The sequence below is a fragment of the Clarias gariepinus genome, chromosome 5 (genome assembly GCF_024256425.1).
Source record: "Clarias gariepinus isolate MV-2021 ecotype Netherlands chromosome 5, CGAR_prim_01v2, whole genome shotgun sequence".
Lineage (NCBI taxonomy): Eukaryota > Metazoa > Chordata > Actinopteri > Siluriformes > Clariidae > Clarias > Clarias gariepinus.
This window is the reverse complement of record NC_071104.1, coordinates 9,341,792-9,485,970: the sequence shown is the minus strand read 5'-3', so window position 1 is coordinate 9,485,970 and position 144,179 is coordinate 9,341,792. Positions and strand designations below refer to the sequence as shown.

Sequence of the window (144,179 nt, the reverse complement as noted above, 5' to 3'; positions counted from 1 at the left end):
GATTGCATTTCAGACCGAATAGTATAAAAAGCAAAAACATCTAAACCAGGCAATGTTTTTTATCTTGAAGCATCCAATTGAGAGGCTAAGTAAGGCTAAGAGGGACAGAGGTAGGTCATAAGTTAGAGAGGCCAGATTAGGATGGTTTGAAGAGAAGTGTTGAGGGGTGTATCAGGAGAAGAATGTTAGAGATAAAGCTGCTGGGCAGGAGGACAATATGAAGGCCCAAGAGGAGGTTTATACTGTAGATGTGATGAGGGGAGACATGCAGGAGTGACAAGGGATTATGTGGAAGGCGCAGTCGTATGGAGACAAATGGTCCGCTATGGCGAGCCCTAACAAAAGCATCCAAAAGAAGTCGTCGTCCTTTTGTGGTGAAATCGTCTGGCTCTGTTCCTCTGACCGCTCTCAACAACGAGCCTTATTTTGCTTACAGAAGTGCTGTTCCCTGGATTTTATTTTATTTTATTTGCACCATTCTGTATAAACTTCAAAGATTGTTGTGTGTCTCACACACAATTTAACAAGAGATCAGCAGTTTCTGAAATATTCAGACCAGCCCATTTAGCCCGAACAACCACATCATTATCAGATTTAGATTATTAAACCTCAATGACTGATTAAAAAAAAAAAAAAAACACCCAACATAAGCTGTGGTGATTGGATACTTCGTGTACTGTAAAACCAATGTTAACATTACTTTTAAAACACATACATTTTTAACACTAACCAGATATTTTGAAAAAGTTAATTTTATCATATTGCTTAGGTCGTGCTAAAAAGCACTCTGTATTGCATAATCCTGAAGTATGTACTGTATATACTCAACAAAACAAAGTAATGCTTCAGTTTTAAGGATCAACTGAAACTCCAGGTCGGTACACACATAATGTTACGCGTTACACTGAGGGTCTGCTACAAATCTCTGTTAACAATGAACCAATGTATGTCTATTCTTACCTCTTCTTGTTATTCCAGTTGTGAGATAAGTAAGTGTAAATGTGTTTCAGGAATGACAGTGAAAATAATCTGATCATTTAAAAACATTTATTGTTTTAGCATGACAGTTCCCTTATAGACATGGCAACATAACCTCTGACTCACTGGCATGCGTGACCGGAATTTCCTGCAATGTACACATACCCACACACACACACACACACACATTATATATATATATATATATATATGTCCTTACTTTCATATGATAGGAATGCAGATGTAAAGAAGGAGTTCCCTTTTTAGACACCATTTTAACTCTTGGTTCCACCCATATGAAAAGGTATTTTGTGTAGATTATTATTAGGCCAGTAGATACACTCATCATCCCTGACATTATGCCAACCTGCCTAATACTGAGTAGGTCCCCACCCGCCACGAAACAGTAATGACCTCTGTGTTCAGACAACTTTCTATTAGAACCAGCATTAACCTTTTCTTGAATTTGATGTACACTGGTGATTCTATTGGATAGGACTACATGGGCCAGCTTTCCCCTGTGCATCAGTGAGTCTTGGCAACCCATGACCCTGTCACCAGTTCGCCAGCTTTCCTTCCTTGGATTACTTACATATTGGTATGTCCTGGCCATTGCAGACTGGAAAAAATCCCAGAAGAGCTGCAGTTTTAGAGTTACTCGGACCCAGTCGTCTAGCCACTGTAGTAGTCTAGTCACAATAACTAAGATTTCATATCTTGTTACAATGGTGGCTAAAAGTGGGTGGGATATATTAGGCAGCATAAGGATTTGTGTGACCTTCACAGGGGACAGACTGTGATGTGGCAATAACATAGTCAGAACATACCAAAAGCAAGTCAAAGAATTGAAAAACAAAGAAAACTGGTGAATTAGCCACCGGGTCATGGGTGGCCGAGGCTCACTGATGCACATGGGGAGCGGAGGCTGGCCAGTGAGGTCCGATCCAATAAAAGTGCTAGTGTAGATCAAATTGATGAAAAGTTTAATGCTGGTTGTGAATGAAAGGTGTTAGAACACACAGTGCATCTCTGTTATGGTGGAAAAAGGGGACCAAATCAATATCAGGCAGGTGGTCCTAATGCTGTGGCTAATTAGTGTAAGCAGATGTTTGATGTACAGAATTGTTTTGGTCCTAGATTGCCTTCAAATGAATTTCATTTATATGCTACATTACATATAAATACCATCAATTTTAAATTTGTATCAGACTTCATGATTTATCTCTTTATACCATGTACAGATCTAATGGATTGTGAGTCCACCATACACAAGCCAATACAGTGTTTAACCCAGCCAGAGGTTCACAACCAGCTTCAAATTAGACCAGAGATTAAGGTCACATGCTGACCTTTAAACAGGACAACATTATTGGACTGCAAAAGGTCCTGCGAAGTGTCCATTTATTCAATTAGTGGAAATGTCAACGTGCCAGAGAGCATGAAGATGAGCTGGCTATGTTTGGGTCTGATAGTGGCTCGGTGTTGTGTTTCATACTTAACTCATGTAGAGAAAAAGAGACAGAGGGAGAAAGTGAGAGAGACAGGCAGAGAAAGATCAGATCATCACATTATGTCATGACAGTGTTTTGCTAAGCCTCGTAAACTTGAATGATCACAAAAACAATTGAATACACCTCAACCAACCCATTAGTCACAGCCCATTATTCGTAAGTCAGATAATAATTAATGTGCATTTACATGTAATGTAGATCTACAGGAGAGGTAAAGTAGACTGTGCACAGTTCTTAAACATTTTACAAAGGAAACTGTCAAGTACAGTACACCACTCATTGCTTAAATTTAACATATTCTATTCTACAGGACATTCTGAAAGATCTGGATCTTTAACAAAAGGTTCATTTAGTTCCTATATATATATTTCTGTTCTTGGTATTGATGTGTCCTATTTAAAGAAAGAATAATATAATGTTAAGATCTAACTAGTCTATGTTAATTAGGCAACCAATTAGGCTATGCTTTGGACTTTCTAGTTCTTTCTAGTAATTCCACAGTAATATAAGCTTGTAGATATAGCTTTATAGTAGCTAGAGGTAATGTAGAGGTTATAACTTGAATGAATTTTTCTGAATTATGTATGATGATGTTCCTCTTCTTTTTTTTCTAATCGATTTCCCACCCGTCATTACGGGGATCCTACAATAAGACTACAAACTGCTTGCTCACGCACAACACCGGGGGTGGCGGAACACACTTGGAGGACAGTGCTATCCGCTCCTTCCATTTGAATGAACTCACAGATGCCCATTATTGGCTGTAGAGCCATGATTGATGTGAGAGCACTAAGTAGTGCTGACAGACGGCCAATCAGCTCTCTCTAGGCCCCCAGGTGCGAAAGGCTACAGCATCACCCGGGAATCAAACTAGCAATCCCCGGCTGATAGGGATAGGGCAAGCACTTTAGGGGTGGTGGGGGACCAGTGTTTCTCATTTTAGGAAATATTCCAGTGAAGGATGTTCTAGTGAGAACATTCACATTAACTTACTCATTCACTAGTCTGAAGGCTATCCCAGGAGACCCAGGGTACACCCAGGACAGACTGCCAGTCCATCATCGGGCAACAACACACATTCACTACGGGAAAATCTGCAATACATTATTTTTTTGGGAGTGTTGAAGAAAACCACAGTACCCAGAGGGAATCTACCAAGCATGGGGAGAACATGCAAACTCCACACAAAGAGACCTAGGAACTGAACCCTCATATCTGGAGAGCCAAGACACAAGCCACCGCAATATGCAGAAGCCCAGGCAGCCCAAACTTTTTTTTTAATAGTCTTGTGTGCTTTTGTGACTTACTGGTTCAGTAAAAGAAACACGTTTATAAATTCCACTCCAATGTCACTAAGACACTACGTCCACTAATGCAATCCTTGCAATCCGAGCTTTCAAAGAAACCCTTTATTTATTATCAGTTTTTATTTAATATCCTTATTAAAGTTAGTATTTATACATATAATCCACATCAGGAACACAGTGGGGTAGTGATTAGCATGCTCATCTTCTAACTCCGGGGTCCGGGTGCAATTCACACCTCTGGCCTGTGTGCATGGAGTTTTCATGTTCTCTCCATGCTTGGTGGGTTTCCTCAGGGTACTCCAGTTTCCTTTCACAGTCTAACAGTCTATTTGGCATTCTCAAATTGCCTGTAGTGTGTAGATGTGTGTGAATGTTGAACAGAGGTTGTGAAATGGGAATAAATACAATATTCACCATTGGCGTCCACTGTCCCTTGTTGGTTCCTAGATGGATGGATGGATGGATGGATGGAGTGTTCACATCAGTCTCTTTTTCATCACCAGTAAATAAAGTCAGTCACACAACCCATTCGCATCAATGATCACTGTTCATGTTAACATAGTCAGTTCCGGTCTTTTATATGGTCGACGTACAAAAGGTCAACCAAAAATCTAAAACGGAACCTTGTGGTTGTTTGCTGTCAGGGTTAAAAGAGGTATCTAAACTGGCCCGGTGCTTCTCCACAAATGCAGAGGGAATTCTCGAGCCTATCCAAGAAAATATATCGTATGATGTGAAAAGCTGCCGACCTAATAATACTAAAAGGTTGATTTATTTCAGGTCTCATGACATAAGACACTGCTAAGTGCTTACAGATGCCATTTCTTTGCCCTAACCTTTTACCTATTACTGTACAACTGTATTATAGAGCTCATAGAATTTAAAGTACCAATTATTCTTGAAACTACAAGCACATAAATCTGACTTAACCAAGTCCCGTGTATGAATTTCTGATTCAACTTTGATTGCTTTTACGATATAATGATCGATAGAGTAGATCTCCACAACAGTAGTTCATTTTTAAAAGCTTTTTGAATTGCCATCTGCCTATATATATATTTTTTTTTACATCAGACCATCCTTAAACATGCATTAAGGATATTCGTCCTTCAGCATTTTAGTTAAGCGTGCTGTTTTTTCGAGTGTTTTCTTTTCTATTGTATTGGGTTTCGATATCCTAAGAGAAGAGATGCTTACAGTGATTTGAACAGACAGCGTAAAAAACAATGAAGCCACTAAAGGCACATTATAAATTGGATAAAAATAAAAGATGAAAAATATTTAGTTCTGTTTGCGGCTGCTGCTGATGAGATAATAGATGACTGTAACCACTACACACATCATTACAGAATTAAATCAGATGACAAAAATATGTAATTAAGCTGCCCTGTAATGATTTTTAAAAACAATATATTTACAGACCAATTAAAAAAAAAAACATAAATCAATAAAAAAAAAAAAAAAACAGTTTATAAGATGTAGCTTATGAAAACTTTGTGAAAACCGAGTCTAAAAGAGGTACAATTCAGAAATTTCATTGGGCATTGATGTTAACCTCCTGAGAGCTAGACCATACTGTTGTGTGCACTACAAATCCTCCTGACTAATAGCTATGAATTTCATGAAGGTCTTTAAACAGAAAGGTTCTGGAAAATATTACATCTAACAGGCCTCTTATAAGTTTGGAAATAGTCCCAATATGAGGACATTGATGTCTCAAGAGGTTAGCCCTTGTGCATCATTTGTGATTAAAAAAAAATATATAAAAAATTCACCACCACTAAAAACTTTTTTTGTGTGTGAGGAACAAGTACAGGAAATTAAGGTAAAGCAATTTAGACTTTATATGAAGAGATAAGAGAACAGCCCACAAGGTCATTTTGGACGGATTAAGAAGGGGAGGCTTTTATTACCCCCAAACTGCACATCCTAGAAAGTCAGCACTACCTTTGTATTCATGTCAAACCAGGACTTGTGATGATATTTCTCGTGAATAAAGGCATTAAAAGTGCCTGACATTTAAAGAAGACTCCAAGCACATTAAGGCGATGAGACTTTAAGCCACACTAAGATATGGGAATGGTGCAACCGTTTTAAAGAAACCCGTTCTGTGGTTGTTCCTGTGAACATTCAGCGAGTGGAACGTCTGATCCTTGAAAATTGACAGATAGACCTTATCGCCAGCCTACAGAAGAGACGCGTTTGTCTGTGTGAACTGTAAATGCCACTTGCACATTACAGAAACAAGTTATTGACACACCCATCATACAGTCATTTCCACATGTTTGGGGCATTAAAGAAGTTCCTGGAAGGCCAGCGTTTTAGACGTGAAGCAGACAGTCGGATCATTACTATGCTGTCCGAGGAGAAAACGTTCTACCTTGATGGTATCCAGGCACTAGTGAAACGATGGGATGAGTGCATTAGTGTAGCAGCGGCGTTTCTAATCTTAGTGCTCTTTTATTCTGCACAATCAAAAGTCCCAGTTTGACTTGAACATCCCTTTGTAGTATAAGTGACTTTTTTGTGTTATCTTTTTATATGCTGTGTAGGTGGGTGTTTGTACGTGTCCTAGTATCTGTGAACATTTTAGGAATATCAGGTGCCTAATAATAATAATTTTATAAGAAAAAAGAAAAACACTATTGTTGGAGGCAGCTGGTGGAAACAAAAAGAAGCTTTTCCAGATTTTGAACCAACAAAAGAACAATAAAACACCTTCTGTATGTGCCACCTGCAGCAAGTTCAATTGTAACACATGCACACATACACACATGCACACATACACACACACACACACACAGCATGTCTTGTGTAGACAAATATGAACATTCGAACGGTGTTTTTCCAGTTTTCAAGTCCATCTATTTTAGACATGAATTCCCACCACTCTTCTGTTTTATCATGTTTTGTAAACATAAATTTAATTTTTTTTCTTAAATTTAAATTTTATTGTTTTCTCTTTTTTTTTTAATCCATCATCTGTTTTATTATATCCAGTACCAGTCAAACACAGTAGTCATAACAGTCTACACGCTACAAATGTTTTGATCGAGATTACTCTTTGCTTCTGTCACACAAAAACAGATGACGCGTTCATTGTTAAAAGTTAATTCTCCCTTTTAAACGCTTATCCCGTACAGGGTCGCAGGGAAGCCTGGAGCCAGTCTCGGGAATTCGGACACGAGGACGGGGGTACACCTTGGACAGGGTGCCAATCCAATCCATTGCAGGGCACATGCTCATTCACACACCATGAGGAAATGTGGAAACACCCACTAACCTCATCTGATTTCTGATAAACCAGAGCACCTGGAGGAAACCCACCAAACCTAGGGAGAACATGCAAAGTCCATGCACACAGACCCTGAGGTGGGAATCGAATCCTCAACCCCAGAAGTGCGAAGCCACAGTGTTTCATTATTGTTTGTGAGAAAGTTGGAGACCCTGTATATAATGGATTGATGCAACTTCTTTATGTTTCTTCGGTTTTAACCTCACAGTTCTGTACCGGTAGTGAGGGACACACAACAGTCAAGAAAGTATAGTATGTCCCTAGGATCATGGTCCAAATCATATTCCACACTGACAGAGTATTTGCTCCAGTGAATTTTTTAAATTTGGATATATTTTGTTTTATTTATTTGTACAGCTGAATTACTAACAAATGAGAAAATAAGTAGAAAAATCCAGTCTGTACAATATCATGTCTATTTTTACCTTGTCCTGTTTACAGAGATGATCTCCATAGCCTTGGGAACAGGCAGAGGGCATCTTACTCAGTCTTGCATGATGTAGTCACGAGCTCAATGAATTATGCATGAGCAGCCTTGGTTTTCTGCCACTCTCCTGTAGATTCGAGTCCAGGTGTTCAGCGGCGCCTTCCGTAAACAATCACAAGTACAATAAATCAGGACTAAATTGCCCAGCGCATGCAGTCAGCATTGACGTGGTCAGAGCTCAAATCATGATCATTCACTTTCTAAGAATAAGTGGGTGTAAAGTGGCAGGTATAAAACATTCATGCTGGAGGCTAGCTCCGGGGCCTGCGCGCTCCTAATCCTGCAAATATGTTTCACTGCCGAAAAAACCTCTTGATCTTCACACTTCAAACAGAGCGCGAGGCTATTTCTGTTGTTTTTGATGTCGAGCGTATAACCGCCCTGAAGCCAACTTAGAAAATAAACGCTTCGCCACTTCAAAATGACAACCTACTGATGGATATTTGACGAACTTTGATATTTCTATCAGAAGCCAACGATGTATCTATAATCCTGTGCAAATGTTACTTCACACCAAGGTGTGGCCTCGTTTCAAATCTGATGATTTAAAGTCAGGGAAAAATCTAAAGTAATTACAGAAAAGGGAATAAGGATATAGACGCTTTTTTCCCCTGTACTTACACAATATACTTAGTGGTGGCCAAAAGTATTAAGACATCATATGCCATGTATTATAGTCCTACCTGTGCACAAAACAGGTGATGTCACTAATTAGTTCGAGACTCTCTGGCTGAAGAGTTGGAATAATTAGAATCAGCTGGTGCACTGGATGGAACTAATATGTGGCACGACTTTAACTTACTAAAGCCAGGCTGTCTACTTCTGCACACAAAAACATGTCTGTAACTGGGGAATTGTGAACTTCTGTGGCAAATTTCTGTACATGATCCTCAGGAAGCAATCAAGCAGGCATGGATTGTGTGGATCGTGTACTGGAGATGACTTTTTTGTCTCCATTCCCAGTCAGACCCAGCAGGTTTTAAAGAAAAAGGACTTCGTATTTAATACAGATTGCCGTATAGCAATTTAACCTTAATTGTCATTATAACAAAAACTAAATAAAGAATGTCATAATAACATTTAATGTCTGTAAAGTTTATTTATTCACATAGAACCTAACGTTGTATGGGACCAACTAATCCGCACAAGAACTTGGAACGGGTTTTTGCACCGGATGGCCTTCCTGACACAACCCTCCCATTTTATCTGGGCTTGGGACCGGCATTGCATGCAGTGGCTGCGGTTTTGAGCACTGGATGGGAATCGAACCTGGGTCTTCGCATGGCAGACGAGAAGCCTTCCACTGAGCCACCAATGACCCACTTACACGGACCCTAATAACTATAAGAATAATAATATTCAATTATTTGTCACTTGTTCCTTACAGCACAGTGAAATGATTTTTTCTTACATATCCCAGTTAGAAAGCTGAGGTCAGAGCACAGGGTCAGCCAGGACATCAGAGAGATGGTGTATACATTTAATAACTAGTTCAATAGGTAAATACTGGATAAATTAATCAGGTAAATATTTCTTGGAATAAATAAATCCTTTCTGGAAATGTCTTCCCCAGGTGGAGGTAACATCATGTGATGTCATGAGTTTCTGGGAGACTTTCATCCACTGGCTCTCTGGCTGAGGAAGGAGCACTGATTGGCTTGCAATTAATATGCAGTAAAGCATCTAACCAATCATAGATGAGACTGAGGGCCTGTCCACACGAAGACGCGTTTCGCTGTATACGTATAAATTTTTTATCGTATTGGCGTTTCGTCCACACGGATCCGGCGTTTTAGGAGACTGAAACCGCTATTTTTTGAAACCGGGTCCCAAAGTGGATAAATCTGAAAACGACACCCTTGCTTCTTCGTGTGTACGGCCAATCCGTATATTTTGTGAAACGATGATGTTATCACATCACGTGTCGGCTGCGTCACACGTAACAGCAACAACAATAATGGCGGACTACATGATTGTGTTCGTATAAACACGAACTAGCTTTATTACAGCAAAATCTATTGCTTCTATGCAACTGTCATGAGCAACAAGCGATAATGATTGGACAACACCATCTTGGTTCGTATACAGCTCGCAAGGTTATGCGCATGCTCAAAGTCTTCTTGTCCATGTATAGTGTATCTCTATGGCAGAATTACAGCGCCCCATACTGGTCTGGTATATATACTACACCGTTTTCAGTGGTTTCGTGTGTACGCAATTTTTTTTTTAGAACAAGGGAAAAAAATGATCGGATAGGGAACGCACCGGCTTTGTGTGGACTAACCCTGAGTTCTTGTGACCGATCATAATGCAGATGGCAGGATTCGTCTGAAAAAAATTAAACCTTAAAGTTTAGCTTAAAGTAAAAAAAAAAAATTATATATATATATATATATATATATATATATATATATATATATATTGTTATTTTTCTATTAAATTCAACGTTTTACATCGAGCTGAACCACTTTGCACATCTAAAACATGTTACTTTATAATTAAATGTTTTGAGCCTATAAATACACAGCTAATCAGATCAGCTGAAATTTCTAATTGGTATGAAGTATGAAATATTGTCCATGTAAACATAGCATTTTTTTATTAATATTTTATTCTTACAAGTACCCTAAGAAAAGAATTATGTACCTATAAGTTTAAATATAAAATTAAAGTTTACATTTAAAAAAAAACATTCAAATTCTAAATACACTGCTTGGCCAGTTTAGCTTCGATAACAAGCTCACATTGTGGTGACCAGTTCATGTGTGAAAATGATTCCTCGTTCTCGCAGAAACTCTCTGTTACAGTTCGAGTCCTGGAGTATGCCTCGGCCAACAGAGGAAGAAAAACAACATAGATGTGATATTCTGGTCATTCGGTGCATTCAGGTCGTCAGCTGACTTTATTTTATTGCCACATAACGTTGCTGAGTCTAGACCTGAGCTACTAAAGCAAACATACTGTAGATCAACATAAAAAAATACACAGTACTGGAATAAAAAGATGAACAATATCACCTTGTTTTCATCAGTGAGTTTATTTCTCTCTCTCTCTCTCTTTTTCTTTTTTTATTTTAACCATGCAATTTCCCAAGTGTAAGTGATCCGCATTTCTTCTACAAAGTTGGCAGTTCAGCATAATCCTTCCAGGTTTAGATAATGGGGTAAAAGTGTTTTTTCCTCCTAATCTCCTTAGTCGTTTTCTTTGCTTGATGCAGCCCAATAATTTGACCCATTTGAAATAGTGACTTTTTTTGGCCAGGCAGTGTATAAACACAGCAAAAAGAAATTCGAACATGTTGTCATTATAAGTAACGCTGGTACCGTATGGAAGGATTTCACACAAGGATCAGTGAAGGAGCTTCCCAAAGTTATCATCATTCATCATTTAAAACGAACAAGCTACAAAGCCATAAATATAAAGAGCTTAAATATCATGATCGGTTCAACTAAATCATCGCTCGACAGGTAAGCGATACAAGATAAGTGAGAAGCCATCAGTCATGTGAGTGGAGTGAAAGCAGCAGGAACAACCATTTAAGCAGTGAATAATAGGCAATAAACTGCACAACAATCCTCTGCGATCCTTCAACTCATGAAAAAAAAAAAACACCTCTGCCAAAAAAAACGAAGCACAGGGACGCATTTTTCAAATTTATACAAATTAGAACTTGAAATACAAATAATGTGCCATAGAGAGACCCTTGCGACCAAAAACAGTGGAGTCCTTAGGTCTGATCGTTCGAAACCAGAGCCCTGAATATTTTAAGCTTAGTCCCAAATATTATCACCGTGATGTGGAGGCGTCTTACAGCAAAGCATCAGACAGCCTTACGAAGTTACTGTAGAGAAGATCTTCTCTTGCACTCAGCTTTCGAAGCAGACAAGGGGGCAGTAATTAAGGCCAGCACTCAAGACTGGAACATGCGTGCATCCAGATCTCAAGAAAAACCTCCAGTTATAAAATAGAACTCTAGCGTTCCTAGAAAAAAATCAAGATAACCGGAATGGCTAGTCAAATTCGGCTTATATCGCTCCCTCAGTTCAGTTCAGTTAAAATAGGTTTCACTGGCATGATCATAACAAGTAACAGTATAGCCAAAGTGTGTCGCTCTGACAGTAAGGGAGCAAAACAGCAGTGACAGTAGATTTAATAACCGAGGGATGAGAAAGAGATGAAGCCTCTGCATAGGGACAGAGAAAAATAAAAAGGACGAATTCCGAGTTTAGCCATGTCCGTGTTGCAGCGGATAAAATGTGCCTTGGTATAGGCAGGGATAGTGCAATCTGTCTCTCTCTATTGTGTGTGTGTGTGTGTGTGAGAGAGAGAATGCTAACTAAAGTAACACTGATTGCACTTTTTCACCACCAGGGTCAAGAAGAGCCATGAAGAGACGGAGACTGAATCAAACTGGAAGAAATGGAAGAAGACAAAAGGAGAGAAGTGCACATACCAGCAGTCGAGTTAAGTAACAATAATTTTTGAATGTGTGTGTGATAATACTACTTTATTATAAATGATGATGCTAAACCCTGATCTTTTCAACAGCTAGAGATGCCCCAGGCCAAAAACAAACAGAATCTCAAACTGCAAACATCTCCATATCAAAAGTATTTTTCTCGATAATTCGATAATTTTATATATAAGTGGATAATTTTTTTATAAAATTAAATCTAATTAAAAATGAATGCACCTTGCTTTGTGCACTGGTGCGCAGTCATGTTGGAACTGGTGTGGGGTTGGTTGTTCAGGAGTTGGGTTCGGCCCCTTCCTGTTCCAACCTGACTGCGCACCAGGGCACTAAGTAACGTCCATAAAGGCATGGATAAGCGAGTTTGGTGTGGAAGAACTTGACTGGCCTCATCTGAGTCCTGACCTCATCACCTTCGGGATGAATTAGAGCGGAGACTACAATCTAGGCCATCTCGTCCAACATCAGTGTCTGACATCACAAATGTCCTTCTGGAAGAATGGTCAAAAATTCCTATAAACACACTCCTAAACCTTGGGGAAAGCCTTTCCAGGAGAGTGCCAAGGGGGCGGGGCCAACATCATATTAAAACCTGTGGATTAAAAATTAAATGTTACTCAAGTTCATGTGCATGTGGAGGCAGGCGAGCAAATACTTTTGGCAATATACATTTTTTCTGAAGGGGTTGACTCCCCAGGTTCCCACGTTCATCATGTGGATATCTCAGCTGTCAGCTTTTCTCCCTTTGGAGAAACTAACATACAATCTAAACCACAAATTTGACAAATTCTTTTAGAGCAATTTATTTATTTCTTTAGAAGTAAGAAAGGTATATGTAATATTGTATGTATTTGTTTATTACCTTTGAAGTTTTTCTTATGCTTTTCAGCACTTTGGGTTTGTTTGACTGTTTGAAGATGTTTTTGTTTTGTCCAAAATGTGTTTGAAAATCAATAACAAAAAACAAAAACAAAACAACCATCTAGGAATTTTTTTTATTTCCCAAAATTGTACACAAACTAATAATAGCTGCTATAAATATTTTTACAAAAACACATCATGACATCATTCAGAAGAATAGCGAGCTTGTTAAAATAAGCTAGACGAATGACTTAAGGTCTTAGAAGGTTTTGTGAACAATCAACCCGGCAGCATTCTAAATGTTTGGCGTTAATAAGACATGGGAACACCTGAGGTTTGTTGGCAGGACAAGGTTCAGTGTCAGTGGTCAAAACACAAATCCCCCCCAAAAAACAAACGACAATAGCAAAATAGAAGCCTAAAAGACAGCAAGGATTAGAACTTACTGTACATACTGTATACTTGGTAGTTATAAAGATTTGGCACTCTATTTTCAGATTCCATGTGCTTTAATAAAAAGCCAAAACAGAAAGCTGAGAAGAAATAGGGTGTGGTGTATAAAGCACAAGAGTCTTACTTTTACATTTAGGCATTTATCAGACGCTCCTATCCAGAGACACCTACAATGGTGCTTTTGCTTGTGTGGAAGCGTGTCAAAGTCAAAATGGCTGATGTGATCCATTAATGAACCCAGACCTAGGAGGTGCAAGACGACGTGCTAACCACTTTTTCTACAACAGTGTTTTATTACTTACTTAACCTATCTTTGAATGCAGTCAGACACACAGCTGCTAAAGTGCAAAAAAACGCTTTATCACTTCAATTATTCAGACCACAAATATCAGTGCGCTTAATTAAGACATTCATCAAGACTATGATTCCATTCACTTACCAATTAAACGGTATATCGTTTTAGCTGTTAATTAACAATAACTGTGGTTTAATTGTATATCTCAAGCTGACATACAGTAATAGAACATCCAGTATTAACTTTTCATGTGTAAGTACTGTAGCTACCAGAAGTATCACACAGATTGACCTATAGCAATGCGTTTGGATGCAGAAAGCTCACGTCAGCCTTCACCCTGACCCAACAAATTGTATCTAAATCCCGCAGTTGAGAAAATCATCTATTATCCATGCTTTCCGAGGCCCACACGCTCTTCGCGAAGAGATTATGCCGTTTCTGTCGAGAAAGTCGCAGCAAGCACTTTGTCTCCGAAAACTGTCAAGAGAGGCTCTCAAGGCAATAAAAGGGCAAAGAAATGAAATCCTAGGTAGTTATGCATGCATGAGGAAAATGACTAATGATAGCTTTGAGGAACAAAAAAAAAAAATCATATTTTACAACGCTAAGTCTATTCATCATTTGTCACCTTCACAAGTGCATGAATTTACTCTTTAGGTTACTCTAAAGAAGTAGAATATGAATCTTGTGAGAAATGCCAGATCAAAACAGGTTTTTCCTGAGCCTGTAGCCATCATGGCCTCAGATTACTGCACTTGCATGACAGTGGTGGAACCTTATGTGATCCTCTGCTGTTGTCTATCAAGCCTCAGGTTGAATGTTCTGTGCATGCTGAGATCTTTTTCCCCTTACCTCTATCATCACCAATGTGTTTTAACCCCCTTTTTCTCCATACAGGTTCATTTGGGGCCTGGAACCTATCCCAGGGCATGGTGCGGCGTACACCCTGGATGGGGTCCCAATCTATTGCAGGGCACACACACACACACACCCTTATTCACACTAGGAGTTTAGGTTGGAAAACACCAATTGGGCTAATCTGCATATCTTTGGACTGTGGGAGAAAACCGGCGAACCCTGAGGAAACCCACCAAGCATGGGAAGAACATAAAAACTCCATGTACACAGACCCCAGGCAGAAATCGAACCCGGACTCTGGAGGTGTGAGGCTACAGTGCTAACCACAACGACACTGTTGTTTTTTTTTTTTATTTTGCAAGGAAATCTCATCAAGAAGTTCATCAATTTGTGAAATCCTCAATCAAGCCTATGTGAAACCATGCTAAAAGTCACAGAGAACACACTTTTTCTCCGTTCTTATGTTTAATGTGAACCTTGACTGTAGCTACGTAATGTTCTTGTCTGCATGGTTTATATTCAACTATATCCTGAACATGATGAACTCCAGTACAGTTGATATTTCTCTTATATAACAAAGCCACACTTCAGACTTTATGTACATGTGTCTTGTCTAAGTATTACTTATAATATATCTGCTAAGACCTATGTCTGCCTCATGACACCCACTCAAGTTTATATTTTCTCTCAAGGTAAAATGAAATATTTTTTTCTACCTCAAAGTACTACATCTACTTTCTGCTCCTGACAGAACGGGAGCAAACCATTTAACGAGCATAGGTGAAAAGAACCAGGTTTAACTGTTTGCACATGGTTGTTCAACAATGTCCAGCCTCTGGTTTGTCGGGTTTGTCCTCTGGGTATTTCGGCTTCCTCCCACAGTCCAAAGCCATGCAAAATAGGCTAATTGCCTTTTCCAAATTGCCCACAGTGTGGGCGTGCGTGTGTGAGAGCTTGTGCCCTGTAATGACTGGCACCCTGTGTCAAGTGATCCCTTCCTTATACAGCAATCCCAGTTCAAACTAGGATTTGGACCAGCTCAGACCTTTCAACATGGCAGGTGAATACACACACACACACACTGCCCGATGTCTCTTACTCTCTAAACCATTCTTTCACAATTTGAGCCTGATGAATCCTGGCATTAACATCTTATAATATACCTGTGCCAAAACCTATCTATACCTAAAATCTATTGATGGAAAAACCTAGTCAATCAGGGTACTCTGGTCATCAGCTGACCTCATTTTTGGGCAGATAATATTGCTGAACCTTGACCTGACCAACAGAAGCAACACCAGATCATAACACTGCCATGAGTTAAAAACTTTGAAGACAAAGACTGAATTGGTGATGTGTCCTTCATGAACGTTTTTGTTTGTTTGTTTGTTTGTTTGTTTGTTTTTTCCTTCTTTTTCTGTTCAAGCCACATGAGATTGGTTAATTACATAAAAAAACATCATGTGTGTCTGCACTGAACTGGAGGTGAGTGGCAGGGTTACAGACACAGCACACAGAGAGACGGAGAAACACGAATGAGGGAGTCGAGAGAACGGCCGATACGCAGACGAGATGCTGGAAGGGGTGCGAACATGAGTGACAGCAGGAAACGCAGTAAATGGTTGATGCATTTCATTGTAAGAAGTTCAAAGTTTATAAATAAAATACAAACAATTAGAGATTGGACCTAATTCATTTTACACATAATTTTACATAATTTTGGATAATAAATAAATTTAAACAACAAGAAATTATATGGGAGCCGTTTGGGACTTAAAAGAGCCGACTCTTTTTAGTGAACCGAACCAAAAGAATTCCTATCACTATTACACACTCATGAGGTAGTCATCTGGAATGGTTTTCCAACCATCTTGAAGGACTTCCCAGAGGTGTTGAGTACCTGTTGGCTGCTTATCCTTTGCTCTCTGGTTTTGCTTATTGGTTTTGCAATTCAACCATGACGGCCTGACGCAGGCAGTCTCGTCTGAGCCGTGGATGTTGAAATCTATCTTCCACTTGAACGCCGAGAGGCATTTTTTGAGCTCTAATGGAAGGTGGGGTGAATTGGCAGTTTCTGAGGCTGGTCATTTTAATAAACCTATCTTCTGCAGCAGAGGTAGCTCCTGGCCTCTCTTCCCTGGGACGGTTCTCACCAGAGCCAGTTTCATCATTGCTTTTGATGGTTTTGGTGACTTCACTTGGGGATACATTTACATTTCTTGAGATTTTTCGTGTTTAACCTTCATTATTTAAAGTAATGATGGATTGTCGTTTCTCTTAGCTTAACCGAGTGACTCTTGTCATGATATGTACAGAATTTGTAGAAAGACTAGTAGGGCTATTAACTCTGGTCCTACTCTTCCTCTGGACAAGACAACTGATGGTCTAAAGCACATTAAGAAGACAACAAATGTCACAAATTAACTTTTTACAAGACACACCTGTGAATTGAAAACCATTCCTACCTCGTGAATCTGACGAGAGAATGCCATGAGTGTATGTGTGTATATATTGTGGCGTGGGCGGGGCGGCGGCTGACGACCAGCATGCCTTGCGGGGATGTCGGTGTGTTCACCATGATGGGGAAAGGTGTTTGGGTTAGTGACTTTGGCCCTGTTGTGTGTGTGTTGAGGTGTGTAACGTGTGAAATGTGCTCTAGTTCAGGCTGACGCTGAATTAGAGGTAGGCTCCTGAGTGAAGGTGCTGCTCATGCCATACCAGCTGTATGCTAAATAAAGTACTCCCAGCCATTGCATTGGGCAGCAAATAAGCTCTCTCGTCTCTCCACCATCCTTTCCGGCGTAAAAACGCTACATTGGTGTCAGAAGTGGGATGGAGAGTCACGGGTTTGAGCGCACAACGGAGGACCTTCAGAAAATCCAAGCGGGCCGCCGAGTAGCGGAGCGACTACTCGCACGGAAGAAGCGCTTTCCTGACGGAGCTAGCGCGAGCACACCACGTCAGCCAACGCGGAGCGGGAAGAATAAAATCCCGGCGCTGGATCTCGGGGCGGAGGCTGGCGCGGCGCAAGCGCCGGAGCAAGCTACAGCTCCGTGCGCTGTTAGCCGGCAAAGCGTCCTGCCGCTGCGCGAGGCCGAGCGCGCTGAGCCCATATCGGCGGTACATCACGGCGGAAGAGCCGGCGGAAGAGCCGGGAGGACGCGTGGTAAGCCGCGCTGGGCTCTACATTGACTGTGTGCTGGATGGCGTCTTACTGCGGGCGCTCGTGGACACCGGCTCCACTGTTTCGCTGCTGCGCTCTGGAATACTGGGGCAAAGCAAGCGTGTTCGCCGACGGCCTGATCCTGCCTTCAGCATCCGCACCGTTGCTGGGGGCTGCGTCAAGGTACGGGCGTGTCGCACAGCGCGAGTCCAGGTGGGTGGTCGAACTTTTACACACCAACTCTTAGTGGGGAATGTCGAGGAGGACTGCGTTTTAGGGTTGGACATTTTAGAGAGATGGGGTGCGGTGCTGAACTTGTCTGGCGGGACTCTGCGTGGTAACTTCGGGGTAGCCAGGTTGCTCGGACCCAAGCCACAGTCGGACAGGTTAGCAGCACACACCCGGGGGGCGAAACTTCCGGTAGCAGACCGAGCGGGAAACCCTCGGTGCTGCGAGCGAGTGGAGCGCCGTGACGACGTAGAACCCTCGATGCCGAACATTTCCCCCGTGCAGTCCTCCAGGCTCTCCAGCGGTGATCAGCCGTCCGAGCCAGCGTGCAGCCGAGTTACTGCGTCACCCGCAGTCGTTTCGCCGGTCTCACAGCTGCACTGTGAACCGCTCATCGCCAGGCAGAAGGGCCCCACCCAACGCTCGCGGGCACCGCTGCAAGACTTTCGGGTGGGGGCACCCATGGAGCGAATGGGCGTGGACACTCACAGCCAGGGGCGAGATTTTGCTGCTGGCGAGCAGGTGTGGGTGTGTTCCTTCGGAAGGAGAAGGAGGGGGCTCTCGGCCGGGCGTGTGTCTCACTGGGTGGGCCCCTGTACGGTAATAGCTCGGCTCTCCGATGTCATCTACCGGGTGCGGTTGGCGGGGCGGGCACGAGTTTTGCTCCACCGGGACCGTCTTGCGCCTTGCCAGCCGCACGCTGGGGAAACATTGAACTCTGTGGAGGCCGGACCGCCTCAGGACTGCGTTCGCGTTCATCCCTCACCTGCCAAAGGACGCCGGCGTTCCCACCGCCAGCGCCGACCGCCTCCACGCCTCCAAAACAAAGTTCGTCATGGTGACCAGGGACGGTCACAGCTCGGGTGGGGGCAGTGTGGCGTGGGCAGGGCGGCGGCTGACGACCAGCATGCCTTGCGGGGATGTCGGTGTGTTCACCATGATGGGGAAAGGTGTTTGGGTTAGTGACTTTGGCCCTGTTGTGTGTGTGTTGAGGTGTGTAACGTGTGAAATGTGCTCTAGTTCAGGCTGACGCTGAATTAGAGGTAGGCCCCTGAGTGAAGGTGCTGCTCATGCCATACCGGCTGTATGCTAAATAAAGTACTCCCAGCCATTGCATTGGGCAGCAAATAAGCTCGCTCGTCTCTCCAGCATTCTTCCCGGCGTAAAAACGCTACAATATAATGATTTTTTTTTTATCTTCTTTGGAAAAATGCTCCACATACAGTTTTCATACCCCGGCAAAATCTGTGAAATATTGGCCCAGGAATTATGGTCATCCAGAAATCTGCCTTTTTATGGATAGTGTTGAAGCCAGTTATCCAATCCGTTCCCAATCACTACATAATTATCTGAGTTCTTTTTAAATCAAAATGACAAGGGAAATGATTTAAAGTTTAAATACCTTTAAATTCTTGGCTTGATAATATATACACAAGCTGGCAGACACATGTTTAAATGACATGTTTTCACATTCTCAATGGCGTTAAGGTCTGGCTAGGCTAATTGGTTTTTGAGCTCTTGAAAGACCCATGCACATTTCATCCAGGGCTGCACTGGCTTGGCTGAACACAGAGGCCTTGAGGAAGGCAAAAGAGCTGGATCTTAAAGAAAAGTTAGATGAACTTTATAAATGAGGAAAAGGATATAAAAAGTTATCCAAAGTTTTAAAAATACTGATTTCTTCAAACTCTGACAAAGAAGTGGAAAAATGGTCAAGTAGACCAGCAAAGATTTCAGCCACAACTGGCAGGAGAATTGCTTAGGATGCAAATAAAAGAAGACCACAAACAATGGCAGCTGAAATACAGAACTTTTCGACAACAAACAAGCCTCATTGTTCAATAAAATTTTTGGTGCACATTCGTAAATTACAAGTGACTTTGATCTGACTTTCTACACCTTTGCTCACATCACCTGGGCTAAAACATGTCATGAGTTTCATGTGCATCCACTGATTGATTGACATTGGATGTGATTCTAGCAAAAATATGGTTGGGATTTTGCCCTGGAGGACCACTAGCAGTTAGTCGGCTCCAAAAGTAGCAAGAAAGCCAGATGCCTCTCTTTAGCTGTTTTAGTACATCCCGATCCGCCCATTCTCATTCAAGTCATGTGACCATGTCTCAGAGATGTGAGAGATCTAGGACCAAATACAAATGGGACTCAGATCTGATCTAAAAAACATCAGATTTGCACATTCAGACAGCCCTAAAAAAATCTAATCGGAATTAAGTCGCTTCAGGCTGGTGATGTGGACGTAGCCATGTTGCAGAGGAATCGATAAGGCTCATGATGAGAAGCAAACTTCTGTGAAGCATGGAGGTGGCCCTCTGACATTCTGAGTGTGGGAGCTGCAGTGGCACAGGGATTGATGGCAAGATGAATGCAACATTTTATCAGAAAATATTGGAGGCCAATTTGCATTCATCAGCCCAGAAATTGCACATGGGACACACATCGACTTTCCAAAATGACACGAATCCAAAGAACAAGTCCAAGTGGTTAGAACAGTAGAAGATAGTGCAGAGTCTGTAGTGGACATCACTGTCTCCTGACCTCAATAGCATTAAGACACTTACACATGCACTTCCTGCATGACAACCTTAAAAATTAATTGTACCTGAAGGCTGTTTGGGCTGAGAAAATGAAGGGTCTCATCCATAACTATCATGAAAGACTAATCTTATAAGCAGCAACATACTGTAGTATTGTGTAGTCAAATAAGTGTAGGCAAATTTTTGGCAGGGGTTATATCTACTGTAATTATTTTCTTTATTGTTATGATTGGCTTAATGGTTGTGTTGTGCCTTGCAATTGTATAATTGTATACTTGAATTTGAATCCCATTAAAAACACGTCTGTTTGTACACAACCAAAAGTAATTCTGCCAGGGTTATATAAACTTATAAGCAGAGCTGTCAGGTTTTTGGATTGAATTAAGACGTAGGCTCTGATTCGGCCATTGTAAAACTTTGTGAGTTTCTTTTTTCCGTTCCTTTATCGACGGAGCTTTGTACTTTTGTGGGTTATCATGTACTGCTCTGTGACAAAATACTTTGCCATTTGGAGTTATGCATGATTCCCTCCATCTCCACCAGAGCCCCAGGTTGAGCTCAACACAAGTATTCCCATAGCATCTTTAGGAATTAAGCTCAAAAAGTTCTCCATTGGTCTCATCAGACCATAAACTTAGTTTGGGTTGAGGTAGGCAGACTTGAAACTTTTAGAAGGTTTCTTTCTTTTGTGTGCGGGAAACGGTTCTGTCTAGCCACTGTACCCCAATTAAATGGGGTTCAGGCCTTCAAGAGAGTTAAATGAGATGCCTCATTTTATGCGAGTCTTTGCTCTCCCCACCAGGAACATATTACTGAGCTCAGGTCAGGAGCACTCACTCCTCAGGTTTCACTATACAATCTGTGGCTTATCTGTATTAAGGCAACCACAGATAGATATAGAAAGCTAATTGCACTGTATAGCATGAGAAAGTGAAGAACTGGTATAAGTCATCTTTTTTTAACTACCTTAAAGAATCTGATCAAGTGATGACCTAAAATAATTGGATGCTAAGCAACAACTGAAACATAGTATAAATAAAAAGATTTTTGTGGACGCTTAGGTTAAGTAAAAGTATACCGAGTAAAAATGTTAAAGATTTTGATGTGGAGTAGAACCTCAGCATATGCCGGCGTTCGTTGGTGCTTATTTTTTATGCCGAAAAAGCTTTGTATGCCGATGGAAATGTCTTGCAAAATTTGTAAGGGGGGGCCAGTCATATGCTGAGGTCCTACTGCACATCAAAATCTTTAAAATTTTTGATTGAGTTGCACCTACGTCTGGGAGCCGTGTTGTCAAATTTGTAAGGGTACTGTTTCCATATGCCAAAAGGAGTCATAAATTAAATTTAAATGAGGTTTAATTATTAATTATTTTATAGTTTACTTCATTTACATGTCATTTCTAAATGTTTTGATTGTTTCTATTTGCAAAAATATGACTATAATGTTAGAAATTGGTAACATTGGTAATATTTTTAAGTGATTGGAATTAGTTAGTTGCTCTTAAAAATCGGATCAGATCGCAATATGAATTTTTGCCTTAAATACAAATTAAATTTATATGCCAAGGTTCCCAGCAGCACGGTGGTTTAGTGGTAAGCACTGTCGCCTTGCACCTCCAAGGTCTGGGTTTGATTCCCGTCTCTGTGTGCATGGAGTCTGCATGTTCTCCCCGTGCTTGGTGGATTTCCTCCGAGTACTCCATTTTCCTCCCACAGTCCAGAGACCTGCTAAATGGCGTTCCCAAATTGCCGGCAGTGTGTGTGCCCTGTGATGGATTGGCACCCTGTCCAGGGTGTACCCCACCTCGTGCCCTAATTCTCCTGGAATAGACTCCAGGCCCCCCGCGACCCTAAATACAGGATAAAGCGGTATAGATAATGAGTGGGTAAGGGAGTATGGTAGTGGTTAGCACTGTGGCCCTCAATGTCAAGGGTTCAATTTATGCCTCGGGGAGGCTTGTGGAGTTTGCATGCTCTCCACGTACTTTGGTTTCCTCCAAAGACATGCAGGTTAGGCTAACTGGTGTTCCCAAATTGCTCATATTGGCACCCTGTCCAATCTCTGACGACTTTACATGATAAGTGATGTAGAAAATGAATGAATATGTTTTTAACGCGTAGGACACACCGTATATTTAAAAAAAAATATTTGGAATATAAGTTGTACATTTTTAAGTGAGGGTTTTGCCTCTGAGTTTACTGTAAGTGTATTTGATTTAAAAGGAAACGCTGCTTTGGTTCCCAACCTTCATCCTGAAACACCCCTACTGAGCTGTGTCCATATAAGTGCACATACATTTTGACTAAGGAATGGTCTGGGTAATTAGCAGATCACTTGGTTCAGGAGTGTTTGAACAGGAAAATGTCTACTGCGTAGCTACTTTGATATTAAATCCCCAACACGAACATGCAGAGTTGCTACATTCAGTCATAGTTGTGAAGTAAGGCCAGCTCTGGATAAAAGGCGATGAACCAACTGGCTTGGTCATGTGGGAGGTCTCACCACCTTTTTATCCAAGTTTGCTTTATTTCCAAAAATGCTCAAATAAATTTTAATAAACTCAATGTTTTATAGATATCACATGGGTACTTCAAGCTGGGACACATCAAGCGTGTGATTATCGCTGTCTATATAAACAGAGAGACTTTACAACTATATCATAACTATACAACTTCTCTACAGCTGACTTGTGAGTACATAATAAATGTGTTTAGCCTTTTACCGCAGTGTGGTTTGTGTGACCAAAATCTAAACATGTGCTTTTACATTAGTTAATAAAACATGCAGGGACAACGTCTTGTGTCAACAGTGTTCTGTTTCATGGTGTTAGCTCTAAATGTTTGGATGTGACGTGTTAGTTCGGAGCAAAGTATTTGTTCACCTGATTTACGATGCTGGTCATGTGTTCAGAGTTGTACTTACTTTAAGATCTCAAAAGTAGAATGAAACAGAATATGAGAAATTCCAACTTTTTTGTTTTAGGGTCACTATTTATGGAAGGTTTGCATGTCACACTAGAGGTGTGTGTAGACGTTCCCAAATAACACAACAAAATGATTCTTCTAGTTGGCCAAAATGCATGCGTTTTTTATCAATATGCATGCACATTTATATTTTTATTAGGTAAAAAGAAACACATTTGCTTAATACAATTTCATGCCCTTTCATGTATTTTTTGTAACGTTTTTAAATTCAAATCTTTCAACGATCTTAACTGACGTTCAGATGAAACGAAATTAGATTTCACTTAACTTTTTAGATGAAAAGACAAACTAGAAACAATGTATTATTTAAAAAATGCTAAATATTGTGAAATAAATTTGTCATGGTTACGGACACTACAGATTTTTTTTGTTTTACAAGCTTTTAACAAAAAAAAAAATTTAAGCAACAAGCAAACAAGCTTACACCTTTCACCAGTATAGAATAGAATAATCAAAGAAATATAAATAATTTGCATTTTAATTGATTATTGTTTGAAGTAAGACATTATTGCTGAAAAATGGCCATATTGGGGGCACATATACAATCACCTCTCGAAAATGGCTGAATTTAGCAACTTGAAATTTTAAGGGAAGCAAGATTGGTCACTACAGTGTTGCATAAACTTCAGAAGTAGCTTCTTTGGCACACATAACATAAATAAAATCAGCATTAATACTGTGTTTTAAACCCTGACCCTGACAATGCCACAACCATCCAAACAAAACTGCCTATACTTTCTGAATAGACTTTCTCTCCACTCTTAGGACGGTTGTCTTTGAGTTCATGTCCAGTAACAGTCAAATGTTTGGACACACCTTTTAATGTAATGTTTTTTGTTCGTATTCTAGAACAATACTGGATATTTCAACTATAAAAACCCAGGTAAGTAAATAACAACAACAATAACGGTTGGGACTTTAACGTTGTAAAATAAACGTTGAAGGAATAGTATGGTCATGTGGAATTAGAAGGTGTATTCAAACTCATAGTGTGTGTGGGTGTGTGTGTGGGTGTGTGTGTATAAAAGTATACTGTGTATAAAAGTTTATACTGGCCTAGACCCTATTAACCACTACACTGCCACACACTGATTTTCCATCATCAAATATTCAGTCATTGGGTGAAGATTTTTCAGGCTGGTGACTCTAAATGAACTTCTCTTCTGAAGCAGAGGTAAGTTTTGGTCTTGCTTTCCTGGGCTGATCTTCATGGGAGCCAGATTCATCATGGGGCTTGATGGGTTTTGCAAATGCACTCGACACAATACTGTTCTTGCAAGAACTGTTCCAGAAAGGCTGACCTTCATGTCTTAAAATAACAACTGACTGTTGTTTGTTGTTAATTATCTAACGCCATATGCATTATTTTATTATCATTGTATTAGAGAGAGAGAGAGGGGGTGGGAGAGGTTATGTGTAATCAATCTTGATGAGAGAATATTTATTTTCTTACATTAATAAACGTGGGTGTAGTCCGGCAAAACCGGTTCATGTTGTTTAGTTAACCTTAAAATCAACCCGGCAACACCAAGTGGCAAAATGATTCATTCCTGATCCTCGGCATCACATGATGTGACAGCGATTAAACTTATTAAGATATGATCTCATCTGCACAAGGATCAAAATGCCCATTCTATTTATGAACTGAATTACGAATTAAAACATAACTAGGCTTAGGGCTTCTTAACTTAGAATGTACGAAAAAAAAAAAAAAACTCGACACCAGAGGTGTTAAATCTTCTCCGGAAAATGTGTGTGTATTTGTGGTTGTGTGCGTGCCAGTGTGTACTGTATGTGTGTGTGTGTGTGTGTCTGCAGGTTTTCATTCCAACCAAAGAGATGCCGTACTTGATTCCATGTGTTTAATTAGTTGGTTTTGGCTCTCAATAGATTATCAGGTGTGGCTTCTGGAATGAAAACCTGCAAACACATGAACCGGCCCTTTTTCTGAAGAAGATTTGATACCTTTGCTCTGTATTGGAAGCTGATATCACAACTAAAAATACATTTACAGATTTTTTTTTATATTTTTTTTTATGTCACGGAAAAACAAGAGAGCACAAGCGATGTACACCAGGATTGGGTGGATTGATCTTTGGACTGTAGGGGAAACCAAAATACTCAAAGGAAACCATTGGAGGTGTGCAGCGACGGTTCCAGCCGCTAAGCCACAGTGAAGAAAGTCACGTATTGGTCTAATTTAAGGGTGAATAAACCACTTACAGAATTTCACTAAACCTTAAACATCCAACTTGAGTAAAAGATAGAGAAGTTTTTAAACATAGTAGGGGTGTTCAAGTCAAACCAGGACTTTAATTTCTGCAGAATAACAGAACACAGTTATAAGAGTAAAAAACTCCCTTTATGTCTCTATATAATCCCCGGCTACACTAATGCACTTATCCCAGTGTTTCACTAGCGCCTGGATACCATCAAGGTAGAAAGCTTTCTCAGCCATGATCAGACTGCCTGCTTCACTTCTGAACCTCTGGTCTCCCAGGAATTCCTTTAATGCCCTTTAATATGAAAATGGCAGGTGAAGTAACTCCCAGTTGAGTTCCTGTAACGTGGAAGCGATGTAGGTGTATGATCGTGTGTACAGTTTCCTCTACCAGAAGTTGCCGACGAGTTATTCTTGTACCATACGAATGTTTTTTTGGGGCTATTAGTCTCATCATCATAGTGTCCTTGTAGTCATTCGGTTTTACGCCTTCATTCATGAGGAATTTCATCACAAGACCTGGTTTGACTCGAACGCCCTTCGTAGTAAACAAAAGCTAAACCTGCTGGATTAAACGGATTAAGTGCCGCAACAAAGTAAATGTACGTTTTTGCTTTGAACTCAAAACTCTGTGGAATAAATGCAATGAAATTAACACAAAGTATCAGCTTATTCTGCAAATGAGGTTTAAGCCTAACCAATTAGCGCAACTAAATATCTCCCATTTCTAAAGGATCTTTGCTGCATAAATGCTTTGACCTACTGTAGACTTGTACTGTATGTAGACTCATATTCAGCGTGTACTCCTGGCCACAGTGATTGCGTTGCTCAACACCAATTATTTAAGGCAGGGTTATGATGCTCTGTGGTCTTATAAAGCTGATATTGCTGTGCGGCTACTGTACACTCGATATAAGATTGAATATCATTCTGCCACACCAGTACTTTTTTTTTTTTTAAACATAGCCACTGGTACACATTACATTCGAACCTTTGCTGCTCACAAGGGAGGTTTTGCTGTATCTGTGGCCTAAACTCTTTAGAAAAGCCTGAGGAACTAGCACAAGCCCTATCGCCTCCTCTACGGCAGAGGAGAGAAAAAAAAAACTAACTGATTAAACCCCCCCCCCCTCCCTCCCCTGAGGCTAAACAACCTTTTAAACATTACGTCTACAAAATGAAAGCCGGTCAAGTTGCTTTCACAGCGAGAAATTTAACTGGCATCGAGCATACAGACGTATTCAGATAGTTAAGGGCTGTTAAGTGAGAACATGCCGTGAAGCACACTTTCAACTAATGCCTCGTAAAAACCATAAAGTGTGCAATATTGTCCAGCAATCCACAACTGGGTGCTCAAATGCTTTTTATTTCATATACATCATCATGTTGTGTTATTGTATCAGAACATTTCATTATTAATATAAAAGGATCCAACTACACTGATTACAGCACTTTTCGTTTTAATATTATTTAATCATAATACTTTAACTCGCCAAAGTAAAACAACACCACATTAACTTCTAAGTAACGCATTTACAGTAAACAATGATTCGAAGTCAATTAAAAGGCAGCACACAGTACTGTGTAAAAGTCTTGGGCCAGCCCTAAATGCATTTAAATGATGTGCAGTACCAGTCCCCGGCTCAGGGTCTGTGTGCATGGAGTTTGCATGTTCTCCCCGTGCTTGGTGGGTTTCCTTTGGGTTCTCCGGTTTTCTCCCACAGTCCAAAGACATGCAGCCTGGGCTAATTGGCATTCCCAAATTAGCTGTAGTGTGTGAATGAGTGTCTGTGTGCTCTGCGACCCCTGTTCAGGGTGTACCCCGCCTCGTGCCCTAAGTCTCCTGGGATAGGCTCCAGGGACCCCTCGACCCTGAATACAGGATACAGCGGTACAGACGATGCGATGATGCGATGCGACAGTACCAGTGGAAAGTTTGAACATCCCTTCTAATTATACTTGTTTTATGATTTGTTTTCTACAATCTAGAACAATATTTTTGTAATGAAATAATGAAATAATACACATGACATTAGGTAATTAAGTAACAGCAGCAACAGTCAGTTGTTATTTTACCACATGAAGGTCGGCCTTTCTGGAATAGTACTTGCAAGAACAGTATCGTGACAAATGCATTTGCAAAATCCATCAAGCACCGTGATGAAACTGGCTCTCATGAATACCATCACAGGCAAGCACGACCAAAACTCACCTCTGCTGCAGAGAAGTTCATTTAGAGTTATCTAACAGGCTTAACCGAGCGTAAGTAGCAGATGCATCTCAATATCAACTGTTTAAAGGAGATTATTGTATTTTTTGGTTGCCTTCAGCATTGTTTTACAACGGAGGAAGAAATAAAAATGAGCAAAGAACATGTAATTAGGTGGTGTGTCCACACTTCTGCCCATCCCAATTAACTACAAATGGCAAAAAACATACAGTATCAATCTGTACACTGTATTATAAAAGCTAAATCTCGTTTTAAGCATGGCTAGGAAAAAGGTTTGGGCGCAAGTGACAACTTTGCATGCCCAATTAAATGCAAGAAGTAAAAGGAACTTTTTTTACATACTATAATTTATTTGAAAGAATAACAATCCAATGCATGATGTAAAAATCGATTGTAGAAAGCATGTGAAAAGGACCATAAGCAAGAATTTCAAGCTATGTCATCACCCAGAGGCTGATCCGAAAGGGGCCGGATAAAGGTAGAGGCATTTAAAAGACATTTAAAAAGAACGAAATCTTTGAAATGTGTGAAAGCCTGATCCATTCCCATATACAGTAGCTTGTGTTCAGTTACCGATAATCGTTTCCTTCACAATGCCACCACAACATCTCCATGCGCCATTGATCAGCCACTCGAGCTGAAATACTTATTCATCAGAGATCAGATGAATATTTTCTTCCTCAAGAGGCCACCATTTGTCCACCTCGTCCATTTCTGGCAATGTCTCCCTGTCTACTATTTAAATTCCCACATCCAGTATATAGCGTATTTTAATATCTAGTATGGTAAAGGTGCTGTACATTTTTGAGCCCCAAGACATAAACTATCTAATGTGCTAAATAATCTAATCTAATCTAATCTGTGTAAATAAATCATATTTTAAGATACTATATAGAAGCAAATTTTTCATGTGAATAATGTTCACTTTTTTTAAGACAAAATGAATGTAAATGCATGACAGTAATTTTATTATACACCCTCTGCAAAGGGTTTACATATAAACTGATGTTATAAGCAAGAATAGTATTATTATTATTAGATTCTATCTGAATAAAGAGACACTTTAAGATGTTCCAGCTGGAAAATCTTTAAAATACTGAATATTTACAACTCACAGTTACATTAAGAAAGTAGTTGTTATAAAGACTGTCCATACAAGGATAGATAAGGAGTATTGAATAGAAAATCTATAAGCATCTAAGTATATTCCATTTCTTTATTTAAAATATCCAGATAAGCAACTATCATGACTAAACAATAAGTACGGCTATGTTTTAATGATTAATATGTAATTTACAGTTTACAGCTATAAATAAGACAATTAAAGTGGTTGTTTTGTTTCGTTTTTGACGAGATCCACTAGTTTTTTGTTTTCTGTTTCTTTTTTGCAATGTCATTTAATAATTAATCAAACAAAAACTAGTATATCTGGGAAATCTCTCATTCATATATACAGTCGAACCATTAAAATTTTAATTGCTGAAGGAATGAAATAAACTTTTTATGACAGCAATACACTGATCAGTCATACATCAGCTATATATCAGAAAACTGGTGACAGGACTATGGGCGTCCAAGGCTTTATGCTTGTGGGGAGCAAAGAGACAGACACCATAGCACACCCCCGGAGGTCTTGTGGAGCCCCGCCCCAAGGAGCCACAGCCACCCCAGGGGCACAAAAGGGGACATGCACATTATTGGCCATACTGATGTCAAGGCCAAGCAGTGCATGTGAAAACTTGTTTGATGAACATTTTAAACGGTAATGTAAATATGAATGTCTTGGTGTGGGCTCACCCAGTATCTTCCAGGAGCAAGAACCAACTTTAATTGTCTAACTCTACCCCATTTTTAGCTTGTAGAAGTAAATGTTATCTGGAGATCAGCATAAAAAAGCAATTTCGGTTTGCTGACATTAAGTGTAATGTTTCGTCCCCCAACATGGTTCATCATGGTGACAATGCTGACCCCTGCAGCCCCACAGATCAGGTCATCAAGAATTCATGGAGTCACAAATTATATTATTAAATATATTATATTAAATGAATAAAAAGTAGAATCTCTGAAGAATGGAGATGAATTTCTGTATTTCTTAGTATTTTTCCACATTTCTTTTTTTTTCTACTTTAATGACAGTGTGGATTCGAACTGACACAGACTTCAGACGTTTGTGCAAATGCAAAATCATCGAGATCAAAATTTAATTGGTGTTTTTAAATATTTAAATTCCCCAAACTTTCTATTTAGGTCTTATTTTAATCCCGGATTTTCTGTGTTGTCCCAGTTGTTTGATTTCCTCTGGCAGGGGAATTTGGTAGAGTTAGAGGACCTTATGTGCTCACTTGCACCTGGGCCAAGAAACACATTGCACAAGCACTGGCTGAAAACCTTTTCTTGCCCACCAGCTTGCCAACGACACCTGAGTGTGTTCAAGTGCATCTCAATGAAATAACTAATAAATAATAAAACACAGCAGAATACAGCTGTTGAAATCACATCATGGCTGTATTTGCTTCTAAATAAGGCTTATTTGAACTTATTTTTCTCTGATCTAAAATAAAAGCTGATCCTTAGAACTTTTTCTACCCGAGTGTGAACCAGGTGCTAGTTCATGTCTGGTATTAGCAATGCTAGCGGCAATGCCAGTGGCAAAAAAAATGCTAGCGGCAGGGACAACAGCAGCAGAAGCAAACTTCAACATGGCTTTATCATTACTAGAAAGCATTTGACCAGCATATTGCATATTTAGGGCCCAAGCACTATCACATCAACCCCCTTATTTTTAAAGATGGTGGTCACAAACTTTAAGTTGGTTGTGATAATCCTGCTCATGACATAAGAGGTTTTTTGTTGTAGGCCAGCAAGGTGTTGTTGCCACAATGGAACAGTTTTTCGATCTGAGAGCTGGTGCTTTGGCTGTCTGAAAACAAGGAACTGGTTCAAAATTTGGCACCGGTTCTGAACTAGCTCTGGAACCACCATGGTGAAAAACGAGTACTTGAGTCCCAGGTACTGTACGCCTGCAGCTCCAGATACTTTAGCAATCTGTTATTTAAGATTTTTAGTGTAAGTACATTTAATTATTTTAATACCGGTAGACCAATGCTGTTTATGTCTTTATTGTTGTTGTTCTGTTTTTCTATGTTTCTCTCCTTCAGATCAACATGTCGAAGCATTCAGTCTACTCTCGTCTCTCATAAATAAAATATAAAGCCATACCTGCCATTGGGGTGTAGAGTAATGGCCAAAAGAGAAAATCAATGTTTTATTGACATTCTTATTAAAATCTTTTTTTTTTTTTTTTTTTTTTTAAATAATGGCAATTAACATAATACAAATAATCTCTACCTTCACATCTAAACTACATTTTTACGTTTACATTCTGGACCATTGCACAAAGACACGTTAATAACCATTGCACAAAGACACTTTAATAACCATTGCACAAAGACACTTTTTCTATGCATATTTGCAGACCATTATATTTCTATTTTCGTACAGCATATTTCTATTTTCAGTTTCTATTTTTAGTTCTATTTTTCCTAGTTAAATTTTATTTATATTTTTTTATTTAATTTTTCTATCGTATTTCTTTTATTCATATTTATTACTTATTATAAGCTTTAATTCTCTTTTTAAGGTCACTGGCGGTCGTATAAGCATTTCACTACATTTCGTACTGTGTATGACTGTGTATGTGACAAATAAAATTTGAATTTCAATTTTCAATTACTCTACAACAATCAGTTTTTAGTATAAAGTCCTTTGTTCTTCAAAACCTGCTGGATCTGGCTGGGCATAGAGTCAAAAAGACGACCTGCTTGATTGTTTCTTGATGGTCACGTAAAGAGATTTTCCACAGAATTCACTAGGGAATTCCCAAGTCTTAGCCACTTTTACACAGAAGTTGACACTGCAGCTTCAGAAAGTAAAAGTCCTGCAGTAAATATTGGTTCCATCCATTAACTAAACCATCTCAACTACCTAATTGGTGACATCATCTTTTGAGTTTTGTGCTCAGGGAGAACTATAATACATGGTCTTAATACTTTTGGTTACCGTGTATTTATTCTTAATGAAGTCCAGGTATATGTTGTTGTTTTTTTCGTATATTTCAAATACAAAAGCAATGATAGGTTTTTAATTTAAAAAGAAGAAAAAAACATGCCTACGTGAAAAAGAAGTGTCCCCCGGTGAGGATATTTAAGTGGTCATAACAACACCTTTGCTGAACAAACCTTTATAAGTGCATTTTAATCAATTCAATTAAATATTATTGAAAATAATTTTTTCACAGTAATGCATTTATGAGACGTTTATTGCGTTGCAATTGTATTAAAGTGCAATCAAAGTTTACTTGCAAGCCTTTGAGATTAATGTATTTTTGGTATAATCACTGTAATCACTCTGCCAGTCAAAAGTTGTTGTTTTTTTTCCTGAGTACGAGTTTTTTATTTTGTATTACAGTTTGCCAAACTAAATGATAGAGAATAACAATGAAATAATAAGAGCTACATGAATGTGGAACTTATTAAGCGTTTGGGCTCAGATCCTAACGGGACTGTAAATCAGCGGTTTATTACAGGAAGATGCCCTCAGAGGAAATAAACACGTAGACAATGCTAGTGTTAATTGTGAAACATGACTATGTGGAGTGCTGCATGTGCCTGATTAGCATGATGAGATTAAGTCTAGATTGTCGCAATAAAATTAGATCATTTTAATATTATTATTTTTAATTAGTGCTGCACATTTAACTGCATAAATATCGCAACATACCCCCGTGCGATTAATTACAATTTATTACAGGTGATATATACACATAGCTGTGAATTTATGTAGAGTTCGTTAATGATCCAAGTATCTGTTTTGTTTATGTTTTTTCTTTATTTAAAAATAAATATTAGTAAACATCCTTTTGATGTGACAATCGTACAGGTACTTATTGTCAGCCTGGATACGTGTGTTTGAATGCAAAATGGTGCATTTAATAGTGAAATTTATATTTCTATTAGTCACATAAAGACCATACAGTGGTGTTTGTGACCAAAAAAAAAATTTTTTTAAGAGAAAAAGGCAAAATGCTAGAATGCCAAATATAAAATCTTCAATATATACAAATTTCTTACAATAAAATAAAATAAAGTATGAAGTTTTTACAATAAAATAAAATAAAGTATGATAATTTTTACAATAAAATAAAATAAAGTATGAAATATGTAAAAAAAAAAAGTAAAAATGTTAAAAGTATAAACTGTATGAATAAACTGTACGTATATGAGATATGCAATGTGTGCAGTGTGCAAACAGCAGCAGTGCAGGGTGGTCATGGAGTGTGAAATGATATGATATGAAATGGTATTGTCCATCTTTAAAGTGCAATAGTGCAACAGCCGTCCTCATTTATAAGTAAACAGAACCAGAAATGTGCAGCATGTATGTTCTGTGTACTGCAGATCTATTCAATCATAATTGCAACTTTGTGTCAAAATTATTGCGATGTCTCATTATTCTTTTTTTTTTAATCATGCAGCTCTATTAAACATTTATATATACTATTATAAACATTAATAATTTTCTTGCTTAAATCATATAACATAAAAAACAGTGTATTTATACAGATTTGTTGGTATATTTTCAACATACTCAGACATACAGTATATCAGCATATTTTAGGTAAAACTAGAGCAAGCGAGTTTTTAAACTGATTTATAATATTAACTCGGAATTACTTACATCATGCAACAGGAATTCACATAACAATCAGTTGGATAGACATGTACGTTCTAGTATTTAATATACATCATAGCTTCCTGTCTTCTCATCTGCTCCTGGAACATACAACAACGCAATGAATGACATTGTGATCCTTTAGATACTCTGACTAATAGAGTGCCACGGCTTGCCATCAATGACTTGATGATGGTCACGTGATCGGTTGTTCCGCCTCATTATAAATCATTATATGCGAAAAAGAATCTTGGCACATTAAATTCTGCCCACTTGTCCTTAACAGAGGCACAATCTGTTGATGGTGCAGCTGCTAAAGTTAGGCAGAACCAACACTCGCAGAGGACCCAGGTGGTGGAAAACGCCTACGTGACCGAATTCCTGTACAACTCTACAATGCTGTGTTGTGTACTCCAAATTATTCATTGTCCGAAAAAAGGACTCCGACAGCCAGACAACCCTTCCTCCCGTGGGCTCCTTTATTCTTGGGCCACGTCCTTAGATGCCCTCATCAGACAGAGTCCTTGCCGTTTTCTTCTTAATCTGTAACACAGAGACCAGGAGAAGGATCATCAATCTTACAGGCATGAACCAACAGCTTGGCTCATTTAATTTGCCCCACAGAGCTTACAGGATTCGATCCACTATGAGTTTTTGCGTCCGAGAGTCTTGAAAGGGAATCCTCTCAGTCCGTGCCCCTACGCAAGGCCTCGCCAGGTTGATGCTAAGGTGAAGGACGATTGCTGTGTTCGTCAGAGGGCTTATCAGTAGAATCATGGAGTTTGCGTCCCGCTGTGCCATCTTGGTGTCTTGAATTTGTTCTGATGATGTCATTCTGTAGGCGAGTTCCAGCCAGCTACATCTACATCAACCAGAACGCTATGCTAGCGATAAAGTTGAAGATCGACATAACCTACATGCCTATGTAGTACACTTGGGATTCAAATTGTCCCATCAGGACGGACTTTTAGGATATGTTTATGATAAGCAGTTAATGAAGCAGGACAGCGAACATTGTTTATATCAGTACAGTGGAACCTCGGATTACGAGTAACGCGGTTTACGAGTGTTCTGGAAGACGAGCAAAGATTTTTAATAAATTTTGACTTAAAAAACAAGCGTTGTCGTGGTTCGCGTCATCACAACTGAGCCAACGGTCTTTTTCTCTCTTGAGCTGCGGGTATTCATCTCCCCTGCTGGGTCTTAGTGCTCGTCTCTTACTGGTATAATCAATCAATCTGTGTGTGTGTGTGTGTGTGTGTGTGTGTGTGTGTGTGCGCGTGCGTGTGTGTGTTTCTCTCTTTTGCACTGCAGTGTGTGTGTTGTGTGTGTGCGCGAATAATTTGACACCGCCGGTTTAGACACACACACTCTTTCTCTCTCGCCTTTACTGTGTGTCAGTGTTTGAGTGTGTGTGTTATGTGTGTGTGTGTTTTTCTTTCTCCTGGCTGCAGAGTGTGTGTTATGTGTGTGCGCGCGCGTAATTTGACACCGTGCCGGTTAACACTCTCTCTCGCCTTTAATGTGTTTGTGTGTGTGTGTGTGAAACAGAGAGGGGGTGCTTCACTTACACACAACCGGCATGGTGTCAAATTACGCTCGCGCACACACATAACACACACTCAGCAGCGCAGGAGAGAGAAAAACACACACACACAGCGCCTGTGCGCATAAATGGAAACACTTATTGGTCGGGATTTATTTTTAATTTTTTTAAGGTAACATGCAGGTTAATTTTTTTATTTTTACTTTATATTTTGTGTTAATAATTTTTATGTATTTATTTTTTTGGGGCTGTGGAACGAATAATTGTAATTTCTATTATTTCTTATGGGAAAATGTGCTTTGATTTACGAGTGTTTTGGAATACGAGCCCTCTATGTTTACTTGTGGTTTATGCAGAGGAGTTAAATTTACGGGTTATTAGGGGGAAGAAGCCAGAGAGTTCTCAAAAAAATTACCGGTTTGTCTGATTTCCATCATCTGTTTTTTTTTTTGTTTGTTTTGTTTTTTACAGATACACTACATGATCGTGCATCATGAACACTGGCTTCTTAGACCTGGAAAACAACAACAACAAACAAAATATGTGGGCTGTACTGAAAGTAATTAAAAACTTTTTTATTACAGTAGGTGACAAAGACATTGCACGTTCTAGAGACTATGTTGAGAAGTGCTTTTGTATAGAGGAAGGATTACTCTGCAGTCGAGCAACATGCACACATGTGGATGAAGGGGAACGACAATCCATGCAATGGGAGACCATCAATGTGACAGCATAGGTCAGTTAATGGAGGGGAAAAAAGTTATTTCTACTTTCGGTACAGCCCTCGTATGACTCGAACCTGACGTCGTGTCATGATCTACGTATTTTAACCGTGGTTGTTATCAGTTTCGTTGGATATGTTTTCTTTTGAGTGTATTGGTGGTTAAACAGTAACCACCATGACTGGAAATCCTGTCTATAAATTAGTTAAGATCTGTTCATACAGCATTTTATGGCACCTGTATGGAGAAATCCTTGATTTAGGGAGCAAGAGCTGTTTAAACTGTTTTATCTCTCTATACTGGGTAGGTTTACCATCCCTGCATACAGTAGGGTGGTGCATAGGGAGATTCGAACCCATAATCCTGAAGTTGTAAGGCCACTGAGTCACCATGTCACTCTGATTCCATTGTATTTATAGGTAATTCATATGTTAACTTTTTCTTTTATACAAGCACAAAATAAACATTGGATATAATTTTTGTTGAATCCTGTTCTGAACATAGTCTTGCAAAGTTAATTTGTTTAATAAAGTTATTAAAACAATCATAGTTCATTGTAAATTTATTGGACCTGGAGTCTATCCCAGACATGACATACACACTCTCACACCAAATCATGCACTACGGACAATTTGGAAACACAAATCATAAGACAACATGGTAAGACTACGCCGAATGACTTAACTGTAAATATAATGGAATCAGAGTGACATAGTGGCTCAGTGACCTCACACATTCAGGGTTGGGGGTTCGAATTCGAATCTCCAAGACCTACCTTCGAAACTCACCAGACGACACAAGCAAGCATGGGAAGAACACGCAAACTCCATGTATACAGACATGGAGGTGAGATTCGAACCCACAATCCTGGAGGCGTGCCGAAGCCACTGAGTTACTTTGATTCCACTGTGTTTACAGTTAATTCATATGTTAACTTTTTTTCCCTCTTTTTTAACAGCAAATATCTTATTTTAATATAAACTTTCAGGGAGCACCATCAATCTAACCCGTACTATTATAAAGATCATTATTATAATGAATATTATTATAAAGCTTATTACTATAATAACCACGGTTCAGTAAAGATTGAGTAATCATTCACCGATTTCTAGAGAAAGCAGAAATACACTAAAATGGCAGGAAGGCCTGAACACGTACTGGGACAAATGTAATAACTCTAAAGATGAACGTAATTACAGTAATAAACATGCAGCACCAGCGCCCAGCGCAATAACATTCAAGGTCAGGTGTGTGAACCTTTCCTTTGGCATCGAGGACGCATTCAGCTTGGTGAGACGCCCGGACTCTGACTTAATCAGAAAGCCTCTCAGCCCCAAAGGAAGGAAGGAAGTGCTTCTACTGAGATTTTTTTTTTTTTTAAAGCACTGGAAACAACACATGAATTATCAGCTAATCACCTAATTAATGTTATCTTTGCATAGATTGCTTCTTAATTACAACCAGCCAACAATGGGCTGCACTGGGAGAGGTTTACCCCCACAATCTACAGCGCCAAGCAGTATAATTACGTTCACGCACGGACCACTGTACGTCCCTTACAAACCATTCACATGGACAACATCGGCTAAGACGTACTCCAACGAACTACCATTTGCCTTAAACTTTCAGGAGGCAACGACATCAGGCAGCGCTAATGTACCAGCTCACGTCAAGCTAATCTGCTCCTAATTTATTCATAGCCTTTTCCTCTGCCATTTGTGCTAATTTCTCAGCAAGCGACCAGGCTAAATCCTGTCTTCCCACTGTAAACAAATAAAGCCATTGAGTGATTGATCAGTGCAAGTATGACCCATTCTACCTGAATTAGGCCTTCTGTGAACTATGCTAATCTTCTCCCATAATGCCACCCTGCAACCCCATCATGCAAGAATGCGAACATAAGCCGACCTCCCCCGCATTAAGAGAACAGCGTCTCAGTTAATCCTATTAGCATTGCCTCAGAGACATGGATATAGGATTGCACTTAATAACCCAGTGCACTGAACTCTCACAATGTGCGTTGCAAGATTGTAAAGATGTATGAAGGTGATAATGCATTTATAAAGTAAGTGCACAGCTGGAAAGTGCAAGCAGGAAAATCTGCGCTTTTATACCAAGAGGTCACCGATGGAGTTGGCTGAGGCACAGAAAAATAGAAAATAAAGTATAAGTGTATTTTTTTTTCCCTCCTGAAAGGCAGCAGTGACGCTTTCACATTGCATTCTTGATTCTCGAGCTATTCAGCCGAGCTGCGTTTAAATACAAAGACATGAAGCGCTCTACAAGCTTGTTTTCAAAAAGGTGGATTTTTTTTAATGGGTTACCTTTATTTTCATTAATGACCCAAATAAGACTTTTAGACAAGTCTTTTAAATATTTTTCAAGGTTAAATTGCGAGAAAATGCGGTGAGAAAAACACTTACTATATATTTCACCAGCAGCGTTATAAGGAACATCTGTAACAATGCCCATTCATGCAATTATTTAAACAGTGTGTGTGTGTGTGTATATATATATATATATATATATATATATAGATAGATAGATAGATAGATAGATAGATAGATAGATAGATAGATAGATAGATATACCCGTGGTTGCATTATATATAGATATATAGATATAAAATTGGGGGGGGGGGGGGTTGTTGAGCGGGTTTCATGCACAATAGTCTACAAAGCTTGTACAGACTGGCGCAAAAAAAAAGTTGATGTGAGTCAAGTCAAAGGAGAATAGACAGACTGATTTAAAATGACAAGAATGGTGATTTGGATAATCACTCTTTGCAACCGTGCTAAGCAGAAAAGCATCTTAAATACCCCTTTTCCATCAAGGCAATTAAGGCCCTAGTTCGGAGCTGATAACCAATTTTGAACCAGTTCTTTGTTTTCAGACAGTTAAAGCACCAGCTCTCAGATCGAGAAGAAAACAGTACCAACACTTTGCTGGGATAAAACACAAAATCGCTTACGTCAGGGGCTGTAGGTGGGATTTTCATGACCAACTAAAAGTTTTTGACTGCCGTTTACCGCTAGCATTGTTTTCGCTGCTAGCATTGTTTTCGCTGCTAGCATTTTTTTTGTTTATTATTATCAAATTGCCGCTAGAATCACTGGGAAAGTAGAGATGTACATGGGCGGAAACAGTGAAAAACAAAGCCTGTGCTTAGAAGGTTTGCTATTGAATCGGCTCTGACCCGGCACCATCACTAGGCACGAAATAGCACCTGGTTCACTTTGATGGGTAACGGGTAACTATGTATGACAAAAGAAATGTGAAGCTACAGTCATAATGTTTGTGCTTGTGTGTGTGGCAGTTCGTGTATTGGCACGCTGTCTCCAAAATCTTTTTTTTTTTTTTTATATGTTTGCATTTAAGGTGGCAAAATCTTGCCGTTCCACTATGATCCTGTAGGTGGCGCACTCTAAACTATTAACAGTTGATGGGAGCGAATAATTTGTTTAAAATTTTGAATCGGGATATTTATAAAATCTTGATAATTACAAAATCGCAATACAGATTGAATCGGCATTGAGGTATCGTGATAATACCGTATTGGGAGCTCCCTGGTGATTCTCCCAATATCCTCCCAATATCCCAGGATCCTGTTTATAGTGAGCACAGGCTTGGGGGGGGGGAAAAAACATCAACCCCAGCTTTCTTTTTCTATTTTTGCACAAGGTTATGCGTTATGCTCATTGGTGCCTTCCATGAACACACAGAGGTACCGGTGTTCCTATTAAAGTGGCCAGTGAGCTTAATAACTGCCAACTTATTGTAGACTTTATGCAATCAAGAATACTAAAAGTAAGTCTTATTTGAGTCCAAAGTTCAACAGCTAAGTAAGAGTTTGACATAAAAATAAAGTCTTTGTGGTTCGTCTGTTTTCTTGCATTTTTCATACCCAAGTCACCGAAATGCATTGTGCAAAAAAAAAAAAAAAGAAATCTCAGTATTTTTTTTTCTTTCACTCCCACACTTTACTTCCTCTTGGTTCCTGTCCTGACCTCACACTGATATATTCCCTTTTTACTCTTGCGGAGAACACGCCTGGGAATACTGATTCACAAGCAATCGCTCCATCTGCTCAGCCTTCAGCTTGTGCAACTATAGTGTGAACAAGAAGGAGAAGAAAAAGCAGCACCAGAATCCTAACAGCGTGGTCACGGTCATTTGTTGGGAGTCATTCTTTTGTCCTGGTGTTGCATGCTGTGATATTTCATTCCTTGCTTGATTCCTTCCTTGATTCTTTAGACGATGTCACTCATTGTGACATCCACCATAAAATGAATCTAAAAGACGGACAAGAAGAAGATTGCGCCTGCGAGAGTAAAGTTTTCGTCATTCTCAGAGTTCTCCAGCGCCACAAGGCGAGGCTGCAATCGAAGCTCCACATCAGGCAACCACGATTGAAACGTGACCCGTCATTTAACACACATGCATAATGATCTCCCTATGCACCACTTGTGAAAAAGAAAAAACAAAGGCTTTTGTTGACATTTTTAGATGTTGGAAGCCAGCACGACAACTCGGGACAAAGGCACAGCGAGGGACGGCGAAGAGAATTCTGCAAAGAAAGCCTGGACTGGTTAGCACGCAGCCTGTAGATTAGCCTGCTTGGTGCAGTGACTAGGGAGCACGCTAGAGACCTGGCACGGCTTTAACAGCGCGACTCTCAACCTTGCAGTCTGAAAAGGCTTCCTGTCGATAAGAAATAAAGAAGCCCGTCCATCACGGGGGGCTACATCGCAGCTTCGGTGGCAGCTGTGGCCACGAAGTTCCCTCCAACAACAACAACCACAACAACAGCTGACTCTTTTGAATGTTTTTTTTTTTTTTTAAGGGGGGGGGGGGTGAAGATTAGCCTCAGTGTGTGTTTTCACAGGGGCTGATCTTGGAGAGATATTGAGACTAAAAGTGAGAAGGGGGAGGAAAGTGGGGGGGGGGCTCGAGGTGTGAAGAAATACTGTATCCTTGGTAACAAGGAGCATTTGAGGAAGGAATAGGGATAGATTTAATATAATGGAATAGAATTTCCAAGACTGCAGAACAGTTAACAAGCTTTAATAAGCTTTTGTATGACACGACAGAGGACCATGAAAACCTAAACCTTAAAAACAATTTCCTTTTTTTTTTTTGTCTCGAAAGAAACAGGATTGAGTAAGTCTTGCCTAAGCATTTACCAACTCCACCCCCCCATGCTGTATTTTGAGACCTACAGTGGATCTCAAAATACATGATACATGAGATTTCAAGGTGGACTGCTCATTCAACCCCAGGCTCTCGCTTCAGGTTTCATTCGCATTTCTGATCATGATCTTATCACCCAATAATTCGCCGACGTCACCTCGTCTCCAGAGCGGCCCACGTCTGATCTCAAGGCTCTGGCAGAATCTGATAGGGGTCCCTCGTAAAAAGAAAAGAAATAGAGACAGGCATGAAAAAAAAAAAATGAAAAAAAAAGGGCCTGCTGGGGCAAGAATGTTTGCATGCGACGGACCGAGTTGTCAGCGCGCAGGATAAAACGCTGCAGAGATTTTGAGGTCTTGATGTCGGTTGTCGATACTGCAGGCTATGAGCTGCCCCACTTGATCTGCTCCTCTGTGTGTTATTTTACAGGAGATGAGAGAGAAGTGCTGGCTTGACAAAACATGTTCCTGCTCCTTAATAAGATTAATAAGATTAAAGGCAAAGTGTAGCTATGACAGCAGAATGAGACGTTTAAGGTGTAAAAATAAAGATGTTCTTAAAAGCAATTGACACCTAAGCGAATCTCTCTCGCCTCCGAGATGATATAAGCCGGCTTTTTTTTTTTTTTTTTACGAACAATAAGCAAACAAACCCCGAATTTCTTTAAGTAACTTCTTTTACAGTCACAACAGTATGGCAGTCTCTCATTGTGTTCTGACCGGCTTTTCAAAACATTCCTTGCCTTGCTGTGAAACAAAATGCAACACTGATTAATTTGACGCCTGAAATTTTCATTCTTGGCTGTGAACTTTGCATTCATGTCCCTTGGCAAAGCACATTATTCAGAACTTGCAATTTATTATCCAAAACTAACTACCAGGCAGATAAGCAATTAAAATTCTAGCCTTTTGTTTCCCGACATTTTCAAGGCAACATTCAGACATACAATTTTAAAGCCTCAATATGCGACCCTACTGAATATTCATATCGAATCAAATCAGACACTTTCGCTTTAAAAAAAAAAAAAGAAAAAACGACACTTGAGTAGTCTGGATTCATTCCATTATCCAAAATGACCCTAACTTACGATCCTTCCCAACATCTGTCTCGGTTATTTTTGCGTGATGGTTTCTGCAAAAGTCTTCACACTTGTGGATGTGTCACTGTTCAAGTATGCGGTAACTGACCACACCATCTATTACACATAGTAGAGGAGGGAGGTGGAGGGTGGGGGGGGGGGGGGTGTGTGTGTAATAAAAAGGCCGGCTTTAACACATCGTTGAACTAAGAAGAGACAAGCCGTAACCGAAGAACATCTTTGGAACGCAGTCAAATTGATCCATCCTTCTTGGCACCGGACTTCACAGGGGAGTGCTGTGGTATGCTGCATTCGATTTAGATCTAATCATGCCTGCTGTCATACTTCTGACAAAACGGCCCTGTTGCAGATTGATCTAACGTTCAACAAGCTGCAAGAGAGCGAAGGAAGGGGTAGAGAGAAAGAAGCAGGGACTTGAGAATCGGCTCTTTTATCAAGACGACTAAAGTGGTGGATGATCGATGAGTCAGGATTAAAGAGAATCAGATGCTGGCTATGCTCGAGAGAGAAATCAGGGGAGCCTGTCAGGATTCGTTTTATTCTTTTTTTTAGCCAGAGGGGTTGTGAGTAGAGGTTTGCTGATTGGATGGAATTAACCCAATGTGGGGGGAAAACAGTAAAACATTTTTATTATCTTTGGTTCGCCTTGGCGCCCAGACGGAATTCGCAAGGGCTTGTGCAAAGGCGAAATCACTTTAGAAGAAGCTTGTACACAACTTTTTTTTTTTTGCTTGTTTGTTTGTTTGCGTTTTATGGAAAGTACCTAAAGCCTGCGGGAAGAGCCGTTAGATGACGCTAAAAGACGTCACACTAATTTGCATATCGATTATATCACACAGTATTTGCATGGTAAATAACAGAAGATAAGGATAGCAGACAACACACATCATGTCATTTCTGCCTATTGCCTCTTTACAGTCATGTCATTACCATGACGTCAATCACAACAGGGGACAGCGGAAGTGCCTTCAACTGACATAAGGGTGATGTGTATTTTTCGTTGGTAATTTTAAAAAAGCGGGGGGGTATACTGGGGTATGTGCTGGTATACTGACATTTCAGGCTTTTTTTTATGAATAGCTAACTAACTAACTAACCAACCCAAATAGCATGAAATGGAATGCTAGTGCACTGTGAAGGAGGTATAATCCCTTGTTCCACACACCAGTAGTGTCCTTAACTAGGGGTTATAGAGGGATTTGGGATTCAGACTCGTGTTAGAAGCTAATTAGTTCTAAGTGGGCGGGACGATGGTGGACAGATGTAGTGATGTAACAAGTTATTTATTTTACTATTATTTTTTATAATTATTATTTATTTATTATATAGTATAATCGATATGAATAAAAAAAGGGTTTTGTCTGTGCATTGGTCAGAACTCGCTCTTTTACTGATATCTTTACATTTCATTCTCTGAAGGACAAAAGAACAGTCTCAGAAAAAACATATCTGCCTGAAGTTTAACCTGTGCCATAAGTTGAGTAAATGCGATGTTATGAACAGCTACTGTAGTGTTTAATAACCTACGAACTTACCGCACTGGAGTCATTTTAAGAAAAAAACTTTTTCAACCAATTTCTCATCTGTGATTCACTCTCTGATTACCAAACAGGAAGTCTATTTGGCTGACGACACAAGAAATGAAACTTAGCATAAACAAGGCATAAGATACTCAACCTAACAAAATGTTATTTTCTTTATATTACTAAATTAGACCGAGAGTTCTGCCATAGAGAGAGACAGACATGTACAAGGGCTTCAACCTAAAATAAAAATATGTTTGATTATTATCAGATAAAGCTGATCAAATTATTTTTAGCTTTAACTTTTTCATTCTTTCTGCAAACTCTTTTCCCGTACTTACACTAGTATTTAACATAATTAATGGTATAATAAATAAATAGTAAATTAACATGGTAAATTTATATTTTGGTATATTATGTTATGCTTGATTCGAATAAAAAAAGTTTAAATAGTTAAATTAAATAAAGTGAATAGAAAACCCTTAAGAAGGAAATCCCTAAGCAAACAGTGATTCAGGATTTCTCACTAGTTGCTTTCTTGTTAAAAAAAAAATTATAAAATAACACACAGCTAAAGGGGTCTGAACAGTCATTAAATCCAGTGACAAAGTCATTAAGGGGGCGACACTGCTTTCTGTACACTTTCTGTAGGTACAGATTAGCCATCTCCCACGAGTGCTTCAATACGACAGGTGGTGCTATTATAATTTTAAGCCAATTTTCTCAAGTACAAAAAGCCAACCACCAAGAAAGACTCGTTGGGTAAAGTAACCTAAAGCTGAAGAATTATTTTTGAAATTAATTAGGAAAAGAACCTCAATAAAACTTGTAGACGGGTAAATAGCCCTTAAAACCGAGAGCGCATATATATATATATATATATATATATATATATATATATATATATATATACAGTGGTGTGAAAAACTATTTGCCCCCTTCCTGATTTCTTATTCTTTTGCATGTTTGTCACACTTAAATGTTTCTGATCATCAAACACATTTAACTATTAGTCAAAGATAACACAAGCAAACACAAAATGCAGTTTTTAAATGATGGTTTTTATTATTTAGGGAGAAAAAAAATCCAAACTTACATGGCCCTGTGTGAAAAAGTAATTGCCCCCTGAACCTAATAACTGATTGGGCCACCCTTAGCAGCAATAACTGCAATCAAGTGTTTGCGATAACTTGCAACGAGTCTTTTACAGAGCTCTGGAGGAATTTTGGCCCACTCATCTTTGCAGAATTGTTGTAATTCAGCTTTATTTGAGAGTTTTCTAGCAAGAAACGCCTTTTTAAGGTCATGCCACAACATCTCAATAGGATTCAGGTCAGGACTTTGACTGGGCCACTCCAAAGTCTTCATTTTGTTTTTCTTCAGCCATTCAGAGGTGGATTTGCTGGTGTGTTTTGGGTCATTGTCCTGCTGCAGCACCCAAGATCGCTTCAGCTTGAGTTGACGAACAGATGGCCGGACATTCTCCTTCAGGATTTTTTGGTAGACAGTAGAATTCATGGTTCCATCTATCACAGCAAGCCATCCAGGTCCTGAAGCAGCAAAACAACCCCTGACCATCACACTACCACCACCATATTTTACTGTTGGTATGGTGTTCTTTTTCTGAAATGCTGTGTTACTTTTACGCCAGATGTAACGGGACACGCACCTTCCAAATAGTTCAACTTTTGTCTCGTCGGTCCACAAGGTATTTTCCCAAAAGTCATGGCAATCATTGAGATGTTTTTTAGCAAAATTGAGACGAGCCTTGATGTTCTTTTTGCTTAAGTGGTTTGCGCCTTGGAAATCTGCCATGCAGGCCGTTTTTGCCCAGTCTCTTTCTTTTGGTGGAGTCGTGAACACTGACCTTAATTGAGGCAAGTGAGGCCTGCAGTTCTTTAGTTGTTGTCCTGGGGTCTTTTGTGGCCTCTCGGATGAGTTGTCTCTGCGCTCTTGGGGTAATTTTGGTCGGCTGGCCACTCCTGGGAAGGTTCACCACTGTTCCATGTTTTTGCCATTTGTGGATGATGGCTCTCACTGTGGTTCGCTGGAGTCCCAAGGCTTTGGAAATGGCTTTATAACCTTTACCAGACTGATAGATCTCAATTACTTTTGTTCTCATTTTTTTCTGAATTTCTTTGGATCTTGGCATGATGTCTAGCTTTTGAGGTGCTTTTGGTCTACTTCTCTGTGTCAGGTAGCTCCTATTTAAGTGATTTTTTGATTGAAACAGGTGTGGCAGTAATCAGGCCTGGGGGTGACTACAGAAATTGAACTTTTAACTGTGATAAACCACAGTTAAGTTATTTTTTAACAAGGGGGGGCAATTACTTTTTCACACAGGGCCATGTAGATTTGGAGTTTTTTTTCTCCCTTAATAACATAATCTTCATTTAAAAACTGCATTTTGTGTTCAATTATGTTATCTTTGACTAATAGTTAACGGTTTTTGATGAGCAGAAACATTTAAGTGTGACAAACATGCAAAAGAATAAGAAATCAGGAAGGGGGCAAATAGTTTTTCACACCACTGTATATATATATATATATATATATATATATATATATATATATATATAAGTAACACATATAGGGCTGAGGATTGTGCAGTATAGATTCCATTTCCTTTATTTCAACACAACTTGAGCAATATGATGAACGGAATTCTATTTCATTTTAACCAACCCTACATGCATGACTGAGCAAAAATATAAATAGGTCACATAGACAAAGAAATAGCACAGATTCACATTTTTCTGGTTGTTTTTGGTGGTTTCTATGACCAAAAGTTAAACATTTTTGCAACGACATTTTCATATTTCAGTATGGGTAAAATTTAAACATTATAAAAGTGATAATAACTCTGGTTCTACCTGACATACCCAAAAACCCAAACACACAGTTTGATGTTTGAAGCCTCTCCTTTAGGCATATATTTATTTTGTCATTGACCTACAGTAAGATGTGTTGCCGACACGGATCTGTACCACCTGGGATTAAAATTTTAATCGCTGTCGTAGTCTGTGATTAATCATGGGTAGTGATTATAATCAAATGGTTAGTATGGGGTGTGGTAACCCACCGGTGGCGGGGCTCGAATCCTCACATCCAAAAATCAGCAACCTAGAGCCTTAGCCACTTGAGCCACCACTTCCACATCTTACATTTAATGTATTCTTGTAAAAAAAAAAAAAAATAGTTCACACAACTTTGGTTTCATCCAAACTTCCATCTAGAAGCTTTAATGAAACTTGCCTCTGAGCACACCTGGTGATGTTTCCTCAGTCATCTTATTATCTGAGGTAAAAGTGCCATTACACGCCAGTTAACTGCGCTATGTGATTATGGGAAGCCATTAGGCTCAAACTCGATCATATGTTTCGCAATTTGCATTTGCAAAAAGGAATGCGCTAAAATTTCTAGATTAATCACACACATTAACGTGTTAGTATTGATGGCGCTCGTTTTAATTAAGGTTTGAGCATTTAAAGTTTAGCATGCTAGGATAACCTGGGACTAATGAGCCAGTTCACATCTTGTTTGTAATGACAATGTAATCACAGTTCATCCAACACAACATTGGAAGCCAATTAGCACCTTTAAAAGAGATCTAGAGCTGTAGTCTCTCTGAGGAAGTGTTTCGATGTGTTGCTTCTCCCGTCGAAGAGGGAACTGCAGGACGATTGAGGAACTCAAGTTTTCGAAGAGGTTTGTTTTAACACCTTTTTTAAGTTATGAAGATAAATGAATAAATAACTAAAAGGTTTCAATGTCACTTGCCTTTATTTCCATACCAGGTTTCTAGGAGTCATTTGCACCATGCTGTAAAACGGACGTGTGTGTAACGCTTATAAACAGCCCCTGTGGGATAAAGACTCCAAACCTGAAATCGTCCAGATGGAAGAGAAGAAAGCGCTTTATTTCACTCCTCTGAGATCCAGGTTGTTTTTTCTCGAGTAACATCAGGCTGGAGTGTGTTCATTCAGATGGCAGAGTAGTTTTGTAAAGATAGTGCATGTTACACAAAGTTGTAGATTTCTTCGAGTATGGAGATTTTTTTTATTATTATTTCACTTGTTTAATGGACTATCATTTCTGGTTAGAGTGGTTGAACCTACATTTGCTGTTCCTCTTTTCTGTGGTTAAACCTGCAGTTATTGTTCCTCTTTTTTAATGGCAGTTTTTTTTTTTTTTTTAGTTTGGTCTACACAGTCATGATTTTTGCTTTAGTACTCTTTTTAAAAATGATTTATAATACAGATGCACCTGCGCCGGCTTTCAGAAGACATAAAACCGTGGATTTGAATAATCCGTTCCAGAAATTTGGGTAATAATTTAATATGAAATATTTACATTAAAACTTCATAATACTTGTGCTTGGTTATAAATCAGATCAATTTTTATGAGTGCACATACAGCTGAGTGCAAAACGTGTCATGACTTGGCTGTGCATAAATGTCTATGTATGGCCTATAAGACCGTGAATAATTTATACACAAGTTCCTGTAATAATTTCCATCCGGCTTGTTTCTCACTTAGCATTTTGATTCCTTTAGCTGGAAGATTAGTCGAGGGAAAGATACAGTAATTCTCAACGAACCCTACAGGTCTTTTATTTCCCAGACAAATTAATGATTTAATTGCCAGCACGTATAGGGCAAGGCTTGACTCGAAGGGTATGAAAAAGTTTCCTTTATGATTCATTCACAGTCTGCAGATGTATTTTATAAAAGCATCGTCAGCTTTTTAGAGAATCTATAATCAAGGAATATGCAGATCATAAAGCTGGCGAGTCGCGCCTCAGTACGGGTTAAACTCTTCTTAAAATGATCTGCTTATGGTTTTGCTATGGAGACAGGCAGGATTGTTAAAGAGCTTGAAATAGATTCCTAAGTGGATAATTATATTGTGGCACGAATGACGATGTTGACGCTCATCCTTTCGTGGTTTGGTTCAAAACTCTTTATTTAAAAATCATCGGGTTTTTATTTAAGTGAAGTATTCATTAAAAGAAAAACAACTGTGTTATGAACAAAGGCCTTTTTTGGTCTTTGGTAAAGCATCGCTTAGCGGCTAGCTTCAATTAAGCTTCGGAAAATTCTCATTTTCACTCCGGCAGAGTGTTTCGCCGAGACCTTTCCCCTCCCGAAGCCGTAGCCCTGGATCAGTCGTAATCCCTGGAGCATTTTCGAATGGGAAAATGGTTCTTGTTACACAACCTCTTTCTGACGAGCTGTCCACATAAAGCTTCCCTCAATAGGCAGTAGCTTAAAAACTTCCTTCATGACAAGCTTGAGCACACTGAAAGCTCACATTTCATAATTCAGTGTTATAGCTTCTTTCAGAGCTTGGGGAAATGTCTATGCTAATAGGTATTCTGTGCAGAAGTACGCACACACACACACACACACGCAGTAATCAGATTACAAGAAATGGAGGTCTCAATGCTAATAGCGAGGCAAGGTTCTTTTTTCAGGCAAAACTGCAGTGTTTGTGTCAAAGGCAGATTATTCTGTAACATAGAAATTCATAGAAAGTATATCAGAACCTTCTGCATGCTTTTTTTTCTTATACGGGTCCATGGGTCCATGGGTGATGTAATATTTCCAAAGAGGAAGCACATTCTAAGACAGCACTACTGGTGTGTGGGTGAGGTGTTTTTTTTTTTTTTCTTTTCTTTTTTTTTTTGAGGAAGTGATAAACTGATTCTTGGCAGATTGGTTAACGTTGGTGTAGCGGATCCACAGAGCACGGTTATGCTGTGCGAGTTCGAACACTCTTGCCAATCATGCTTCGCTGTATTTTGTTTACTGTGAAATATAAATGTGTGGATTGAAGGATATGTACAGTACGTAAACGGAACGTTACTGTAAGACTCTAGAATAGCAAGGGATTGCGGTGTTCATCTTCATCGTTATCATTAGCATTATCTGCCTCCATGATCTGTAAAAGAGTAAATAGTGGGGCGGAAAAAGCTCTACTTGGGTGAGTAACAAGGCAGAACAGAAGAACTAACAGCCTATTAACTGTGGTTGCTTCCAAAGTTCCTGCATTTGAATTAATTGAGAGTTTAAAATATTATATTTAAAAAAAAATGACTGTGCTATGCAAGGCATGATGGAAACACCGTGCAAGTTATGGACATGTTGAACAGTGCAGCAAAGACATTTTTCCAGCAGTGAATTGACATTCATTATCCATTATCCGCTCTTGTTCGTCCATTGTCACAAAACTGCAAAGTGGCCTATTGAGATAGCAGCGGGAATAAAAAGTGCACTGAAGTGCAATTTCTCCCCCCCACTCAGCGCATAAAGCTATTACGGCTATCTGATTATTCTCTCCGATGACATGACAGACGAGTATTGCCAACGGAGACCGGCATTAAAAACCCGGAGGACGGACGGAGAACGCGTTTGTAAGACGGTCATCTTCCAGTCATGTGGAAATTGCCATGTCCTGAGAGAGGGTCCGCTGAATGGCTGCATTAAAGAGTTATCACTGATAACAATGAACGAGAGAGATGAAATGAAGTGGCTTTTTAATTGCTGGAGAGAGGCCATTAGCCGTGCGCCCACGCAGAACCGCTAGCGCTTCGGTGCCGCTAGCACGTTCCGCTGAAGCAGGAAAAGTGGGGGAAGTAACAACAGGGAGTTTCACTCACAGTAAGGAAGGATCAAATTATGAAGGAAAGGGCAGAATGACTAGTAGGAAAGGGGGAGGCCAGTAAATAACGTCGAGGCTAACGAGTAAACAAGAGAGTTTGTTTTGGTGTGATCCGCTCAAGTGCTCCTAATCTTTAGTTTGTTTTTCCAGAGACCAAATGATGCTGAGAAGCCCACATGTCAAAGTCTATTTGTCTCACCATTATGTTTTTTTTAATTAGAAAATTGCACACGACTATGTTTACCATTATTTCTCCCTGTTTCTTTAACGCTGGTTGAGCAAAGACGACTGTGGTGGATTTTTCACTTCAAAGAAAATCACATCAGAACATTCAACACATCAACTAAACATCAAGAACAGGCTTTTTTAGAAATGAAGATTATTAATCCAAGAACACCAAAGGCATGTTCGGTTCCGGGTGAATAACTAGCCATTGACCCTTATATGGAATTGTTTTCCATTTTCAAGGAATGTCTTATAATGTTTTAATAATTTATTACCCCCCCCCAAAAAAAAAAACATATTAACATTTGGCCAACGTCCTAACCTCAGCCTTCACCCTAGATCTCGATGTTTCATTCTGCCATAATCACAACTTCTCCTCCATTAACCATCCAAACCACATCCTGTTCCATTACCTTAAACAAACCTCATGATGCGTTTGCTCCTCGCAGCGACATTTCGACTCGGTATCTTTCCTGGTTCAGGTACAGTCTCATGCTCCCATGTTGTTTTCCAACGTAATGTTGGTGCGTCCAGTTCTCTGTGGTGTAACGATCAAATCAGCCAGCACTTTGTCAGGAGACTGGCAGGTGAAATTAACAGGGCCGAAGACTCCCTGCCGGTGCAGGGGAAGTGTGAGATGACACTACAGCAGGGGGTTATCTGCTAGCCTTAAAGGCCAGAGGATAGGATGGAGGTCCGCAGAAGTCAGGCTGAAAAAAAAACAACAACAACAGTGTGGGTTTTGGTGTTCTGCCAGTGATGTCATGGAAACATCTGTCTCTGTGCAAGCTGGTAAAGAATGTTATTTAGTAATAAATGTTTAATGTGGTATGGGGAAAAGGAAAGAAGTGTAATGGCATGTAATCAAGAATCCTAAGACAGCGGCAAACATCAAGGCAAAAGTGCAAAAAAGGAGCATCCCATTTTATTCCATGTCCTCAAATGATTCCACAAACCAAATGGTGTATGGGGTCCAAATTTTTTTTCCCAGTTTCCCACCCTCTTATGTTTTTGTTGACTCTAATAATAATAATAAAATAATAAAATAATAATATTTAACCTTAGAACCATAGCTTCACCATATATATCATATATCATATATGACCTTTCCTGAAAAGTTTATAATGACAATTCATACTATAAAGTGGCACCATGACATACGAATGCCACGCCTCACGAATTCTCGCCTTAAGAACTGGAATTTTTTCAAGACGTTTGTCTCGGCATAAAAAGAACTTTTAGCATATGAGCAACCAAACCTAGCCAAATCGAGCTGAACCAAACTTGTTTTTATGAATGGAACGCCAAGCAAAGCAAGTTTACATTTTTTTTGCGCAAGATTTAGTGAAGACATCACCATGGGTCCCAAGAAAGTTATCAAGGACGGTAGCAAGAAGAAAAGAGAGCCGCTTTCAGTTTTGTTTTTAAAGCAGCCACTGCCAAGAGGAATCATAAATTAAGGATAAGTGTGGTTTAATGTCTGTTTATTTCATATTGTGCTTTATTTACATGTCTTTTCTGCATTTTCTTATAAGCAAAAACATGAAGACTGGTGAGTTTTGAGGCTGAGATGGCGGCCTTGGGCTCTTGTAGTCCTATGTGTGGTTGTCTGTGGTTCATTGGGTGTTCATTAAGCCTTTCTGTGAAGATTCTCAGTCTTCCATGTAAGATTATCTGAAAGTTGAGTCATGTCAATTGGTATTCTTTCTTGTTCAGTAGATGCATTACTCTCTCTGGTCATTACACCTTTTATAGTGTTGGAAATTGCTAATATTGGAAATGATTTTGGGTGGCTGGAACAGATTATCAGCCTTTACATTATTACCTATGTGGAAGTTGAGTCATGTCAACTGGAATTCTTTCTTGTTTAGTAATTATGTTTTACTACTCAACCAAGTAGCGTCCTCAGTCTCAGGTAAGTTGGAAATTTCCTCGTATTTAAGTCCTCCAAGGTCAAAGCATCCTGAAAAGGCTTGTTAGGTGAACAATGGAGATGGTGCGAGTAGGAGGGATGGTTGTTATAGAGTAGGGGGAAGAGAGCTGTTAGGAAGACAATAGAAAGAGATTAGGGAGAGTCGTTAAGGTGTAATGACCAGAGAGAGTAATGTATCTACTGAACAAGAAAGAATTTCAATTGACATGACTCAACTTCCAGATAACCTTCTTTATGGAAGACTGAGAATCTTCACAGAAAGGCTCAAAGAAGACCCAATGAACCACAGCCAGCCACAAATAGGACTTCAAGAGCTCAAGGTTGCCATTCCAGCTTTAAAACTCACCAGAGCCAGATCCATTCGAGCACCCACTGCATGCACTGGCCATACAAGTCTGATCCAAAGAGGCCCTGCTACCCAGAGCACACAAAGGATCCACTCCTGGTGCCAGACACAACCCACCCCCAGAGGTCTCATAGGTCCCATGGAGACATAATAGAGTCATACCCCAATGGGCCAGAGACACCCTGGTGGCACAAGGGGAACACAAATCCAAGGTGGTTAATGGTTTTAATGGTAATGGCTGCTTGGTATATCACTGTAGAGGCACTTCATATAGTGATGTTACATAGAGTGATGTTTATTATTTGTATTGTGGACTGCATTATGATCAAAGTCCCCTTTGGTCATTGCTACATCACAACGCAGCTAGGATCAATTAGGCTTACAAAAATTCTAATTTTCACTCAAGCACTTTAATTTAAACACCCTAATTTAGTTAATACTCTTAGTTGTTGTGACTACCAGAATGCTAAATAGCACATACTCCCATGCAACAACAGCCGTTATCACCCACCAGAAACAAACTACAAGTGACACAAGTTAGGTGTTGCTTGCTACTGTGAACACCACAGGGTCACCACACTAACATCACCTTTTCAGCATAAGCCACATCTCATCAGGTCTCCCAAAGTAATAGATGAAATGCATACACCAAGATCAGTGATACCAGAAGGTGAAAAAAGGCCCAGAGGGACACAGGTCTAGACCTTGACCATGGAACAGATGCCTGTAAGCTGAGACAGTATGGGTAGTGTGGTGTGATGAGGAACAGACATTTTTTTTAGTGGCCTAGTATTTCTGAAATCACACCTAGTTATGATAAAGCAAGTATAAACGGATAGCGTGTATCGTGGGTTCAGTATGGCAGCAATTTATTCTATTCATTCATTCTACAGACAGTGGTGAATCCAAAGCCTATCCCAGGGTGCACTGGGTGTAAGGCAGGAGAATTCACCCCATCTGGGACTTCGATCCAGGGCAGTGATTCACACACAGGAGCAATTTCAGGGGACATTTGAAACTCCACACAGACAGTGACCCAATCACAGGTTCAAACCAAGGACCCTGGAGCCATGAGATGGCAAGGCTGCCAGCTTCAATGGTTCTTCAAGCATTTTAAGGATATACATAATGTTTAAGGTTTAAGTGTTCTTGTTGTTTTTTAGTTATAAAGCTGGAATCCTTAAATTTTCCAGATTTAACCTTTTCAAGTAGTGTAGGAACAAGACTATAGAAAGAACTGGAATATTTAAGCAGCTCAATACCATTGTTTAAAAGGTCCCAACTGAATACTTGTCTGGACGTCATCCAAGTATCGTCTGGCTATTCCTGGGTACTGGATTAGTGGACAGTCTTGTGGAGTGGACTATCCATCAGAAGAACAATAAAGTGAAGATGGTCACTAGAGCAGTGTGTCTGGTGACAGACATGGCCATGCTGTGAGGAATTTATCACTGTGGCACTACCGTCTCTGTCCCCTGCCAGACTTCAGGCCTTTGGCTGCAGCTCTACTTGGCACAGGCATCCAAGCTTTTTGTTTTCAGCTGTGGGTGAGTATCTCAGCCAATGAAAGAGTGCAACCTGCAGTTAGCAGGCCTCTAAAGCAGATATAGCTAGAATGAAAGGCTTAGAGATTATTTGGGACAGTACATACCACGGTGAAAAATACACCTGAGTCAACTCAGAATAAAACTTTGGTCTAATCTTTAATCCCCGCAGTCTGAGCTTTAACTTCAAATAAAACCTTTTGTACTGGGTGCTACTGAAAGGAGGCTCTCATACACTCATTCCATGCCCTAGCCTTGCAAAGCCTGCCAGGGAAGACATTTTTTAACCCCCCTCCCCCCTCGCACACCAAGCTCTAACCCTGTAGCATTCCATACAGGGAGGCGAATCTATTAAAACCACTGCTTCTCAAGAGTTCAGGGTAAAGCACCAGCCTTAGGCCATTCTACAGAAATATAAAGTCAGTGGTACTTGGAAAATGAGAAGGCAATTAGGAAGCAATCAACCTTGGGGTGATAGGGTTTCAGGGACTTTTAATGGAGGTAATTATGTGTATATAGTTTCTAGTTTACTAACTTCAACTAGTTTATACTAACTTTTGCTATAAATCCTTTAAGGTACACCCTTATAGCTGGTACTCCTACTTTTTTATGATGCCTGCATGGACAATGCTTGCTTAATGGTTAAGCAATTGTACTAATGATCGGAAAGTTATGAGCTCAAACCCCAGCACTGCTAAGACGTCACTGTTGGCCCCCATTGACCCTAAATTGCTCAGATATATAAATGAGATAAATATAAGTTGCTCTCAATAAAGGACCCTGCCAAAGGCCATAAATGTAAATGTAGACAATCTACTGATCTAATGGTGGATTTGTTTTTAAACCAGTGACTCTGACATCATATTGGAATTTGTCCAGGTAATGGTTAATAGTGTTGCTGTGGTGGACGCTTTCCAGGAGTGACAAAATAATAGTAAGTACTAAACTACTGTACCGTAAGTCATATGAACACCAGCAGGGTGGCCCATACAGTAGGTCCACCTGATAAAAACTCATGTTGGTGTAATCTGTCACTCTCTCAGTCATTCTCCCAGAGAGCCTAACCCAGGGGAGTTGGCACAAAGTTGGATACATCCCTGGACAGTGCGTCAATCCATCTCTGGGCACAGAAACACTCTCACATTCAATCACACACTATGAGCAATTTGGAAACGCCAGTTAGCCTAATCTACATGTCGTTTGACTAAGAATGGAACCCTCGACCCTGGAGGTTCAAAATACATTCTTACAAAATAAAAACAGCAGGGCCGATTGGAGAGTCATTTGGATAATGAAGGGGTTATTTGTTTCAACAGGGAATTCTACCTGGAGCCTTCTCTCTCGGGAGCAGGACACAAGTGTGCATGTTTAGTCTGAGCTTTATTAAAGGCGTCATCGGTTACTCCAAATGTTGCTTGGCGTAGTGGTCAGAGTTAGTGCCGGATAATCCATTAATAGGCAAGGAGAAAATATGCACGGGGCAAAGACTCAAAAGACTGAGTAACTTAATATATGCTAAAAACATACTCGGGACTTGAAACAAGACAAAGAAGCAGCATGGAAGAAATACTTAAACTAATTACTGGGTAATATGAAACAGGTGCACACAATGAGGGAAAGGCGCCAATCAAAAGACAGGGGCGTGACCAGACCAAGAAAGAAAGAAAAAAGGCAAAAACAAAAAGCATGTGGAGTTTGTTGCCATGGTAACCATGATGCAAATGAGGAAACCATGATATGAAATAAAGGTTCTGGTGTTGAACCATACAGTAACAGCTCAGTCCGAAACCCTGCAAAGCATGAAGGTTTAGCATTATACCTAAGAATGTGTTTTACTTTTTTATAGACCAGAAATAATGTTTAACACATGCATACAAAAAGAAAGAGAGAGAGAGAGAGAGAGAGAGAGAGAGAGACGAATGTACACAATTCCTGCGAATTAAACTGCAAAACGTCTGCATTTACAGTGTGCTCTTTTCCTTTTTATTTATCAGACAAACACACTTTAGTTCCAGACGCCTACGGACACCCACTCACCCACTTTTTTTTTCATCACTGTGTCCCCCCCCCCCCCCTCTATAGCACAGAGCTCAGTAGACATGTTCTTACTGTGTTATCCCTGTGCATGTGATGACACCAGATAAAGTCCAACAAACACAATAAAATGATGGATGCCTATCGTCTACAATAAGGTAGAATTCTAAACCTTGTGTCACTCCAGGTTTTGTCTCTATCCCATTTTTTCCCCATATGTCTCTTTATATTATACACAACTTAAATCCAGTGTTTAATGTCCAAGCTATCTGTTGTTTGTCTTGGTATTACCTTTTATGTTGTGCCCGTGGTTTCTGTGTATTGTGTTCATTACTGTTTAATTATTGCCCAGGATACAGGTGACACTTTAACCCAAGGAGGAAACTCCACATGATTTCTTTTTTTTTTGCGCATTGGATGGGACGAAACGGACTTTGACTTCTACTGTATGTTCGTAGGGTGAATAAAGAGCAAATCGTCAGCCAAGTAAAAAAGCAGGCTGTTGTAGTTTTCCTTAATTATTTTTTCCTTATCATACAAAACTAAAATAATAATAATGGAGTGTTTAAGGTTTTCACAATATGTTTTAAATTATTTTTAGAAATATTTAAAGGAGTGATAATACTTCAAGGAAACAGATTGTTTCTGACCAAAGTCCTTCATCAGATTTGCAAGCAAAGCATTTCAGAGGCTGTCATGTATAGAATGGGGGCAGGAATGGCGTAAGGTGTAGGACTGCTGATCAGGAGGTCTCCGGTTCCAGCCCCTGTTGGACCCTTAGAGCCCCAAGTGCTCAGATGCAACCAGCCAGACACACTCACTCACTCTTCTATACCACTTTATCCTGTATTCAGGGTCGCGGGGGATCTCAGGAGGCTTAGGGCACGAGGCGAGGTACACCCTGGACAGGGTGCCAAACCATCGCAGGGCACACACATACACACACTACAGGAAATTTTGGGAACGCCAATCAACCAAACCCACTGTCTTTGGACTGTGGGAGGAAACCGGAGTACCCGGAGGAAACCCACCAAGCACGGGGAGAACATGCAAACTCCATGCACACAGAGACGGGAATCGAGCCTGGCCGGGATTCGAACCCGGACCCTGGAGGTGCGAGGCGACAGTGCTAACCACTACACAACCGTGCCGCATTGTGATTGTTTACATCAAATAAAAATAAACAAATATAAAGATTTTGAATTCACATTTATGTTTTCAATACTCTATCTTTAAAAAAGGTCCAGTAATGTCCAAATAAATTGTATGCCTTGTTGAATTACATCCTTTATGATTGTAATTTTCCTACTTATCACAACATAACGTATTGCATTTAATGTTTGTCTGTTTTTATATACGTAAATACATCGATCAGCCATAACATTACAACACAAAACATTATGCGCAGTATTGTGTGGGTTCCCTTTGTGCCACTGGGGGCAGCTCTGGCCCCTCAGAGCATGACTCCACTGGGACCTCTGGGTGTGTGCGATGGTGCCTGACATCAGGATGTTGGCAGAGGATCCTTTGGGTGCTGTGGGTTGCAGGGTGGGTGCTTGTGGTATGTTTAGATGCTGTTTTCCCCACTCTCGTTGATCACTCAGGTTTGTTGAGGGTGAAGTGACTGGTTGCTTTACATCTCAGGAAGCCCTCATGTCTGTGCATTTTCTTCTGGCTTTCCCTTTTAGTTATGCTACCATAGGTAGTCCTCCTTCTTGAACTCTGCACTAAATATACATTCACCTTATACATTGTACATATCTTTCCTTCTCTTTTGCTCTCTCCCCTTCTCTCTCTCTTTCTTTACCTCTACCGAACTATACATGTTGCTCCTGATCTGCCAGTGATCCAGACCCCCTCGGTCCCATGGACCTGTCTGACTCGTCCTGGTGTCCTGCTTCTGGTTGGAGATCTCGTGGCATAGGCTTCCCTGTTGAGTCTGGTTCCTCTCAAGGTTTCTTCCTATTCCTTGACATCGTTGCCCTCGGCTTGCTCATCAGGGACAATCTTGTCGTTTTGATTCATACACATTCACATTATATACAAACTACCATAATTTCCTTAGCGACAATGACAATTCTTAAAGTGCTATACAAATAAAATTGATGTGAATTGATCGGATTGGGATCTAGGGAATTTGCAGGCCGCATCGGTTGCCTTAGGCTTTTTGGCCACTGGACCACGTGCACACTCCATTATTAGCTTTCTATCATGAACATCATTAACTTTTTTCAGCATATTTACTGTATACTGCATTGGCTTTCCTGTTGGATCAGACTGAACAGGCTGGCCTTTGGTTCCCTTGGGCATGGGTGAGCCTTGAGTGGCAATGATTCTGTTATCGGTTTACTGGTATATACACAATAATTGATAATCAGTGTTAACGTGATGGCTGATAGGTGTATATCAGATTTAGGATCGGGTTTTGTTCGCCAAATATGTTGTCGCACTCAAGTAATTTGATTCCTGTCCATTGTTTGTGGATCTCAAAGTGAACAGATTAACATACAACACTGTACATTTGTTATAGACAAGACATTACACACAGTAGTGCAAGTACTATATATATATATATATTCAATAACAAAACAGATTAAATAAAGACCACACAAAAAAAATCAGAGTGATATTAAATATTTCATATAATTCAAGGAAGACCTGGATTACTTCTGGCTTGATCAGATGTCAAGTGAATACTAGAGGAGCTCAGGGTTTAGATTTCCTTCCTCAACATGTTATGGCTTCGAATATAGCACTTAGTGACAAGGTTTTTAAAGGGGAACTTGCATATTAAAGAAGAGGAAATTGCACATAGGTCCTTAGTGACTTGTTAAATTAAATAGCCTTGCTGTTTTTCCTACATCCATGGCAACCTGGTGCGTCAGGAAATAAGCAAGCCATGTCCAGCCTGGATTGATGGGGTTTAAAAACCACAACAACAAAAAAAATTGTTTGGCAGAAATTAAAAAATAAAAATCCATCGTGTCCAATTACAGAATTTATCACGATGACTTCAACATTTCAATGTTGTTTTTAACACCCAAAACACCGTAATTAGAAATGACCAATGAAATGCATTGTATGTGATAAACCAGCAAGCTGACTGGGAGTAAATAATCACGCCCTCCACAGCATGGTGTTCATTTATAGCAGTAGATCTTATACACCACATACACCACAACCCCTCGGCCCTGGTAAAGATCAAATAGAAATCCTGATCAGCAAAGAAATAAATGTCGCCGAGTGTTTATTAAAAAGCACTATATACTGTTAATAACATTGAATTGAAACAGTGAGGTGTGGAATAGGGCTGTGCAACCCGACAATGAGAAATAATTTCATATTACATCTGAGTTTTTTTCACGCTTATGTTTTAATTTCAACATGTCAATTTTCTTGGCAGTTTGTCGGCAAACGTTTACATCACTATACATCTTGTGCATCTTGGAAACCGTCTTCAGGTATTATGATTAACAGTACTTTTTTTTTTTTGGAGTAAGCCCAGAATAGACAGTTGAGCATCAATAACATGCAGTCATCCGGCATTCAGCTCGGTTTGAGCTTCACTATTGTCAGTGTGTGAGATAAACACAGAAGAACTAATAGCACTCAATAGACATGCCAGGCCTTAGGGGAAAAAACTCGTAAAATCTAGCTCTCGAAAAATTCACTTCCTGTTCCTTTTTTCCCTTGGTCTTCACTTAATTGAAAGGTAAAAAAAAGAAAACAAAAAATAATAACCAAGGCCACTGTGGTGCGCACGCACTTCTAATGCATGGACATTATCCACTCAACATAATCCTCATTTCTTGCTTGCAAACTTATATAAGTTGATATATCTCACATAGATCTTACTATATAATCTGACATCTACTGTATATTACAATAAAAGATTTCTCTATCCCATAGATTCACGCTACAGTACACTTACACCCTGTATTCATTTTGTTTAAATGTATTAAATTTTATAGCGCATGACCTTTTAAACCAGCCCGATTTGATGTAATCACCACAACTCTGGCAACTGCTTCAACCGTCCTGTCCGCTCCTCCTACATTCTGTGCTGTTCATAAAGAGCAAGAATGAGGCGGTGTGATTCTTTCCTCAATGGAACACCCATTAAAGCTTTTTGCAGCTGGTATTTTAACCAGTATGCGCACTATTAACTCTATGGTGGTAAACGAGCATGCTGACCTATATTTGTGCAGCATCTAATAAGCAATTGATTACAGCTGCCAAGTCATTGCTCAATCAGAAGAGGTTATTATTTATTAACAGAACTTAAAAGGGATGGAGTTGTAAATGAGGACATTATAGGACAAAAGATGAACAGCTGGTATTCAGTGGTATATGGTAGGGCTCCGCCCCAACAGTAATGCTGGAACAATGGGTGGGTGTGTCCAAAAAGAAAAAAAAAAAAAAGAGCAAAAGAAAGCATCATTTTGTTTTGTACATTTTGTGTAGCAGATAGTTTGCATTTATTCTGTTTTGTGTTCGGGTATGTGCGTTAAAAACCTCCTGTGACAGTGATTGCTATTGCACACTAGACACAAAATGCCTGCAAGTCAAAAAGGTGAAATAGAATTAATCTTCTTATTATGAGACTTTTAAAACGCTCTCTTTGCAATCTTTTCAAATGCATATTATATATATATATATATATATATATATATATATATATATATACATTTTCATTTATTTATTTATTTTGGATAATGTGTGTGTTGTAATGGAAGGAAGGAGCATAAGGAGAATGATGATGATCTCAAGTCTATCGTATGGATTAATATACCTTATCGAAGAACCCTTAGAGCAGAACCTAATGTCCAACATTTCACTTCATTTCCAATTTCAGAGAAAGCCCTTTTATCATTAACCCTCATGGCCATGTGATTAAAAAGATAATGAGACTTACCTAATGAACCCAATCAAATCAAGAATTAAAAAGATCAATTATAGTGACTTGTACGATGGCCGGGGGTTTTCGTACCGTGCGCCGAAGGCTACGCTTTAACACGCTCGAAAAGAGCAGCTTGTAACGCGACTTGCTGGCCCTCGGCTCTGTGAACTGGAAGAGGCAGAAAGAGTAGGTGCTTCGGAGCCAAGGGCTCAGTTTTCAGGCGGGGGTCATGTTGTCGTTGACCTCATCTCCGTAACCGCCTTGCCTTCTAAACAGATCTCGTCCTTGAAAGAATACTTAAACTATTTAGTCTGACAACACAGAATATCCACCTAAATATTTAATCATTCGCAGCTACTGGGTTTCCTGAAGTTTTTGCACCTGGTCTATAGTTCGGTGGTGAACGCAGCATTATGGGACGTGTTAACTGAGCACACGACAGAGTTCAGTTCAGGCCACTTGATGAGATACAGATCTGGTGAGATAAGTTCTGTCATGTTCAAAACATTAATGCGTTATCTAGTTCGGAGTAAGAATGTGAAAAATGAGGACAAAGACAAATGCACGCGCTAAAGAATTTAGCAAATTAACAAAAATTCTCTGCGTGTCACGAAAAACATAGCTGGTCACACACTTGTGGCCTTCATCTGCATCAGAAACTATGAAATTTATGGTGTTTGTTGAAATAATTGATAAATGCTGGATAAAAAAAAGGAAATATCTTTTATGAAGAACCGAAATACCACTAATGCCAATTTCTACTTTCTATCCAAGTACTTTGAAGAAGACGCCTTTATTTTAGGTTTACTCACTTACTCACTTTGCATCGTTTATACCGCTTTATTCTGTATTCAGGGTCGCAGGGGCCTGGAGCCTATCCCAGGAGACTTGGGGGATGAGGCGGGGTACACCCTGGACAGGGTGCCAATCCATCACAAGGCACATGCACACACACACACTTATTCACACACTTATTCACACGCTCATTCACACGCTATGGGCACTTTGGGAATGCCAACTAATCTAATCTGCATGTCTTTTGACTGTGGGAGGAAACCGGAGTACCCGGAGGAAATGCAAACTTCATGCACACAAATCCCGAGGTGGAAATCGAACCCAGACCCTGGAGGTGCTTGGCCACGGTGCTAACCACTAAGCCACCGTGCCGCCTTGAAGGTTCACTCTCATATAAAAATAGTATCTTCTTAGCCATACAGTAGTGTAGTTAAATGCACATTGATAAACATGCTACGGCCATCATGAAACCTATTGTACATTTTGAGCAGCATCCTCAGGGAAAGTATAAGCTTCACAAAAAGTATTGTAGTAGCTTCGGGGCAAGTCCTATTACCATTATTCCAGCTATAAACCCATAATTTCAAAACATAACACAACATACAACCCACTAGTTCAACACGATGGCACAGCAGATAGCATTGTTGCCTCACAGCTTCAAGATTTCACCAGGATGTTCTCCAGTTTCATTCCACCTTCCAAAACTATGCCAAAATTGGGTTAGCGTCTCTACATTCACACCGGATGTTAATAAGCGCAAGTGTATCTTGCAATCGACTGGGGTCTCATTCATGGTGTATTCCTGCCTTGCACACTGGGAGAGAACCAGGATAAGGCAGATGTTTTTTTTTTTTTTAAGATAAATGACCTACTGCATACTGAAAATAATGAGTCATTGTGAAAGATAATATTAAATGCAAACTTTTTCACGTAAGTAAAAAGAACGTGCCAATTATAATACTTTAGCAATGGTACATTTAATATGTTGACGTCAAACCAGTCACGGACTGGACACCACACCCAGGATAGATGAACTTTACATTGTGCTCTTACAAAGACCCCAGACCACAAGATCAAAAATATTCATAAGGTGTTGTTTCCTGTGTTCTTAGCGCAAACATACCTTACCATAAATGATCAAATGTGCACATTTTTTAAAGGCGAGTGTATGCAAAGTGCATAGCCCTTAACCCTGAGCATTCCGCAAGCATGAAACTTTCAAAAAAGAAAAGAAAAGCAGTTACAATTTGTAAATAAGCTGCGCAACCTTCACTTGGGGGAATTCCACTGCGAAGGAACATGACATGCCTCAAGCAGGAACTCGGTGCATATATTACCTTCTTATTACCGAACATATTACATCTTGCTGAAAGCTTAATTACACCCTATAGATAAACAGAACGAAATCCCTCAAACGGTGACACCGTGAAGTCTCTAAATCGAAATCTGAATATATTATGGAGTCACTAAAATCCATCAGATAAGACAAACGTGCCACGTCATGTCTATCTAATAAGGGAAGAATGAGAGCAGTACAAGGACAGAGCCTAAATAAATCAAGATGTCAGTGTGTCAAATCTCTGCCAACATCTGCACAATATTTTTCATTCTAATGGTTTCTTGTAGTCAATAGTGAATAGCATTAACTGTTCATTTGTAAGGATTAGAGAATAAAAGGTGGCTCTTGGAACACATATTGACACTGAGCTAATAATATTCGGGAAAATTTCGCTGAGGTTTTACTGAAGATATGAAACCAGGAGAGACACAGAGAGAGGGAAAAAAAATGGTGGAAAGCGAAAAAAAAGTTGCGTTCCACTGCAATATTTAGGGTTTTATATATCAAGAGTGGGAGAGAACATGATGGGACGATATCAGTGTGCATCAGCGTTTGACCTTCAGAGCAGCTTAGTAGGGATATTGGGAAAGTCGCCACTCGTTCAGGCGAAAAGAAAAGAATCACATCCCATAATGGCATTATGCTTAAAAATGTTCCACCCAGCACCCATTTAAAAGGCCCCTGCTCACTCGTTACACGAGAAAATGGATGAGCTTAGAGCACAGGACTAATGCATTTTTTGCAGCAATGAAAACACTTGGTGTAATGAGGCTTGAAACAGAGGGGATTATGTGTATTTGTAGACCAGCGCATCCACCCACCCACCCACACACACACACACACACACACGAGTGTACAATCATAATAGTTTTGGACACAATGGTTGTATTTATGATTGCTGAAATAAAATGAAATTAAATTAAATCAAAAACAGATTAAGGGCCCCTTAATTTCAATATTTCATATGACACGAGCAGCTATTAGTATATTGAGATGCTTTTGTGTATCGAGATAAAATGATGTTAAGTAAGCTTTTATTAAAACTGGCTGTGACTAATGCTGGAGGAAAATTATATTTTTAAAAATTAACGCTGAATAATGTTGAATAATGGCTACTGTACATCAGGCGTCTTGTGCACGTTAATTACTGAAGGATAAATATTATGACACATACAGCCATTAGTAATAAGCCATTGTTTAGAAACATGATCTGTGTATAATGATATAAAAAATATTAGATATTCATTAAAAAAATACCCTGATTGTCATAAGCATATCCACAGTATACTGTATTAGGCTTTACAAAGTCAGGCAATGCGGTTGGATCCAGTAGACCTCTGAAAATGATGACAATTCAGTTTTAGATACTAGTTAACACCACACTGTATTCACTGTATAGTGTATTGTTTTAAGATGTTCTTGTCCATTTTTATTTCTATTATGTTATTGGAGATTGAGAGTGCTCAAACCTTTTGCGAAATAAGAAATGGCAAAACATCAATGAAATGAGCCTAGAAACACAGTGCAAGTCTGACCAGCAAGAAAAGCTAGAGCTATTGTAACTCAGTGGCTGACTTTGTTTCACTTTTATATTTATTAATAGGTCGCATGGCTGAGCTTTTGGATACTTTACCCCATGGGAACCACATGCGCCCTTAAAGGCTTCAATGCATTTTCTACAAATTTTGTTACTGGGTTAAAATCACATATAGTATATATAAAGACCTGAGCTCTTTGAACCTGAGATTGTTTGTCTACCGTTACTCATGTTCTCCCAGTGGGTGTACCCCGTTTTTCTTCCACTTTCCAAAACATACTGGCAAGTGGGTCAGCCATAACTGAACAATCGTGAGAAGGACAATGTGGGTGCATGGTGCCATTTGACAGACAAGCTGCATACACCCAGTGGAAAATCTTCCTGATAAACTGCAATCAAAATAGTTTACTGAAGATAACTTAAAGCTGTGTTGCATTGGTGGAAAATAAACAGACATGCCAAAAAAAAAAGAAGAAAAAAAAGACACCAAATTCTATTTTCTTCCACCTGGGCTTCTTCTTGGTTTTTGTCCCTAATAAGCAATCTGATGAAGATCATTTTGCAGTTCTTGGGCTGATTTGACCTCTTTTTAAAACTTCTAGAGCTATTAAATGAGGGTCAGTCTATAGAAGATCTTTGAACAGCACAAAGACGTTTTTCATAAGGCCCAGATCGAACAGGTCATGACTCATGTTTGACCCTTTCCTTTAAATTGAGCTATAATTCTGTTAAGGAAATAAAGGGATATTTCAAGATATGCTAGCTATTTGTCCTTGGGACTATTCATTCTCAGACTGACCAATAATCTGGCCTCTTAACAGAAAATTATTAAGATTCATCACTTTAAGGCATAATTATAAATGGGTAAAAGCAGGAAAGAACATAAAATTACTAAATTTGAATATAATTACAATTTAATATTTATTTTACCGTTAACTGGGTACATAGATGCAAAAAGTTCGAGAGCCCCTGCTTACACTTGCTAGTAGAGAAAAATGTAAAATTCAGTTATGAGTCGTGATTCTTTTGGTGTGCCAATTTATGTATCCCCACATTGACTCCAAAATCTATTGTTTTAAGCTTTTACGTTTACACCAGTCGATCACCAGTGACCAGAATTGACTGGTGTTCAGACATGATTAAATCACGCAGGATATAACTGATTCTGTGCCGAGTGCACAAGCTTCCGAGTGGTGCAACAAAAACACATTTTTTTGCACCTGGAGATGCGAGCACCACTACGCCACCTTAAGTTTAGGCTCTGTTCGTCTCCTATACTGTATATTACTGCACAGGGAATTTTTTATTATCTGCATATGCCAGCTTTTCGTTAGTAGGCTGGAGAGCAGCCATTATACGGTACCCCTGAAGCTGACAAGGTTAAGGGCCTAACAGTGGCAAACTTGTATTGTATGGGCTCGAACCGTCAGAGCCCTAACACACTGAGCCACCACCAACAATTAGCCTTGATGGAATAATAATAATAGTATTATTACATTTAAACCTTTTTATATTTATACATAATCACACACATATTCAAGTATCAGGGTCTCTGTGAGCTCTCAGAGAATGAGAGGAGTGACTGACTGAGTGCTCACTTCACTCCACTCTTCACCAGCTCCTCCTCACTCACACGCACACACAACACGAAGGCGGGGCTTAAATGATCTCTCAGGAATTCGATTCGCTTCTGTTATTCGTTCCTGCTCGCTGATTGGCCGGCAGAGCCATCGATCATGTGTGGACACAAAATAGGAGGGGAAAGTGAAGGAAGGGCAGGGAGGGGGAAAAAAAAAAAACACAAACAATCCGCCCGCCCGGGCTGCCATCTTGAATATACAGTAATGCCTACAGTGTGAAGCACTTCACTGAGGGAGAGCTGGAGAGAGGGAGGGAGAGAGAGAGACTCACACACACACACACACACACACAGACAGTCAGAGAGACAACGGGAAGCATATTGAATTATCCGAACTAAACCAGAGGAATATATATCGTATTATATACACCTATAGATATCTATCTATCTATACATTTTGGACGTTGCTGCTAACCGCCGCTGAAGGAGCCGATGCGCGCGAGCGGACACGGTAGAACCGTCGAGATTTCTCTCCGTCGACATATTTAACCGGGATTTTTATTTCTTATTTTATGCCTCAGAGACTTAAAAAATATTTATAAATAGGAGCGTTTGTAAGGTATGTAAGGTTAACGTTAGCGGGTTTTTTTTCTGCGTGTAGAAATAGAAAGAAAGAGAGAGAGAGAAAGAAAGAAAAAGAGCTCGCGCGGAATGTGAATACACCGTGTTAGCATCGTTAGCATTTTCTCCGTTTCATCGGTCATTCTTTAAAAATTAATATTCGTATTTTAAATTTCTTATCCTATCTAGTTAGAGCTTTCATTTAAGTGTATTTTGGTCTCTTAAACGCTTTTTTCCCCCAGTCAGCAGAACAAGACTGTTCAGAGAAACGTTGTGTGTTAACGCGAAATAATTTGATATTTATTATATATATTATATATGCGTGTTAGAGAAAACCTTATAAAGCCATGAACCTGGTTTGGTTTGGAGTTATTAATTCTTCATTTTGGCCCAGAGAGAAAATCAGATCGAGCTGTGATCTGTGAGTTATCTATTTTTTTTGTATTATTTATTCATTATTTTTGATTTCCTTTGGTGATCAGGACTGATTCAGGATGGGCTTTTTTGTAGTAGTAGTGTTAAGTCTTATTAAGGTTACACACAATACAGAGAAATAATCATATAATTCTATATATTTTTATTCTTTTTAACAATTTATTGATTGAGTAGGGATCTATCGGGATCCAGGGGATCAGATTGATAGGGCTTTATTTTGGAACTCTTGGGATTTTTTTTTTAAAGGTATATATATATATATTTTTGTTTCACCTTGCGTTCACCATCCTTCCCATCAGCATGGATGTGTTTTTCCTTTAAACCGATTACACTAAGCAAACCGGGACAGTACTGGAGGCCTGTTGGATTCTGCAAAAAGGACCTACTTGGTTGTAAAAGGACCAAACCAAAAAAAAAAAAAAACAAGAAGAAATCTATCTACAATGGGTTCTGCGACAAAACTGGCCTTCGGAGTGTTCCTCATCTCGTGCTCCTCAGGTGGGTTCGACAACATTACTCTCTCGACTCTAAGCACAAACTTGATTTGAACACAATATCCTAGGAGATTATGAGATCACCCTCTCTCTCTCTCTCCCTCACACACACATACACATATACACACACGCACGCATGCACATATACAGACACACATACACACACGCTATCCTTGTAAGAACCTTCCTTTGACGTAAAAGTGATTCAATACATACTATAGCTACACCTAATCCTAACTCATAAACAGAGGAATTCTTTCGTCTTTTTGTCTTTTGGTTATATTAAATCTCCATATTCCTCCTGACCCTCAGGAAGATAATAAAACATGCACTTTTACATGTTTATATATTTCCAACAAGGAATGCTTGTGAATTCTGTGCTTTTGCGTTTACAACCATTCCTTGGTATTAGGCTGATTTTCATGTCCGTGTATGTGTGTGTGTGTATGTATAATCCATCTCCGCACCAACATGATACCAACTGGAGCAAAGCTCATGTTTGCATACGGACAGATAAAAAACCAGATCTGAGCCACTTGGTGTTTCATAAGCCTCTGTTATGGAAGTGTGTGTGATGAGCCTCCTGAATGAAGCAGTGTATTCTTTTTTTGCTTAAGGAGGAATTTGTCCCGTCCACCTCATGATCATTTTAGAAGAGGTCGGTTCGGTAGTTCGCTTGTCTTATTCCTGTTCGGGGTCGTGATGGAGCCTGTCCATGAAGGAACACCGGACACCGTGATATTAGTTTACAGCCTAACGTTCTGTTAATGTAAAGTCATTTTTATACACAAATGAAGATTTTAGGTTTGCACCTCAAACATTTAATAGATATGACGATTATAATTCCAAAGCTTGAAGAGATGTGATAACTCGGGCACTTGCAACGTAAACATGAAAAATTAAGTTACGCTTTATGTTACGGGAATCTTTTACAAATGTGTAAATGTGAGTTGCCTCTCATGGATGGTCACAGGAAAAAAAAATTCTGTTACCATAATGTAATATCTGACACGTCAATCATGTCAGATATTACAGCACTTGAGACCGAGTGCTGCAGCCAATGCATGTTTGCAGCACCTTAGTTAGCGGTGTTTCCCCACTTATTGCGAAAGTATGAATAGATTGGCAATGTATTCTTAATATAAACTATTTGTCATGTCATATTGATAAATCGAATCAGCTTTACGTCACGTAGCTTTAAGTGCTTGTTTTTGGGCAGCAAACACAGGTAGCAAGCACTGCTCTTATTCAACTCGAATAAAACACGTTTTTCCTTGATCATGCATTAAATCCGTAGTGCTCAGTGTCTTTTGTAAACAAGACACATGTTTATCGTCGGCTTTGTACTATTTGTTACTGGGTTATTACAGAAGCATTGATCATATGATTCTTAACCTGTGCTGTAGATTTACAGCTGCAGTTCGTGTGCAGGCTGATGGAAGCTAGCAACAGAAAAGCCTTATAATAATAATAATAATAATAAAAGACAGAAAAAAAAACACTCATTATTTAACATGGACAGCTGATTTTAAACCATTCGCCTTTCCTGAGGCACCAGACAGGTCATTCACTTTTAGGTGATTGTTTATGTACAGTCCAAAACACGTTTCACTTTCTTACATTTTTGTGTAATTCCCACAACCTTAAACAAGCCACTCCCTTCCCTGACAAACCTGTATGTTAATGCTCATGTGCTTTAGTATAAACTATTTTATGCAGGTTATTTTTAGAAAACAAATAATTACCTAAGCTTGAAATAGCATTAAGAATAGTCAACAACAAGCGATTTAAAGGTCATTCCAAAAACGTGATTTCTGCCAATATTTTAGACAATTTTCTTGTACCTCATATTATAGAACATTTGGTTCGCCCGAGTTATCTGATTGGACAAGAGGCATTTTGTGAGTGCTGATATAGAGTACAACAGCACTGGGATGTCTAACTATATGCATCACTCCATCACTCCAAGGCGTTCTAATAATCGTTAGTTACACAAACTTAATTATCTTAAATACCTTAATGCTACATTTCATATAATCATTGGTTGTGTTTCTTAGCAACAGTCATTCTCGGTCCAGATGACAAATAAATTATTAAATAAATAACCAAATCATAAGGCACAGGAATCACCAGAGACCTCCTGATATGATAATCATCACGATAGCTAGGTGCTGATTCTATTTGTATTGCGATTCTGTATGTATCACGATTTTAGGAATATTTTTGATAGATACAGTATATATTATTGTTTCTGAGATTTTGTTACAATTCTAAACCAACTTTGCTTCAGGGTGCTATCCTGTGTGGTTAATTTAGAAAGCTACACCAGCAGGATTATAGAGGAAATGCAACATTTTACCCCTTCAAACGACAACATATAAAAATTTTAAATTAATTAAAAAATCTTTTTTTTAGTCAGCATCATGTAACATTAATTGTCACACAATACATAACTAAATTAATTCCTCCGTCTCCTCAAAAATCATAATCTGTTGACAATAAATAATGTCTGTGGAACGGTTGTATAAAAGCAATTTTACACTGAAGGTCATGCTGTTGTACCGAATATCAATACAGCTGTGATTTTTTTTTATCTCATTGCAGCCATGCTGATATTCAGTACGAAAGCACAACCTCGGGTGTGATGTTGCTTAAATATGTTCCCTTTTGCTTTTTTTCGTCCTACTGAATAAGTACTCATTAAACATCTCTGTTGCCTTTCCACACAGAGCACATACTGTACATACATAGACTAGCCTATATGATTTCATTTTACTTTTATAATGAACCGTGTTAAAAATAAAAATAATAAACTCATTATGTTGATTTACAGTTGCACCTTATGCAGTTTTATGTCTTGTTAACCGCTACAGCCGGATATCAGCTTCTGCTCTGTATTTTTTTCTCTCTGCTATAATGATGTAACAACACACATTATGGATACCACACCCCTTTTTTAAACCCTTTTCAAACTGCAGCCGAGTCACTGCAGCCGACAAAATGTCTTCAATCAACAGGAAAACAACAGACCCACCAGTCTAATACCATACCAACACCACATCTCCAAGCCAGTGTAGGCTAAAGGGGATGTTCTGTCGTGTCTTGGCTCAGTAAAGGGTTTGCAAGCTACCCCTGCCTCAAATGCAGGAAAGAGGTCATCATCAGATAGTGTATCAGTTGTTTCTAACAAATAACATTAGTTGAATGTTCGCATTGGGGTCAAAGGAGGACCTGATTTAGTGCAAATAGCTCCCAGAAAAGCTGCCCTTGTGTGTTTACTTAAGTAGTTTACTGAGCCTCTTGGTTTATTCTGCACATTTTGGTCTTCTCTTTTTGGTTAAATTTTGTAATTCGATCACAGTGTGTAAGCAGGTTCATGATCTGTATCTGATAACAAATCAGATTTAACTTAAATATTCAGAAAGAAGGTTGATACATAAGGCTTAAGATGATATTTAGCATATAAAATCATTGTCTTGTATTCTTTCCTTGCTGAAAAAATAAAACATCAGCACAACATGATTTTCTAACATCAGCACAGAGTTCACCCCAGACTCGAGCTCTTCCATATTTGAGAAATTAAAGACATGCACTGTTCACCAGACGAGTAATTCAGGCGAGTAATTTCACATCGATTGGCTCGACCACATGAGCTCTGGCATGGTTAGAGAGCCCGATTGCCAAGTGGGCCAAAGCTGGGCATCTGCCAGCGCAAGGTTAATTACACATTATTCATATCTCACGCCTCTCGTAACGATTTACATTTACCAACAGGCAGTCGAGAGACGTGGTCGACCTTCAGCAGGTGAGTGTTTAGCTGAGCATGCAAATACAAAGCACGCCTCTTCCCTCACACAGTCCTGTTGCAGGATCTGGCTGTAAATCACGTCAGCGTGCTCAGAGTGTTGCAATCAGAATAAAAGTGAGCAGTAATCTTTATGACATTCACACCCAAACAACCAGCATTTTGGGGTTTGACTCAGCACCAATGAGAATCTCTTTGCTTTACCCAGGGCTTGTAACGTATATGCGAATATCAGGCACGACTTTCCTACCCACAGTTCATCTTTTATAAAAAAAAAAAGAAAACACAGCCTGGAGAGAAGATAAAAGAAATGGATGGAAGTCTAAATAGATGACCACATCAGTCCATGGGTCTGTTTTTTTTTTTTTTAAGCTCGAGTGTATATCTGATGTTCAAGCCGGCTCATTATCCTGAGATTTTATTGATCATCTTATATTAAAACCAAGCGAGTAAGTAGAAGAATCTATTATTAAAAGCGTTTTCTCATCACATTGTTTGGTTTTTCCAGTTCATCTCCCAGAGGGTAAAACCACTAGCGTATTTAAATGACTAGAAACGTGTTTCACGACTCCGAAATTAGGTACGTGTCAAACCCAAATATTAATACCGTCACATAACAAATTAACGACAATATAATAAGTAAGGAGTACATGGTGCGTACCTCTGCTCCTTTCTTGAGCTCGACAGTTCCACCAGTAGGATACGACATCACTTCTTTGACACATCGTCATCCATAATTATAGTTTTGGCACAACGAGCAAAAAATTTCCTTTGTATAGCAGATCCTGCCACTTCTCCAGCAAATCCCCCATAACAAAGATTTCTCCTTATGCTCAAGATAACACACGTTTACACCCCCCCTTACCCCCTCCAAGCCACAGCGGGCACACCACGAGGCAATTTCGGTAAGCCTTTCGCATTAGTAAACACTCAGGCTCATATTTTCAACATGAGCACATGAGATAACAGAAACAAAAAACAAAGATAAATTTTTTTGTGTTTTTTTTTTAAGGTCTGTTAGTCATATTTAGTCGTTGCAGTCTCACCTAGACCACAAAGCCATCAGAGATCAAAGACATGATGCGTATGCTTTCAGAACATTAGCAAATATTTAACTCGCAGTGAAAACATTTAATTTGTTTTGTTTCCGTGGTGAAAAAGAAGCAATTAGCGCTTCTCGCGCATGTTTCTTTAATGCCGGTTGAATGGATGTTTTTCTCCCCCGAGATCAGATGTCCATTTGGAGACGTCTTCGCCGGTGCTCTGAGATTATTATATTATATAATGACTAGTAGCACCGCTGGCTTGTGAGTGACCGCCGGCTAAAAGTCAAACAACAATAGTTGCACGATAGAGTCAGTAAAAAAAATAATTTAACCGGTTTATCATGAATTTTGCTCCAGTCTTTTAAGTATGCAGACGGATTTAAGTCCCCATATTTGAAAGGGTTGGATTTATTTATTTTTTGTATAATTGATAGCTTGACCTTGTCTTGCTTGTATTTTGATCCTCCTCTTGAAGTGGACTTCTATGACACAGGCAGGTCGTTGTCCAAGATGGAGGTGCCCGTGTGAATTATTTACAGCCTCGGTTGACCACTGCTGACGGAGGGGTTATTCGAAATCAAAATGTGCTGTCGTTTGTCCCTTGATGCTTTTCTTTGGCTCTGGTACTGCAGTACTTGAAATTAACAGCATTGTGTCAGTGGGGCTGTTAAAAAAATGGAGAGAAAAAAGAAAAAAGACCGGGCTGAGGACAGTGAGTCCTTGCCCGAAATGATTGTAGAACAACAATAATAAAAAAAAAAACAGCGTAATCAGTTTAGAGACTATTTAGAGATCTATTTCACTAGGGGCAACATCCTCAAAACTTTCTCCAGCTGAAATTTTCAATGGTGTTTATTTAGTCAAACCAAACACTTTGAATAAACCGATTTAAAGAGTTCACATTAGCTCCGAAACTGTGTGAATTAGGTTCCTACATGCGCTCAAGGCTGTAGTATAGATTTCTGTGGTAGACATGAATAGATTGTGAGTCATACAGCAGCGGTTATTGAACAGAAAAACCTCAAACACATTTGCACTTTAGAAGCAAGTTTTTGATTTTTATTAAATTTTTTTACTTTGTTCAGTTGCACAGTGTTTCAACAGCTTCATCTGCCGCTTGAGTTGTACCTTTCTGCTTTTTACGTGTGCACTCGTAAGCAGTGCGTGGTTACTGTATAAATGACGTAGTTTCTAGTATTTTTATTCAAACAACATCCCTGATTAAAAAAAAAAAGTCTTAACAGTATTGTATGTTTTTTTAGATTAATATTGATATTTGGAGCGTAGAGAGTGGTAGCTCAGACGGCTAAGGCTCTGGCTTGTTGGTTTGGGGATTTAAGGAACCGGGTTCGAGCCCCGCTGTCGGTGGGTTGCCACACCCCAATACTACCCAGTCACAGGATGCAGTGCTGTTGCCCAAGCCCGGATAAAATGGGCTGGTTGTGTCAGGAAGGGCACCCGGCTTAAAATCTATGCCAAGGAGTTGTGCGGATTGTTGTGGCGACCCCTCAATGGGAGCATGCGAAATACCAACATCAGTATTGATATTTGGACCATAAAAAAGGGTGAATAGATCTGTCTAGAGAAGAACAGAGAGAGAACAACGTATTATGCAAGCTTAACAGAAGCAGTTCCTTTAGACATACACATAGTAGGATCCTAGCGCAAGCAGCACATTACATAATAAACTTCGATTGAACTGATTATTTCTATGATTTTCTGCCTTTATTCTGTCTAAATTAATTTAGCAAAAAAATAAATAAATATTGATTCAGGAAATGTATAAAATCATACTTACAGAAACAGAATCGCAATACAAATTGGATCGTCAGCCAGGTATCGTAATGATATCGTATCGGCTCATCCATGGTGATTCCCTACTCTCTGTCTCCTTTTTACTTTTCTCTGTTTTCCGACAGCATCACGCCTCAGATCACCACCCTACTGCGCCACACACACTGGCTGAGTCACAATTAGGCCACCATGTGATCAGCTTTTATGATAGCATGCAAAGATGAGAGATATATTTTTAGCACAGTAAAAAGTATTTTTAGTAAAATAAAGTGCAGAACACAAATGGTACACATTGTCTCCTCTGTGATGGAGCGAAACATGTGTTTTGTATACATTACACACTATTACAGAAGAAAAAAAGGAAACTGGTTACGTAATCAGCTGTAGCTACATTTGATAGCATTAGCGTTTTGGGTTTTTTAATTGATTTTTACTCTCACATAAAAGCTAGTAGCTATAACTTAGCTCATCCAAAAAAAAAAAATAGTTTAGGTTAAAATTTTCATAATTCAGATCACGTTTAGATCAGCATGTTTTGAGACAACACCGACAAGCGAAAACAAGGTCTTGTTTCCGCCTGGGGAAACCATGTGACTCAGGTGATCGGATCAGCCATGACGCGTAGCCGTTCGCAACTGGCATTGTGAACACGGCCACTTGTGAATGGATTTTATACATTGTTTCCTCTGGAGAAAGGCCATCACACACATTAATAGGGCCAGTTTCCAATCAGATGTTTTGAAAGTTTTAATTGTGACGTCCAACAAAGAAACTTAGGTTAACTTGACATGAGATGATGAATGAGATTATGAAAAGCAACATGAACTCAACTGAACCGAATTAATAGAGCTGGCTAAGCTGAAACTTTTACTTGTTGGAAATAGTGACATGAATAGATGTAGTGGATAAAAGCTTTACTTTAAGGGGCTTTGCTCAGGGATAGCTTAAGCCAAAATCGATGCGGCGAAATCAAAATTAGTCAGCAACAAATTGTCGCTTAGTTGGTGACGTAATTGTGTGTGTTTGTTCTGCTGATGAGATCTATCCCCTAAATCTATTGCTTTACAGAAGTGAAGCGAACTATCATCTCGATGGAAATATCTTGACTATTGAAAAACTCCAAAGAGAGTATTATTCCTCATTTATCTCGGACAAAAACAGCCACTAGAATCAGGTATAAAAGAGTTTGTGGTGGCAGGGGTCACGGTCATGTGCTGCTGTATGAAGAGAGTCGGGTAAAGCACCTTTGTTTATTTTGTATCCTGAGTTGTAAAAACTGAAGTAAAGAAACTTAGTTCTGTGCTTTTTTTTTGGTCTTGTTTTTTGTTCATCCATTATCCTAGCAATAGAGAGCACTATGGTTCGGTGCAGTTTCCAAACAGTCTCACAACAAACATGTATTTTTCAGCCAGGGCAATGAGACGGTCAATTAGTTGGAGCTTTATCGCTATCTGGTATACAATGAGATGCTTTCATGTCGACACCATGAATATGATGGCGCCGTACACGTCCCAGACCACCTCTGAACGAGGTTTAAACATGAGCAGATCCAACTACATCCCGGAGGTGCGTTTGATCCAGTTCACACCTGCACTTCGCCTCAGCCACTTACAGTTAGATCACCGCGGGTGCACGCTAACAACAGGTGTGAGCAGTACATGAGCTGTTCTGTTGCGCGGGTCTGCAAGGTTCATTAGATACAAAAGAGACGCCAAAAGGAAACACATGACAGGAGGCGTTATAATGGCCTCACATCTTTAGGGTCAAGGGTTCGATTCCAGTCTCAGGTGTGCAGGGAGTTTGCTTGTTCTCCTTCTCTTGACGGGTTTTCTCCAGGTTCTCTGGTTTCCTTACACAGTCCAAAAACATGCAAATTAGGCCCATAGTGTGTGTGTGTGTGTGTGTGTGTGTGCGCCTTGTGATAGATTGTCCAGGGTGGGCTAAGGTGGGATAGGCTCCAGGCCCCCTGTACACAGTATAAGCGGTATAGAAGATAAGCGGTATACCATACAACACATTTATTTCTCTTTGACTCGATAGCAAACACGATAGTCAGAACGGATCAGTCGAATTCTCACCAATCATTTCCAATCATGTGCTACATTTGCAACGCTACAGAAGAGGATAAAGCTTCTCTACAAAGAAATTTACAAACCGAACCTCCACGCCGGAGCTCTCACTTCCCTTGTGTGAAAAATATGAATTTCTGATTTGCACTTTTTACACAGCTACACACTCGCAACCTGAGAACGAGGATGAGATCTTATCTTGTCCTGTTTTTGTTGGTGGCGACGGTGGTGGTGTTAGTTTTGTTTTCTAAATTTCTCAGCTTGTGCATAGAGTGACGGAATGGCCGCCTTAACATTACTGCTGTGTTATAAACATGCCTTTATGTTCCTGAAGGCTGCTCTCAGAAGGAACTATTAGTGCTGATGGATCATTAAAAATAAATACGAAGCATAAAAGGCTGTGATAAAGTCATGATGCTAATTTTCCTGATGAAGAAAGGTTGTCCGCTGCGGAAAAAAACAGATAATAAGACAAGATTTGTTTGCGTCTCCTATGTAGCAGTTGAAATGTCCGTATCATAACGCTACCTGTTGTTTCTGTGTATGCACACTAGAGCTGCATGATGAATAGGGAAAAAAAAAAATTACATAGATGCGATCTAATTTCTGAATGATTCTCTGCATTCAGCTCACGCTGCATTCACATGTTCACTTATTTACATAGCAACAATACCAGATTGCTGTATCAGTTAAACTCATTGGTTACACCCACATAGTGTAAAAAAACAAACAAAAAATGCTGTTATTTCACCAATCAGGCCAGAATGATTTAGTCATACAATGCAATCACTTCTCTCCTCTGCGTCACTCACATGACGGCAACCCTAACCAGACTCGGCGGAGTTGCAGTATTAATATTTCTTCATTATTATATTAGTATAATTAGAATTAGTGTCAATAGAGTTACTTTTGTGAAAAGAACCTGAACGTAAAACCTGTTTTTTTCTCTTTCTCAAATAGTATTTCCACTCACTTTATTGTGCAATCTCTCTTTTTCCCATGCATGCTCAATTTCACAATGTTGTCCTTGCTTCCAACCAATCAGATGCCAGAAGAGGAACAATACCAGTCCTTTGATGCTTTCTGTGCCCCATCAATGTGCAAGTGTCAAACCGTTATGTTTTCTCCGGTTGCGTTTAGCAGCAAGTATACGCTTTATCATTGTATGTGTTAATTAACTTATTATTATTATTTTTTTTTTATCAGCATAAGGTAAATGTCTCTCCCACACACACACACAAACTTCTAATTCTGATATACTGCAATAGTTTAATTAAACCCAACTCTGACCGAAAGCTACATTAAAGTATACTAGAAGTTTGTTAAACCTAAGCAATAAAATCTTTCACACCAATAAAACTACACTGTAAACTATAAATGTAAATGTCATTCTGCTCAACAAACTCTGTGATATTTACCATATGCTGATAAAAAATATAGGCTAATGCATGCGACAATAAAGGTTCTATTTATGTTAAACAGCATTTAAATAAAAAAGTTTTTTATTTTAAGGGGTTCAAAATTATGAATGGTGTGAGTGATAGAATCATATCTCAGTTCCCAGGGAGAAAAATCATGATTCACATTTTAGCAAGAACCGTGCAGCCCTAATGAACATTATCCCTTTTTTTTTTTTAAACCTGTGTAACTTTAGAATAATTTTTACTTTTACAGTAGGAGTTGGATTATTGGAAGTCCTGAGGGGAAGAAAAACTTTATAATTAGCCAGGTTACTTTGTTTGATCATTAAGTACTAGAGAGAAAATTGAGATGCGTCTACAGCAGAGAATACTTAACATGACTGAGCATAGCTCAGAGCAAGTTTAGCTTGAGTGATGGATATATTATGCTACATATGTTTACGTGATATTTGCAATATGCACTTTATTCATAGCTTCAATGTGTACATCAATAACGTTACATATATTATATAGGAGAAGACCGGCTCGTTTTTTTTTGTTTGTCCTATAATCCTAAGGAATAAAACAGTTTTTCAATGCGGTCACACGGTCAACTTCACAATATAAATGCCTTGTTAGGGTGCAACTAGGGTTGCCAGATCACACAGACAAAATGGCGCCTAGACAGAGATGAAAACCAGTTTGAGAGTTTACTTGTATAAAAACTAGGAGTGTTACTGTATGTACAAAGTCACTGTTGAGTACGTCCTTGTTTGTTCAGTCACGCTTCGTCATTTATTATGAACTTATTGTGTCCACATAAACTTGTTTGAACCTGTAAACAGTGGCAAACTGGCCTTATTGCTCTTAAAATATAAAGGAATGCACAAACCTTCTTTTATTTTGTAAAAAAAAAAAGGCTAAATTTAGTTGTCTAGGTTTTAAGTTGTTTAAGAATGGTAACAGAAGTATCTCTAGCAAATGTTTCTTTTAAATGTATTTGAACATTGTTTGCACCGTTTGCTAGTGGCGATGGCGCTTAAATCTCACGTCGAATGTTTCATGACGGAGTAATTGGGCTTTGTGTCTTTGTTGACATAAAATACCAACACAGCAGTTTCCAAATCTTAGAAGTTTTCTACATTTACAGAATGTTGTTAAATCAACACGGCTGCACCCGAGTAAATACAAAATGCCGTTTTTAAATGATGACTTAATTTATTAATGCACAAAAGCTGTCCAAACATATCTGGCGACGATGTGAAAAAGTAATTGCCCATAAAACTTATAACTGCAATCAAACATTTGCGATAACTGACAATGGGTCTTTCACATTGCTATCGAGGAATTTGGGCCCACTGTTCCTTGCAGGATTGTTTTATAAATAATTGCAAGAAAATTCAGTTATTTGTCACATGTAGCTCAAGCGCAGTGAAATAATTATATATTTTATTGCATTAAGGGGGGGAGGGAGGGGTTAGAAACCTTAGTTTCTAAGGTTTGTTTCACTGTTTGTTTCACTGTTCTTATGCAACAAAGAAGATGGATGTGGTGCTGTAGGAAAATAACCTTGACCATATAAAGAGTAAGTTGTGTTTTGTGCCTTTGTGTGTAACATTTCTTTATCTTCTGTACTATATCAGATGAGAGCCTGAAGGGAATTGGAAATTAGTAAATAAATGATGTACAAAAAAAAAATTATAATAAAAATTTTTTGTCATTACTCGGCTTACACATGTCACAAACGGTAGCCTCAAAATGGGCAACAGATAATCTAGGTATAAAATGCAGATGGAGACGTTATTTAGCATCAAGTCAAACAAACAAAATCAAAAACGTGTGAGAAACGCTCTGAAAGACACCGACCCCGAGAAGCTTGGAGGGGAACACAGGAAGTGTAACTGCACATTAGCTAATGAGCAGATTGAAGGAGAAGCATGTGTCGTCGCTCGGCGGAGGAGCCACACTGGGAATGCACCGACGGCGACAGGGAAAACGCAGTTTTACCGACCAGTGCAGCTTCCTGCCAAGTTGAGCGATGAATCCACCGAAAAATGACTCGACCACTGCTAGGGACTGAATATCCTCCAGTAGATTACGCTCCAGGATTAACACTGATGTGTGTTTTGGTGCTCTGTGCAGGTGAAGCTAATGGTGGTCATTAGCCATGCACTGATTATCTCTAACCTGATCTATTCATGATGATCTTATTATTGTGGACACTTTGAACCCGCGCTGGCAGGCATAACACTTTTTCACTTAACGCTCTTGGAACCTGCAGTTCACCCGCAGCGTGCTTTTCTTTTTTTTACATTGTCTATTAGAGATTTCTTCGTGTGGCAATTTATGTATCGCCACACTGACTACAATTTTATTATTTTTTTATTTATATACGTTTGCATTTGAGGTGGTAAAATGTTGCAGTTCATTCATAATCCTACAAGTCCTGCGCTCAAAACTATTCACATGCTGACAGATAAAATGTAATACTGACAGAATCACACTACACAACCAATCAGAACCTCAGCATTGTGGTAATATCATATTGTTTGTTATATTTCTGATATTTATATTTATACTTCCTACTTTGTAAAACAATACTGAAGGCGTTTAAAATGTTGAATAATCTCCGTTGAGCAGTTGCTACCTATGCTCTGTAAATCCTTCATAACGGCTCTAATCACTGGTGCTGTTTGTTAATTGGTGATTTCTAAGGCTAAATGAACTTCTCTGCAGCAGAAGTTTTGGTCTCACTTTCTTGAGATGGTCTTCATGGGAGTTTCTTCATGGTGCTTGATGGGTTTTACAATTTAACTTGACAATACTGTTCCGGCAAGAAATATTCTAGAATTCTGAACCTCATGTCTAAAGATTGTTGTTATTGTTGTGGTCAGTTGTGGTTTGTTGTTATGTGTTATTTCATAGTTCTGGAAAACTCCAGTATTGTTCTAGAATGTAGAACATATTTATTTTTTGTAAATTGTATAAGGAACATATTGGGCAACGTTTGGACGTGGAGGTGGTGCGTTTATGTTTTCTTTCCCAGCTGCGAAATCTAGATTATATTTTATTACAACAGTATTCTCGCGAATTATGTAAGAAATAACAAAATCTACCATCGTCATGTAGGCCCATACACACAAGAACGCATTTTATTTTTATAAACAAAAATGATTTTGTTTAACAACAAATTATTTTAATAATTTTTTTCTGGGGTTTCCATAAATCCCCGTGTTCAAACAGCTACTACAGAAACAATAATGTATTACAACAACTAAGATTAGCGATTACTATTAACCTGTCGTTCACGTTAAAGTCAGACCTACCGGTGTTGTTATACAGAAATAACGCACACCTTTTAATTTGAGAACTTGACCGAGATGTGGTGTTTAAATGAGAAATAGTGTAAAATATTTGCATTTGTTTTCCCTAGAGTTAAAACAAAATCTATGAGGTCTAGCTTCACTTCTTACATTTAGAATTCTTGTTGGGTTTGTCTCTTTTTTTTCTTTTCTTTTTCATTAAAATCACAAGTCGTGCCATGCCCATATTCTATAGGACATAGTTTATTTTCTCATGTTACCCTTCATAGAACACTGTGAGAAACAATGTTAAACTTTCCCCCTACATAAATTCTGAAATCTTCATTCTAACAGTTTTATAACTTTAAAGTTTATTTTTCTTATTGTATTTTTATTGTCATTTTTATTTTGCTATATTACCATTTATCTTAGAATTTAGTTTTTAAGCGTCAGCACAGCGTAATCAAGCACTGGATGCATTTTGTGACTCTGATAATGATCCTGCAGCTAGAAGCTTATAAGCACGATCAATATTTGAAGATTAATATCTCACTTTGAAGCTTATAATGAGCACAAAAAAGTTTATTATCTCATTAGATGCGCATTGTATGGTTGGGTAACAGCTATGGCCCACTCCCAAGTTCTTCCATTTTCAATATGAGGATGATGTTGAAATGCAGAGTATCGACTGATACCTGATACCGATCCGATATCGGCATCATCACGGCAAGATCCAGGAACAGAATTAGGCACACTTCAGTTCATAAACACTCGATGATAACAATTCATAGCAAGGACAGGGTGGTTCAGAAATTCTTCTGTATTTTATTTTATTTATTTATTTATTTATTTTCTTTTGCAAATGCTATTTGTACTAAAGTGGAGCAGGGATATTTATCGGTCACTGAAGTGCACACGTTTCGGTTTACCACAGGCATGGAAAAGTTCAGGCACAAAATAAATGACATTTACCAAGACTCGTCCTGTGAGCAGGGAAAAAACTGCTTGTAACAAAAGTAAAATAAATGAAATTGTACAGTGTAATGGCTGCAAGATTTAATCAGTGAACACCCACAAAAGGGTGTTAACATCCATCAGGCATTAAACCTTTTACCATTTTACTAATTATTTACTTCTCAAGCAAAATACTCAAAACCGAGTAGCTGAAACCACAAAAAGATATATATATTAGGGCTGGACGATATGGCTAAAAACTGTATCACGTTATCAGTGTTTCATATCGGTCGATATCGATAATTATTGATATTTTTATGACCCATTTAAAATAAGGACCAGGAGAAAAATATAATACATTTAAACATATTTTTTTTTAAACTTAACCTTTCCTCTGATCATAGTCCCCTCAGTTATTAAGACAGAAATATCAATAACCATGAAAAACTCAAATAATTCAAATGTAAACATAAGTCTAAAGTCACAATGAACACTTAACAATTATCTCTTAACATTTACGGTGCAAAATGAAAGAAAATGATTAATAAAGTGTAATAAAATAAGTGCATTTTCTGCTTTTAAAGATGAATGCAGACCAGCATAAGACGACATGGCGCAACCAAACATGATACTGTCACATAAATGATGTTAGTGTATCACTCCCTATGCTGCTAGGTTACCAGAGAGCGAGTGCCTTTGTTAATGCAACTGTCACGGGCAACCGGAACCGGACCAGAAGACTAGCAGTTAGCCCTTGTAGCGTGGACGGTAAATCCAAACGCGGAAATAGCGCAAACAGGCAGGATAACCACGCGAGTCATTCTAAGAACTCTCTCATGCCGAGAGCAAGAGTTAACACAATTATACCCGCTGTTGCGGGAGAGCGGTTGATTTTACAGCAGCTGTTTACGGAAGTGTAGTCCAGTGCAGGCAATGCTTTGTGGGTAATGCAGTCCAATGTGCGTGAACGTGGAAATGTGAGATGAGCTGGAATATAGAGCCTGAACCTGTTTAGTAGTTTTTGGTTTGATTTAAGTACGGATTCCAACCGGAAGTTTGTAATATCGCCTGTCAACGCAGTAAATAAAAGAATGGACATGCATCGACTCGTTTGTCTTTCCCATCAGTGCCATCTTGTCTCCTTTTATACTTCCTGAATCGCGCCCACCGTACTACTTCAGGGTCCTAGTACCGGTCGCGGAGCGAGTGCGCATGACAGCAACCAAACTAGCTTCGCGACCTCTGTTTTCTTCCGACAAAGAATAAAAATTATCGAACGTTTTATCGAACACATTTTTTATTGATATCGATCACGTGTCTATTGTGATACAAATTGTTATTGTTTTATCGCCCAGCCCTAATATACACACACACACACTAGGGCTGCAACAACTAATCGATAAAATCGATAATTATCGATAATGAAATTCGTTGTCAACGAATGCCGTTATCGATTAGTTGGGCTGCTCACGTCACTGAGGCGCGCGACCACAAGATGCACAAATACACACAGATACACAGCCGCTCGCGCAATGGAGGTTACAGGAGCGTCTGCAGGATAAAGCGCGCGCCCCGAGTCCTTCAAGGTTTGATAGCAATTTACATTAAACGCCTCTAAAAAGACGGTAACCTGCACGCTATGCAAGACCGAGCTTTCACCGCATGTCATGCACGAACACTTAAAGAGATAACATGTTGGTGTTACGGATGGCGAAACGTCAGCAGGGTCGGTAAAAACTGTATCTCTTATCGTGTAAAAGTTGTAAAGTTTAAGTGCTTTTGTTTAAACTGTTTGCTAACTTCGGGACAGTCGCGCTAGATCTGTTTACGTGCTACTCGCTAGCATCACATTGCGCAATCACCTCATGAGCAATAGTGATTAGTTAAATGGCGCTATTTTAGATTAGCTTAAATTACACGGTGTGAATAACAGTAGAATATTACATTTAGTGATTGTTGTGGTTTTCAGCGAATGCAAATAATTAATTTGTGACTATTAGCTTTTTGCATTTCTACAGTTTTTTTATAGTCCTATTAAGTCCTATCCTACAAAGTTAACTTGTAATTTACTGTGGTTTTACTTATGCATACATAGTTTTATTATACAAAATTACATTATTTTAGCTGTTTATATCTTATCAACTGAATATATCAGTGTATTTTTAAACATATATATATATATATATATATATATATATATATATATACACACACACACACACACACACACACACACACACTGTATAAACTGTATATATTATATACTACATTTCATTTAAGGTTTAAAATGTCAAAATTAAAGATTATTAAACTCTATGTGGCTTTTGGATTTTTAAAAGTTTATTTTTATACATAAATAATACCCTGATTTATGTTTTTTTTTTTTTTTTTTATAGTTATAAGCAAAATATCAAATTTAAGAAGCGGTAAGGTTTTATCCGATTAATCGATTAATCGAAAACATAATCGACCAACTAATCGATTATCAAAATAATCGTTAGTTGCAGCCCTAACACACACACTTACAATGACACTTAAATGGCAAATGTGTTTATAGTATAGCAATAATGAGGGGGGCGAAGCACCATGCGTTATTGCACCAGACAGTGGGTCTACATTTAAATGGGACATACCAAAGGGGGACTTTTTTTTTGAGGTCTTTTATGTTAAGACCTTCAAAAACTCCATACAATTTTGGGGGTCTTAACATGAGTTTAAGGCGTTGTCAGACTGACCCATTTGAGATATCAAAACTCCCTCTGCAATTTTGCACCCTTGTGCAAGATTGAGATAACATAGGCCTGGTTTGGTGGTGATCGTATAAATCCCCTATGAGGAGTACATCAAAATTCACTGAGTGTGTTTTTTGCAAACGACCTAAAATAACTGACTTCCTGTTGAGTAGAGTCCATGACATGCATTGCAAAAGTTGTTCAGTTCAGTTAGCTCTAAATTTATACCGGGTTTCGTGTGCATACGTGCAAGTGTTGCAAACGTATGCAGTAAAAAGGGTGTTAACATCCACCAGGCATTAAACCTAAAAAATTTTTACTACAGCAAAACCTCGGATTGCGAGTAACGTGGTTTGAGAGTGTTCGGCAGAACCAGCAGAGATTTTTAATAAATCTTAACTTAAAAAACAAACAAATCTTGGTTTACGAGTACCGAGTATCATGTATCTCGCATGCGCTTCTTGTTTTTGATGGCGAGCGTCACATGATCACAACTAAGCCAACAGTTTCTCTCTCTTGCGCTGCGGAATTGTGGGTAACCGTTTCCCCTGCTGGGCCTTAGTGCGCGTCTCTCACTGGTATAATCAACATCTTTGTATGCATTTACTATTTACTATAACACTGTGACCATGTGTGTGCGCATAAAACATATTTTATTTTTTGTCTGTATGCGTGTGTGTACAGCAGACGTGTAAAGCAAAAGCAAGTCTCATTAGAGAGGTTAAAGATTCATTTTCTCTCTCTGCTCAAGTCTTAGCTTGTTGTGTGTGTCTGTGTTCGCGTGCGTCATTGGACACCGTAATCCCCCCACACACACAGACCCCTCCTTTTGCCTTCACAAAAACACATACACACACACTCTTTTCACAGAAACACAGCTCTGTCACAATTTTTTTTATGGTAAAGTGCAGGTTAATTCGTTTATTTTTACTTTACAGCAGTGATTCTGTCAATGTGTCGCTCAATCGAGTGTCATTAGAAAGTTTTTTTTTTTATAAAACAGTGTTTCCGTTGTGTGTGAGAGTGGAGGAAGGGTAACTGTGTAAGGTGAGAAGGGGAAGAGGATAGCTTACTTTAGATTCACACACATACACAGCGCTTTCGCGCACAAATGGCAACACTTATCTGTTGAGATTTATTTTTACTTTTTTTAAAAAGGTAAAGTGCAGGTTAATTTGTTTTATTTTTACTTAATATTTTGTGTTAATTATTTTAATGTATTTATTTTTTTGGCCTGTGGTACGAATAATTTGAGTTTTGATTTTTTCTTATGAGAAAATTAGATGTGGTTCACGAGTGTTTAGGAATACGAGCCCGCTTCTGGAACGAATTATGCGTTCCAAATCCAAGTAATCCAAGGTTCTACTATTTATTTTTCAACCAAAATACTCAAATGCGATGAACTAAAATCTTAAAAAGATGTGCATTATTTATATATAAAACATATTTTTTCAAAAAACACTTACAATAAAACTTAAATTGCAATTAGGCTAAGATTCAAAATGGTAAAATAGGGCTTCTCAGTCTCCAATAATGAAATAAGAAACAAACATGAAATACTTTGTGCAAATTAAAGCAGAACTTCAAAAGATTTCATTTTAGTTTATTCACTGGGTGCAGATCAGAGAGGGAGAAAAAAACACAACAACACACGGTTTGATGTTAAACTGCTGCTGCTTTATTGAAACTCAATGGCACATGGGCAAGAAGAATCTTGCCCGGACTCTTCACCGCTCTCCATCCATCATCACAACAGATGCTCTCTGATCTGTTAAGTGCACTTTGTTGTTCTAGACCTCAGTGACAGATCCGTTTTTATTCAGGCAAAGTGCCCTAGCGCTTCAGAGATAGGCCGTAGCGGACATGCCTTGTTTTGCATTCGAACCTTTAGAAAGGAGCATAGGAAATGATGTAAGCCCAAAAAGCAGCAAACTTTTCACGAGTACCCGACACATCCGCAGGATTTTATTACCGAATTAAAATAAGGCAAAGCTAGGTCTAGCAGAGAGCGAACGGGGATTATGCATTTGATAATAGCTGCATTTACATTACATAAACATACTTTAATCCAAATCAAGAGTAAAGAGTGAAGACAAATGATGGAGGTCTGCATACAGAGCCGTGAGGATCGTGGATCGTGCACTGGGTGAACCAGGGCCTGCGCCCGCACCTCTTTCGTTTTTATTACTTTATTACTATAGAGTAACCAGCGCACAGAATGAGACCAGGCATTGCATCCCAATCACACAATTCCACCAAAACCGTTTTGCCTTCCGCTAGGCCTCATGAAACACGAGAAAGCTGGCCTTTGAATTCTCTGTGGAGGAAAATCCCTGTTCCAGGAATTTCAGTCCCTTTTTTTGGTAAGCGATCTGTAAGGCAAAACCACAGAGCCAGCTAGGAGATATCGTGTCACCTCGAAAAGGCTGCAACGCTCTCCGGACATTTTTTTTTGCTTGGTTAGGTTTCATTTCTCTTTTCAGCAGAGGCAAAGAAAGAATAAATCGCATATTAGGCCACATGTGGGGAAGTGAAGGTCAGCATTATGAGACATTATACTACGTTTAAGAAAAAAAAAATGTTATGTCAGATTTCAAGTTTTACAACGAAAGAATTTCACTACCTAAACAAGATTATTTTTTCCCCCTTCACATACATTTGCATAACTGCAGAGCAAGAGAACATCTCACAGCTTGTTGTGTACAGAACAATACGGCGCTTCTTTTAAAAACATGTTCTGTTTCAACACTTTATTAAGCAAATTAGTTTTTTCTGACACATCAGGTCATGTGCCTTCAGAGAATTCTTTGTTTATATCATACCTTTTCCCCGGTGTGTTGTGTTGTGTGCAGGCGCTCGTCTTTTTAAACCCAATTAGCCATGCTGACAAAGCGGTTCACGCTTCCTCAATAAAAATAGCAAGCTGAGGAACGCTGGTTCGTGTTGGTGTTCGTACGACCAGCAGCAGAATATGGGTCAAAGATTTATTGAGTCACATTGAGGAGAGTTTAGAGGGTGAACTGGCTATTCCCACTACTTCCCTCTGCTCAATAGAAAGCTTTGCGCACACACACTTTAACTCCTCCAACCAGACATTCTCCAGAGGGAATGCCAGGAATGAAAAGAAAGAAAGAAGAGAAGGCGGAGAAGGGGAGATTTTTTTTATTAATACTTTCCAGCTGCTCTAATGTAAATGATAACAGGAAATGTATTGTTTCACAGACTGTAAGTAAAAACAGCTCGAAAGTAACAACAGCAGCTTGCTGTAGTACAACCGGAATAAAAACAGTTAGATAATGACATACAAGAATGTTAAGCGTTATCACACAACTGATAAAAATACGAATCGTAATGGAGCGGCGTTCCACGTTGCAACTCTAACGTTAACAGGTGATGCGAAGTCAGACCCGAAAACCACCCTGATCATGACCTTGCGGTTATTGAGGATAACTGATACCAGTTCAAAGATGCAAGTGGTTATACTGAAAGAATATCAATGTAGATATGGATACAGTGGCATGCTCAGGTGTGTACAAATTTTTTGCCTTGAAGTGTAGTTTATCGGTAATTAATGAACACAATTTCAGCAAGATCAAATCAGGGATCACTCCTGTAATGCTCTACACCCATTTCTGTAAACAGTAATTCCTTCACACAGTCTGTAACCATGATTAGAGCTACTTGTGTCTCTGGAACCCGCCCTCTCTGTTTATTCCCACCAGGGGGCTTTTAGCTAATTAATTTCACCACATCATTTGTTCTGATTCGTGGGATTCAGCAGTCAGGTTCAAATGAAATCATTGAATGTTGATTTATAAGTTTATATATATATATATATATATATATATATATATATATATATATATATATATATATATGCGGACCACGTAGATGCGAACAAATCACGGAAGTAGCTCACGTGTATTGTACCAAAAAATAGACACTGCAGTGCACCAGATACCAATATTTACAATTATATACAATATTTTTAGAGTATAAGTAAACACGTAAATGTTCATTGTCTGGTATATTGTACGTGTGCATGTTGGGAGAAATGAGTCGGCCTCAACAGTTTCAATGAATCAGTCTTGTAAAGCTGTCCAGATGGTGAATAATCCTAATTTCGTGAAATTCTTAACAATAACTGTAGGTGATGATATGATTTGTATTGGGATTCTGTACTTATCACGATTTTATTAACATCCTGTTTTTTTTTTTGCGATACATCTAATACTCAAACAGAGTTTTTAATTTATCATATTTGACTACATGGGAAATAACATAAAACAGCTTTACACTACGAGTATTTTTAGCACGCCGCTGTTACTTTTCTTAGTACAACGAAAAACTTCATGCTTGAAAGTTGAAAGTCATGCTTTACTAATACTTGTTGTTTCCTTCAGAAAGTGACCATGGAAAGTTTGGCGCAGATTCAGCTTACGGGCATCGCCCAGATCAGATCAGATCGCATCATCCTGTCGTCACATCATTTATGATGTTTATGCGTCACAGCTCCGTCATTACGAGCCAGGCGTTTGTGACAGATTAGCATTTTGAACCTTTTCTAAATTTAGTTTAGACACAACCGGTGCACCACACAACACGTTGATCCTAAGAGCAGCCGAACCTTTGCAAGTTCTGACAAATACAAATACAGCATACATTTTTCCCCCATTAAATATTTTTCGAGGCTACTCTCTTTCCCCCAAAGTACTGATCTAGATCCAGCTGGCACATGAAGGTCTTATTACACATGCCCATTTTTTTTTCTTTCTTTTTTTTTTCCGCAGTTTCACAAAGTTAGCTGTTTTGACCTATCCCATTCCATCCTCCCTTCTCTACATCGGCGCCAGGCGTCTCTCTTCTCAGCTTGCAGAACCAGTTTTTAAATACGTGGCCCTCGAGCTCCAACTGCTCCTTAATGCCGCCCGGGGTCCCCTTAGCCTCCGAGGCGACAACCATTAGCAGCGTCACGCGAGGCCAAATGCCACCAAGTGCTTAAGGACGTAAACGCCATTCAGCAACCGCTCATTATATTAAATCAACATCTTTTCACACCTCCCTCATTTAAACATTTAAGTGTTTTTTTTTTTTTTTTTTTTTCATCCTATGCAATCCAGAACTAAAACCAAACCAAAAAACAAAAAAACAATCCTGATTTGAATTTGTTGCAGTATAAAATTTATGCTTAGAACAATCAGAGCTTTTATATTTAGATGCCTGAGAGATCAGGAGTGATAATGGCTTTTTGTTTGAGTAATAAACATGCGCATTGACAGAGAAGGCATCAGATGATACTGAAAAAGAGGCACGCACACGCACACACACCTTTATCTTCTGGTTACAGAATCGAAATAGTTTTTATTTGTTGCTCTAAACATTTTTATAACATAGAAGAACTCAGTTTCTCTCATTTTTCCACCTTGTTTAAAATCCAGTCCTCGCAGTAACATGATGATTATTATTGATCTAAGCTGTAGCTCGGTCTTAAATTATGCTTGTGATAAACAATAAACCAAAAATTTTAATAATTGTTAAAAAATTATAAATAGTGTATGTGGAAAAGAGATAGCAATTTACAGTATTACAGTGCAGACTGTATGACATGTAAGAAAACTGCGCCTGTGTTATCAAGAATTTCCAGTCTCTCTCTCTATATATATATATATATATATATATATATATATTTGCTCAAAAAGATGACAGTGCGAGGGTCCTTTCATCGGTCTGGGGATGTGACCGGGTGGAGCCGAGTGTCCTTTTAGAGCCGCGTTTCCGAGCAGTTGCATCACTTGTCTGTCGCAGTGACGAGTTCAGCATGCAAAAGATAAAAAAAAATGTCGCTCTTTCCTCTTCTCTGTGCAGGCGCCATCTTGGGACGCTCTGATACGCGCGAGTGCGTGCAGTACAACTACGGCCCGAGCTCGGAGCAGCAGGGAAACCGTGCCGGCATCGAGGCCTGCGTAGGAGACAAGGACAAGCGGCTGCACTGCTTTGCCACGTGGCGCAACGTGTCCGGGAACGTCGCAGTGGTCAAGCAGGGCTGCTGGCTGGATGACGTCAACTGCTACGACAGGTACTAAGGGTATAAAGGCTATAATAAACAGTTTAATAAGCAAGTCACTTGAGAAACATGCTATGTTAGTGACGTTTGAGTTATTTAACACCATGAACCGTTATCTATAAACATAAACTGATCACTAATTTTTTCCTCCCTATAAGTAGATTTTTTATTTAAATTTAAAGATAAATTTAATTCTCACATATGAAGATTTTGTCACGTAATGTTACTGAAACTTTTTAGTCTGCATCCTGAGGAGAGTAACCGATTTTTTTGGGGTAGTGCTGCTGCAGTATCACATGAAGTTTAGTGTTATAAAAAGTACAAGTTGTAACCGGGTGATGTACTGGGCTGTAGACTTGTCATACCTTGGAATTCGTGCAGTCTTTCCACTTATAAATAAATAAAAAAAAAAAAAAAAAAACTAATAAATAAAGAACTACAGCCCCAGAGTTGTGACAGCCAGCTTGTAACTGTCATGTGTCCTGCTTATTCGTCAGGTACCAAAGCGGTGCAAAAGTTTCATCATGCAGCGTAACCTCGGGAAGAAGAAGTTTCGCCCCTTAAGTTTGAAAAGCTGAAGCTTCGTAGTTCACTTCTTGGAAATAGCTAACAACAGAATTATTTAGCCCAAACAGCATAATAATAGTTACAATAAATCAAAGATCACAACCTCTTCATAAACTTTTAGCCGATCTCTTTGTTTAGCAGAGTGTGATCAGGGACAGTGTTAAAATCCCCCAATTCATTAGCCATATGCACACCTGCTAAAGACAGCCCACGTTCCAAGCTGAATATTGATAGTGAAGATGTCCCGGCCTCTAGTAAAACATGTTTTCTTGTCAGAGGTTTGACCCGAACCTGTTCACCTTTCAATTATGACGAGAAGGGTGTGTGTTGGGGGGAGGCAGAGGGTGGGCATGGATAAGATCTGCTCGTCCTTATCCGTCCATCAGTAGTCAGGCAGAAAAAAGCCAAAGCAGAAAAGCACTCGCCTGTGCGTCTCATGCTTGTCCTAGCACGCTGCTGAACCTGTTTACCCCACACCCTTTGAAACTAGAAGGGATTTAAAAAAAAAATCTGAAAACAGCTCGTGGCACGTGCACGATGAGAAGCTAACAGCCTCAACTCGCCTCACCTCTCTCTCCCTCTTTCTCTCTCTCTCTCTCATTCTTTCTCACTCCCTACTTATCTGAACAAAAGGCCGCTGGAATGTGATCCACTCTCCTTATGTTTGCAGCCGTGTGTGCACTATTTCCTCTAGTGGGGCTTTTTGTTTAGTTAATCTTCATTTATCTGCTCTGAGCTAAGCGGCGTGTGCCGCTCTTATGTGGTCTGGCAAGCTTGTGAGAATTCCTTTGACAAAAGATATCTCTCATTTTTTTCCCCTTATTATTTACTGTGACAAAAATACCTAATATAAATCAAAACACAAACACTCTGAGTATATATTGGACCGAGTACATTAAGGATTATCTTTTCCAAAATTACATAATAATAATAACAACAACAACCTGAGGTGTAGTTCTGTTTATAAATACAAGAACAGACAGGAGCAGAAATTATAGCACGCACTGTTTTTTCCTTCTGTCTCTCAGCACGGAGTGTGTGGAGAGGAAAGTGGACCCTGACGTGTTCTTCTGCTGCTGCGAAGGCAACATGTGCAACGAGAAGTTTTACTACAACCCGGACGCACAGCCCGAACAGAACAAGACGCCGATCACTGACAGGAGCAGCGGAGTTTTCAAGGGTACCAAAACGTCTTCACTTTGTTTCCCCCCTTTAATTTCTCATGGCGGTGCTTTGAGCTAATCCTACATGCTAAACTGAACATCTGTTCCTCTGTCTTCATGTCCATCATCGAGCATCATGTAACAACCTAAAACCTGAGAAAAGTAGGTGACTCTTAACCTTAATGTCAAAAGGCGTAACTGTTCTGGCCTTGGAGAGCATAATTTTGAAACAAACAGAAAAGAAGTGCCTATTAAACAGATTATGTTTGGGATAATTTTGACCTTTTTTTGTCTTTTTTAGTTAGAGTGCATTTATACAGTCAGTTCAGGAGGAAATTTAAATATGTGACACTAGTATACAAGGAAAGACAGTACTTTACGACGGACGAATATTTGAGTTACGAATTTCCGCAAATACAAATGGATTACAAACATTCGTAGATGCGAACAATTGACGGAAGTAGCTCACGTGGATTGTACAAAAAATAGATACTTTAGTGCTCCAGATACCAATATTTAAAATTATATACAATATTTTCAGTGTGTAAGTGAATGTATAAAATGTCCAATGTTCGGTATATTGTATGTGTGCATGTGTGGGGTTGCAGGAGAAATTAATATTTAATATACATATATACAAATATGCATTGTATATTCGTGTCAATGATTTATAAGATCCACTTTGTCAGACTTAAGAACAAATCCGACTTACGAACGTAAACTCGTGGAACGGAACTCGTGAACTCGATTTGAAACGGAACTCTTATTACTCCTAATTAAAATCTTTTTTTTTTTTTTTACACACAGAAATTGTCAAAAGAAAAAAAACATCTCACTTTAGTGAAATCAATGGTAAGACAGGGCATTCTGGTCATTTTGACAAGTCAAGAAAGAGAGAGCCAGCCTGAGAACTATTGTTTAACTACAGACATATCTCTCTGTCTGTCTGTCTCTCTCTCTCTCTCTCTCACTCACTCTCTTTCTCTTCAGTGGAAGTTAGCAAACGCTGCAGTATCCTGTAAAAATGCTGTAAAAATAATTCAAGCAAACATCCGTACTTTCACTATTCCATCACACCCATTTGCTCCAGGCATTCTATTCCAGATTCAGTCCTTCTTTGCTGCTGTAATAACCTCCACGTCTCTGTGAAGGCTTTCCACTAGGGTTTGAGTATGGAGTTAGGGATTTGTGTTCATTCAGCTATAAGAGCTTTAGTGAGGTCAGGAGAAGCAAGGGCACAGGGCAGAGGTTCGTCAGGGCTCCGAACTATATATTTACACGCTGCTATCAGCGCGGATGACTGAGATATGCGCTGGTTAGTAAAAATAATTAGCTTTTTTGTTTAATTTAATGTTAAGTAATATTTTTAAACTCTTGGAAGTTATTTTGTATGTTTTTTAAGTGAGAAAAGTAATGTTATAAGAAACGGGCTGCATTTATTTAGTCTTAACTTTTTTTTTAAGGTTTTAAATTGTAACCAAATCAGGAAAAATCTAATATTATTATTTAGGAAAGAATCTAATATGCTTATAGAACTGCAATTTTAATTCAATCTGCACCGAGATATCGCGATAAAATCGGATTGTTCGGAACAATCGGAACTTCATTGTTGCTAACATTAATGAGTTAAATTGTTTATAAGCCACGGCGTTCAGGCAGTTAACTGTCCTAGCTGCTTCATTTCTGCCATCTGTGCTGTATCTATAAACCATCTTTTAGTCCCTTTAAGCCTTTAACTAATTACGTGTTTAAAATGAAAGCCGTGAGTCAATTTATGGAGGAATTTACATTACGCAGCTCTGCGTAAGCTTCAGTCAATAAAAAAAAATAAAAAAAACATTTATATAATCATGCTTCCGTTTAATATGTTGTCATGTCATTCTGTTCATCACATGTTGTTTTGTGAAACTGCGCCATGGACACATTTTTTTTTTTTTGGCAGAACTTTACTCCAGCAATAAACGAGGCATATCAGTAGGTAAAACGGTATTAGATTATCTATAACCGGATCGTCTTTTTTCACTCTGCTCTGCACCGTTTAGCACACTTTTCACCTAGGGGAACATTCCTCAAACGGTTATTTTACTTTTTCTTCTTTGTTTTTTTTTTTAACCCAAGTGATGCTCTTTTCCAGAAATGTCAAATAAATCACACTCTCTGTGACCCCCCTCGCATGTTCTAAATAGCTAGCTAGATTTCTCGCACAAATCAACCTGGAAGAGGACAAAAGAGTTGTTTTGAGATTTGAAAGTTCACACTGTATTTTTCTGTTTCAAGAATTCTTTTACAAAAGGTTTTAATTATATTTCCTATTTAAATGAAATCATCATCGCATCGGGAGCTGGAGTTATTCCATTATTGGCCCACGAATTGGCCAGGTAAGTTAATTACTCTTTGATGCTATGATTTTGTAGGCAGCTATTTGAGCAAAATGAGCTGAACATGCTTTATATTTAAGGCACCAAGAACATGTACTCCATTTTATACAAGGGTGATTTGAAAAATTATCCACACTCTGGCTGTAGATATTTTTTAGACTAGAAAAATATATATTTTTCACATTGTCTCCTTCTTTTTCAATACACCTTGTCCGTCTGTCAACAAGGTTTAGTATTCCCGCATTGAAAAAAAGGTTTTATGCTGAGCAGCGAGCCACGAACACACAACTGTCTTGGTAGGGATGCTTTCAGGAGACTAAACAGGACAAAGTCCAATGGAGCAAGATTAGGATTGTAGGAAGAATGCTTTAACACCTCAAGACAGCGTGGGCAGAAGTGTGCGGACGTGCATCGCCATGAGAGATCATGACGCCCTTGGATATCAGTCCTTTGCGTATAATACGAAGTTTAAGCTTCAGCTCTTCAATAAGCGTTCTACTGTAACAAGGACTGTTGATTGTTGAACCTTTTTTCCCCCCAGAAAACTGTAAGCCTTTTTTTTTCTGGCTGATGGTTGAGAACTGGAGTCGTCCATCAACACGTTCACACCCTCTCAGCAGTGACTGGGGAGACAGTAGCCTTGTATGGAAAGCGCTGATTAATAACTGGTGTGCGGATAATTTTTGACTCACTCTTCTGTAGTTCTCGTCCTGCATAAATTGCTATCGTTGAGGAGCTTTGTAAAATCGGTTATTTTGCTAGTGCTTCTCAGAAAAAGTTGTCATTATAAGTTTGTTTACACTTTTCGGCTCTCGCTTCCAGAGAAATGTTTTAGAAATGTTTTAATGCACTGAGCGTGGCAGCTCTTTTATTACCGCGTTTTATCCACCAAAGTGCCTTTACTTTTCTTTATTTATGCAAAGTTCGAGCGAAACATTTTCCTTGCCAGTAACTGGTCGTACCAGTATGGCTCAGCCTCCAGCAGTTGGGTTTTAAATTTCATCTTCATTTCTAGATTTTATCAGCTGTTTTTCCAATTTCTTTGGGGAAAGAAAAAAAAGGTCACATGTTGCTTCTTGTGTAAACTGATAGGACATGACAGGACATTTTTGTCCTTCTTGATTGATTATGGAGGTCATTTGTGAATGAAAAACAGCAAAAAGTGAATACATTAATTCACTTTTAACTCTTTATTGAACTTTGAAAATGGACTGAAAATGGCAGTTTGTGAATAATCCAATCTAATCCAGTCTATTTCTAATCTAAAAACACCTGTTCATTAGTATTACTCTGATACATAGTATGAGTTTGAGGTACAGCTAATTGTAGGTAACATTAAAGTTTTTTGTGTTTTTTCCTAATAGGAACCTGTTTAAAAAATTTGATAGTTTGGTATCAGTAGCAATGCTACTGCTCTGGTATTTTTGTGAAGCCTAGCCAAAAAGCAAGTACCCTTACACCCTACAAACATATAGTATAATAATTACATTATTTAATACAAGTTCAAGTCAGTTCAGTAGCTGCACAAGTTCTTTGGTTCACCTTAAAAACTCTGTAAGAAATTAAAGCGACTGCACGATTAAACCGATCATGCAGTTTAATCCCTCTTTTTTGATTGATTGAATGAAATGTGGGGAGTTTTTGAATCAGAATCGAATAAAGCATTTAAAATTATTTAGGCAAACTTGACAAAAAAAATAGACCACAGACAGATTTCTGGACTTTTTCAGAAAATGTAAACAGCTTGTATCTTCCACAAAAGTACTCACATTTTGTAAAAATGTTGCTGTTGCTGCTGGTGGTTCTTTTTACTTCTTCTTCCAACATTATAGGCAGGTGTTATATTGTAATACTGCCACCTACTGGATTGGAGTGTAGCGTAGTAGTAGTAAAATGGCAGGAAATTCAGATTACAGGCCTCAGTCGTTTCCTTAGAACCGAACTAATAATTGTTCATGGAAACCACAAATATCCCCCACAATTTTTTTATGTCTTTTTTCATGGCAATATATACTTTTTTATGTAAATTCGGCTAAATTTTCATATAAAATGTAACACTTTATAAATTTTTAGTACTGTAGAGAGAACACGAAGCAACCGTAGAGCAAACATCACGGCTTGGGATGGTGAATTATTACTGTATTTACACTACAGTACTGATACCAAAGCAAACACGTATTTTACATCGGTATTTTACATTCTAACAGTGTGGGAGAAATAGCAGTACAGTACAGTACTATACGGGTTTACCTTTATATTCTTTCTTTATTTTGTTTTAAATAAAGGGTAATGTATTAAGCTGAGTTTGAAATAAAATTAAAGTGTTATGGGAGCATGTTTGGCATATTTACGGTTTAAACTATAACAATAAGCATTTATAGGCATTTTTTTGACCACATCCGAAATTCATGTTTTTTTTTCACAATTGCTCTCAACCTGTGAGAAACAGCTGCTTTGAGACAAATCACACAATAAACAGATAAAAATAAATAAATTACTGCTGCTGAATTCAATGGAAAATTTACCAAAAACATCAAATCAAATCAACAGTCTATTATTGATGTGCTTGATTTTATGCACTGCCCCGTTACCACATGATTAGATAACTACATGACAAAGTTTAATTATATAAAGACATATGTAAGTCAATATTACCAGAGTTTTCCAACATGTTATATTGCTCTTGGTGTTTTGTAAAAAAAAAAAAAAAAAAAAACACCTTTTGGCAAATGCTGCACTGTATACACTACACTACTGTGTCAAAAGTTTGGACACACCTTTTAACTACATGGTCTTTTCGGATTTTTATTTCTTTCTACACCATAAAACAGTGCTGTAGGCGCCCATGATATACAATAATTTCCTTGTCTCCTAACAGTAGATATTGAGATGTATCTGCTACTTATGCTCTGTAATTCCTTCATCACAGCTCTTATCTGAGGTCAGGTTTGTTAATTGGTGATTTCTGAGGCTGGTAACTCTAAATGAACTTCTCCTCTGCAGCAGAAGTAAGATTAGGTCTTGTTTTTTTTGGCAAGGTTTTCAGGAGAGCCAGTTTCATCATGGTGCTTGATTTTTGTTTTTTGCAAATGCATTTGACACAATATTGTTTTTATGAGGACTGTTCCAGATATTTTAATAAAAATTATAAAAAAAAATAAAATGAACCAGAATTGTTCAAGGATGTAGAACTTAAATCCAAACCAGTGTCCTAACTTTTGACTGATACTCTATGAAAGAAAAGTTGGTTGGGTAAAAAAAACACATACAATACATTTCTAAAAAGAGATTTTCCAAGCTACTTCCTTTAGGATGCACCACTTTGTTACAGTCCTCAGCCGTATATATGTGCAGGCATTTAGCAAATTACTAGTCATGGAATTCAACGTTTTATTAGTGTACTTTTCATCTTAGAGGAATGAGGAGGTTGAACATTTCATGATTTAAAAAAAAGTGAATAGTCTGAGAAGTGTTTTTGGTCTTCTGGCAATTACTTCTCATTTTTTTAAAAGGCATACCAATGCCAAGGAGAGGAAACAGTGAGCATGGTACATTGAGAAACATTTCCGCTGTCCGTGCACGGTGAGGATATGAACATCCTGTCCTCCAACCTCAAACAGTACATGTTAGATTTCCTGTATTATTGGACATGCGGTTATTTACATTCAGATGCCGGCTGGCTTTTGGTCTCCTCTCACAGCAGCAAGCAGCATTGAGCAGCAGCGCTAGCTTACGCAACCACAGACCTATTTTCAGCACCAGCTCACTCGATACAGAATGCCCCAGATATTAAAAAGCAGCAGCTCGCTGGGATGCAGAGAATCGCATTAAGCACACCTCACCTTTAGGACAAGCGGGATGTGTTTAGCGTGCTTGCGGTCAGAGAGCGCTTTTGTGCCAGAGTCAGGCATACTCTTGACTAGATACCTTGAGAAACATGGGGGCGGGTTAGGTGGATTAGGGGTACTCATATAAAGTAGCGTGCGCTTCAGTATAAGGTGTGTTTTATGGTGTGAGGTGGCAGAAAAGCAGCAGTAGGAGGGTAACAGTATCGTGATAACCCTGGCTCAAACCCGTCTCCCACATGGCACGCTTTTACTAAACAGACTGCCCGGTTTCACTCACACATGCACGCACAGGAAGCTTTCATGGTATCTTTTTTCATTGTGCGCAAGAAAGTGCGTACACACGAGCACACGACCGGCACGCATCCTAAACTTGCTGCATCCAAATTGTAACGGTTTTATGATCAAAAAGAAAATTCACGTTTTTGTGGCAAATTAGACGTCATGGGGAAAAAAAAATAAAGTCTTTCAGATATTTTCTCTTAACAAGTTTCATTTGATTTTGTTTCAAACACTTGAGCACAGTGGGGCAGAACTGCTTTCGCTATTGTGCTAATTAGCGAGTTAGCAGCTCCCGCTCCCCTCTGTGTGTGAGTGTGTGTGTGTGTGTGTGTGTGAGAAAGAAAGAGAGAGAGAGAAATCAGTGTGATACACAGCTACCAGTGCTTCCTGTCTCCTTAATTATTCCACATTTGTGCACTGCCTGTTTATCTTATAATATGCCACAAGAAAATTAATCCACTCTGTAACCTGGGATGTACATTTGTACTTAAAGGTGCAGGTTTTTTTTACATTCTCTCTTTCTCTATCTCTCTCTTTCTCTCTCTTCTCCAGCTACGTCTAACCCGTTTACCCAGAAGCCACCGCTGTTCAGCACCCTCCTGTACTCGCTGGTGCCAATCATGGGCATCGCCGCCATCGCCCTTCTCTCTTTTTGGATGTATCGCCATCACAAGCTGGCGTATCCGCCCGTCCTGGTGCCCACCCAGGTAGGCCTGAACGTTTCTTCTGAACTTTTTGCAGGCTCTAATAAATACATTTTTAATGCACTCACTCGCTCTTTTTTAATCTTGCTTAGTATCCAAGAAACAGCGGGTTTTTAAGAATTTTTTTGTATTTCACTGACCACAAGCGAAACATTGACAAGTTTACATATATATATATATATATATATATATATATATATATATATATTGATCGAAAACTTTATGCATTTCAAATAAATATATAGCTATGCTGATATTGCATACAACGGCATACATAAGTAAGCAAAGTTGTGCCGATATTCAGGATTAGCCACAACAGTGCTCGTGGACATCGATCCCGAAAACACCACTACTAGCACGTCGTCTAGATCACGTTGATTCACACGTTTCCGATTAAAGAGTTTTCTTTTTGTCTTTGATTTATTTCTTTTAAATATGCAAAATTTACTTTATATTCATGTTTGGACATTGAGAACGGTCTCCAATCTGCTTAAACACACAAATACCGTGAGAACAAACAAGCAGATCAGATTTTTTCCCCCTTATTCTGACCTCCTGCACCAAGAGACCCTCCCCGGCTCAGAGCTCAACTACACTCAGCTCTGTCTGCCATTTTTCAGAGCTACAGTAAATAAGGCTAGGCTAGCAGGTAGTAACTGACTCCTAACGGCTAACCTAGCCTTCTTTAGTTGTTTTTTAACTTTTTAAAAGTTTTGGGAACGTCATGTTAAATTACCGATCTCACAAACAAGAAGTTTTTCTACGGTGGCCGAGAAGTGCAAAACAAAATACCAAATCCGGAAACAAAGTAACAAATCCAGCATTTGAATGTCCGTGAGGATGCTGTACTTCCTGCATATCTTAAGTCTCAGCTGTCTCGTCCAATCAGCTGCAAGACTTTTTCCAGTTTTTTTAAATTGCCGTTGTGTTTTCTTATTTATTTATTTTTTATTCCGGTTTTGTTATTCTGATTTTGGTTCTGTTATTTCGTTTTTTAATTTGTTATTTTGTTTCCAGTTTTGTTATTTTGTTTTTGAATTTGTTATTTTGTTTTCGCTTTTGTCATTTTGTTCTTAAATTTGTTATTTTGTTTCCAGTTTTGTTATTTTGTTTTTGAATTTGTTATTTTGTTTCCGGTTTTGTTATTCTGATTATTCTGAAAGTCTCTGCTTTTCACTACTGATTCATCTCCATGTACATTTTGGCTCCTTGTTGTTTGTTTTGTTTTTTATTTCTTTTCTCCCGTTTTAACAGCAAACAAATGTGTTTTTCAGTTGATCACCAGTGTACGTTTTTACTGTGCGTCCTCCTCTAACGGTGCCTGCGGGAAAAACAAAAAAACAAAAAACATTCCACTCGCTCTCCTGAAATGATCTTCAGTGAATTTTTTGTGGGTTCTATTTGATCTATCAGATTTTAACCACAATAAGATTAACAACACACCATCTGTTATGCAGCCCTCATCGAAAAGATCACAAAAGTCTGTGACCCCTAGACGGACTAGAACGTGAAAAGATTCCTGAGAACGTTATCTTGTACCTAAGAAATGTTAGGCTGTGTGTAGTTCCTCCTTTTTCTTGTTTTTGCTACTCATAACCGAAAATGTTTTCACTCAGTTAGCGAGTCTGTTGATGTAACGCTCACGCTACAAATAAGAAGAAGATAAGAATCTTTCTGTGCTTCAAAGAGCTTATGGCAAGCAGCCTGCCCTTTGCAATGGAATTTCCCATTTCTGTATTAATATTAATAACACTGAGGAAAAAAAAGTCTTTTTGGTTCCCTCTTTGCTATCAGTTGTTATAAGTCTTAACTTGTTCTTTGAATGCCGGAAGGGACAATGCCTCCTTTTTTTCTTCTTCTTCTTCTTCTTTTTCCTTTCGAGAAGCTGAAACACTTCAAACATTTCAATCTAGCTTCAAGCAAGTTACAGAAGGTGCTAGGGTTTTGTGTTATTACTTGCAAACAGAAGCCAGAACTCATTTTCCAGGTCGTGTAACAGGGGCATTCTCTGGTTTTCTAATACATATGGCAGCTGAACAGAAACGCTCGATTTTGAATAAGTGGGTCAGGATTTGAAAAAAGAAAAAAAAGGTATTTGCAAGGTACAGAACAGCGGAGTCAGTCTGATCGACGGCCTGAGAGCTTCTGTTCGCTATGATTTTCAAAGCTTTTTCAAAAGACATCTTTCTCTCTCTCTCTCTTTCTCTTCTCTTTTGGCTTCTTCTCAAAAGATCTGTCTCGATTTCTTTCCTTGCAGAGCATCCCAAAGGAGTGCTTTCGCTTTCTTTTTGTAAACCGGCCCTGCCTTGGATTTGTCCATTTACAGTTGCTGTTGGGGCTCAGAGCAGGGACGCTTTTACCACAAGCAAAAATGGACCAAGTATCTAAAAATCTTTCCTGGTTTGTTCACTGTGCTGCCTTTGTGTACTAAGTGAAACTAATAAACTTTAGTCAGATCCAAGAGGACCGGATCTCACACACACACACACACACACACACACACACACACACACACACACACACACACACACACACACACACACATCAGAATTTCCTTAATTTTCCATCCTAAGAATCTCAGGTATACAGCAGCCTGAGTGAATTTATACACATTAATGACATGTTTAGGGATTTTTTGTCAACAGACACAAATTAGCCTCAGGGTTATTCATATGTCAATATTAAACCATTAAATACAGTACTTTCCCATAAACAAAGCACACACACACACACACTAATGTTTCATTCAGTAAATATTTAATTTTATTTAGCTTTAATTATTGCGTGCATTGTTCCTCATCATTCCACACCTGAATTGCACGCCATAATTAAAGCTAAATGAAATGAAATCATGCTCCCATAATCACTCTTTCACAAACTTGGAATACATCCGTGCTATCAGGAAAGAAAACGCCATTGATGCGGCACTCTGGTCATTCAATACATTCAGGTCGTCGACTGACTTCATTCAATATAACCAAACATGAACTGCTTATTTGGACTAAAAGTGCAAAGTGCAAACTTACTTTCACTAACAAGTTTTCTTGTTATTTTAGAAAAACAGTAATCAGTATAACATTACCCTTACATATGTCTTTTTGGGATTAATAATGTGCAGACTTTTACCTGTCTTTACAAAGTCTGGTTAATCTAGATTGGTAAAGTGCAAGCTGCAGACCTAAAAAAAAAATAAAAAAAGAATAGAATTTTTTTTATTAAAAAAAATTGTTTAAAAAACAATTTAGTAAAAAACACACAACTTATATGCCTGACACCATTTTACATGTTTTTAGCAAAGAACACAAGCCTGTCCACTGCATTAGGCTTAAGACACACTCTGCGGCATCAATAACATTGTTTTTTTTATTTTTCAACATAAACCGTGAATTCGAAATGGGAAAACATCCCGAAGCAACCTCTTATCATAACACTGCCTCCAGAGGCTTGTACAGTGGTCACTCTGCATGATGGGTGCTTTGCTTCACACGCTTCCATTCTTACCCTGACGCGCACATCGCTCTGGAATATGCTCGATCTGGACTCATCAGATCACATGACCCTTTTTTTCCTTTTATTCAAAATACAATCTTTATGCTCCCTATCAAACCGAAGCCTTTTTTTTCCTTATAAGTCTCAAGTGGTTTTCTTACAGATGTTTAGTCATGCAGTATTCATATGGAAATATTCTTACTGTCACTATTAAACATAGCTCTGATTTCTGATTGTTAATTTTTTTGCCAAGCGTTTAAGTAACTTTTTTTTTTTCCAGATCACATTTTCGCAGTTCAGCACTATCCTTCCACGTTTAATAATGTGTATAGTACTTAAACCAATTCCAATAGTGTCAATGTTTTCTTGGCTTGGTGAAGACAGATAATTTGACATTCCTGAAACAGCGACTTTTCTCCCCTTTTTGGGTTGGGGGGCAGTTATTAGGGAGGGGGTGGGGGGTGAGTGTACTATCCCAAACTCCCAATCACACGATATCAGCAAATCTTGAGTGACTGGTTTATTATTTACTGTACACACGGTGTTGTGGGCCCTGTCTCTGTTTCCAGTACCTCTTATTTTTATCCATCATGGTTTACCAGAATGTCCAGCATTGTCCACAGACCAAAGAGAGACAAATGTTGAAAAGGAAAAATTGCAAACAGAAACAAGACAAAATGGTGGAGGGGTGGGGTGGGTCAAACTCTAACCGAATTAGTTTTATATTTGTATCAGAGAATAGAGCGAACTGTTTTATCAGAGAATAGAGCGAACTGTTTTTAAGTCCATTCATGCAAACAAAAGCCGCCTCTCAAACATGTTCATTGTTGTTATTGATTGTTGATTGCTGTTAAATCTTTAGCCTGTTCTTGAGGAATGTCCAATTTACTTATCAAGATACTTTAAATCCTAATGTGATGTTTCCCCATCTAGTTCACTTCATTACAAGCTATAAAACACACACACACACACAAATTTATGTATTTCATGTCCATAACCAAACAATGCTTCCAAGGGCTGTATAATTTGCTGAGAAATTGTCTCAACGCTCCCACAAGACTGGGGAAATGAAATATGGAAGATATCGATTATACATTTGCGGTATGACTCAACTAAAGCAGCTGTGTCTTTTTTTTTTATTATTATTACCAGATTTAATACTCCTCCTAGTCCCAGTTTTTTTTTTTAAACCTTTCACACTCTTTCTCTCACTCATTCCCGCAGTCTTAATTAAAAGTCACGGCAATTCCTTATTTTTTGACACCTCTCCCACACGCAATTTTTTTTTTACTTTTTATTTATTTATTTATTTTGTTTTGTTTTTAAGCAAACTGTATACTAAGGAGGATTATTAACTGTATTCAGCGGCTACAAGGTCGGGTGTCTAACAAGTCCTGAAAGCATCTTCTGTAATTCTTAATTACAGTCATGAGAATAAAAAACAAACTGTGTATATTTCTTAATATTTAACAAACACGCCTTTTACAAAATCCTCTCATTCCTATAGTGTTTGTTTTTAAGACAAATCAAATCACGGTAACCTGAGGCTTTTCTTAAATTGCAGCTAATAATTACAGTGAGCCGTACACACAAATGAGCACTAATCGCATGCTCCGCCTCCCTGTTTTCATGGTTGATGCAATGGGGGATGGGTGCATTGAAACTCACTCACTCATTGTCATTAGGCTACCGCTTAATCCTGTATTCAGGGTCACGGATTCATTGAAACACTTTGTAAATTTATATTTACCAGCACTTTGTATCTGTTTTATCTTATTTTTACAGCTAAGCAGACTCAGACAGCAGACAGCTATTTTAGTTCTTTTTTTTATCTTACTTTGCTTTGTGTCCAGCTTTTTATTACAGTGGAGTCCATAGCTTTGAATTTCATGATATGATAAAACATATGCCTGAACACTAGAGCTGCACGATTCTTGCTAAAACACATTTTCTCCATGAGATTTGTGATCACGAATCTCTGACACTTTAGTTTTTAAACAGACTATTTATTGCACTCAGGTTTAAAATAAAAAAAAAAAAATATATATATATATATATATATATATATATATACACACACACACACAAAACTTTCAACACCTTTTTTTAACTTATTTAAGATCCCTTAAAGTGAATAACTTAAAATCTGTTGAACATGTAAACACTAAAAGACAGCACTTGTGCTTTTTGGACAGTTTATGTCATTATTATTGTTTTTATTAGCATATGGTCAATGTCACTGGGTTTGTTAACTAGTTTGTAATTAAATAAACAGTTTACACTGTAGCATTTATTATTTTTATCAAAGGTTTTTTTTGCTCAATCTTTAAGTACACTTTTAATATAATTCTCTGTAGCTTTCGCTCTATTCTGTGAGTTTCTGTGTAACAGCTAGGATCAACATGTCAAGTTTAATTAACTCAGTACTCAGTAAGTTATATCCCAATTAAAATCGTGCCTGCCTGTCTCTGTTCAGACAGTAAAGTGTGTGTGTGTGCAAGAGACATTTTTCTTTATTCTAAATATATATATATATATATATATATATATATATATATATATAAACAGACGCATGCGATGATTAAATATATACTCTGCTAAAGGCAAGAACAGAAGACAAGCGTAATGGTGTGACACGAGGACCTCGACGTGTCAATATTCCAAAGCAAACAAAATTATATTTTTACAAGATTTTTGTTTACTTTTGTTTGTAAATCAAATAAAAAACAATCAGTCAAAATCATCACGAACCCTGCAGAAGTCAGGCAAGACCTTACAAATAAAAAAAAGGAGAAATGAAGAAGAAGACTCCCCCAGAGACATTGACGTTCACGAGACGACCTGTGACGATAGTGACGTCTGCCGCAGCGGGCCAGAGCTGGAGACTCGCTGTATCCCTGTGTTCACCTGAAACGGTGTTTAACTCTGACCAGCCCACAGTGCAGTTAAACAGGCCAAGTTGAATTTACATTTGACCCAGATTCTCTCCATCCCATCTGTCTCGATCTCGCACTCACTCACAAACTAACACCTTCCTTTCTGCTTCCTTCCTTCCTTCCAACCCCCCCCGACTAGCACGCCTTTCATATCATGATAGAGGTAAGAGAAGTCTAATTTTACTCATCTTTCTGAAGAGAGTGTCTTGGTTCCTGCTTTCTTTCCTTCCTTTTTATTTTAAACAACGGCATTTATATTGATTTTTTTCCCTTTCCTGAGTCGCATTCCAGAATAAAGTGGAAAATCTCTGATTTTTTTTATTTATTTTTTTAAGTTGATCCCTGCACACTTAAAAGTCTGTTACGCTTCAGCGTTCCAAGATTTTTTTTATTTGTTCCGACGATGCACGGATAAGTAGAAAATCCTTTGTATTCCATTGGATTCAAACAGAAGATTAATTAGGGTGCATGCAAAGCCAGCAATGCCTTGCTTTTTGTATGCACGCCTCCAAGCATGCAAAAGAACAAACATGCAATGATGAAAGTTGGAAATATTTGACAATTTGTCTTTTTTCAATTTATTTCGACTTATAATAATATGTTGTTTGGGTGTATCATGCCAGCACCTTAACAGTTAAATAAAATATATTTAAAAGTAAAACGTATTTCCAGTTCTCTATAATTATTTCATAAAGATTTACTAAAAATGCTTAATGTTAATCGTAACAACTCTTTTGAGTAAATATTGAAAAACAAATTTATATACTAAATAAAATAATAATAATTTGGGTAAGTATCTGATTGGTCATAGGGTGCTGAAATTTTTTTTCTCTAATAGCATCTCTGTTTTTAAATACCACAAATACACAGATACAGGGTTTTCTTTACGATTGTTGCTGGACTACGGAAAAATATGCTTAGGGGAAGAAAAAAAAAAACCTATTCGTCTGCTGATCACCATATTTAGTTTTATAGCTTTATAGCACAGATAGCAGTGACCCTGACCTGGAAATTAAACACTTCCCAAATTGCTTCATAAAAAAATGCATGCATTGGAAAAGGCATTGTTTTAGAGGTCTACTTCTTCACACATTTTCACAAGGAGAAAGGAACTGAAAGCATAGAATCATTACATGGAAGCCATGCTATGAATGAAACATGATGCAACCATAGAAAATGCAACACATGGTGGAAACTCCAACACACCAGAAACTCTGTCCTTCTGTGTTTGCTTATTTATTTATTTATTTATTTATTTATTTATTTGCTGGTATTTAATGTTTACCAATTAAATTCAGAGACATTTTAACATATATTAATAATGGGTAATATTGATAAACCTCGGGTTCAAAACTGGTTTCATCATTAAGTAAAAAAAAAAAAATCTTCAACTTCTACAGTTGACCCACACTAAGTTGCATTTAAGAGTTTGCAGCTTCTGTTGTTTGTGGATTGTTCCCTACATACAAACTAATAATTGTTCACGGAAACACTTACATCACGGAAGCAATATTTTTTATGCGTTTTAACGCTAAACTATTAAGAACAATGTAATTTACTCATTTTTTTATAACATAAATGTTAACATAAATTCAGCTAAATTTCCATATAAAATATAATGCAGTATGATTTTTTTTAGTACTGTAGAAAGAACACACAGAAACCGTAGATTGGGACAGTGAATTATTACCGTATTTACTATTTACCCTACAGTACTGATACCAAAAAAAACGTGCTTGCATGAGTTACAGTAAATATAGGGTTAACATTGGTATTTTAAATCTTCAGTGCTGTGTTACAGTACTGTACAGTATACGGGTTTACCCTTACACTCTTTAATTTTTTTTAGGGGTAATGTATTAAGCTGAGTTTGAAATTAAATTTAAGGGATTTAGAGGCATATTTAGGGTTTAAACTATAAAAAAAAAAAAATTATAGGCTTTTTTTTTAAGGGATATTTTTCTACCACATCCGAAAAGTGCGTTTTTTCACATTTCGTGGGTGCGCTAGGAACGTAACCCCTGCGGATTCCTGGGGTCGACTGTATATCACTCATCCTGTGTTGCCTGGATGGTATCCCAGGAGATTTAGGGCATGAGGCAGGGTACACCCTGGACAAGGATGCCAGACACACACACATACACTATGAACAATTTGGGAAGTACCTGGATGAAACCACCCAATCACAGGGAGAACATTCAAACACTCCACAAACTCACAGACCCGAGGCTGGAATCAGAATCCTTATCCGGGAGATGCAAGGCCACAGTCACGATCATTACGGCACTGTGCAGCCAAGTATTAAAAAGAAAATGGAGTACAAATTAACCTGTTCTAAGAAAAAATTAACAGTAGACAGATTTTTTAAAAATCGTATGGTGATATGGCAGGGTATTTTGTCATAATTAATTTGTGTTGAAATGTCTCAGAATTTAATTTATTATAGTCGTAAAAAACCTGTGCCAAGTTGTTGTGCGGCTCGAATGGTCCTTTGTGGTGAGCCCTCGATGGAAGCAGCTGAAAAACAAACATAGTCTCCAAAATTTGATCGATTACAGAGTTTAAAGAAAAGCATCAGGCACCTCATTAATACAAGAGCCTGATGTTTTTTAAAGGACGCTCGGTTAAACTGGTAAAGTTTTATACAGATTATAGATTTGGGGATCGTAGGCACGTTACGAGACTATAACAATGAACACAATGGTACAGTCAGGTCAGTGTACCCCTTGACAGATCTAAATTTGTTTGCCCCTTACATAGTTCTCATAACCTGTAAGTGAACATCCATCCAATATCCAAAAGCCCGGGCATCCAGAGAGAAAGACCACTCTCCTAAATTACAGAAGAGCGGCACATGTAAAAGGACCGGCACTTTTGTAACAGTGCAATAAAAAGCCCGTGTCATTTCTGTCCGACCTCTGCCTTCGACGTGACTGACATTTGGAAAAAATCAACACAAACCCAGGCTATTGTGTCTGCTGTGACGGGGAGTAGCGGAGGCTTAGGGCGTGTGTTTTTCTTTGTGTCTATCCCGCCACAGGAGCTTGATCCTTCATGTCGACACACTAGTTCCCGCGTCATTTCTTTCAGGGCCCGTCTTGGGTAACAGCTAAAGCAACTCAATCTCAGATGTATACCCTTTCTCTCCTTCTCTGACTGAATTTTTTTATTTCTTTTTCCCCCCTTTTCCGCTTCCCCTCCTCCCTCGCATGATGGATGTTCTGCCCTTTCAGCCCGTCTCGTTCCCGCCTGCAGTCACTTCATCTCTGTTCTCTCTGTTGGAAAATTCCTGAAGGACCAAATAGAACTTGGTACACAACCCAGATCCATATACTTTGGATCTCAGTCTCAACTCAGGGATGCCACATTCAATTTTTGGATGAAATTTAGGCCAAGTACTCCAACGTAGCTGCTCTACATTTGCCCTACTTTTTGTCAAGTATCAGCACAAGCATAGAAACCCTTTTTTCCTTCTTTTTTTTTCTTTTTAAATCATACCACTGCTTTTGCCTCCTTTTACTTTGGGAGTCTTGTGCTTAGTGCAACATCCATATCTGTGTCATTGTTGGATTCATATGTCATTGTCCACCATGTGATCCTCTCCACCACTCCCAGTCAGCTTTTTAAACTGGGTCAGCTCCCCATCACCCCATTTACAGCTGGTATTTATATGCTTCACCAGCTCAGAACTCCATTATTGACCGTACAAGTAATGGCTTGCTTTTTTTTTTTTTTGAAAAGCAGAAGCGAACGCATGAGACAGAACCCGCTCCAGTTTTTTTCATCACTGTGAGATTTACAGAAATTGCCAAAAATGTCCACTGCATCCTGCGATCAAAAAGTCAACTAACAACAGATATTCGATATTTAATGGGAATAAATATATCATTATTAATAGGGATATATAAATATTCCCTGTGTGTCCTGCCAGTTTCTCATGCCTCCTGCATCCTCATGCCTTATTTCAGGTGACCTAGTATGCGATCAGGACCCTCAGGTCGAAACCATCCATTCCAGAAGTACCCCTCAAACATTCAACCCAGTGTCCATAAGACCAACCCTCATTCCTTTTTTTTTTGTTTTGTCCTTGTGTTTCAGGACCCCGGGCCCATGCCCCCTTCGCCAGTCCTCGGCCAAAAGCCGCTGCAGTTGATAGAGATTAAAGCCCGCGGTCGGTTCGGCTGTGTGTGGAAAGCTCAGCTGCTCAACGACTACGTGGCAGTCAAGATTTTTCCCATTCAGGTACGTGAAAAGCTTTGAAATCCGCTGAGCTCATCCGCGAGCTCTCCAACAAGAGGCAGTTAGCTGACTGAGGGAGGATCAGCACTTTTGCATGCCATCAGCTATAAAACCCAACTCTCAGATTAACAAGTAGGCTCATTTTTCATAGACATCTGTTTTAAGTTAAAATTAGATATAAAATCATTTCTTCGCCTAATACGTCACAAGCAAAACGTCTTATCTAGTTTCATTACTTAATCGCCCATTTATATTTCTTCTTCTTAGGATAAGCAGTCTTGGCAAAATGAGTATGAGATATACAACCTTCCCGGCATGAGGCACGAGAACATCCTGCAGTTTATCGGCGCAGAGAAAAGAGGTGCCAATCTGGACGCTGAGTTGTGGCTCATCACAGCTTATCATGAAAAGGTAACGTAAGGGCTCGACTCTGTAGAATGTTCAGCCATTAATGTATTCATGGTTAACCGTAACATTCAGATTCTATAATAACTCTCGCTCGAACTAAGCAATCTTTACAAAACAACATGCATGTGCTCCTCGGTTAATGGAGCTTCCAACACAACGGGAGGCCGCTGAGTCAGACAGGCAGAGGTGCCACACAGCCATTGGTCCATTTAACACCGTACCCCTGCACTCATCAGGATTGTGGTGTACAGTACACAGTGCGAGCGTATTGTGTCACCAGTTTGTTTAAATGATGTCAGAGTGAGTTGAGAAGGAAATATTGTTTTCCTGACATATCCTCAAAGAGTGTCATTCAGAGGATGTTACGGAAAGTGGAAACGACAGGATCGTCGATCCCTTTTCACGACAGAGGCCATTCGAAAATGTCATCAGTGACGTGCAACAGTCATCTGTAGCAGTTGTCTAAGATATCTGGATTTTGCAGGATCTGACCTCACCAGACTTCTTCCTTTCGGGTATGCTCTAAGGTAAAGTCTAGTGGAACAAGCCTTGCACTGTGGAGGATTTAAAGGAAAACATCTATCGTGAAATTGAATGCTATTTCACCCCCAACTTTGAAATTCCTCGTGTGATACGTTTAGGAACACGAAGCGCCGCCTCAGAATGGGTCTGGCAGAAAACGGGGATTGATTACGCATACGTCAAGACATGTAGCGTATTTTTTGGTTCAGATTGCTTCATCATAGCGAAAGTTATTACAGAATATTCAGGAATATTTGAAGAGAATCACCCGGTATCACATAAATCCTTTTGTTACACCTGTCAAAATAGTAAGTTCTCCACACTAATGTGTTGGAAGCAGGAAAAATGAACGTAAAGATCTTGGATGGAGGAGCAGTGATTTTGACAAAACCAAATTGAGATGGCTGGATAACTGGGTCATTGTGTGGGGTGTCTCAGTATGCAGTGGTTTACTCTTTACCTACCAATGGTCCAAGGAATGATAACTGGTCAATCGATGAGACAAACAGTGATTGACTTCCTCAATCCCCAAGAGTTCAATCTAATTAGGCTTCTGTGGGATCTGCTGCACAAATCTAGGGTCTGATTCATGAAAAAGAATCGACTGTCAACGTCTTAGTGCCAGATACTATAGGAACCTTTAAGATGTCCAGGAGGTTTTAATGTTAAGGCTGTTTTTGTGTATACATATAGTACTGTGCAAAAATCCTAGGCACCATATTATATGCTGTAATAATTTTGTTATACATGTTTATCATGTCTGCATAATTATGTACAAAATCATTCAGTATTTCTATATATACCCTTAAAAATTAACAAATAAATAACATTACAGGAGAATATATGCATGGCTGTAAAGAAAAAAATATATAGTACAAGACAGAGCAGTTTTCAGATGGAAACAGAAAACCTAATGTACGCTCCTGAGATTTGCATAAAAATAGAAAGGAGCGGGTGTGACAAAGTTACCAGTTTTGTCAATATTTTACTGTTTAACAGCTGTTTTACTTATAAAACTCCACAAATATGTGTCTAAAACTCCAAATATTGACTATCAGTTTCAGACACAGATTTCTGCAGTTTTATAAGTAAAACAGCTGTTAAACAAAATAATCTTTTACCTCAAATATTGACTGTTTATTGTATTACTTTTTATGGTTCTTTATAGAAGTTTCTTGTATGCAGAAAGGTTTTTAAAATCTTTTGCTTATGCCATATTTTTGTATGTGCCCAAGACTTTTACACAGTATAAAATAGTTGTTAGGTTTTACTGGTCTTGCTGGAGAATATGAGTTCTTCTGGTAACTTCGTATTTTTATGCAAATCCCAGGAGCGTACATTAGGTTTTTTGTTTCCATCTGAAAACTGGTCTGTCTTGTACTATTATTTTCCTGTAATGTTATTTATCTATCCATTTATTTATTTATTTTTTTTATTTTTTTTAAGTTATATATAAAAATACTGAATGATTTTGTACACAATTATGCAGACATGATAAACATATATAACAAAATTGGTACAGCATATAATATGGGACTTTTGCATATTACTGTAAATGAGTCACCTTTATCCTGATTCAACAGTTTGCCCTTCTGACATTTCTGGATCTGCGCCACGCAGGCCAGGCAGCATCATCACATGTGCCCACTAGACGTACAGTAGATGCACAGGCCTATTTAAAGACGCATTTAAAGACGCGGTTAATATTTAAAATCCTTTTCCATTATGGCAAAATCATATATTGGTCCTGGACATTAAAACAAGCTATGATTTCAACACGTGTGTTTTGTTACTATGCACAGCTTATTTCCCCTCATTCAGAAAAAAAGTCTGCTCTTGGACTAAACGAATGCAGAGTATCATCATTAGTACCGCAGTTTAATCTGAATGATTTGCATGTATCATCCTACATCATGAGTCATTACAAAGCAACTGCTACCTCCTACTCTGGCATTGTGTGTAATGGATGCTTCCCCGGTTATAAAAAATAAATAAATAAATATAATTTTTCCTCCGAGCTGTTTGGATCTGGGTTGGCGTCCTACGTGAGGTTGTTTGCTCACAGCTTCCTGTCTCTGCAGGGATCATTGACCGACTATCTGAAGGCTAACGTGGTGACGTGGAATGAGCTCTGCCACATCGCTCAGACCATGGCACGAGGTCTAGCATACCTCCACGCAGATGTCCCTGGCCACAGGGACAGGCACAAGCCAGCCATTTCCCACAGGTTAGCTTTCTCACACCTCCATGACTCTGTATGTTTTTTTTTGTTTGTTTGTTTGTTTTATTCATGTATGTACAAAAGTTGTCTGATATCCAGGCCATTAATGCTGACAGAAATGTTAAAAAAAGATTAACGTAAAACCTAAAGAAGATCCTTGTGACCTTAATTTAGTGGCTTTCTGGTTAGGGGATTTATTGAATTTAAGAACAATTAGTTTACAGCTCCACTTACCGAGTATGTATGTGTGTGTGTGTGTGTGTGTGTGTGTGTGTGTGTAGGGATATCAAGAGTAAGAACGTGCTGTTAAAGGCTAATCTGACAGCCTGCATTGCCGATTTTGGCCTGGCCTTGAGGTTCGAGGCCGGGAAGTCTGCCGGGGACACACACGGACAAGTGAGTACTGATAGCAGAGAGAGAGAAATGCCAAGTGAGAAAAATGCAGCTATTTGGCTTTAATAAATTTTATTACTTGTGTACTATTTGTGCGCAAATTATCTGATCGGCCAACTCTTTCTTCTTCGGGATTAATAAAGTATCAATCCATCCATCTATCTATCTATCTATCTATCTATCTATCTATTTAGTTATTATTTTTTCCACATCATATTTTGTTCGGCTCAATTTCTCTGATATCTGTGACAAACAGATGAAATAAAAACGACAGGCCTCATAAATCTAAAAACCTGTTACATCCCTGCCACATTCCCACGAGCACACGAAGGTGTTTAGTCTGATTTATTGCCGTTAATATTGCTTGTAAGCAAGATAAGCTAAGACACCAGAGTGTGTGCAGTTCACAATTGCGCTTACGGAGCGCTTGATGATCTTGCGAAACGCTGGCTTAAACGCACCGAGGCAGGGATCTGCAGCTGCACGCACAGCAGTCCAAACCGCATGTGTCCTGTGATGTGTTGTAGGTGGGAACCCGGCGCTACATGGCTCCCGAGGTGCTGGAGGGGGCCATCAATTTCCAGCGAGACGCCTTTCTCAGGATAGACATGTATGCCGTGGGCCTGGTGCTGTGGGAACTGGCATCCCGCTGCACAGCTGCAGACGGTAAGAACAGGAACATATGTCGCCAAACAATGAAAACAGTGCTGAGCGCTCTGTCAGCTGCTAGTCGCGTAAGGCTAATTGGCTCCTGCTAGCTTTCTGTCGTTAATGGCATTCAATTGTAATTATTGTAAAAAAAAAAGTCAGTCATAGCCGTTATAACAATACGCGCGTCTAAAACCCACGTGACAGATATGATTGATAACGGCGCTGTGTGAGAACGACAAAGAGAGTAAAAACACACGTATTCATAAATCCTTCTTACATACAGTTACAGAATAAGGAAATGGTGATATTACATGATTTGTATTAATTTACGTAAAAAAGGCGAAATCTCGATCGATTTGTTTCAGGTGAAGATGAGGTTTTGGGGTTTTAAAAGCGAATTACACAACGTTTAAAACCACTCAAGTCTCTTTCACATGCAAAGTATAATTAAATTATCTTTCCAAACTCGCACATTAAGTATCGTGTAAATCTAGCCATCGGAAACAAATCCATAAAATAGGACAAACGAGGTCATTTAGTTCCTTTGGGGCCGGTACGGTTAACGCATAATGAGCTATGTTATATGAATGTTTGGCACATGATTGTAGGTTCGATTTTCCCTTTTTTTGAAGTAAGCTCTGCGTTCGTTTCTGTGTCTTCCACACACTCTGTCCACACACGGTTAACCGGCCGCATGTTTAGCCACACCCACCACGAGTAAAAAAAAACTGGTATATTTTTTCCAGTAAACAGAGACATTCTTTTGGAGGCGCTCATTCATAGTTTAGTTGTTACTTTCAGAGTTTGGCGTGCATGTGTGAACGTAAATAAGCTCCATTTTTAGTCTTTCTTTTCCTAGTGGTAACCACAAAGGACAAATGTGTCTTTTGTATTTATGCTTATGTACAAAGTCGGCTCCGTGCAGACATGCTGTGGTTGGGTTGAAGTGGAAGAACTTAAACTTGAACTCCTGACCTCACTAACGCTCTCACAACCAAATGGTCCAACGTCCACAATATAAGTATGAAAACATTTACACTCAGCTTTACTACATGACTAATAACCAGAATTTCCAAAAACAGAGCGTTTATGTTTATGTAAAATTCAGCTTCCTGAAACACACATAATGTATTTCCATCAACTGCTTCTATGTTTCATTTTATAAAAGAGGCTTAAACCATGACTTAATGCAAATTTTCTTCGCCATATATAACATATTTTAATCTCCACTCTTCCATTCATATTTTCCCATGCACAGATTAAGTTCACATTAAATCCTTGATGGATGGAAAAGCCCACTTGAGTCAGTTGAAATTTCATATTGACTTACACTGTTTTGTTTCTCTCAAAATGAGTTTACAGCCCCGGGAACAGGTCCAAGTGCAGGAATAGAGCTTCTTACTGAGCTGCCCGTGAAGGGAAAAGACTCATTCATTACTGGCTTGCTTGATCAAATGGGCAGAAATGCTTAATAAACATCCTTAAGAACTTAATTATGCCTTTTAATGTAGACTGCTTATGGATTTTTTCTTTTTTTTAATATAGTGCACTAAAACGTTTCTTATTTTTCTTGGAGTGTTGCTCTAATGACGTTCACAATGCAAGCCAAAAGGTATGCACCGCATGACCCAGCATGCACAAGGTATTTTCAAACGCAAATGAAGCTTGCAGAATATTTTTTACAGTTAATAAGCACAGGTGGCAAAAAAAATGACATATAGTACGATGATGGACAACGATGAGTAGGCAGAGAGTGTTTCTGTACAGGCAGGAGTTTGTGTGTGAAAACAAGAATTATGCTCTAACCTTTTTTCGACATGAACAGCGCAGTTACCATCAAGCGGCAGTCCAGTACACCAAGCTGCAAGGATGCTTTAGGCCACGATATCATACACTGGCAAAAGTTAAAAAAGAGTATAGCTCTGGGGATTGGGGTAGGGGGTGCAGTCAGTGTACCAGTTTGTTCTTCACGTGTTCAGTGGGGACTCCATCCAGGACACATCATTTTTTTCCACTCCAAGCTTAACACATTATGTCTTCATTGAGCTCAATTTGTGCACAAGAAATCATAGGCCTGGGTATTTACAGTCTCATTGGGGAAGTCTGGGGAAAAACCAAATCTATATGATTTGTCCCAAACTTCTGTTCATATACAGTAAGTCTCTGACTTATGAATGAGTTCTGGGAGTTTGTTCGTAAGTCTCATTCGTTTGCAAGTGAGTCTTCTACAGCTTTGACACAAATATACAATGTAATGCATAAAAACACACAAACACACACAGGTTTGATGTTGGAGACTTCGCCTCCAAATCGCAAGGGTAATCCCGGTAATGCATGGGGTCAGCTGACCTCGTTTAAAGGGAGAGAGGGACAACACTACATGCTGTTTACAGACGCCACTATGTCTCAAAGCTGTATTGGACTTTGAACTCATTGAATTTAATGAGGAATATTTTAGTTTTACAGTACAGCCATTTTTTTATCATCGTGCTTCCTGACTGATCCATTCGGTAATGCCGAGTCATTTTTCCCGCTCCCTCACACGTACACACACACACTATAACGGACTTACCAGCACTCCAGATAACAGTTTAATTCTACTTCCATGATTTATTCGTAGCTGTGAAAATTTGCATGCAAATGTTCGTAAGTCAAGGACTTACTGTATTATGAAATAAGGTGTTATTTAGCCTATCTGTCATGAACTACTAAAACTACTACTAAAAACCGCTGCGGATACATTTGCTTAAATGACCCACGTTTCATCTCATAGTGGCGCTTCACATTCACACTGCTTGTTTAATAGTACCAACTATAAAAAAAAAAAAGAAAAACTGGTTTTAAACTGGTTTTTCACAGGAAGAATGAACATATACTGATCTGCGCATTCATCTTTAAAGGTTTGTTTATCTAACTGTTTTTTTTTCTGTCGAGTGGGAGATGTGTATAATCACGCCCAACTTTCTGCTTTATTAATTATTCTCATTCATCAGAACAACAACAGTCCATGTTTTAGTGATCCCCTGTCCAAACCAACATGTCTGAATGAAACCGCATGAGTAAGGGAGGATGTGAACTTGTGAAACCTAGTGGTGAGTGATGAGCTTCTGCCCTTCTGAATCCTCAGGTCCAGTGGATGAGTACATGCTGCCTTTTGAGGAGGAGGTGGGTCAGCACCCCACTCTGGAGGACATGCAGGAGGTGGTGGTGCATAAAAAGCTGAGGCCGACGCTGCGCGAGTGTTGGCACAAACATCCGGTACGTTCTCTCTAACACACAGCTGTAAGTAGGCGAGCCGTAGAACCGTATCGGTATAACTCAGGGTTATGTAACGCTGATATCCTGGGACTTTCTGGAGGTAATTAAAGTGTGTGAGCGCGGTGTTGTGTGCTTTCCCCATTTCCATCTTCTCTTATTTCCTCCTCTGTCATTCCTCCTCTGTCATTCACTCTTTTTCTGCCACTCTAATGTTCTCTCTTTTTTCCCTTTCTTCCCTGTTTCTATCTCTTTTTTTGTATTTCCCTCTCTGAGTATTTATTTTTCTTCCTCACTATCTCTGTCTCTTTGTCCTGTCATAATTTGCTTATATTTTTGGCTTCCCTTTTTTTTTTTTTTTTTCCTTTTTTTATATTTAGTTTTTGCTCTTTGTCTTTTTTTTCCAATCCTGTTATTCTTCTCTCTCTTTCTCGCTCTCTCTCTCTCTTTTGCTCCTTATATTCTCACTCCCTGCCACGCTCACATTCTCTTTCTTCCCTCTTTACTGTATTTTGTCCTCATCCTTTCTCTCTCTCTCTCTCTCTCTCTCTCTCTCTCTTCCCTATTGTCACTTGCTCTTTTTCTGCCACTCTAATATTTCTTCATCTTTCTCTACCATTCTTTTTCTGTCTCTCTCTCTCTTGCACACTTTTTTCCATCTCTTTTTGCTCCCTATATTCTCATTCTCTCAGCCGTACTAACGTCCCCTTTCTTTTTTTTTTTTTTTTACTCTTTTTGTTCTTATCCTCTCTCTCTTTCTCGCTCTTTCCCCATTGTCACTTTTTTTTTCTACCACTCCTACCACTTCTACCATATTCTCCTTCCCTCTGCCGCGCTAACGTTCCCTTTCTTTACTCCATCGTTGCTGTTTTTTTTTACTATCCTCATCTCTCTCTCTCTCTGTCCCCATTGTCACTTGCTCTATTTTCTTGCCACTCTAACGTTGTCTCTCTTTCCTGTTTTTTCTTTTTTGCTCTCTCAGGGTCTGAGCATGCTGTGCGAGACCATCGAGGAGTGCTGGGACCACGAGGCTGAAGCTCGTCTCTCAGCGGGCTGCGTAGAGGAGCGAGTGCTACAGGTGCAGCGCCTCGCCAGCATTTCCGCCCCTGACGACATCGTCACCGTCGTCACCATGGTGACAAACGTGGACTTTCCACCTAAAGAATCCAGCCTATGACTAGAGGAGAACAGCGTGTGATGTCACGCGGGCGGGAAAAGAATTACACATAGCTGTGAGCCGCTAGCTCGAAATCCCTTTGTGGTGATTGTACTGTATATCGAGTTGGTCGCGGTCACCAACGCTGGGTTTTTACGATTTTACGTGCTCGTTTCAGCAGCACTATGCGTGCGTGTGTGCGTGCGTATGTGTTGTGTATGTATGCGTGTGTACGTGTGCACGCGTGAAAACTCATGTCACAGGGCCTTCTGGACAGGCTGAACGGATTTCAATCCAACAAAAGGACCTCAGGCGATACACTCTCACTTAGGAACAGGACAGCATCATGTGTGAAGCTATCGACCGGTATTTCTCTTTCTCTCTCTCTGTCTCTCTCTTTTTTTAAAACGTTTGAACAAGAAAGAAAGAGAGATTTTTTTTGTCTCCGAGAAAAGAAGGAGAAAAAGACATTTTCTTTATTTCAGTGTAAAAAAAAAACAAGAAAGAAAAAAGGGCAACAGTACTTTCTAAAAACTACATTCTGACTTGTTGCAATGCCAATACGAAACAGCTTCTGAATGTCTAGTGTGTCACTGCTGTATATTCAACCGAGAGGGTGAAAAAAAAAAAACAACAGAAAAAAAAAATTGTTTTGTATCTCTGGATTTCCCTCCCAGCGTTTTTTCTGTCAAATAACCACAAACCTCTCTCGACAAGGTATACCTCAGTTTCTCATCCTAATAACAAGTTTGTTTTGTAACACTATATAAAAGAAGAAAAAAAAAAGAATAATAATAATTATGAAGCTTTCTGTCAAAAAAGCTTTTTAATACGGGGGCGGGCAGGGAGAAAACCTTTTTCTAATCTATATATATAGATAGATATATAGATATATAGATGGATGACAGATTATGCCAAGAAAATATGGCCATTCATGAACCAGTGTTTTCTCTGCCTTCTTTCTATTACTTTCATGTGTTTTCTGTGTTGCCCTGCTGTTTAAAATGTGACTGTTTTCTGAACATTGTGACGAATTGATTGTAAAGAAGAAGAAAAAAAAATCAGTTTTTAGGACTCTATTGCAAACTTGTTGAGAAGAAAATCCCTGAAATATATGAATTCTGTGAAAATATGAAAGCACTTACCAGTATAGATTTGCAGTGTCCTCACAGCAATTAACATACAGTACCTGCATGCCTTGTATTTCTTTTTCTCTTGTGCGTGAAATCTTGAGCAGTCGTCGATCTTCTTTCTTATTTTACGATCATTGTTATAATTATTATTTTTACAATTCAACTTCAATCCGTTTTTTTTTTTTTTTTCGTTTTTTGTTTTTGTTTTGCAGACGCTTCTTCCCAAACCGACCCCTGACCGGATTCCCGTACCGTACCCATGCCCACTCCCCCCATCGTCCCCCACCCACCCTAACACTTGTGTAAATATGCACACTGATAAATCAAGCCTCATATTAGCGGCTACGTGTCACAACATTTAAATTTTTTCATGTCTCAGGAAGCTTATTATCTTTTGAGCGTTTCTCCTCTGGTGCCATTCTGGTGATCTACGTACGTCGTATCGCGTCGATATGCAAGAGGCCTTCGTAACATTCATCCTCTCCACCCTGGATATCACCACTTTGTTTTCCACTTCGTAGCTTGATACGCTTTTAAAGCACCAAGCTATAAGTTGCCATATGAAAAAAAAAGGTTCGGATCGAGTCTTAGACTAAGACTAGTATTATCCTAAATACGTTGGTGTCATTGATAAGCCGTGGGCTGTAAGGATTCAGGTCATTATGGTTGTTATTTTTTAACCTAACATCCTGAAGCGTCAGGTTTACGTGACCGTATGCAAGCGTAATGCTCTCAGCTCCTCCCCTCCCCCGCCCCCGTCAGGTCGACCTGTCACGTCCGCCGCATCGTGCTGCTCATCTTTCTGACCAGGTGCCAATGTATGCCAGTGCAAGAGCGCACAAACTTTCCTCAGAGATCGCCTTCTACCTTCGCCGCGCTGGAAAACGTTATTTATTTGCACGGTGCTGACTAGCTCGTAAAGGCCACGTTAGCATTTTTTTGTTGTTTTTTTTACGGTAAAAGTATTCGACGAAACGCGAGGTGAGCTCTTTCGCTTGTGGAAGGCCGGTCCGTCCAGGTTCGAGCCTTTAGGTTAAACCCTAACAACTACTATTGTTTAGTAGATTCTGTTGATGTTATAATACCTGTAGCTGTTTTTTTAATGCCTTGTTTAACATAACCTTGTGGGTGTGTCTGAAACGGAAACCGGGAAGCCGTTGTTTTTTTTTTGGTTTTTTTTGTTGGTTTCTGGTCACAGTTGCATTCAAATCCAAATGGGGAGAGCAATACATTGGGTATTTATTTTTGATTAAAAGATACAGATCGTGTGTTTCTGGTAATCGGTGTCCTGCACAACACAAACAAGTGCTTATTTAGTCTACTGTAGATGAATGGTGTTTCTAGTGTTGTGTGATATCTACATATGAATATAAATATTTCAGTTACATGTGAGGACTATTTAATTAAACTCTGATCAGACAGCCCTTTCCCTACACTTCATGTAGTGGTGATCGTATCAGTTAAAAACAGTTTGATTGTAAAGGCCGTGACGGACCAAAAGGCCCATTGTTTGGGTTTGTTTTGTTTTAAAATGGCTAGTGGCAATAATTACAGCTGCCAATTCTCGCTGCCCTGGATAGCTCTCTCTTGCTCTTTCTCTCTCTTTATTTCTCTCTCTCTCTCTTTTACAAACACTAACCAAAGTATGCAATATGGCCAAAAGTTTGTGGACGCCTGATCATTGTTCTCATACACATTCCTTTTCCAAACTGTTATCTCAAAGTTTTTTGAGTTTTTTTTTGTTGTTGTTGTTTTTTTATTTCTCCCAGAGTAGGCCGAAGACTATCATGTGTTTTTGCTCTGAATCATGTGATGCCAGCTGACCGCATATTCTCGAACTGCTTGCTGAGCATAACACACTCGGAGGACAGCGCTATCCGCTCCTTCTAGGCTACAGCATCACCCAGAAATCAAACTAGTAGTCTCTGGATGGTAAGGCAAGTGCTTTACCACTGTGCCACTTGGGACTGTGGACGGGGGGTTGTCTTAAAAGTTGGAACTAAGAGACAGTAGGCCTAGTAGTTGTGGCCTCTGTCGAGTTTGCATGTTCTCCAAGTGCTTGGTGGGTTTTCTCTCACAGTCCAAAGACATGCAGATAAGGCTAATTGGCGTTCCCAAATTGCCCGTAGTGTGCGAGCGTGTGCCCTGCGATGTATTGGCACCCTGGGATAGGCTCCAGCCCTCCGTGACCCTGTAAAGGATAAGGGGTATGGAAGATGAATTCAATAATCCATTCATTCATTCATTCTTAAACCTATTCCAGTTTGACGGTGCCCCTGTGCCCCTAAGCGAGCTCATCATGAATACATGATGTTGTTACGGTTGGACTGGAAGAAGCCCTGACTTGAAGACCTTTAGGATGAGCTGGAGCACCACAGGCCTCCTTGTTCCTGACCTCTACTAACACTCTCATAAAAGTAGCTGAATAAAAATCACACAGCAAAACCCAAAACACAAAAACCTGACAGCCGAAACAGAAAGGCCTTCCCAGAAGAGTGGAGGTTATTATTATGACAGTAAACAGGAATATATCTGGAATGGGATGTCATATGGGTGTGATGGTCAGGTGTGCACAAAACTTTGATCAGATAAGCGTATCCTCGTGGAAACATGCTCCATATTTAAAAAAAAAAGTTTCCCTTTTACACACACCCAGGATCTTCAGTGTTATTGTGATGACTGGGGCCATAAATAATGTTTTAAGAGATTTTTTTTTTTTTTTAACTAAAGCCGGTCCTACATTCTCTTAAAAACTTGTTTCTTTCCCTAAATAACAGCTGATGCATTGAGTTATGAGCATTAAAAAAATTACTTACCCACCCGACACCTTGTCCTCGCCCTGCACTTCCCTTTCCTCACTTCCCTCATGTTGGCATAGGACTGGATCAAAGAGTGCAGCGTATGTAAATACGAATGATGTTTTAAATTGTGAAAAATAGCATGAGTTTTTTTTTTTTTTTAATGGTTTCGAAAGCAAAAACAATTTATTAATATTATGGACGAAATAATATTTTATTGTTGTTTATTTTGTATATCTATATTTTAGGTTGTTTTATTAATTTATGTCACAGCCCAAACTGGTTATTTTTATTCTGAATAAAACAAGAAGTGTTTTTTTTTTTTTTTTGCTCTATTTATACAACTGGTCTAGTGAAACACTAAATACAGGAAAAAAGAAAAGAAAAAAAAAAGGATTGTTCTCGTCTCTTTACCTCAGACTTCCCGGTTCTGACTTGATGTTATCACAACATGAATAAGCAGTGTAGCACGACAGACAACATGGTGCAAGCGTTGTGAAACGTGTTATATTTAAATGGGAATCGACCAGCAGGTTCTCTCCTCTGCTACTTTATTTTCCTCCTGGCAACAAGACGCACTTTGTGGTTTTTACTGACTTGTTTTCTCGCTCACTACAATGCCACTGATCATCTCCGTATCCACAACGGGTGCACGCAAGACCATCTCCGGTGCACGCTGGTGTATTACCTTCAACCCCCGGACATGCCATTTGAGTAAAAGTATTTAAGAGTCATATTCAGGGCCTGGATGGAAGTCGTTGTTACATATTGTACAGATGAAATTTTATGCTACTTCTCCCTTCGAATAAAGTATAATGACTGCTCTGCTCGTCTTGTGTTTCAATCTTCTGTGTAAAGAGCCACGTGTGATAATATATGAGGTAAAGGGCATTTTTATTATACATTACATTTTACTATTTACGTGTGGCCAAAAAAAATGTCTCACACTTTAGGATTTCATTCAGTTACCTTTTAGCTTTAATTAAATCACACAATGTGGTGTCCAGGTCATGTGTGAGAATAATTCCTCATGATCCCAGAAACACTCCTTCACAATTTGAGGCGTGGATTAAGTCCCATGCCATCAGGGAAGAAAAACTCGATAGATGTAAAACTCTGGTCATTCAGTACATTCAGGACACCAGATGACTTAATTTTATTGTCACATAACATTGCTGAGCTTAGACCTGATAACCTGATAACCTGCTGTGTGTTTACCATAAACATGATAAGCACTAAAAGAACATTATCTGAGCTTAATATAAACTTACAAACGACTTACATTATTATATCATTATACATCTGAGCAGTTGAGGGTTGAAGAGTTGTACGGTTGAGGGTTAAGGGCCTTGTTCAAGGGACAACATGGTGGTCATGGGATTTGAACCTGGGACCTTCTGAACTGTAGGCCACTGAGCTACCCCTGACCCCCTGATCATAGCACAAGCCCCTAGCCTGAGGTGACATCCCAGGGACAACTCAAATCCAATTCCAAGATTCATCAAGTGTCTCGCTCTGACTACGTCCAAACCAGGCTTTTTGTGAACATGTCCAAAAAAAAAAAGCATGGCCTCTCCTTGACAAAGGAGACAATACTTCATCTTTACTGGTTTCACTGAGTTCCTGCCAAGTTGTACTAGTTTTTTAATGAGATCACTTAATTTTTGTGAACGTAGTGGGAACATGGCTCAGTGTGATGCCGGTAACAAGTTGCTAAATTCAACAGATGGCCAGATGAAAATCCCCTGCAAAGATATAAGGAGGAGAAAAAAAAACATGAAGAACCTTAAGAACTACACAAATGTAGAAATGTGAAATGATGTTCAGTGTGATCATCATAATGTTTACGATTACAGTGCTAGTTTTTAGGTATAAAACTACAGGATCGAGGTGAGAAGCCAAAAGGTCTGTGAGGCCATTAACTGAGGACTTATGTTTCCAGGCTGCTGAAGCTGAAGCCCTTTAGATAATGCAGTTTTATACCTCGCTCATAATTTACTTCACTCATCCAAAGGTGCTCTTTCAGTGTGAGGTATCTTCCTATATGAGGTCACAATAGGGGAATACAAAATAATATGGGAAAAGACTGAGGAGCCACTGATCAGTGAGGGAAGCATTTAAGGTTGTTTTTTCGTTTTTTAAGGAAGATTGGACTGGAAAGTCAACTTTATAAGATTGTAAAGATAAGGGAGAGTGAGATCTATACGTGGCAGAAATTTTGGCACTTACAAGATGCCAATCAAGAGAAGACAGAGTATGTGAAAGTGCCGGATAAAAGCAGACAAGATCAGGGAAGGAAGCATTTAATGTTTTTTTTTTTTTCAAGGGAAACTTGATGAGGGAGAGGGAGACCTACAGGTGGCGGTAATGCAATTTAACCGTCGTTAAACAACAAGGAAGAAGAGGAAAATGAAACGAAGGAAAAAAAACAAAACGGTGCAAATGTTTTTTGTTTTTTGTCCCTCATGGAAATTCAAATTGTGATTCAAATGTTATTTGTCTCATAACATTCAAAGCCTACAAAGCAGGGAAATGCTTATTATAACTGTACCATTAAAAAAAAACTACAAATAACTGTTTATCTATTCATTCATCCTCTTATTTATTTATTTATTTTTTTATTTTTTTATTTGCCTAAATGATAACTTACTCACAGCAGTGCTAACCACTACTCCACCGTCCCACCTAAATAATAATAGAGTATATAATAATATGTACTTTAATATTCAATACCTTTTAAGGAATATATAAAGATGAATATGAATGGTGGATGCAGCAACAAATAGGAAATAGGAAATGTCCAACATATCTCTCATAGTCTTACATAAATAAATAAGTAAATAACGAAATAAATGAATCGATCAATAAATAAATGACAGTTCTGGTACAGGAATGTAGGATGTGGGTCTCTGCATTGACCTTCAGGGAGCTGAAGCATGCCGCTGTCTGCAACAGAGAGAAAAGTCCATTGTTCAGACAACTGAGGTCCTTCACTATCCTCCTGGCCTTGGTCCAGAGCCACTTGCTGTAGACAGACTGCGGGTCAGAGAGCTCAGTGCCAATGGTGTACTTACCACAGTGTTAATGTGACAGGACCGTGACTTGTCCTGCATGATGTGAGCACAAAGGTACCAGGGACTGTCCATTTTCTCCCCTGTGTGCCCTGTTGATCTAGAGTGCAACAATACAACCTTGTCAGCAAAAATGCTTGATGATGGAGGTAGAGTTGTGAATACAGCAGGGGGCTCAGGACACAACCATGTGGGGCGCCAGTGCTAAGAGGGAGACATGACTGTTAATCCGTACTGCTTGTGGTCGGTCTTCCAGTCAGGAAGTTGGAGCTCCAGTGACACAGGGGCAGACTGTCTCGGGTCTTCCTGTGTTTGATGGTGAGTGTGGGGGAAACTATGGTGGCAAATAAAGCGATTTGGTTGTTATGTGAACTGTTTTGGGTCCAGTGCGTCATCATGTAGTGAAGAGGTAATGAAGTCTTTCACCAGCCGTTTAAATGTGCACTTCAGCATAACAGAGGTCTGGGCTACAGGGTTCATAGTCCTTGGTTTCTTTAGGACATGATGATGGAGCACTTGAAGCAAGTGGGGATTAATGACTGTGTCAGGGAGAGGTTGAATATAGCTAGTTGGTGCAGGAACCTGAGGCACCTTTCTGGACTTCACTCTCAAGAATGCTTTCTATCTGAACCTCTAACAAATGACAAAACACAAATGAAAAAAAAAAAAAAATGCCGAAATTCTTCTACTTAAGATTTCCAATCGTCCAATTTTAATCACTCCTAAGAGCAGACAAGGTCAAGCTCTCCGAATGGTGTTGCCATGACCTATTAAGTTAAAGCCAACAAGTAATTTCTGGATTTAATACACCCAAAAAGAAAAAAAAAAAACAACAATAAATGTTTTTTATTTGTGTGCAATAACTTTGTTTGTCTATTTTTTTTCTGATGATACCCCATGATGTCTCATCTTTTCCAATATATCAATGTCAGTTTCTGAACATGAGATCACTACTGCTTGTTGGATATTTTCTCAGACACATACCCCACACACACACACACACACATATACACACACACACTCACACTGATAACCAGGTCAGTGTCCCTGCTGTGCCGAGAATGAACCACGATCCAAATAATATCCGGTCAGCGGTGCTCTTATGGCATTCCCTTTCTCCTGGGTGATGTGGTAGAGGACGACAAACACGCTGTGCGCAGCAACGTTTAACGACTGAACAAGCATCATGGTAGGTGAACCTGAAAAGTCAATATGTTGAACTAAAATCAACTGGAATCTTAATGTTTATTCTTTGTTAATATGAGTACTACCTATTCCTAGGTGGTCCATTCATCATACATGAATGCCTGCGTGCCTGAGCCTTCATGCGCGCTGAAAATATGGCAATCAAACGGACAGAGGGATTTATGTTCTAGTTTTTATTCTGTGAACTAGAGACCTGCCGGGTACAACCACCCAATTAGCGGGGCTACCTACTATTCCAAGACTTCCTGCCCTAAATTTCAACTCGCTCCAAATTTTCTTTCAAAAAGTTTAACTTTATTATAATTTTTTTCTTTTAGTGGGAACACCAGGGAAACGTCCTTCACTGCTTTTGATTTATTACTGTACATGGAACGATGCATGGTCTAAGCCCCACAGTATGCGGAAATATGACATCCTGGTCAACATGAGTGCGCTAAGTCGTAGGCTAAAGCACCGAGGAACATTACACAGAGATATCATTCAGTGAGCAGATGGGCTCGGAGATATATTGCTACTTTTAAAGAGCACGTCTGCCCCGTGAAAATTTATCTCAACAGCAACAACTATCTGATGAAAGCGCTGTTATATTTAGGTTACCTTCTCTGGTGCGGTGTGCTTGTGTTTCCCGTTTGTGTTTCATATTTTTCACCTGTTGTGATGCGTCTTCTTCTTTGCCTTGATCTTTTTTGGAGTTGATTTGGGGTCCAAGCACTTCTTATAGCAGTGTAGCGGTTATGTTTTTTTGTTGTTGTTTTTTAGTCTAGGGCTTGGATTTGTTACATTGAATGTGTTTCTTACCCTGTTTCTCATTCAGTTTGAAATTAATGTAGATTGTGATAGATTTAGCAATTTTTGATAATTACAAAAGGAACTCATTTTAACCTAAATGAGAATGCTTTCCTTTGGAGACAGGAACTTTCTCAAGGTTTCTTCCTTGTGTCATCACAGGGAGTTTTTCCTCGCCAATGCCACGTTCAGCTTGTTCATTAGAAATGTATACGTATTTGGAAGCTAAAAAAAAGAAATTCTAGATTTTTTTTATTTTACATCCAGATTTTATATTTCTATAAATCTGCTTTGTGACAATGCCCAGTGTTTAAAGTTACTATAAAAAAAATTTAGTTGACTTGAATTGGTGCAACAGTGGTTTAGTGGTTAGCACCTCCAGAGTATGGGTTCGGTTCCCGTGTATATGGAGTTTGCATGGTGTGATTCCTCCGGGAACTCTAGTTTCCTCCCACAGTCCATAGACATACAGATTAGGTTCATAAGCGTTCCTAAATTCCCCATAGTGTGTGTGTGTGTGTGTATGTCCTGCAATGGATTGGCACCCTGTCCAGGGTGTACCCTGCCTTGTGATCAAAGTCTATGGGACAGGCTCTAGACCCCTTGTGGCCCCCTACAGGATAAGCGGTGTATACGATGAAAAAATGAATTCATTGCTGCAGACATGTTCACAAGCTGTGTCGTTCTCTGGGAGATATAGTGTAACACCCTGTGAGAGATGTTATATAATAATAATAATAATAATAATAATAATAATAATTGACTTGCCATTTACTAATGAATGAGGTTGCTTGACCTGCTCTGATGTCATCAGTGGTGCAGTGTGTAGGCAGAGCTAGGGTGAAATAAGGTCCCGCAAAATAATGGCATGGAAAAGTCGGACCAGCATTATGGATGCATGAGGGGCTACGGATCCCTAACAAAATGAATGCTTGTTACAATCCTGATGCATTGCCGTCTCATGACCCAGCAGATTCGTAGCACGGTCATAGCTAATCGTCGTATGCTATTCGTAGGTGCTACAGTAGCTCACTTAATGTGCTACTGTATTTACGCTGTAGCGCTAGTGCTGTAGCCCTGGGTTTCCGTAACCTCTAGGTCACAAATGAAGACGAATGACTATGAATAGACCTACTCAAACATACAGTAGACGTCTACAAGTCATAAAACATACACAGCCGTACTACTACTGTAGCAAATTATTACAAGTATCTCCAACACACCCCGGCGAGCCACGATCTTGTTGTACGAATCCCTGTAATATATCATGATTTGTGGCAAAAATGATTAAAGTGGGCATTGAGCTTTCTCTGTACCGCTTATCGAGAGGCCCAGAGCCAAAACCAGTGCATTCAGGGCACAAGAAGGGGTACCAATACCCCAAACACACACTCTACATGTAATTTGGAAACACCAATTAGCCTCCCCTGCATGTATATGTGAGGAAACTGGATGACAGGGGGGATAACCCACCAAGCACGGGTGAACATGCAAACCAGACACACGCAGATCGACTCAGGGTGGGTACCGAACCGTTTCCCATCTGAGAGGAACAAGACCTTGTTGATTTTGTTCAGAATTTGACATTTATTCATAAACATTTTTTTATTTAGTTAAATGATCTAAAATGTTCTTGCTGTCACTGTTTCACCCTTAAGGCTGAGGTTCTTGACTAAATGTAATTACAATAATGTCAAATGAATCCTTTAGCTGTGCTAATTATTATTATTATTATTATTATTATTATCATCATTATTATTATTAATAAAACAGTATCACAGTGACTTTAGTTAAGCATGGTGCTAAGTTGTCAACAGTCAATGTTTCTAAGAATGTTCTCTGTTAGAGAACAAGAAGTGTTACTTTAACTTTTTCAAACTTTTCATCATTAAAAACACACAATGGGAGAACACACACTTAGGGCCAGAGCAGAATTTAAATTTCTGCTTCATTGTATTTTTTTTAAGTGAGTAAGAGTTTATGAAGACATCAGCAAGAATTTTCTTCTTCTTCTTCTTTTTTTTTTTTTTTTTAAAGTAAGTGTTTGGGTCAGAGTTAAGGTCAAACAGCTCCATCTACAGGAAGTGATGAAAGTGGCAAACGTACCATTAAAGGAACCATGAAGATGCTTTTTATCACAGAAAGGTAATAAATTCCCAAATGATTCCCAAACCAGTGTTGGGCCTGAACACTATGTTTGGATTAAATCATGCCTTAAATATAAACCATTTGTAATGAAAGCATCTGCTGTAGGAAGAAACGTAAAAATATTTACTTAACCCCTCATGTGGCGGCACGCTGGCTTAGCGATTTGCACCGTTGCCTTGCACCTTCAGGGTCCTGCCTCGGGGTCTGTGTGCATGAAGTTTGCATGTTCTCCCCGTGCTTGGTGGGTTTCCTCCGGGTACTCCGGTTTCCTTCCAAAGACATGCAGACTTATTGCCGTTCCAAGATTGCCCATAGTGTGTGTGTGTGTGTGTGTGTGTGTGTGTGTGTGTGTGTGAAGGTTGTCGTAAAAAATGGGAATAAAGTATGAAGATGAATGTATGAAATATTAGATGAAATCCCTCATATACTGCATGCCCATGGGGAAAAGTTCAGTGATACATTATATGAGCAAACGTTTGTGCACACCTTATCACCACACTCACATATACAGTACGGTATTCATACTCCATAAACTTTTCCACATTTTGTTATCTTACAACCACAAACGTAAATGTATTTGATATGGATTTTATGCGATAGACCAACACAAAGTGCACTTTATTTTGGAGTGGAAGGAAAATGATAAACATTTTTAAAACCTTTTTACAAAAAAAAAATCTGAAAAGTGTGGCGTGCATTTGTACTCAGCTTCCTTTACTCTAATACCCCTAAATACAATCCAGTGAAACCAATTGCCTTCAGAAGTCACCCAATTGGTAAATCGAGTTCACCTGTGTAGGGACTCATGAGGCCCAAGGAATACATCAGGCAGGTCAGGAATAAAGTTTTGGAAAAGTTTAAAGCAGGGTTAGGTTATAAAAAATATCCCAAGCTTTAAACATCTCACGGGGCTCTGTTCAATTTAATGGAAAAGGAAAAAAGTAAGGCACTGCAAACCTACCAAGACATGGCCGTCCACCTAAACTGACAGGTCCACGGCCAAGAGGCCCATGGTAACTCTGATGAAGCTGTAGAAATTCACAGCTCGGGTGGTAGAATCTGTCCATAGAACCACTATTAGTCGTGCACGCCACAAATCTGGCCCTAATGGAAGAGTAGCAAAAAGCAAGTCATTGTTGAAGAAAGCCATAAGAAGTCCAGTTTTGCGAATATGTGGAGGACACAGCAAGAATGTGAAAGAAGGTGTTCTGGTCAGATGAGACCAAAATTCAACTTTTTGGCCTAAATGCCAAGGGAGAGGTGGATCTGTACAGGTTCGCAAGGCAGAGAGATAGAGATGGGAAGGATGTGCAGCAGGTTAGAGTGATTAAAGATAGAGATGGAAATGTAGTTACAGATGCCAGGAGGGTGATGGGAAGATGGAAGGAGTACTTTAAGGAGTTGATGAATGAGGAAAACGAAAGACAACAAAGAGTAGAAGAGGTGACTGTTGTGGAACAGGAAGTAGCAAATATTGGTAGAAGTGAGGTGAGAAGGGCGTTGAAGAGGATGAAGAGTGGAAAGGCTGTTGGTCCTGATGACATACCTGTGGAGGTATGGAAGTGCTTAGGAGAGGTGGCAGTAGAGTTTTTGACAAGTTTGTTTAACAAGATCTTGGAGAGTGAGAGGATTCCAGAGGAATGGAGGAGAAGTGTATTGGTTTTTTTAAGAACAAGGGAGATGTGCAAAGCTGTGGCAATTATAGAGGTATAAAGCTAATGAGCCAGACAATGAAGCTGTGGGAAAGAGTAGTGGAAGCTAGGTTAAGGGCAGAGGTGAGCATTTGTGAGCAGCAATACGGTTTTATGCCTAGAAAGAGTACATCAGATGCAGTATTTGCTTTGAGGATGCTGGCGGAGAAGTACAGAGAAGGTAACAGGGAGTTGCATTGTGTCTTTTTAGATTTAGAGAAAGCGTATGACAGGGTGCCAAGAGAGGAGCTGTGGTATTCTATGAGGAAGTCTGGAGTGGCAGAGAAGTATGTTAGAGTGGTGCAGGACATGTATGAGAGCTGTAAGACAGTGGTAAGATGTGCTGTAGGTGTGACAGAAGAGTTTAAGGTGGAGGTGGGTCTGCATCAAGGATCGTCTCTAAGCCCCTTTTTGTTTGCTCTGGTGATGGACAGGATGACAGATGAGGTAAGACAGGAGTCTCCATGGACTATGATGTTTGCAGATGACATTGTGCTCTGTAGCGAGAGCAGGGAACAGGTGGAGGAAAATTTGGAGAGGTGGAGGTATGCTCTGGAAAGCAGAGGAATGAAGGTTAGCCGCAGCAAGACGGAATACATGTGTGTAAATGAGAGGGACCCAGGAGGATCGGTGAGGCTACAGGGAGCAGAGGTAAAGAAGGTGCAGGATTTTAAGTACTTAGGGTCAACGGTCCAGAGCAACGGAGAGTGTTCAAAGGAGGTGAAGAGGCGGGTACAGGCAGGTTGGAATGGGTGGAGAAAAGTGTCAGGTGTGTTGTGCGATAAAAGAGTATCTGCGAGAATGAAAGGAAAGGTGTACAGGACAGTGGTGAGACCAGCGATGCTCTACGGCTTAGAGACAGGAGAAAAGACAGGAGGCAGAGTTGGAGGTAGCAGAGCTGAAGATGTTGAGGTTCTCTTTGGGAGTGACAAGGATGGATAGGATCAAGAATGAGTTCATCAGAGGGACAACCCACGTTAGATGTTTTGGAGATAAAGTCAGAGAGGCCAGATTGAGGTGGTTTGGACATGTTCAGAGGAGAGATTGTGAATATATCGGTAGAGGTTGGAACTGCCAGGCAGAAGGTCTAGAGAAAGACCAAAGAGGAGATTTATGGATGCAGTGAGAGAGGACATGAAGTTAGTTGGTGTGAGAGAAGAGGATGCAGAGGATAGGGTTAGATGGAGGCAAATGATTCGCTGTGGCGACCCCTGAAAGGGAACAGCCGAAAGACAAAGAAGAAGGCCTAAATGCAAAATCACTTGCACATCACCCTGAACACACCATCCCCACCATGAAACATGGTGGTGGCAGCATCATGTTGTGGGGAAGCTTTTCTTTAGCAGGGACAGGGAAGCTGCTCAGAGTTGATCTAACCAAGAATCTGTGGCAAGCCTTGAAAATTGCTGTTCTGATTAAGCTTAAGCTATTTTGCTAAGAAGAATGGGCAAAAAAAAACAAAAAAACAATTCTCTACTCCCAAAGACTTGCAGCAGTAATTGCAGTGAAAGGTGGCTCTACAAAGTATTGACTCAAGAAGGCTGAATACAAATGCATGCCATACTTTTCAGATTTATTTGTAAAAATATTTGAAAACCATTCATCATTTTCCTTACACTTCACAGTTACGTGCCACTTTGTGTTGGTCCATTACATAAAATCCCAATAAAATACTGTTTTGGTTTTAACGTGGAACAAATCTGGAAAGGTTTAAGGAATATGAATACTTTTGCAAGGTACTGTCCCTGGTGAACATCCCCTTCCAGATTTATTTCCACCTTTTACTGTTATAATAACATTCACGCTTCTGGGACGGCTTTCCACTAGATTTTGGAGCATTGAACATTTAGGTACACCTACTAGTTCAGGGCACACATGCACACACCATACACTCAATCATACTTTACATTATGGGCAACATACTGTTAATTGTGTATATACACACACATATATATTAATATACAGTAGATATAGTGCATCTGGAAAGTATTCACAGCGCATCACTTTTTCCACATTGTTATGTCACAGCCTTATTCTAAAATGGGTTAAAGTTTTTTTTTTTCAGAATTCTACACACAACACCCCATAATGACAACATGAAAAAAGTTAACTTGAGATTTTTGCAAATTTATTTATTTATTTTTTTTTAAATGGTAAAAGCACATGTACATACGTAAGTATTCACAGCCTTTGCAAAATTGAGCTCTGGTGGTTTCGAACTTCTTCCACTTACAGATGATGGAGGCCACTGTGCTCATTTGGGACCTTCAAAGCAGCAGAATTTTTTTCTGTAACCTTCTGTAACCTCTGTAACAAGTGGACTCCAATTAAGCTGCAGAAACATCTCAAGGAAGTATACCTTTTTTGGGGGGAAAATGGCCACATTTGCATTACATAATCCCTTAAAAATAAATAAATCATAATAGTAAAATAATAATACACATAATCATGTCAAGTAATGTGGATTAGCTACTGTGATAAGGGCCAAATTTTAATGGCTAGAAAACTGGGTCGGAGCAACTGCAAGGTTGATGGTTCGATTCCCAACTCGGGTCTGTGTGTGTAAAGTTTGCATGTTCTCTGCATGCTAAGTGGGATTCCTTCCAGAGTCTAAAGACATGCAGATTAGACTAGTTTCTATTTTAAAAATACATCAATACAAAAATACAGCATGTGTGTGAGTGCGCACTTATGCCCTGCAATAGACTGGGAACCGCGAGACACTTCGGAGAGGCTGCAGGCCTTTGGCAGAAAGTTGCTTAAAAAATATACATACTGTATATAGTTGCAAGCAATGATGATCAGGTCCACGCACCTGTGCCATCACCACACAGGCACACCAGAAAGACAGTATGCAGATGCATTTAAACGGGCCAATAGCATTATGATATTATTTTAGAATAGGAGTGAATTTTATGTTAAGACCTCCAAAAAGCCCTGAATGCTGGAAAAAACAAACATCAAACTATGATGTCACTCAATGTAATGTCTCTCAATAAGTTGTTAGCTAATTTCCGGGATATGTTTAAGGCATCGTTATGGCTGAACCGTTTAGGATATGAAAAATCCCTTCGCAATTTTGCATCCTCAATGTGTTAAGATAACAACTGCCAAGTTTGGTGGTGATTGTATAAATCCACTAGTAGGAGTATATCAAAAACCATTGGGTGCATTTTACAAAAAAGATTAAATAAATAAATAACTGACTTCATGTTGAGAGAAATCCCAAGATATGCACAGCGAAAGTGAGCTTCAAAAGTGTACCTGGTTTCGCATGCATACATGCTAGTGTGGTTGAGCTATGCAGCAAAATCCCTTGTGAGGAGCCCAGCCGCTCAGGCGTTCTAGTGGCAACAGATTCTAACCTGTGTGATGATTTTTTTTTTAGCATGTTAAGACCCCCAAAAAGCCCCAGATGCTGGGATAAAAATCCTCGGTAGAACAAGAGGGACCTTTCCACCCTACAATGTAACAGTGCGGATGTCATAAGTGTTTGGGCCCTATTTTCTGCAGTATGATGTAATTTCTGTCTCTCTCTGGGAAGGTTTTTAAAGATGTGAGTCTGTGAGCTTGTGCCCATGATTCAATACAATTCAATTAAATTTATGCAGATAGCGCTTTTACCAGTTGTGATTGTCGTGAAGCAGTTTTACAGACTTAAAAAAGAATTAGGGAATGTGTCTGAAATGTGTGAGAAAAGATGTACGCAACCCAAATTCCAGAAAAATTTTGACATTTTTTTAATTTGAAAAAAATTAAAACTAAAATACTTTCAAATCACATGACCTAACAGTTCATTCACAATAGAACATACTAAGCACAACAAATGTTTAAACAGAGAAATATTACAATTTTATTCACAAATTGAGCTCATTTTAAATTTGATGCCTGCTTCAGGTTTTTAAAAAAGTTGGGATGGCGGCAACGAAGGGCTGAAAAAGCCAGAAATATTTAAAAGATTCAGCTGGGTGAGCATCTAGCATCAGGTCTGTAACATGATTAGCTATTAAAGGGATGTCGTAGGGAGTGTCAGAGTCTCTCAGAAGCAAAGATGGGCAAAGGCTTTCCAATCAGTGAAAGAGTGTGTAAAAAAAATAGTGAAATACTTCAAAAACAGCGTTTCTCATCATCAAATTGCAAAGGCTTTGCAAATCTCGTTATCTACAGTGCATAATATTTTTAAAAAATTCAGAGAATCTGGAGAAATCTCTGTGCATAAGGGACAAGGCTGAAAACCTTTCTTGGATGCCTGTGGTCTTCGGGCCCTCAGAGGACCTTGCGTCACTCATTCGCATGATTGTGTCATTGGGATTACTAAATAGGCACAGGAATACTTCCAGAAACCACTATTGGTAAACACCGTGACATCTGCAGATGCCAAATAAATCTCTATCATGCAAAAAAGAAAGCCATCGTGTCCTGTGGGCCACGTTTCGTTTAAAATGGGCTATTTCAAAGTGGAAAAGTGTTCTATGGTCAGACAAGTTCAAATTTGACATTGCTGATGGAAATTACGGACGCCGTGTCCTCCGGCTCAAGAGGAGGGACAGCTTCCAAGCGTGTTTTCAGCGTTCAGTTTAAAAGGCAGCATCCTTGATGGTATGGGGATGCAAAAGTACATACGGTGTGTTTACAGCTTGCATGTTTTGGAAGGCACTATGAATGCTAAAAGGTACAGTATATAAAGGTTTTAGATGACATCTATTTTAGGGAAGGCCTTGTGTATTTCAGCAGGACAATGCAAAACTACATACTGCAGCTATTACAACTGCCTGGCTTCGTAGGAGAAGAGTCTGAGTGCTGAATTGCCTACAGTCGAGATCTTTCACTTATAGAGAACATTTGGCGGATCATTAAACGAAAAAATACGCCCTATATCAGGCAAGTATGGGACCAAATTCCAACACCAAAAACTCATAACATTAATGCCCAGACATCTTCAAACTGTTTTGAAAAGAAGACGAGATGCTACACCATGGTAAACATACCCCTGCCTCAATTTTTTAAATATACCTACAGTATAGCAGGCATCAAATTTGAAATTAACTCATTTTGTGCATAAAATTGTAAAGTATTAGTTTAAACATTCGTTACATTATCTATGTTCTATTATGAATAAAATGGTGGCTCATGTAAAAGTCTTTTAGTTTTTTTAAAAAAGTCCCAACTTTTCCTGGAATACAGATTGTAAATCAGAATGATGAGATTTCCCTGATGAGCAAGCAGAGGGTAAGGGAGGCGAGAAAAACTCCCTAAGATGACAAACCTTGAAAGGAACCAGATTCAACAGGGAACCCATCCACATGATCTGCAATCATACTGTTTTAGGTGTCTGTAGGGTAAATAATAGAGTAGGTGTTTAAGTTAATATTGTTGGGGGCTCAGGGTCAAAGCTACCAAAAAGTGATCTTATGTTGTTGTAACCCATAAACCTCAGGGTGTAATGTTTTGTGCATGCTGAGATGCGTTTCACTTTACCACAGGTGTAAAGAGTGATGGAGTTACTATAGCTTTCCTGACAGTTCGAACCAATCTGGCCTTTTTCCTCTTTAAATTAAGCACTAATTCCAATCATGCAAGATTCTTGTCTTGCATATACAAGTCTCATAACTATGGTTTCTGTCATGAACTCAGACAGACCAAACATTTTGGTACACGTAAGCAATGGTGTATTACATTTATGGCATTTGGCAGACGCTCCTTTTATTTCATCTCATTTTACATCTGAGCAGTTGAGGGTTAAGGGGGTTTGCTCAAGGGTCCAACTGTGGCAACTTGGTGGTGCTGAGGTTTGAACCTATGCCCTTCCGATCAGCAGTCCAATGCCTTAAACACTGATACACTCCTGCATCACATCACCTCACATCACCTCAAAGTGAGAAATGTGAGCGTGATAACTAAATGTATGGGGGAAAAAAATCAATCACTATGACAGAGAAAACAAACCAAACCCTAGTGTATGTGTGTGGGTGTAAGGAAATTCTGGGAGATCTGAAACCAGTCTTAGAAAATTTTTTGTATGTCTTTGTCTGCGCAGTCAGATTTAGTCACAGCATCTGGCTGTCAGAATTTAATAAATAAAAACTGGAGATTAACCTGTGCCATAAATTGAATGTAATATTAAGTAAAAGCGATGTTATGAACAGTTAAGTGCTGGATTTAATAAACTACTTTTTGAGCTAATTGCTCAATGTAAGCAAACACCTGCACCAATAGAGCTTCATTAGAAAAGCTAGACAGAATATTTTTACTGGGATTAGATCACATTTTCACTTCTAAAATAACAGCACTGAAGTGGTACAAGTGAATTTTAACACGTGGGAGTCATTTTAAGGAAAAAACTTAATCTTTATCTGATCTACTTTTTTTCATTTCTCATCTGTGATTCACTCTCTGATTACCGAAAAGGGAGTGCATTTGTCTGACTATAAAAGAAAAAAAAAAAAAAGGCACACACAAAATTTTGTAGATCTTCTCTTTTGTATTTATTGTAATAAGATGAAATGACTAATGATTTATGGATGCAGTGAGAGAGGACATGAAGTTAGTTGGGGTGAGAGAAGAGGAAGCAGAGGTTAGGGTTAGGTGGAGGCAGATGATTCGCTGAAAGGAAACAGCCGAAGGACAAAAAAGAGAAAAGATGAAATGATAGTATATTCAGAATTTTGCTGTAAACTAGGTACATTTTGTAAAATTTCCTAATATTTAGCCACCAATCCAGTGGAATACCATATAATGTCATACCAAAAACTAATTTGTGAAAAAGTAAGAAGAAAATTAGGGGTTCATCTTTGTTTCAGGCTGACATGTGGGCTTCAATCTGCAATAATAATAATAATAATAATAATAATAATAATATCACTGATTACATTAAAAGTGATCCGCTTATTTTTAGCTTTAACCTTTTACCCATTTTTACAAACTCTGTAACCGTCAACGACGGGTATTTCTCTAGTTTCGAACAGACTCGTTTAAAATATATGTTTCACTGAAGAGTTAATTAAACATCCATCCTTATTCAGCTAATCTCGTTTGCTAACTCTAACACACACACACACGGGTTTGGTGGAAGACTGTTCTGGTTGCATGCAATGTGTGAGCGCGCGCGCACACAGCGTCGCGCCAACCCGTCTTGCGTAGTTTGCGTGCGCGTGCACGTCGCGCGCGGTGGCTGACGGGATCGCTGCGCGAGCCGCTGTCTCTGGGTTAATGTCCGCCATGTTTGCGGCGGCTCCGGGAGCGCAGCGGCGGAGGAAAGCGGATTCGGCGTCGCGATAAACGCGCCAGAAATGGGTTCCGCCGCCACGGCTCGACCGAGACGAAGCCAATGAACGCGCCCGGTCGAAGAAAAGTCGCCTCGGCAGTGAATCCGCGCGAATACTCGGTTTAGTTCGGACTTGGTTCCGCGTTCAGTCGTCTGGTTTTTTTTTTCCTCCTCAAAAAACAATGAGTAAACTCTCGTTCCGAGCGCGAGCGCTAGACGCCGCCAAACCGCTTCCCGTTTACAGTCACGGAGACATCCCGGACCTAAACGACTGCGTGTCAATCAGCCGAGCAGTCCCGCAGATGCCCACCGGCATGGAGAAAGAAGAGGAATCGGTATGTCAGGGGTGTTTGTTTATTTTTTTAATAAAGCTAATTATTTTAATAAGGTTCAGGTGTGTAGCGGGGAGGCTGGGATTCACGAATCACCTTTACGCAAATTGCGCAGCGTAAGCCGGCTCTGGCTTTCTGTGCGTGAAGACGTTAGGGCTACGGCGTACGCAAACGCCGTAAGTCCACTGCCCTGTGACGTACGCGCACATCGGCATAGTTGACGTAAGCAACGTCACTTCCTGCTACGACAGGCGCCGATACCGGCTAACAACCACACACACAGCAGAGCATGCTAACTGTCAAAGTGGTGTGTGTGTGAAGGAAATTCATGCCGCACATGTATATTCTTCTTCGTTATTATTATTATTATTATTATTTATATTATTTAATGTGTGTGGAGCAAGTAAATACTAATACACTTTATATCGGTCTATCCATCTGAATATTTGTCATATATATAATATACACATACACAAAAAGTAAAAAATAGTTAGGTATGAACATTAATGAAAATTAAAACACAAATATATAATATATATTAGTGTTTTAATTCATAAAATCTGTGTGTGTGTGTATATATATATATATATATATATATATATATATATATATATACACACCCACAGATATTATATCTCTTTTCATTTCATAGTAGCAGTATTTATTAAACTTTTTCCCCCTTAATTATAATCTTTTATTTGACATGAATTATTCTGAGTAGCTCATTTTTTAATTGTCCAGAATTTAGTTACTGTCTGCCTGTCTGTAGATAAATTCTTAAAGTTATGTCTTTTTTTAATAAACACCTCGCCATTATCTCTTTTGCTTTTTTATTTGCATAATCTGTTTAACTACTCCCCCCCCTTAATTTTTTATTATTGAATTCAATTGAAATAAAATTGAACATAAAATTACATGTAAAAATGTAATAAAATTACATTTGTAGTTCTTTTATTATAACTGAAATGCCAAAAGTTGAACATAAAAGAGAGTAGCATAAATGAATAATGATGGGACCACACACACACACACACACACACACATACTTTATTATCCTCGGGAATTGGTAATAACGTGCTGATATTTTGTATCACTCAAACATAAGCTAAAAGTCAGGACGGCCTTCCAGAACCATGGATGGGATCTTGTACATCACATATTCTACATGGATCCCCTGGGGATTTTACAGACGTTTGCTTTATTTATAAGCCTTGAGACTATTGGATCAATCTTGCTAATTTCTTTGGATGAACTCTGACCTACAAGCACAACATAGAAAGATAGATACGGTAACACAAAGTAACAACAGTGCCAATAGTAATAACTGTCACCAGGTCTATGTGTATTGTTAGGATTATGTAATACCGAGAGTAGTGAGCAGACCTCGTCACTTAGATGAGAGTTTCAGACCAAACACAGTGACACTAATTGCACGAGTGAAAAGAGAACCGGTGACATGAATGTCAGCACATCAGGCACATCTGCATTTCTCAGCTCAAACAAACAACATGAATCGAACCTGCCGAGTGCACGCCCAGGGTTCAGGACACCAGCACTACGACTTTTACTCGTGTGTGTGTGTGTGCATTTCTCACATTCAGGAAGTGTTGCTTGCGGGTAGAAACGCAGCCGGATTTACGAAGCTGTGGTTCATGGTGTTGTTGGGCCATAGATTCCTGCAGCGCTGAAAAGGAAATGAAAGTACAGGCAAATGTGCCACCACGTTACCGTTAAACGCCTTCGTCCAGATTGGTTGTTCCACAGCGTGCGCTATTACACGCAACGTTGTACCATTTAATATGCACAGATGTACAAACTCTGTAATCAAACATATCAGAAAATGATTTTAAGTCGTAATTTGCAGGTTTTTTTCTTTCTTTTAACTTGTGCTAATATAATGTTAGGAAGTGATTCGAGCTTCCTGAGAACCATACTCTTGCTCCTTTTACACTTGAGTACAAGCTCGTGATGCACTGGAGTAAATAATTTTTGGTTTTGTGGTTTGTTAAGCACCTTGACAAATAATCTCCTCGATCAAACACTGATGATATACTAAGTGGACGGCTTCAGGGTCGGAAGAAAGTACGCTCTAGGTCAGACGTTGCTTTGGATTTCGTCACCTTTAATCCACTTACCAGGCACATCTGCTTTTCTTTTTTTTTTTTTCTTCTTTTTTAATAATATTATGTATAGCAGACATTTAATAACCGTTACGAATCTTCAGTGAATGTCGAAACGCTGAACTTGAGTAATAAAAATCCCAGAACTGAAATCAGCGGAGCCGCTCAGTGCCAATAACACGGTTTTAATTGTAACATGCAATAAATCGCTAATGAGTGTTTCAGGCTTAATCGTTCTGTTCATTACATCGCACCACGCCAACGCAAATTATGTAATGTCTATAGAGCCTTGGCATCGATTCCCCGCTGGCAGCATTTTCAGCCGAGCTAAATATAAACATGAAAATCACCTTGACGTTTCATGATGGAGATCAGCGAAATGAGCTCAAGTTGTTCTTGTGCGTTACGTAACATAAGTCATAAATCTAAAAGTTTTTGATCATGTATGGTTTCTGAAATAGTGATTTATAATTCAATTTCCTTATTTATTTATTAAAGTTTTTAAAAAAAATTTAAAATAGTTTATGTACTGCATTTCATAATGTAAATATTACTTTATAAAATTAAGGTGCCAAAAAAAAAGAAAAAGGTTTTTCAAAGAAAGAAGTCAGAGATGTGTGATCTATGAAATGTAATGCACTGCAGGTCTTGTGGGTTTAAAAAAATAAAATTCCCCAATTTAGTGCCCGTTTCTTATTTAAGAACGACAATTGCACCTAATTATTGTTGCTCGTTAATAGAAATGGAGACAAATAACACTTGAGTTAGCTCTTGTGATTTTTTTTTTTGTCTGGTAATTTATGTGTCGCCACACTCTAAAACAGTTTTTTAAAAAGCACATTTTTAATTTATTCGTAGGTCCCTGACTTACGAACGAATCCTGTTCCGGGATCACGTTCATAAGTCAGATTTGTTCGTAAGTCAGACATAGTGGGTCTTGTACATCTTTGACATGAATATTCAATGCAAAAAAATAATTAAAAAACCCACAAGGGTGCGAGGGGAAAAAACTCACAGGTGCGAGGGGAATTCTGCGCCTTATTTAAAGGGACTCGGACTGTGAACTCTGTCTTGTTAACGATTTTCCCGAAATTAGGATTATTCACCATCAGCTTTACAGGACAGACATTTTTTTATCATGATTTATTGAAGCCGATGAGGCTATAATTCTAAGTGTGGCCCGATCTAAACTATTCACGTGTTATCAGGCAGCACAGGACCCTGTGTTGTGTGAGTGAGTAATTTGTTACGTTTTATTTAGAATAGTAACAACATTTACAAATCATGACCGTATCATGACGCCTGCTTTCTGGCATTTCCCATCACTACTTGGAAAGGCCATTTCTAACGCCATATTGACGCTGTTCCTCCACAGGAGCATCATCTCCAGCGAGCCATCTGTGCCCAGCAGGTGTTCAGGGAAAAGAAGGACAGCATGGTGATCCCGGTGCCCGAGGCTCAAGGCTGCATCACCTACTACGACCGTCTGTACAAAGGAGACTTCCGTCAGCCCAAACAGCTTATCCACATCCAGCGTGAGTTACCGATTGTCTGCAGATTTAATCCACGTGTGTGTTTGTGACTATTGCCAGTTTGAATCTCATTTAATGGTGTATTTGCCCCTTCTTTTTTTTTTTTTTACTCCACAGCGTTTGGCCTGGACAGTGAGCAGCCCGACTACGATATGGACTCGGAGGACGAAACGCTGCTCAACCGGCTCAACCGCAAGATGGAGCTCAAACCGCTTCAGTTCGAGATCATGGTGGATCGGCTGGAGAAAGCCAGCACGAACCAGGTAACAAAAAGTACACTTTTTACAGCACACTGGTTATACAGTCAGATTTAGCTGGTGTTAGTACCCTGTGTTTGGTATAAACCAAGCATGATTAATTGTAATTTACTAAACGTGTTTCTGTAGTTCATTAAAATGTACTTGTTCTCACTTCAAAACTTTAAATAAGAAAAGACGGCATGCATATGTAAAAGGAGTCCACTTGACTTGAGAGCGAGGTAATGTTAAATATAAAAGGCTGGACTTTAAATAAAAGCATTCAGCTTAATTTTGGAAAGAGTGCGGCTTAAATTAAAGGAAAGTGAAAG

At 39.1% G+C, this 144,179-nt stretch overlaps 2 protein-coding genes and 1 long non-coding RNA gene across 5 annotated transcripts in view; 2 read left to right on the top strand and 1 right to left on the bottom strand.

Moving 5' to 3' along the window:
* Positions 1 to 67,484: 67,484 nt before the first annotated feature.
* acvr2aa (activin A receptor type 2Aa) lies at positions 67,485 to 124,284 on the top strand. 3 transcript variants are annotated; one of them, XM_053496356.1, is made up of 13 exons: positions 67,485 to 67,647; positions 67,961 to 68,159; positions 91,123 to 91,333; positions 92,917 to 93,068; positions 100,109 to 100,263; positions 106,825 to 106,848; positions 110,784 to 110,927; positions 111,192 to 111,335; positions 113,936 to 114,081; positions 114,357 to 114,471; positions 114,996 to 115,134; positions 118,247 to 118,377; positions 119,357 to 124,284. In XM_053496356.1, the coding sequence occupies exons 2-13, from the start codon at positions 68,105 to 68,107 to the stop codon at positions 119,549 to 119,551; spliced, it is 1,611 nt and encodes a 536-aa protein (XP_053352331.1). In that variant the 5' UTR covers positions 67,485 to 67,647; positions 67,961 to 68,104; the 3' UTR covers positions 119,552 to 124,284. The 3 variants fall into 3 exon arrangements, with proteins under 3 accessions (XP_053352331.1, XP_053352330.1, XP_053352332.1); XM_053496355.1 differs by having other exon boundaries at positions 67,485 to 68,159; XM_053496357.1 differs by lacking the exon at positions 106,825 to 106,848 and having other exon boundaries at positions 67,485 to 68,159.
* Positions 74,079 to 97,232, bottom strand: LOC128524060 (uncharacterized). The gene is made up of 3 exons (XR_008360490.1): positions 97,199 to 97,232; positions 74,805 to 74,999; positions 74,079 to 74,585 (listed from the first exon to the last, which is right to left on the bottom strand). It is a non-coding gene; the product is annotated as an uncharacterized LOC128524060 (long non-coding RNA).
* Positions 124,285 to 139,526: 15,242 nt separating the features above from the next.
* The window catches only part of epc2 (enhancer of polycomb homolog 2 (Drosophila)), an 11,025-nt gene continuing 6,372 nt past the window's right edge, over positions 139,527 to 144,179 (top strand). Inside the window, exons 1-3 of the mRNA XM_053497198.1 lie at positions 139,527 to 139,962; positions 143,455 to 143,614; positions 143,729 to 143,874. Coding sequence (XP_053353173.1) covers positions 139,810 to 139,962; positions 143,455 to 143,614; positions 143,729 to 143,874 — 459 coding nt within the window. The 5' untranslated portion in view covers positions 139,527 to 139,809. The remainder of the gene's footprint in view (positions 139,963 to 143,454; positions 143,615 to 143,728; positions 143,875 to 144,179) is intronic.

What these genes read in the sequence shown, in the direction of transcription:
- acvr2aa (XM_053496356.1), top strand. Translation starts at nt 68,105, where the DNA reads ATGGGTTCTGCGACAAAACTGGCCTTCGGAGTGTTCCTCATCTCGTGC. An exon ending in CCGTCCTGGTGCCCACCCAG is followed by an intron (nt 100,264 to 106,824) that starts GTAGGCCTGAAC and finishes CCCCCCGACTAG; the next exon opens with CACGCCTTTCATATCATGAT. An exon ending in CCTTTCATATCATGATAGAG is followed by an intron (nt 106,849 to 110,783) that starts GTAAGAGAAGTC and finishes CTTGTGTTTCAG; the next exon opens with GACCCCGGGCCCATGCCCCC.